The sequence below is a fragment of the Chiroxiphia lanceolata genome, chromosome 3 (genome assembly GCF_009829145.1).
Source record: "Chiroxiphia lanceolata isolate bChiLan1 chromosome 3, bChiLan1.pri, whole genome shotgun sequence".
NCBI classification, from domain to species: domain Eukaryota; kingdom Metazoa; phylum Chordata; class Aves; order Passeriformes; family Pipridae; genus Chiroxiphia; species Chiroxiphia lanceolata.
Genome location: NC_045639.1, coordinates 17269856 through 17379552, shown reverse-complemented (window position 1 = coordinate 17379552; position 109697 = coordinate 17269856). Strand labels below are relative to the sequence as shown.

Sequence of the window (109697 nt, the reverse complement as noted above, 5' to 3'; positions counted from 1 at the left end):
GGATCCATCTGTTTCTCTCTCAGGAATGTTGAAGAGATTTTATTGTCCCACTTATAAAATGCTTTGAAGCCTTTGGAAGGTGAAAGGGAGAAGAAATGTAAAGTACTTAATTTCGGTTAGTATTTCTTGAGAGACCACACAGGGCACTGTTTACAACACATGAGGCAGAATTTGATTCAGATGATGAGTCACCTAAGCTTCAAAAGAAATTTTGCAACTAATTGGAAATCCTTTGTAGCTCCTTCACTAGCATTTTTTTCTTATTGAGGATCAAATGTAACACCGTATTGTTTGCTTTTTTCCTGCCAAAGACTGGAAAACAGGGGTGTACTGTCCTCTTTTGATGGTTGGAGCTCTCCAGAGCACACAGTTCTCTGTATTGACCATTTGGTGCTACATCATGGACCAGACTAACAGCATAAGAGATGATTTTGTCTCCTCATACAAGCCTGCACCCTGCCTTATAAGTCTGTCACTTCAGCATCCAACTTCACTTTAACATTTAATAGTTCATTTATAAAATCACTTGTATTGAAATATCTGTTTTCAAAGTTTGATCTGGCACATTTCCTGCTTGTCTTGAGGAGTTAACACTTCATAAATATTTTTTCATGGCATAAATTCTACACTTCAATCCAAAGTTCCTGCTTTAAGAAACTCTAAATTCTTTATCCTTAAAATGCATCCTTAGAGTAAAAGAAACTGAATGTCTGACTGATCCCTATTGATTTGCTGTGCTTCACCCATATGGAAGAAAATTCTCATTTTATTTACTGTTAAAACCAGAGGTATTTCTGCCTCATGGTAGGAGACTGGTCTGAAACCAGGCAGCCCTTATTTTAGGTGTTTGGAGGTCAAGCTAAATCCAGGATGCTGAAAAGCTGGTTTGGGGAATAATTACAGAAAACTGATTTATATCCTGACAGGCTGTCTCCTGCAGCAAATGTTTGGTATGCTTAGCAAATGTGAGACTATGCCTCTCTTCTTGTGCCAGCTTTGCTATACTGTGCAAGAGGCATGTGAGCTGGCAGCAGTGGAGCAGGTTCCTTCATGAAGGGCAGCATAAACTCTTGGAAGGATCCCAGCTGGAGAGTGTAAGCAAGATGTCTTTGCTTTGCCTCCAGTCAGGGAGCCACCAAGCAGCACAGAGCTGCCCTCAGTGGCTCTCAGCCTGCCTTCCCCATAGCACAGCTGCTCTGGAGAGTGTGGAATGGACATGTTACATTGACGTTCCTCTGTTTCATGGTGCTTCCAAGTTGGATTTACAAATACGGAAACTTGCTGTTACACTGTGGTGTCAGTAAATGCTGTGATGTGCAACAAGGTGAGTGCCTGATCAGGTGTAGAAAGGGGATTAGCTGTGAGATTATACATTAGAAAAAAATGGAAATTCAAATTTTGAGAGGCGTCAGGAAGTTCTGGTCAGTGATAATTTAATAAAAAATTATTAAATATTTTTCCAGAAGAAAATTCTGCATTTTCAGAGATAGTTATCTGTGTTACAGCGTAGAATCCTGGCTCATCTGGCATAAAATGAAGATTTATCCAAAGCCACGTATCCAGGCAGCCGTGGGGCCCTGAGCACGTCCTCCGTACTGCTGGAGGTCTGGCTGCCAGGGCTCAGGACCTGCCATGGGGAGCACTCCCAGGCAGCTTGGTCGGGAGGCCACTGCCAGAACCAACGCTGGCTCCCTGGCCCTTGGGAACTCCTTCAGCTGAAGCTCTTGTCCTTGGCCCTCACCTGAACTATGGCCACAGGCCCCCAGGTCCTCACCTCATCTTGTACTCCCAGCCCCCTTGGCTCCCTGGCCCTCAAGGAGCAGCTGGTCCTGGCTGTTCCCTGCCAGGCAGCCAGAATGACTTCCAACGCCTTTAGTGAATTGCTCATCAATCCTGTAAATGAAGACGTATTTCCCAAATGATTATGACAAATTCCCAATAATTTATGTATTTGAGAAAACCCTTAGCTTAATTCACAGATAAGATGAATATGCTCAGTTCAGCCAGTAAATTATTCACTTGTTTCTTGGAACAGCGGGTTCTGCATGGGAAGGGAAACACGGAGGAAATACAAGTCCCAGAGAGGCAGTCTAGTCCAGCAACAGTGCCCTCCAGCAAGAAATGTAGACCTAGAAAGTTTATAGAGAATAAATTAACTATTTAATTCAAGATGCTGAATGTTTTGACAGTTAAAAATACCAAGCTACTCACTGCAATTATACAATGAAGCATTAAAACATTCATAGGGCATTAGCCTCATGTAAACAAACAGCTCTTCCACTCTTCCTGGTGCAAGAGTGAGGAACCTACTTCTTGCAGGTACCAGACCACCAGCCCTTCCTCCCAGACACCCCTGGGAGAAACCTGTGTGCTTCCTGTGGCTTTGGCTGTCCTTTGGAAGAGTTCCACTTACACAGTGGTGTCTAACAGAGGAAGGAGCCCCAATTTGAAAGATGTGGCCTAATGTGGTGTTTGCTACAGCAACGGCTGCTAAACATTTGATTGTCTCAAATGAACATCTCCGAGCAGCCAGGTCTGGCACTGTGCCATGGGCTCAGAAATGCAAATCACTCACTGTGGAAATATTGTTATCAGCTTCTCAGGAATGGCTGTGTTAAATAAACTGGGTGTGAACATCACTTCCAGCCCTAGTGCTATTGTACCAGCCCAAAGCTCCCATAGATGGGAAGGACTGGAGTGTCTGGAAAGAAAGGCTACGTGTACCTCTGGGAACATGACCAGGTTAATGGATGAATTAAATTCTCCAGCATTTGGCAATTGAATAGCATTTGTGAGTATTAACAGAATTGACCTTTTTCCAGAACATGACAGTTCCGTTTCTCTTTTTATTGTCTTCATCTTCTATTCATGAGAGTTGTACTCACTGAACAGACCAAGACCAGAAGGAAGAAAGTGTTCAAGTTCTTTTACTTTAATTACAGGCTTCCTCTTTGTCTGTCTGCCTTACAGGACAGATACAAGCTGTTTGGTTAGGAGCTGATCTGACACTGTAAAACCACCCAGGGAGACACTGTTACAGTGTAGTGGATTCCAGGCTCTGCTAGCAACACAAAGGAAAACAAATTTGGTTTGTGCTTATGTCTGATAAAATCTAGACTAAGAGTATATGTAAATATTTTTGTTTTCCCCTTGTAGTTCTCTTGATCACAGTCATTTTATAGAAATTAATTTTTTTTTTTTTGGAAGCATGCCGGAAAATATCTTTGTCCCAGGACTTACAGTGAATCATAGAATCATCATTATCATCTGCCAGTGTTGCCCATTTTGGTGACCACTCAACCTCATCTTCCACTCAGCTGTTTTTTTTGTGTCTGCTTGTTGGTTTGCCTTAAGTTTAAGAGCTCGTGGTGACCCTAATGTACGTGTGACAGACAGCAGATATTCTCAGTAACTTTATAGATGTTCAGGACATGTTAAACTCAAGGATCACACACCAACCATTCATGTGTGCACAGGAAATTGGGTTTGGACCTATTGGGTCTGGAACAACAAAGGCACAACAGGAGTCACAGAAAGAAAATTCTCTAAGTCATTTGTATGTCCTTTTTCATTACTACTTGTTTATGCAAATGTCTTATGTCTGTGGAGGAAAATAAGCTAACTCAAGATTTTATGTTCCTGCTTTTCAGTGAAGCAAGAGAGCACTTTAAATCCAATTCTGCAAGACCTCCACCACCGTTTCCTCTGAACTGAATAGTTTCAGTTTTTCTAGGAACTAATCACAAAATAGCAGAATAATTAGGGTTGGAAGGGACCTCTGGAGATCATCCAGTCCCACACCCCTCCCAAGTCAGGGGCACCTACAGGAGGTGACACAGGAACATGTCCAGGTGGGTTTTGAATGTCTCCAGAGAGGGATACTCCACAACCTCCCTGGGCAGCCTGTCCCAGTGCCCTGCCATCCTCAATGTAAAGAGGTCCTTCCTCATGTTGAGGTGGAACTTCTTGTGTTTTAGTTTATGACCATTGCTCCTCCACCTGTTGCTGAACACCACCAAAAAGAGTGGTACCAACCTCTTGGCACCCATCTTTGAGATATTTGTATGCATGAATGAGGTCCCCTCTCAATCTTCTCTTATCCAGACTAAACAGGCCCAGCTCCCACAGTCTCCCCTCATAAGAGAGATGTATTTATGAAAACTGAAAACCTGAGAGAGAAGGGGAAAAAATGGAGAAAGGTAATTTTCCAAGTAGAAACCTGCATGCAATTTCTGAGTGAAAACCTCTATGCAGTTTGTGTCAATGCCTGAAAATAACTGCAATTCCATTTTCTTGTTCCTTCAGGAGGTCTCCTTTCAAGCATGGTCTGCTGTTGCCTGGCACACAGAAGCAAACAGTGCCATGTGCTGCACATCCTGTTGGACAGCTCTGAAAGACGGCAGTAGAGCTGCAAGTTTGGAAATGACTTGTGGTTCCTTCTGGGGCCTCTCTACAGCAGGTGGATAATAGTTGTCTCTGCTTTGAAGCCAATACTGTTCACTGCGCTGCTGCCTTGCATTTATGTAGTTATTTATGGTGACGTTCACACTGATTTCTCTAATTTACTATGTGAGGTGTAGAATAACAGTCAATGGGATGTAGGATCTGGCAATACATTTTCAGCTATGTCAGCAAATACTGCTGGAATGGCATTTATTGACAGACTGCTAGAGTGACTCCTGAGGAAACATACACATGCTAAAGTCCATCTTCACTAAATATTCTCATTTTGACAGACAGCAAACATCCCATAGCACGGACACAGTTATACCAGCTACAGGTGACCGTAAAAGAACAGTTCAGTCTAATAAATGAAGTGATACCATTTAATTATCTTAGGCTGATATGATTGCATCTGCTGCAGTGTAACTGTGTAAACAGTCACGCCTTCCACAGGCACATGAGCTGGGAGAAGTACTACAGCACTTTTATCAATAAGTCTTTGCCAAACAAGATACGGCAGGAAATTTGAGCACTTCCTGAATTTAACCAGCTCCCCTTAATAAAGTGATTTTACAGAAGAGAGAACAGGGAAATTGATGCAATTAGCAATTGCATTTTTGGCTATCTGCCCAGAGAAAACTGAACCAACAGCCAGATGAATGATTTCTATCCATGTAAATTTAGAGCACATACGGATGGTCTTTTAAAACACCTCCAGAAAGCGTTTTATCCAGAAAGATACCTCAGTGTCAGGGTCTGACCCCAACTAGCACATGTCCCCAAAGGGGACAGGAATGACACATGCCTGCCCCTGACCTCTGATGCTCCAGACATGTCCTCCTCAGCCCTGTGCTACATACCAGCTTCTTCCCTCTTGTGTCCTTTCCTTTTGGCTTTATTTTCAAATGAGCTGTACCTACCTTTGAGACTCCAAGCTGTTCAGTGGCACAGGAAATGATAGGCAGGGAGACTTCTTAGCAAAACTACTGCCCCTTCTGCCTCTCTCTTGGGAAGAGCAAGGCTATGTGTGCAATACATGGCATTATCCGTGTCACTCCTTCCATTCAGCAAACAGAAGGATAACACACCTTTCAAAAGCATGCATTAAACCCGTCCCTCTTCATCTAATTATCAGATGCAGTCTTTAATGGAGACCATGCAGCTGGTTCCCATCTGCTCAGCTGTGGCTCACTTTTGTATGTTATTGTTTGGGGTTGTTTCTCCTGCTTTGGGTTAAATTAAGAATGAGGTTTCAGAAATGGCTGCAGCTCTGGCCTGCTCCCAGCCCCACACCACACACTCCCATCAACATCCTGGTTGCCAGCTCTTAAGCTCATCGGACCTCTCAGCAATCCCTCTCACCTTATCATGCAGACAGAAAATTATTCGCTTCCTAGGTTAGTTCTCTGCTGGCTTGGAAAGCAGGCCTGGTTCACCGAAGGGTCAGGAAAGCACTGGCAGCAACAAGAACATGCTGCCAGGGGCAGGGAAGCGAGGATGGGTTGTCCCTTTGGGGGCAGCTTGCAGTTGGAGCTGTGAGCTAATGCCAAATAGCGGTGGTCGCACTCCACCACTGCTCCCAGCTGCGTTTCCTGCCCTTTCCCTTGCACCAAATCTACTGTTGGAGTGGCTTCAGGGTGAGTTGATTCAGCTGGCTGATCTGGCTGAAAACTACTCATTTTTATGGCATGGTTACTTTGCTGCTGTTGTCAGCCAGATGAACAGATTCACCCTGTGGCCACACAGCCACTAGATGCAATGTAAGGAAAGCAACACAAACAGGAAACACAGACCAGCTTGTAGATACCTCAGCTGCAATACCAAACTGCAACCTAAAGAGCAGCCACACCGATCCAGCCATCCTGCTGTTCCTGCAATAGGCAGATAACTAGATAGTTTGCTTCCCTACCTGTGTTCTTTTGCTCTAAAGAACATCTTTTCAGTACAGGAAGTGTATTTTTATCTCCCTTATTCTGTGTGAGTAGAATTGCACTCCAGCAGGCAATTTCAACCTCTTCTGATTTGTGGACTGCTAATGGAGAGGCAGGTCCTGCATAGAGGGACTAAATCTATTGACTTCCATTCTTTTGTGGACTTTGGAAGTTACTCATAGTGGCAACAACCACAGACTGAAATGTACTCCACAGCGGAACTGCTGAGAATCACACAGGTCCCACCTGACTGGCAATAGTCTTTTGACATCTTTTTCTTCTTTAATTTCTTTTTATTTCTCATCAAGGATAATAAAATCAGAGCAAATTACCAGGGTGAGGCTGGTGAACAAAATCAGAAACTTTGAGCTAAAACCTCCTCGGTCCAGTTTCCTAATGGATAGTGCAGAACAAATTACTGAGACAGAACTTTCCATTCTCTCTATCTGTGAGCAGGCTGTCCTCACAGGAGATAAGCAGTAACATCCTTTTTTACAAAAGTAGTGCAAGATCTTTTGTTGCAAGGCAGAGTCACAAAGCTGAGTCTGTGTAGGGACTGCACTAATAACTCTGCCTCCTCTTGGCTTATAGATGCTCCTCTTGGCAAAACTGTGACTCCTCTCTCCATCACTGTAGAAGGCTGTCTTTTGGTAGGAGGGGGTTTCAGTGGCAATACTGGCTTGTAGTGAAATGCAGCCTCCTTCCTTTTATACTTCTTTCACTCTCTTTCTCCTGGCTTTATTCCCAGATCTGGTTCACTGCCCAGCCCTGTAAACTGAGTCAGTACAATTGTCAGGGTGAAGGGCTGCAAGGAGAGGAGTGAGATGAGGGAGATGGCAAAGGGAGAAGGTGGCAAGATCTCCTTAAGCTGCCAAACTCTCACTTTTCACCAACCCAGAGTTCAAGACTGGCACATTTAGTAGATCCATAATCTCACCCAGCCCCTTTGGCTTAAATTGTCTGTAGTTTATTTACACACCTTCTGGCCTCTGTCTTGCTGATGATTGAGAGGAATTGCTGCTAAAGAGGTTATATGTTTTCTTCTTAGACAGGGAAACATGAATCCTCTTCCTTTCACATGCTTTGCTGCAAGATAATGAAATCTTTGAATGAGGAGGAGAACAACATATTAACATATAATTTAAAGCAGTCATGAAGTCATCCACTGGGGACCTCATCATGTATCTCTTGTTAAATGGGGTATGGGATGGCTGGCATGTGTGGGAAAAACAGGGCAAGAGTTCTCGAAGGGAAAGTTTAACCAAGGTGATTAGATCTCACCAGCCAGTTTCCTGAACCCTATTCCCAGGAGAGAAGTATCTGAATGCCTGTTTCAGTGGTGATGCACTCCTACACACCAGTCCTAAAACAGCAGAGGTTAACAACATTCAAAGTATCAGCACTGCCCCCTGAGATAAAACACTATCATGATGAAAGGAGCAAGTCTCTGGCATCCTTTTGCCTGCAGAATCTGTATAAGCTGGGCACCACTAAAGGAGCATTACCAATGCAATTATGTGAGTTAAGAGCTGGGTCTTTTGGTGATAAAAGCCCTCATTTAGGTGTAGCTATACACACATAGGCAGGAAGAGTGTGTCTTTAACCTCACTGAGATACAGCAAAAAACCATATCTCTAGCATAGACAAGCCCTTAGGATCAAAAATACATGAATATCTCTTTTTGTGTGTGGCTTATATTACAGGCCTCCATAGAGTGCTCATCATTGTAATCCTTGAGTAGCAAACAATAATATTTTCCAGCTAGGGAACAGGCTCTGATATTCACAACAGCAACTGGCATTTCTTTGCAGATCAAAACCTGTGGTAGGAAATTCCTTGCCAGATGGAGTCCCAAGCACCACTAGTAGTGTGCCCAGCAACCTGTTATCCATGACAGACAGCCGGTTCTTGCTAATCCTCTCTACTCAAAAAGAGGGCAGTAGCAATCTTTGCCAGTTGAACCTTATCACTGTGGTGTGAAATGTCACTTGCAGGTCAGTGGCTGTTCGTTCTGGCGCCCTCACTACATTTTACTGCAAAAAGTAATTATCTCACTGTTAATCACTTTAGGAGACTGATCTAGTCCCTCAGCTTTAGTGGTCATGTTAGGAAGGGGCTCGTTCTGAATCCCACAAAAATGAGTATCCAATATGACTGGTTTGATGAAAATAACACTTATTTAGAGGCAAGTAATTTAATGCACAAAATATTTAATCATTTTGATCCTTTTAACTGTCATCTATGAGTCAGGAGAAAAATCCTTCAGGAGGGCTGAAAAGTCTTGAAGACCTGAAGAAGGAAATTTCTCTAGCCACATGTGAAAGAAGGAAGATGTTTGCTTTAGCATCACATTCATTTAAAAAAGATCCAAATTTTTGGTTAATTTTATTTTTTGAAAAACCTTGTTTTCCTCTACTGGTAAAATATATTAGAGGGAAAACATCTATTTTGTAAGAAAGTCTTTTTTTTTTTTTCCCCTGTGGCACATTACAAGATCGTCCCTTTTAATGCATTGAAGGAGTTGGTTTGATGATTCTTTCTGACACCTCAAAGAGCCGAGACTCTGCAAAGAGGTAGTGAAAGGATTAAATACATTACTTGGTCACTGTGGAAAATCATAGCCAGGGAATCAGAACACCAGGAGCCTGAGGTTTCCATGGCTATTGTATGAGACAGACACCTTCATCTTGTAACCCATCTAGGATTGCAGTGCTATTTTTTTGAACAAATGGGATCATGGCCAATGATTTACTAGTCTCAATTCTGGAAGTGTAGAAGCCACTCAGTTGTCTCAAAGCCTCAAACAAAGGTAGACAAAAGCTTTGCAAAAAGTCTCATCTGTCCTTACTTAAAATGGAGACTGCTCAATAGCTAAAGAACTGAGCTCTTAGTTATCAAGGGGTATAGTAAAATCCCAAATAATCTGCAGACTATTAGAGGACCAGTAAAGCCTCTGGCTGGGAAGTTATTCAGTGTTCAAGGATTTCCAGTATCCTGTTTCCTAGGTGCCATTAAAAACCCACAGTCTTTAATTCCACAGCAACTCGGCTCTCCCTGTGATACCATTATGTGTACATGGCTGGATGCAAAAACTGTGCCAGCTCTCACCTGACAGCATATTGCTACACACTGTAGCATGTAAATTAGTCTCTGTGTGTTGACACAAGTCACCCTTCTTCAGTGTCACTTTATTTAAACAACCATACAGTGTGTATTTGCATGTGTATCCGTACGTAGAAGAAACCATCTCCCCAGTCAGCTCTTCATCCTGCTCACGCTCCTTGTGCCCACAGCACAGCAAACAGCCGAGAGCCCTGGCAAAGTAGGGGAGCCTGAGGGGTTTCCAGAGAGCTGCCAGGGAAGGATGGGGACTGGGGCTGCTCCCTGGTTCCCTCCCAAGCTTCCCGTCTCACTAGAGGCCGCTTGCTTTCATTTCTGGGTGCCTCTGATTTCCTCGTGGATAAAATATTCCTGCTTGGGAGCTGGGTGCAGCCAGTGCTCAGAGACACACCCAAGCCCGGCCTGTGGTGTGTGCATTTCCACCCCAACGACTTTGTCTGACGCCAAATCGTTCCTCACATTGCCTGACTGTCCTGTCACCTTTGGTAACAGCCGTGTTTGGCAGCCAACCATTTCCTCGCAGACTGGTGAGCTCACGACTGCTTCAAACCCGTGTCAGAGAAGTTTACACGTCCCTTGGAACAGGTTGTTCCTCACCCACACTACAAAGGCCCGATCTGAACTACAAACCACACAAAATCAACCTGCCGGCAACACTGTGGCCGCTTCGCACTGGTTTAGTCCTGTCAAGGATGTAGAAACGAGCTGGAACTCAGGCTGATCCATTCAGCTCTGTGAGGCTGGAGGGTGTTGTCCTCCCTCAGCCTGTCTGGTCCCCATGCTACACCCCACCAAGCCAGGGCTCAGCCCAGCAGGATTTCAAGCAACCACTCCAGCAAACTGAGCACTCATGAAATTTTTTCTGAAACATTCTCTGTCTTTTTGATGTAGCTGTTGCTTCCTGGACTCCTATCATTTGAGCTGTCTCATGTGGTTGCAGAAAATGAAATTGGATGGACCACTGGTAATGTCAGCTCACCATCCAGCAGGCCAGTGACTCAAGGGAAGGGGGAAAGCAGAACCAAAACAGCCAGGCTCCCCTTTCTGCTCTTCCACTTGCTGGCTTTTGCATAACTGTGAGCAGGCCGCTCAGTCTTCCCATGTTCTAGTAAAACAGAGACACATCCCTGGAAAATGTATCAAGGCCCTCAAGAGAAGGAATTCTGCAGAGTGAAATGCAGTGATAACTCCTAAATGCTTATTGCTCAGATTTTGGAAAAGAATTGGCTTTACTAGAGCATCTACCATTTCAGGGCTGTCCTTAGCAGCCCTGAAAGCCAAGACCCCTCTCCAGTGCCAGCACAATTCCAGAGTCATTCACTTCTCTCTATTCACTCTAGGTTAACAAATCACAATTTCTTAAATAGTCCTGCTTTTATGGGAAATTTTGGCCTGGTTGGTGTTTTTTGAAATAAATGTGGCTCCATCCACTTAATGAAAAAAATAGGTTTCATATGTTGGATAATGTATTTCTGGACTTACCCCATGCAAGAAGTCAGTTTATCCAGAACTGCCATAAGGTTTTCTGCTTGGTTGTCACTGTGTAGGGATCACTGATAACACGTAGTCAAGTGTGAGGTAGAAGTCAGGCTATGTTGCAAAGCCAGATAAAATTACCTTTATGTTAACAAACTGTGTAAAATTACCCAGTTTGTCTAACCTTGAATTCCTCCTGGTTTCTGGGGAGATTTTGTCCCAAATTCCTTGAACTATATAATGATTGCTATCGTATTTTATTTTGGTTGTGTGCACATGAAGTAGGGCGGACTTGTAATACACCAGGGACTGTGTAGAGCAGCAGCTGTAACACTTTCAAAGAGCATTACTGAGCTTTTTATAGTTGGCTGCAGTTGACATCATGGCTAAATTGAGTCTCGCTCTAAAATATATTCCACCCAGCCTGTGCAACCTTAAAGCCATGCATTGCTGGGAGAAGAGAGGGTCACAGGAAGCAATGCAATACCAGCATGGAAGTAAAAGCCTGGGGATGTGTTTGCTTCTTTTTCCTGTATCCAGTAGAAATGGTCTTGAAATACTTCTTCAGGAAGAGCAGCCGCCTCTGGAGAAGACAGGATGAAACCTTTCATCTTGGGATCAGCAATCAAATCTGGTCCAGGTGAGCAGTGACTGACAGTTGGAATGACCTCACTGTAGGAAGCTCTCTAAGTGCCTCACTGATGTGTGTCCAGATTGAAAGAGGCCAAGTGCTTTTACACTTCTGTCACTGGTGCCACCGTGATGCTGCTGGAACCTGGGTAAAAGCTGCTGCACAGTAAAAATCATTGGTGAGGAACACCTCACACCCAAGCCCCTTTCCGGACAGGACCAGCAGCTTCCAGAGCTTTTGGGAGAGAGCTCTGCACCGTACTTCACTATTAAGAAAATAACAAAGCTAAGTTTGGGGAAAACTTATCCAGAACTCAAGGGTATTGACGATAATGGTCCTTGAGGATGACACCTGCAGCACAGACTTCCTGGATGAAATCTCTGCATTGTTTTAAATCCTTGCAGGATGGAAAACTACTGCCGAGGACCTTCTGCAGTAGCCTGAGGGAGAACAGCTGGGAACAAGTTCCATAAACCTGAAGATGAGGACTCGCCACACTGATTCAGAGCAACTCAAACCTGGCCTGTACTCTGCAATCCCTGTAGCTAACACAAGGGGATTAGGGAATAAGGAAAGTGGGCAAGGGTGGCCCTCCACACTGCAATGCTCCCTGAACTCACCTGGGTTACTACAGTGTATAAAAAGCCACACGCTTCTCCTGCCTGCTAGAGATATGGGGTGAAATACATGATGTGCTTCTTCCCTGTGCCTGCCTGGCATTTCTGGTCAGCTAGCAATGATGACAGCTCTTAGAGCTGAACTCACACTGGAGTCACACATACTAATCAAGTATTTTTCCCCAAAGTATCCAAAGTGTTGCCCGGACTCCTTCCAGGCTCCCTTTTCTCTTTCCATCATGATACAAGAGGTCATGATACAAGAATAGGAGCAGCCACTGTGACTGCTGCATGTAACTGGTTTTTTTGCCATGGAATATTCAAGGGACACTTCTGGTTCAATTTCTTTCAAGGGTGACTGCCCATGGGGTACAGGACATGCAAACTAGGGTACAATAAAATAGGGGAGGCTGAAACACTGCTGAATAAAGGTTTAGTGCAGAGGTTTCACCAGTGCTGATTGGATGAGGTCTAGCACTCGAAATGTCCAAACCCACTCCTTACTTATCTGAGTATCTATACTACTGTATTGCTGGATGTACTCCATGTGAATGTCCTGGGTTTCCTGGGGTACCTTTCACAGTTTTACAATCACTGCAACTCCTCTCCGAGTCTGTGACTGAGGACTGTTTGGTTTTTAGCTGTGGTTTCTTCTGAGGTCCTAAAAGATCCCATGAGGGAATGTCAGTGTCCTACTATTTCCTGTCCTACTCTGTCCTGACCTGCTCTGTTGCATCTTGCAGGGACCCACCATCCTAGGAAGAAGTCCTTTTAAAAGGCCAAGCCAGGGATATCTAGCCTACCTTCACCAGGAAAGGCTGCAAAATGCAAGGAGACAGTGCATCACCCGTCTGAGAGCCTTCCCTGGGCGTTGGTGAGATGGCCTGCCAAAAATGTCACAGGTAAGAGTTACTGGTACAGCCCTTTTCACAATCTGACACTTGTTTACTGTCTCAAGGGTGTGATGGCACAATTTCTCCTTACAACTACACGGACACAAGCCTCCTCTGTGCTGCAAAACGCATCATCCTCGTAGCCAAGTGAATCGGCACGTACCCAGTGCAGCAGCCAGGAATGATCAGCTCTGCCTTCCCCCTTCCAAAATGGAAAATTAATTTCTGCTTAGGCAGATGACACCAGCAACCACAGAAGTCTCCCAGCCTCACCCCAAGGTTGTTGCTGTCTTCTGTATGCTTTACTCTCCTTCCTATTCCACATCCAATGTTCAATTGAATGGTCAGTTCCCAAATGGCCCGAACTCCACCCAGAAGAAGAAAAAAAAAGCCATTATCTAAACTATGGCTATTCTGCAAGTGCTCCAAAGAGCACCTCATTACTCCTTTTTTTCCCAATTCATGATTTCTACATCCCTACATGGAGAAAACCAGCAACCCAGACCCACAGAGAGGATTTCACAGGAGTGCCTGTCCTTTTGTCATGAAGAAAAAGTGAATAAGGGTCTCCTATTGTGTGATGTGGTCCATGGTTTCTGCAGCTGCTGAAAACACCAGTCAGAGTTTGAGAACTGACCCTGGGAAGTGTGGAGAGAGAAGTTCACGCAGACCTGGAATGATCTGGTCTTCTGCAGCTCTTTGTGCATACACATTTCATATAGTCCTAAGTAAAATTCCCACCTGAAAACAGCTTTAAAATGTCAGTTAGCCAAAGGAATCTGGTGAAGCTGCACTGCTGCAAGATTAGATAAGGGCCTGGAGAGCAGGAAACAGGCACCAATCTAGCTCTGGAATAGAGATCTTCTAGGAACAACCCCGTGTGTCTCTGCCAGCATGCCATGCACCTTCCCTTCAGCAGTAGAGCCACAGGCAAGTTACAGTGGCATTTGATGTGTATGTTTGGACAGCCCAGACTTGGTTTTTCACTGTAAATGGCAACTTGCTGCTGTGCAAAGCTGAAATGCAAAGATTTGTTTGAGATGAAGGAGGTCAGGTTGGTCGGATGAGGAAAGAGTGCAACACACAGGGGTTTGCTTGCTTGGGCAACTGTGTGGCTCTCTGCATCTCAGTTAGAAATTATCAGTCCCTCAAGCAGGAGCCTGCTCCATGCAGCCAGAGGAGAGATGACCATTTGGCTGAAGAGATGTAAAATCAAGCTCTGTGGGCAGGGTCTTCGGTCTGTCAGGATTTTCAGTGATACCAGGTGCCCTATTTCTCTTGGACTGCTCTATACATGCCAGGAGTCTTGCTGCCTTGCCTGATAAGAAATACAAAACATGGAGGAAGGACAGTTCAACCAAGAGATCTTAATCAAAGGAAATTCCTTATCTTCTCCCTTCTGCCCTTATCCTAGCAAGATTTGAGAGAAATACAGCCTTTTTGAAATGCTAGAAAACCATGAATGCTGCTATGCTGGCACTGACCAAGACACACAAACTGTGAAACACCAAGGTGATGCTGTGATTGATGTGATATTGTGCCCACTTTTGCAATTTTCAGCCATGAAGACTTTGTCTACAGCCACACTTCAGGCAGTGTCAGTGAGCCCAAGTGTGGTGACAAAAGAGGACAGCAGCGGTAGAACTGTAAATAGAAACCTACACTACAATGCTGCTGCACCCTTTTCTGATCACTCAGCCTTGCAGCAAACTCTCATTTCTCCTTTGTGCATTCTCTTACCTGAAATACCTTAGGACAACCTCCCACATGTCAAAATATGGCTGCAAAAGAGGAAAAATGTGATCTCATAAAGATATGGGGGATGGTTAAGATGTCAGTAGAGAGCTGCTGTGATCACTGCCACCTGGAGTCACTCTCCAGTCTTGGATTGCAGTTGTCTCATTTGGAATAATGAATTTATTTGCTCTTTGGCATGTGTCCAGCAGCACGGAGAACCTTCCAGGGGCAGGGAAGAAAAGCTGTCAAGGAGAGAAGTCTTAAATCCCCCAAGTAACATGTGCAAGACAAGATTGGTCACATGCAAAAGAGAGGGGTAAGAATCAAGGGGACTAAAAGATAGTGGAGAAAGAGATAAAAGTACCAATAAAAGGAAAGAGAGGAAGACCTTTAGATAACGAAGGAGAGGATTAGAATATGAAGGTGACAAGGGTGCGCCCTTGGCAAACAGGGCCCAAGTCAAATAGAAAAATAATCCTGCCAGAAATAAAAGCAGAGGAGCTGAGCTTGAATAATAGGGGAAGAAAAACAGCTGTCATGTAAAATGGGAATGAGAGAACGAGGCATTTTGAATGTCTAGGGCAGGAGCTGCCTGAGCAGGGCAGCCCAGGGGTGCTGGGTGGAGGGCAGGGACGTCTCAGAGAGTGTATTTGCAGAGAGGAGTGAGGCAACATGCAGGATGCTATCAGACAGCTTATCTGGGATGGTTGAGGCAGGAGGATGGATAGTGGGGGAGGAAGATGGAGATACTTTTCTATGCAAATATATGGTGCTTCTGTGTGAGTCAGACACCAGAAAATTGTGCTGTGGGCTTACAAAAGTCAAGATAACCCACAGAAATAATGTCTACCAAGTTTGTTGGATGGCATTTTCTTTTTCTTTTCTTCAGTGTGACTTTAAATAGCAAAGAAATGTGAGTCAATTCATGCACAGAAGAGAATTACTTCATCAAATGGCATATTAACCACTGCACTCCCCAGCTATGATCACCTGAAACTGCTGATTTAATGATCAACTACAAATCCCCAGCTCAGGTGGAACTTCCCACCCTCCATTACATATTCAACCTGAAAATCTACCAAACTGTACAGAGGCTTGAAATTCTTTGAAATGAAAGAGCCCAGAAAAAATGCAAGAGCAAAACAAAATGTTTTTTTTGCAAATGCCATGATACACAAGAGACTAAGAATCTCTCATCTCCAAAACTAATCAGAAAAGAAGATGGGAAACATTTAGAATAGATGATAAGTCTGAAGCTGGAGCACTGACCTTGGCACATGCCTGAGAAGCAGCAGGGAAGCACAGAGAATTCAGCTGAAGAAATCTCCAGTCAGTATCACTCAAAGAGAGAAGATTTGTGGGGTTTAATAGCACCAGGGCAGCCAAGGGCAGAGAAAGACAGTGAATCTGCATTCATATTGAAACAGGCATCTGACCTTACTGGGTAAGTTCAGATGTTTTGCTTTCTGGTTTTGAAACATTGGAGCAAAATTTGCTTCACATTTGGATCCTTTTCTCAATAAGCATGAGACGCAAGCTTTAACAAAGGAAAAAAAAAAAGGTAAAATTCTCATAAAACCCCAGCAGCTCAGGCACTCAGATATCAAACACTGCAGGACAGAAACAGAGAATCTTGTGAGTGTCATTTGCTAAGTTGGAGTAGAAGGAAGAGCTCACCACAAGCAGGGGATGATGATAAGGGTTTAGGAGTCTGCCAAGAAAAGGTACAAAACAGTATCTTAACACTGCTTACTGAGGCCAAGGAGCCTGAAAAGGGAAGAGAGGGGACTGTTTGGAGAATTTCTGGTGTTAAAAGAGGATGTGGCCTTTCTGCTATCAATCACCCAGCCCTCCCCTGCCCACCTTGCCCCGTGTGAGTATTCTGGATGCACTCTGGAAGGCTGCCTCTCCTAAGCAGGTGCTGTACAAAAGGGAGGTAAACAGGGTCCTGTCTTTTTCCTTATTTTCTGTTCTTCTTTCTTCTTTCATTCATCTGCACAGATAGAGTTTTTTCCTTTGCTTGCACAGTGAATTAATGGCAGATTACTGAGAGTTCAGATAACTCAGTTATCTTATACGGACAACCACCTGCATCAACAGTTCTCATAAAATTCTTCATTAAGGAAAATATCTCTAAGAGTGGGGTATGACCTTGTTCAGAGCATTCAATAGCAATACGATAAACTATTAAATAGAGGCTTCAAGTTCCCTCACAGTACCACATGCTACAAAATCAGAGAAAGCACAGAGACAAATAGCAACAAGGATTTGTTTAAGCCTAGGGCTTGCTGCTACAGCAAGCTGTGGGATTGCCCACTCACTGCAGAAGCACCAGTGAGAGTCAGGTACACACATCCTGCCATTCTCAGGGTATCTCAAAACCCAAAGGTAGGTTGAGTTTTAAGTGTGTCTAAATTCAACACTAAATAGCCCCTGCTCTTTCAGGCAGCCTCTCCTATATGCAGGTAGCTTCCTCCCTATTGCTCTTACCCTCATCCCATCCCCACTGTTTGCTCTTATCTCCCTCCCACTCCCAAATCCTTGATCTTCCTCTCCCTCCTAAGGTAGGGAGCCAGGTGCCAGCCATCAGACATACTCTGCTCTTGCCCTGTTGCTGTGTCTTCTCTGAACCTGGGCATCTTGCCCCAAGTCTGTTCCTGTTGGGATTTAGCAAATGCAGCCCCTTGATCTTTTCATATGCATTTGCCAGGTTCTTACGCCTCCCCCACGGCCGCTTTCTTCAAGGCTCTCTGTGTGTCTGAAGCTCTTATCAACTCCTTGGAGCAGAATACACGAACAGCACCACCAGGTCTTGAAGTCTTGTCTCACACCTCTCAGGAAATGGCTTAACCCACCAAGTCACATCCCCCTCCTAAGCACAGGGCTAAAGTCACAATATACTATTAGCTTCTTGTTGCCAAAACCAAAGAGAGACGGCAGTTTAATTTTCAAAGCAAAACAGATCATGCATATATAGAGGGAATCAGGTCTGAGCCAAGCACAGTCATCTTTCAGAGTGGGCATAACCACTTATCACGTTGCATTTATTTTAACCCCATGGAAGATCTGTGCACAGAGCTGCTGGGCAAGCCTGGCCCTTTACTCTGGGATCTGAAACAACTGGTGGCGCTGGGCTGGGCTGTGTGAGCAGCAGCCTGTGCTGGGGAGTGATGTCACCAGGCTCTGACATCCTTCTGGTTCTCCAGTGCAAGGGGCTCCATCCCATATTTCTTACCCGTTGGTACAAAAGCCCTGAAAGGGGTTCAGCCCAGTCCCTTGGTCACAGGTAACATTCAGGACACCGTGGCTGCACCACCACAGGTCACACTGTCAGACAGAAAATAGGGACAGCACTGCTCTCCCTTTCACTCCTCAGCCACATCCAAGCACCCACTGCCAACTGGGACAGTCTGGGGATGCCTGAAGTGTGGCCAAGTCACACTTCTGGCCTTGAAGTAAGATGCTGGCTGTATCCACCTCATTGTCTCCCAGGTGGAGGCGAATACACTTCCTGGGCTGACCAGAAAAGCAAAACTCCTCTTCTCTGTAGAGGGCTCTGGCAAGGAAGGGCTCTCAGGGGCACAGCTGAACATCCACAATGGACAGGCAGCTCAGGTCTTTCAAGAATATGTCTCAAGCCATCTGCAAACCATGTCAGAGCAAGGACTATAAACAGCCCACCTGCTCAAGCTCTTCCTTATTACAGCCACGAGGGATAGAAAAATGACAACTGTAAATTAAAAACATGACATCACTGTGAGATCTCAGAACTCTACCTAAAAGCCTCAATATATAGATCTTGGTGTCTGTACATTGGGAAGACCTGATAAACCTCTAAAAGCATTTGGAGGCTGTAAAGAGCTTTGTCAGAATGACTAGAAGCCATCAAAGGGAAATTAAGTATTCATCCAAAGATTTCCTCTTAGGCATAATGAAAAAAACTCAAAACCTAAGTCTAACATGCATTAACAATTTCTACTATCAGGACCCTGCTAAAGAAGCTGGAAATTATATGGCATTTTCATGCCAGCAGAAGCTCTGAGGCAAATGCAGTTATATGCGCAACCATACAAATGTCTCTGGTCTACAATTAATTTTATTTGTGAGATAATTATCCAGGGATTGCTTCTTTAATATAGCTTAAACTTAAGCTACGTCTTAACAGCAAAAGTGTGGTTTTGTTCTTTCTTAAACTTTCTCTAAGTTAATGAAATCAGGTTTGTGTGACCACTGTTCCTTTTATTTTGGTCAGTCTCCTAATATAGGGAGAGGAACTTTTTACAAGGGCATGTAGTGACAGGACAAGGGGGATGGCTCTGAGTGGAAAGAGGGCAGATTTAGACTGGATATTAGGAAGAAATTCTTTACTGTAAAGGTGATGAGACACTGGCAGAGGTTGCCCAGAGAAGCTGTGGATGTCCCATCCCTGGAAGTGTTCAAGGTCAGGCTTAATGGAGCTCTGAGCAACTTGGTCTAGTGGAAAGTGTCTCTGCCCATGGCAGGGGGGTTGGAACTAGATGATCTTTAAGGTTCTTTCGAACCCAAACCATTCTGTGACTCTGTGATAAGATTTGAGCCTGTTGGCCTGTTTCTCTGTAGATGCAGAAATTGAGATCCCCGAGATACCAAGTCTTTGCAAGTTCAGTCAGGTTGACAAGATACTGCTAACTTTGCACTACTGAAAACTTCCATCTCAGGTTTAGAGACCAGAGGATTCATGTTAAAGATAGCCACAAAAACAAACCCCTAAAAAACAATAAATCTTGCTGGGATGACAAAATACCATGCAAGAGCTGTGTCCCTGAAGAGTCCTAGAAGGACCAAGGTGATGAGAGAAGCCAGAAGAGTTTGAACACATCAAAGGCTGCACTAGCAGTTACAAACCACTGCATGATAAAACCCATCATGTCCCATCCCCTCCAGGACTGAGCAGCAGAACTGCTCATGTGTGTTAGTTATCTAAAGGGGTGTGTTTGTTTTGTCAGCAAAGTCACAACTGGATGTCACACTACTGCATAGTCTTGCCATACATTCTGGGATGCTTCCTAAGCTCCAGTTCCTCAAGTCATGTAAGGCAGGATCATAGCAACACAAGGCAGTTTGCTCTTCCCTCAAAGATAGCTCTCAGTTTTAGCCATCCTAATTTCAAAAAGCAAGCCACTTCTGGACTTATACCTTCTGCATCTGGGGGGAAGAAGTAAAATCCTTCTTTGTATCTAGACAGGACACAAATAAAAGCAAGTATGTAGAATAGGAAATGAGGAAATTCTAAATGTCTTCCTAAATGCTTCCAGCCCTTGCCTAGGTATGACTCCATGCAGATATTGGCACCTACAAGACGTTGGAAACTTCCTTGTCAGACTACCAGGGGCACAGCAGGATGCAAAACTACTTGTTAGGGAAAGGAAACTCCACCGAATCCAGACACAGCGCATTTTCCTTGCTGCAGGAGGCACACTACACTACTTCACAGGCATGGGTTTTAGGACATCAGTGGGATGACACTGTAGGAGCTGTGAAGTGTGCCAATGTTGGGAGGGAGAGAACTGGCAGAAAGAAGCAAGCAGATGTCTTTCTGCCATCCTGCTTGTCTAGAAGGCGGCAAAAACCTCCTACTCTGATCTCCACCTAACAGCACACTCCTTTACAGTCAGAGCACCTTTGCCTTTATTCAATCTGAGATCCCTTTTAAACCAAGCCAATACAGAAGGGTGGCCACCAGGATCCCATGGAGGAAATTAGTGTGAGCAAAAGGAAAGAGAAAATACGATTCCTGGACTATGGACACAGAATTGCTCTGCTTTGCGTCCAGAACATACCGCTGGTAAGCAAATAAGGACTCGTCACCAAGATATATCATCATGCTGGTATTAGCCCAGAAAAAGAAACTGAGGCAGGCTAGAAGTAAACAGAGGTCAGCACCAAAGGTGTGCAGCCAAGCAGTGCAGCCTGACCTGCTCACAGCAGCCTTAGCCCTCACAGGTACATCCACTAGAAAATGCAATTGCCTGCAGACAGCTCATGCAGAGCCTGAGCATGAACCCCACCCCCTGGAGCCTGTGTGTGTAAACCTGGGCTGCACGAAAGGCACTGACTGCTTTGCCCACAATTCGGTCACACAGGCTTCCTATTCCACACCACAGAGCCAGTGGTTACCCTGCACTCACGTACAACATACATTGCAACAAAATTTACTGCCTAAAAGTTACCTTTCTTCTGCTGTAACAAAGTAGACTTGTTTTTAATAGTCTAGAAATGTTACATCTCTATCTCCTAATGAAAGCTTTCAGGCCTGGGAAACCTCACCATTTATTTCCTCATCAGGGGAAGCACGTCAGCTGCTGTCACAAGACAGCCATTGGAACAACTCTGAAACCATAAAGGGAACCAGCAAGGGAACTGAGAAGGCTTTTTGCCTGAAGGATGTCACAGCAGTCAGAGATCAAAGAGTCAGCCCATTTCCAGATTTATGAGTTGGGAACAGCTCTGTTAGCTCCCAGTACTCACTCTTTCCTCAGTATGTATTCAATATACATTGATTGTCGTCTTAATGGGAAGTCTGACACTGAAAACCACTACACTCCTGGATAGTCTGTCTCAGTTTTGTTCTCTTCTAGCTCAGCATTAGATCCATGTGGTGGCAGTCCTAGAAGCACCCCAGATGGGATCCCCTCATCTCCCTCTTGTTCCATCTGGCAGTGTGCTCTCGCTTGCACAGCTGTCCCAGGGGTTGCTGGTAACCCACAGGTGGGAATCCCAGTTCTGGATTAAAAAAAACCCCACAACTGCTGTTACTGTACAGTTAATTTAACTTGGATTAATTCCTTGATTGCACTGTGTGGACTGACACACAGCTTAGACACATGCTCAGCTAAAGGGAAGACATCAGGATGGGGGTAAACAGTGGGGTGCCTGTGGTGCCAGCAGCTCCTTAAGCCTAGGCTGTTCCTGAAAGAAAAACATATGTATGTGTGTGAAAAAACACATTTCCTCAAAAACCTGTTTTCTTTGTCTGGCAAACTTAATCAACCTTAACCAAATCCTTGAAACTAAAGTCAGTGTTCCTATAAGGGCAAAGCAAGATTAAATCCTTCAGAAACCTAAAGGATGTCACATCTCTATTCTTCATTACTCAGAAAAGAAACTTCTGCTATGTTTTTAAGCAAATATAATTAGATGTAAAATAGGATAAAATATTCATCATGTAAATGCGTTACAAAGTAATTTCCCTTTTGGTGCCACCTGTGGCATCTTCTAAATCTCCACAGAGTCTGCAGAGGAATTTAACCCTTCTGTAACAAAAATGTAAAATAATGCTGTCTTTGCTTTCTGGATCACCACTCACTGTGTTTTTTCTCACCACTATGCCCTCTCATTACTCCGCTAATTGAGAACACTGTACAAGTCTCATGTTTCTGACTGCTGTCTGTAGACTACAGGCCATGATTTTGGGAGTAACCTAGAAACTTCTGTAATGAAAGCACCTGGATTACTGCATGTGCAAAAGCACAAATGTATTAGAGCTTTAGGAATAAAAGTTCCAAAAATGGCTTTTAACAATCAAACCACAATTTTCCTTACAAAGTCACTTTTTTTAGGAGACAGTCATGTAGAGCAAAATGAGGGCAAACCGTTTTTTAAGTGCCTTGGTGTTGGTCAGAGTGTGTGGGCTGGGAAACAGTCACGGCAGAACTGTGTGACGAGCAGGAGTACACAGGCATTAGCAAGTGGGTGGGAAAGGCGATGACACCCGCGTCTGCCTCTGCCACGTCTGGCTCTGGCTCTCCAGGTGCATTTAACTTGCATCTTAAAAAGAAAGAGATGTTTTTGCAGCAGCAGGCACAGCAGGAGGCCATACACCGGCGCACAGCTGGCAGCAAAGCACTGCAAGCAGAGCAGCCACAGCCACGGGAAGAGATAACTTCTGTTTGCTTTACGTCTCACACCATGCAAGATTCATCACTCGCCAAAGCAGACAGCTGCTGGAGGACATCTACCTCCATACCAGCAGATGGAGGGAGCGAACTCCATAACCCTATCAGCCCAGATGTTTTATCAGAAATAACCCAGCTGGGGGACAGTCCTATGCGTCGTGCCAGCCTCCCAACACCAAGTTGTTTTGCCCACGAAGGACAGATGCAAAGCTCCCTCTCCCTTCTGCTGCCCATATTCCGCGCAGGGAGCCGAGGGCTGCCGGCCATCACCCACCCCGTCGGGCAGGCCTAGGGCTGCGGCGCCCGGCCACCTCCGAGTGCTCTGGGCTGAGCGAGGCAGGGGCCGCCCCAGCCGGGCACCTCCCGGCCCCCAGCCCGGCGGGGCCCCAGCGCTCACCTTCCCCGCGGGGCAGTGCCGCCCCCTCGAACCCCCGCCCCCGCCGAGCCCCCTTCCCCGGCTATAAAGGGCGGGGCACGGCCCGGACCCCTGCTCGCCGCTGCCATGGCTGCGCTGCGCTTCGGGGGGTCCCCGGCGGAGCCGCCCGCCTTCCCCGCGGGCAGGTGGGCGGGGGGCGGCGGGCCCGGCCCGGCCTCGCCCGCCCTCAGGGCGCTTCCCTCGGCCGAGCCGTCGGAGGGGGCGCCGGCGGCCTCGCAGCGTCGGAAGCGGACGAGCTTCACGGCGGCGCAGCTGGAGACGCTGGAGCTGGTTTTCCAGGACACCATGTACCCGGACATCTATCTGCGGGAGAAGCTGGCGGACGCCACCCAGATCCCCGAGTCCCGCATCCAGGTGAGGGGCGTCGGCCGCGCCGCGCCCGCCGCGCTGGGGCCGCCCCGCCGCCCTCACCGCCGCCCTCTCTCCCCAGGTGTGGTTCCAGAACCGCCGCGCCAAGTCCCGCCGCCAGCGGGGCCCGCCCCGCCCCGGCCCCGCCGCGCCGCCGCCCTGCCCGCGGCCGCCCCACTTCGCCGCCCTGCGCGCCCCGGAGCGGCCCCGCCGCGCCCTCCCCGGGGCGGCCCGAGCGGAGGACGGCTCGGCCCCCTACGAGTGGCCGCCGGCCGCCGCCTTCCCTCCCTGCCCCGGCTTCGAGGGCTTCCCGCCCGGCCAGCCCGGCCGGGCCGAGCCCGCCCCGTTCGCGGGGAGCGCCGCCGGCCCCTTCGCGCCGGCCCGCGCCTTCTGCGGGCAGTACTCGCCCGTGTCGGACGCCGAGGACACCAGCGGCTACTCGGAGTCGGGCTCGGAGTGGGAGGAGAACGCGCTCAGCGCCTTCCGCGCCCTCTGAGCGCCGCCCCGGCGGGACGCGGCCCGGCCTGGGCAGAGGGTTAACCCACAGCCCAACCCGCCAAACCCCGTCCCGGGGTGCGCTGCTTGGGCGGGGAGCAGCCACACAGCGCGCTACCTCACCCCTGCTGCTCTGCCACTGTTGCACTTTATCCGGTAGTAACTGATTTTACCTATTTATTTAAGAAAGATACGGGTCGGCTCCATCAGCTGAGGACATCTTTTTACACTGTACTTAAAGCTTTCTGATAGCGTGTTTTGTATTTCTATTTAACCTTCTTTAGCCAAAAAGCTAACCAAATCCACTGTGTTTTGGGGGTGGGGACTGGTCTTAGAAAAGAGTGGGATGGTCTGTCGGGGTTTTTTGGAAAAAAAAAAATAAAAGTTTACATTTTTGCTCCGCTTGTGTGTGTTTTAGCAGGGTGTCTTACCTTGGCTGACATGAGGTAGAAAAGTGGTAGATATCCCAGCTACAGGTTCTCTTCCCGGGTCCTGGAGAGCCACAGCTGCGGTTCAGCTGCCAATGAGAGACCTAAGGGGCCTGAAGGATGGGTTAGAGAAACGGCCTTAAACCTTCTCTGTCAGTATTTGTCTTAAATCTGCTCTAAACGAACACCCCCATCCCTGAACTAAAATGCAAATTTATGGACTAAGTAGTATAAAACTCCAAATCTCAAGTGCTCAGACAAAAGTGTCCAGTCTGCCACTTGAGCCAACATCAGTGTTAAACTACAGAAAAGTAGGACTATTTTGTGGACACTGTAAAGGTGCTTCAGCTTTGAATTCTAGCGACTCCAGAGAAGCTGTTCAATGATGAGTTGTGGGCTGAATGGCTCTGCACTGAGAATGCCAAAATTAGTAATAACAGAAGCCTCTCCTGTAATTCAATTTATTGAGGAAGGATAAATTACTGTAGGTGTATTCTGAGGATAAGGCCAACCTACAAAGTGGTATGTCAGAGCCTACTAGAGCGAGCTGTAAGACTACAGTTAGGGGAGAGCACCTGAAAGCCATGAGGTTCAGAAGCACAGGAAACATTACCCATGTACTGGTGGCAGAAATATCCTATGTCAGGAATCACGCTCCTGCTAGAATAAGGTTACCAATGCACAAAATCCCTCAGTGCCACCCCATAACATACCTGTCCTTGTGAGATCTGGGACAGCTGAACCCTGGCTGGACTGCAAGCTTGTAAGTGAAGTGGCATAGCAGGATTGCTGATTAATATTCTCCCTCCAAAAAACACAGTTGCCCTTGAAAAAACATGAAGCAAAAACCAACCAACCTCAGGACAGCACCTGTCTCCCAAGTGGACTTGGGTGCAAAAGGAGCTGCTATGTTGAGGGTCAGGAAGACCCCTGAAGAGAAGCACTTACAAAAAATGAGACCATCATTTCTTGGAGGCTCACGGTAAATTCAAGTTTACTGATTTTAAGAAACGAAAGTAACTCGTTCTGCTCGAGTTAGCTGTAGATCAGATTAGTTCCTGTCTACTAAACCTATTTACCTTAAGTTAGGCTGTGGCACCTTTCTCTGTTTAAATGAAAAGGGTGGTGGGAAAGGACACATTTCTGTCTTCTTTACCAAACAGATGGTAACATCACAAAATAATGGGTAACATAATTACAGAAGCAATTGCAGGGACCACCATAATGCTCTATTGCATTATGAGAGGTAAGTTTCCATGGGTAATTCAGCTAAATTACTGTTTAGCATTATTTTGTAATATTTCTTGTAAAGTTTCTAAGTACCTTTTAAAACAGCTACTCACCTTGTCCTCATAACATTTCTTTTTTTCAGCAATTAACTTCTCTTAAAAAAATGACCTGAGACCATCTGCAAAAAAGTTTGCATTTTTGTGAAATATATCAACTCTCATAGCTCAATTTATTCAGTTACAAATTTCATTGAGAATAAAAGATTTATGCATTTCTCTTAATTAACAGAACAAGTTTAGCTAAATATAAACTCTGCACTAAAGTTTTGCAGTGGCACAATACCAACACAGAATACAGAAGCATCTTTAAACTATACAAAATTTTTAAATTGAAAATAATCCTGTTTACATATTCTTTATACATTAACATATAAAAGACCTTATTTAATGAGGCATCTAAAAGAATCAAAAACATCTCTACAGCTATCTCTGAAAATTCAAATCTGGAAACAATTCATTACACAGAAGCTTTACAAGACTATTTAAACAAACCAATACACACTTTTTACAAGATTAACATTCCAAAAGGTTAATTCCAATTCCTAGGCAGGTTGTCACTTTTTATTTTTGTAGTTTACCTCACTGGTTATATTTCATTATAAAAATTTTCATATTTATATATGTTGGGTACTGTTGAATAAACAGTAATCTAATTTAAAAGTTGTGCAAAACAAACAAAAATTTGGAAAAACAATATGTTTAACCAGTCATTTATATAAAATACCAACCACAGCACTTCTTTTGCCCTGTGTGGAGGGAAAAAGCCATAACCAATTTCTTTCTGGAAAGTTACCAGTTACATTTTTATATTCCTTCATAAGACTCCTTCTATAAGTTACGATAAATTAAGAGCTCCAACAAGACACTGACTGATTGATAGACCTGCCCAACATCCTCATGTTTACAGCTTATGTTTGCTGCCTGTATCCTGCTGCTGCTTTCTTAGATCAGGGACGGTGCTGGCAGTTCTCAAGAACAACACAGAAGTGCAGCTTTACACAACAAAGACCTGCCATGTGGCTACTAAACTGAACCATTTCCTCTTCGTCACTTCTAACATACCAGGAGACCCAACAGCAAGAGGTGCACAGAATTAATCTGAACTTTTAAAAACTAAGTTCAAATTATATGAAAGTATGTTTTCAAGTTTACTATAATAAATGCAATTACTAAGAGATTACCAGTTAGCAAAACTACTGCATGTGAATAACAAATGGAGAAATCTAATGTAACGCTGGCCAGTAATGCTGGTTTTCTTAAGAAGCGGATATAATAGATTCAAAAGGGTCCTTTCTGAGAGGTTTTCTTTTCCCTTATCTTCTGGCAGTTAGGATATTTGGTGAAGCCTATAGAAAGGAAGGTTTTCCAGAACTACTTGCTGTACACTTGAGAGGAAGTTTTCAGTCTCTGTTGGTGTTATTAGCTGCAAAAGCATGTAAATTTCCCATCTGGCTCAGACCACTCTGAATATGTGCAACATGGATCTCAACGTTATTCTGAAAACAACTAGGGGAAGAAAAGAAGAAGGAAATAAATAAAAGTGTTTAACCCTGTATTTAAGAGTTGTGTCTGAATATTTTTATAGTGAAAATCAAGATGTGAACACAGCCAGTATAAAAATTCAGATGAATTGGAGAGCGGTAGAAACAAATGCAACCTGATAGAGAAATATGTGAAAACAGCATTTGCACAAACCTCTGCATGAAATCAAGAGTTCCTGACTTGGGTGCTTTAAGTAAGGCTTTAACATGACCAGAGTTAGTGAAATCAAAATATTATGAAGACATGCTAAAATGCCCAAAATAAGTACAATGAAATGGAAACATCACATTCTTCGCTGGGTACATCAACCTTTAGTTGAATCCATTCTAATGTGTAATTTGCAGTGTTGATCGTAGAGAAGTTTCACTAATGCTTGGGGTTTTTGTTTTTACTAATGAAAGATGCTACAAAATAGCATTTCTCAATAATTGTTTTGAAATAAAAGGCTATTCTACTATCTTTGGGAAAAAAAATTAAAAATTTGAAGACTCGCGTGCAGCCTCCTGTTTAAATGCAGCAATACAAGTAACAAGAGTATAAGAAAATACTTAGCATTTAGGTATATTTTCTAAATGATGTAATTTAGCAGCATCTTAATTATTTAAAAAATGCTGGTCACAAATTGCTGGAGGCTGCAGTGTACTCCAGACAAGTATCACCACATTCTTGCTATTTTTATAATGCCTCCTCCGGCACCTGCTTGTGACAACTGTTGAAAAATGGCCCATCAAGACTAGATGGGCCTTTGATCTGGCACAATATTGCTGTTCTTCTGTTTCTTGGCTTAAAATCTTGCTAATGGAAGCTGGTCTCGTGTGCCAGCTTTTGGTATTTACAGACAAGAGGTTGAGTATGCTAAAAGAACACTGAAATTGTACTGTTCTGTAGTTTAAAGAACTTGTAAGTGGGATTTCAGAATCTGAAAATGTTCTAAATGACTAAAGAACAAGAAAGTCTAGTGTTGCTGCACCAATTCAGCACTTCTTTTTTTTTTTTAACGGGTTACTTCATTGATAGGTTCAAACAGAAAACTGCTCATTTCACATACCCTGTAAGAAGCCTCCCCTTCCTGTTAAGTAAAAGTTACCAGATTAAACCTCTGAATTTTAATCAAATATTCATCTCTAAAATACAGTAAGAACTGCCTGCTGGCACAAGATGGGTAATTAAGAATATTCAAAAAGTAATACCTGATATTTGAGGAGTCTATTGAATTCTTAATGTCATTTAATGAATCTGTTAATGATTTAAATTCAAAGGAATTCAGATCACCTCCTTCTGCTAGACACTGTAGGAGAAGAAAACAAAAATGTTCTCACAGTTCAGCACAAAGAAACTGGCAGAGCTTTAATACTATATATTTTATGGGAGATGCTATTTTTTGCAAACACTGTACCTTGATTTGCAGTAATATTGCTGTAAGCCTAGAGATAAGATCAGTTAAATTTTCACTCTCAACACAAAGTTGTCCCGTTGATGAGGTATTTGCTTGCCTGACGACCTCCTGAGCTTCCTCTTCACACCTACGCCTCAGATCCGTGGGTTGGTCAGCAGGCTGGAGGCCCTGGTCAGGAGCAAGCTGCATAGATATAACAGAGAGAAATTAAGAATAAAAAATAAAGAACTAAGAATGTCCTTTGCATTTGGGGGACGTGTGAAATGAAATTATTTCAAAGAAAGTTCACAGGTTTATAATACACAGTACTTTTTCTTCATGTATGTCTATTTAAAAACAGGCCACTGGTATCAGCAAAAGTGTCTGTTGCTCAGACAAAGGCAGAGACAGAGAAGGAATCCAACACAGCTACTAACAGTTTCATTTCAAAGTGACCCCCACCTATGCCCTATTCCCAAGGAATTCTGTTTTCTACTTAGATTAAGCAAAACCAACAAGTACATACGGATTCCAGCAAAATCTTACCTCATAACAATACTGTTGAACTTTATGCAAAACTTTATTTAAGTCTTTGTTGAGTTGTTCTAGATCTAGAACAATAGTTGCATATCTCCTCTGAAACTCAATGCTTATTGGCATGGAATAGGATTTCTGTGGAAAACACAGAGCACATTAAAGTTAATGCAGTACTGAACATTTATAAATTTGGAACTCATCAAAAGGAACTTTCACTGGAAAATAATATTGAGATATTTGAAATCCCAGTGTTTAATAAAAAAAAGTTAACATACAAAGTATTAAAATGCAGTATTATTATTTATAATTCCAAGTGACAAGTGTGTAGGTAACAACCACGCTTTTATTCTCTTCTTAAAAGTGCTACAATAATCTATGGTGGTAAATGCTACAGAAGATGACAGTGGTCTGACCTGCTTATTTCTCCAATAGCTGGGCATGGCTTCTCTCTACTGGTTCAGCAGAAAACTATCCTGTCAGCAAGGGAACAGTATAGGACAATATGGCCTCGACCACCTCTGCTGCAGGATGGGAGGCACATTTGGCTAGTAAGTTAGTGGTCACTTGAGGATGACTCAGTGCTACACACCTTCTGTTACAGCTAACAGTTCTGCCAAAAAAGAGAGTTACTAGAGCTTATATTTCTTAATGTAAGTATTTTGTAAGCACAATTTCCACAAAAAGAATAAATACCAGAATACAGTACTTTTTTTCCTATACTCTTCAGAATATAGGTTGATGTTTACGAAATTGAAACAAAACATACAATATATTATAAAAGTTCCTCCAAAAAATACCTTTTGCAGCCACTAGTCTGAGATACAGATATCTCATACAATCAAACCTGTAGCTATAGATTTTACAGCACAAGATAAACCAAATTGCAAAGCCAAGAGCCTTCATCAGGAGGATCCTTGTCAAAAACTCAAAATCAAGGTTTCAGTTATCAGTTCAGTTCAAAGTTAAACAATCACTGAAACAATCTTCAGGGATTTACAAGTCTGAATACTAAATCAACAGGGCTTTAAACTAACACCATAATTTCAGAATTCACTGGAAACTAGCATAAATTGGACACACTTTCTGCAGCTCTGGAACACAAGATAAAAATTGTAACTTTTAGACCTTCTCCAATGATCAGCTTCCCTAGAGCAGACGAGACTACTCCAGGTTAACTGTGAAAGCTGCAGACCATTGTGGATTCCCTATCAGGAAAGGTTAAGGGCATTCTATGCTAGTGATGGTGAAAGGAATATTTCTCAGCACCAGCACTGTTTCTGATCCAAGATCTGGAAACAGGGACAAACAGCTGAACCGTTAGAAAAAAGATGGATTGGCTTTCAGTGGATGGAAATAAGTAACACCTCTGTCTGTCAGATCTAGATGCTTCTCTGAAACAAGCAGCATTAACTCTACCTTGTCTTTATTGCAGATCAAGTGAAAAAATGAACTGTCCATCCTTTTATTTGTATTTGTTTATCCAAATGTTTACTGTTTTATGTACATGGTAAGTTGTTTATAGCCTGCAACCCTGACTTGTATAGTGATGTCAAAAAAATGAAATAGAAAATGGGCACTTTTATGCATTAATAGATCCTCTGAAGGCATCCCATGAGTCGTGTAGATTTATTATTATTGCCAAATAATAATGTACTACATTCAGTACCTGTTCTAATTTTGGTCAGTTCCATTTATTTCTATATTGAATCAGTCATTAAAAAAAAAAGTCTTAATAAAAGGATTACTTTAAACCAAACAGTGGTTTTACTCTAACAATTATCAAATCACAATTGTATGAATTATTATCATAGTCTGACAAAGTGTACACCTGAACGAACTCAAAGGATTTGATTTTATTCACTTTTGGGTATGCTATTGATGTTGAAATGTATTTGGGCTAGAAAAAGATCCTTGTTCAAAGGAAATATATTTTAAAGGAGAAACAACACATATACAGTGGCACAAATGTAGATGGGATTGCCAAGGGACAAAGAGGATTAGAAGACAGGCTAAGAATATGGCCCAATAGGAAGGTATCACATCCTCTATTTTTATCAGTGCAGCCTTGAATAGTAACAGAGGTTGTTTTATGATTGCTGGTTTACAAAGGAAATAGAGCAGGGAAGAATTTCAAAAGTATCTCTAAGTCCTTATCCAGGCTACAAGTGACCTAAAATATATCAAATTTAACGTTTATTTCTAGATTCCTTTCTTCCCCATTGCTCTTTTTTGCTCTTTCAATTTTGTGGAATAAGAAGACCAAGAAAAATAACAATACAGTTAATTTATGATTTAGTAGCTGAAAGATGTGTTAACATCTGGGTTCTTGTCAGAGGAAGGCTACTGTCATTCCTATGATTTCCTTATCTATGCAAAAGTACCAATATCTAAGAAAAAACAACAATTTTTTTATTTCAAGAAGAGTTCGTAATTTTTTCATTATCACAGTTACAGGTTGCAATGGTATGTTTTAATCTACTTCTCTTTGCATCTCCTTTAGTTACTAACACACAGAATTACAATACAAAACATTTGATGCACAAGAAAAATAATGCAGTAACTGAAATGACAACAAGGTTCTGAAGGGCTTCATCACAGCACGAAACAAGATAATTACAGAGACCTGGGGATGGGGCAGTAGGAAGCAGAGTAACAAAATGCACACATGCATATGATCATTGAAGGGACAAAATCAGAAATCTTACCACAATAAATCAAAACCTTCAACATTCAAATATTTTACATGAAAAAAGAAGTCAGAGCTTTGGTTTCAAGAAATACAAGGGACTCCTCTTCCTCTCCACAAACCTTTAGCCTTCTGTCTGTACGCTGCAGAGACAACAGCCTGAATGGGCTCTGGCAGAAGGTTGAGACTGATATCTTTCTGCTTTCAAGTTGATTTATAGCCATGAGTGGTAGACGAGGCATTCTTATCATTTTGATTTACTGACTGCTGATTAGATAAAGTTAGCAAGAAAAACTATTCTGCTGCTGCTGCTAATTTTGCTGTAGCTGCTCTGGTACTGTAATTTTAAATGCTGGTCAAGGGCACTCAGAGCTTTACATAGAAAAACTCTGAAATGAGTAATTGTCTTAGTCAGAAAGCTAAGAAAATAAGCATCTAACATCTGCAAAGTAATATTATGATGAATGTCTTACCAGATAAACATGTACCCCACGTTCTCAAAGTACATAGTATTTCCTTACTTTATGTGTCAACTGACAGTGCTATCCTGATATTAACATTAATCAGTTTCCAAACGCTTTCAAAGGAGAATCATATTCAAAACTACTGACCTCTCTGACTTGTCTTTAAAAAAATAAGAAAAAAATTTCATGTTATAGGAAGCAATCAAAGACTCTACTTCTAATTGTATCTATTTGCATCAGCTGTTAAAGCATATCCTGTTTTAAGAACTGAAAAGAGAACATTCTCACCAGCTTTTCTGCTTCTGTATTCATCTCTCTCAATTGTTTGATGTGTTCCTTCTTGATCATAAGGATTTTCGATAACCTGGTCTAAAACAAAGGAACTATTTTTAGAATGAATAGGTCCTTAAGCAGCTTTGAAATGCCATAGAAATTAAAGATAAAAAACCATATGTGTTTCTTTCAGAATTTAAAATTTATTTCTCAGTTGTTCATCAAGTTAAGATGCAGAAATCAAAACTAATCAGAATTAAATGACGGATTTTCTAGATATTTTTAAAGCATTTCCAAGTGCCATAAATTGATGAGTGCTAAAATCCGTCAGCTGAAATTCCCTCTAGAAAGGCTAATATAATTTATGGCCAGCAAGAGGCTGAAGAACCTTCTTTTTTTGGTAGTTTTTTTTGAGCCTGAAGGAGAGCAAAGGGTGTTATGGCCATGTACTACAGTTAATATCACTCACCTTATCACACAGTTCTCAGCCTGTTCTCAGCTGTGCCCTCTACTGAGCACCAGCCCTTTGTGTAAACTCTTGCAGTAAAACCTGGTATAGGGATTGGGTCTGTTTTATACAGAACAATTCTGGCTTTCCATTTCCCTTTTTCATAATGGGAATACCCTGTTTCCCCTGCCCTTGGGACCTAGTAGGCTGAAGTGGAAATCACTGGGAGGGTTCTCAAACACACACATCACTCCTAGAACTATTCATACTTGACGGCCCCGAGAGAAATCCTCGCTCCACTACAACCAGCAACAGTTTTATTACTGATGTAAACAGAGCCAAGATTTCAGGTTTCATAAATTCCAGAGGGGTTAAACTGCATCCTAGTAGTAAAACACGTGACCGGGAGAAATAGGAACCTCTAGTTCAACATATATCTGACTCACATATAATCCCTTTTGTTGATTTTCAAGTTCAGTCTTAACACAGCCAGGTTGCTTGCCCTCACAAATTGTAATAGAAAAATTTTCCAGGACCTCTTCCAGCTGTTGAGGAATATTCTGGGAATTTCTATGGTAAATGCATTCTTTTTCACTTCATAGCAATTTGTTCCAAATTGCCAAACAGCCAAAGCTGTTTTTCAGCTAAATATAGCTCTCCCTCCTTATATTTATCCCTGTTCATTCAGAGACAATAAAAGCATCTCTTCTCCACTGTTCTTTCACTATACTAATCACAATACAATCCTTTCTAGACTCCACTCCCATACAAAGTTCTTCATCTCCTAAATTTTTGTGGCCCTGTCTGTATATTTTTATCCATTCACTTTTATCTTTCCTGGCTGTGAGCACAGGAAGTCTGTACCAGTATTCTAAATGACACACCTGTACACTAAATCTGTAAAATGGCATCAATACTTCTCTCTTTCTACCACAAACGTTTTGCCAGATGCATGTGATGAACTGATGATGAGCCATGGTCAGAGTCACAGGCAATACTGCATTGGTTGTCACCCTCCCTATTAAAGCTGCTCATTTCTGTCCTTGTGCTGTCCACCAATGTCTGTGCTGAGCCACCACCTGCATTTTTTGCACTTTGAATTTTGCATGAAGAACCCAATCACGGAACCGATAATGACAAACCAATAAATTTAGAAAAGGCAAGAAAGGTTTAAAATTGTTACTTGTGAGATAGATTATCTCTCTGAAAACGCTTCTAACACACCACACAAGTGCTCATGTTGCCAATAAAACACCTGGGAGGAAGGAAAGCACTGTTCACCATCTGCCACTGCTGCCAAAAGTTACTTGTCAAGCTTTGCTCTTGTCACCATCCAGCAATTGCCTAGCAAGTTTTCTCCTTCATGAAGTTGTTGAGTCTCCAAATTAAGCAGAATATATTATTTGCTCCCCAAATTTGCAAGGCATTCACTTCTATGCTTCACTTCTACTTTGAGGTCCTGACATACTCAAGGATACATAGCCCTAGCTGTCCAGCTGATGAGCTTGGATTTTACATTATATTCATCCTGTTCCCAGATATACTCCAGTAATCAAGATAATTTGATTCTTTTTACAAGAAACTCTGACCTGTAGTATCTGTCATATCCATCAACTTTCTCTCAGAGGTACATTTTATTAATTAGACCTCCATTTTCATTTGCCAGTGTCATCTGTGAATGCTTTCTATCTATCCCTGTTTTCCTTGAAAAATTCTTCTATAACAGCTCTATTTTCAGCATAACTCATCCTGTTTATTCTTGTAAGCAAAGAGTACTTTATTTACTCATTAAACCAGAAACAAGTTTTTAGTACAGTGCTTTTCCACTTAAGAAAGATGAAGGAACAATCCTACCAGTATGTTTAGATTTGTACTTAAGATTTCACTTTTTAGTCAGAAAATACAAGCATTTCAAAATGAAGTGCATGATAACTCACTATGCAATATTTTCAAAATTTTCATCAGCAGAAAACAGTCAAAAATCCAGTATCAATTTTCAGGCTGTTCCTCCTGCATTTAAGCTGGGAAGATCCCTCTTTTCCCCACAGTGATCAGGCAGACACCAGGCCACTGTTCTGCCCGTGCTGCATTAAAACACTCCCTCTACTGGACACGCAGCGACCCTCTGAACATCTGCTTTGTCCTAGAGTGCTTCCTTTCAAATCGAATTTTTTACCCCAAAACAAAAAACCGAAGGAGGCAAGAAGAGGAGAAACATCCCAAAACCAAAACAAAACCCTCCAGCTGAGTGCTTGGAAAAACATCCTCCAAATTTTTTGACCAGAATGTAAGAATGTAATCTATTGATTTTGACCTGCTCATACAGCTTATGAAATATTTAAGGATACATTATATATTGAACTAAGCATGAAAGACGTCTTTTGAAATTTATTACTCATTTATTGTTGACTTTATTCTTAATATCATAATGTTAATTTTTGAGCCAATCTTCTCCTAACACACGTCTGTCCACAGTAAAACCCAGAAAGTCAGTCTCTGATATCAAACTGTAAACATGTAGGAATTACTATAAAGATTTAGAAAGAACAATGGTTAAAATAGTTGTTACAAGTCCCAATATTTGCTTGCAACTGCAAGTTATATGTAAAGAGAATATCCCTAACATTTATTTGTCAGTGTCTGCACATGATTTTGGATACACTTGCTTTTCTTTCAAAATAATTTCAAAATCTGTAAAAGAGTTGAAACCTTATTAAAGGTGTGCTGCATTTTTTCTGTTTTGTCCAAAATTTTTCCCATAAAATCGTTTCTTTATGGTGTCATAAATAACTGCCTGGCAGTAGTTCTCCTGTAGTTCTTCAAATCAAACATTTTCTGATCATTTACTTCCTGACTCACCATTAAATCAGAAAAAGGGCTTTAATTTCTTTTAGGTATCAGTATATAAGAAAGGCTAGAACATCCTGAGCAGTAGCCTTTAACATAAAAATACATCTGGTCTGGTGAATGCAGTGCAATCAATAATCAATATTCACCAGTCTCATCTATTTCATAACATCAAATTCCAGTACCTCCTCAAACTTCTAATAAAAAAAAATTGATGCTTAAAAACGATGCTTCAAGTCCTTCCATAAATGTTTAAGCCTTGGGATTCTTTGTCAAAAAGGTGCATAAAGTCTCAAGTTGCTCACGTAAACAAATGCCAAAAATCCATGGATTGATTTTGTTCAAAATATTTTGAAAATCTTCAAGCAAAAACACATATTAATGCGGTATCTTTGTAAAATGCCACCATTTGTAATACAATCAAGAGGCCTATACTTGAAAAACTCAGATTTCTTTATAATGAGTAAAATATACAATCAAACGTGACTGAGGAATCACACATTTTCACATTTCAAATATTCAAAGTAATTGTAAAGCTCAATACACCTTAGTTACTCAGTTTCACTGATCACAGTGACTCAAGAAGGATAGGCTGCAGACAGTCTTTGTTTATGCTGCTAAACTATATCTTTTGTGTATTTCAATTTTTAGCATAATTAACCTTATTGCAACTATATCTATGTTAAATTTTCTTAGCTAAGCCAGATGCCAAGCCACAGTTTTCAAAATAAGCTTCATAGAAGTTTTCCCTAAAAAGAAAAATTAATAGATGATTCTGTCAAATAAGATTCATTATGCTCAATGACCCAAATATTAATGTGTCATGTGAGCTACACACACAACTTTATTCTTTTGACCAATTACACAGACTTTAAAATCTGAGAGGCATTCAGCAATATTATTTCTCAGTTCTTAATATTTTAAACGTGGGTCATTCCAATCTCCTTTGGCATGTTCAAAACTGCTTTCATTGTTAAGGAATTCAATCACTTAAGCTACACCAACATGAGCAATTACATTCTTCCATCGTCCTGGAAAGTAACTTGCTTCAGTGAATTTTGATATTCAGTGAACTTCAGCTTCCTAACATTAATTGTCTGCACTCTTCTGAACTGGTGTACAAAAATCATGGAGGAATTATTTCATTAAGGTGAAGACAAAAAAGTGTTTTCTTATCTATAGCATGATATGTTTGCTTGTAGGGAAATGAGTGCTGCTTTTTTTCTCCAACAGGCTAGGACATTACATAACATAAAATATCGCATTATACAATATATGATAATGCACACAGGCAAATGTTCTTTGCACAATGCCAGTATAATTTAAATAAATGACTCTAAACACAGCACAATGTTTGCAGGTAGAAATAATGTCTTTTTTTTTTTTTTTCAGAGCAAGTGGTAGAACTGGGAAAAAGAAGACACACTTTCGGAGACCCCTGTGGTCTGAAGAGCGGCATATTTCAAAGGTTATGAACAAGTGAGAAAATTAAGAAGGGGCCAAGGAGGGAATAAAAACAAATATTATTAACATCTCTTCAAAAGTTAATTTGGATATTACTGTCATAAATCAACAGAAGGTCATTTAACTGCAGAAGAATTGGCAGAATAAACACAAAAGGACAATACCACTTACCACTTGAATGAGGAATTCTACCGGAAAGCCTCCTAGTGTTTCACTATCTGTGCCTGAAATTTTGCTTTTCCACGAAGATTGTCCTAATAAAGGATCACTATCCTGTATAGGAAAAACCATTTAAATTAACAGCTTAGTTTTAGAGGGTTTTGCTAATCTTTTCATCTTGCTGAATAACCTCAGAAAATTAATCTCAAAAACTGTTGAAGGTAACAGTTTCAACATGCATCAAAAAATCTTCAATGAAAAATCTTCTACATGAAAAAAGTAACTTACTGTAATTGGAGACTGGAGTGAAGGTGTGTATGGCAATCGGGGAGGAGTCATAAAGAACCTTGAAGGCCGTTGTTTCTGTCCGAAGGCAGCGATTGGCATGGTTTCATGAGGCTCATTGCTCTGGAAGACAGGAAAAGGAAGTATGTACCTCAAGTGTCAGATTAATTAATTTTACACATTTTTCAAAATCTGGATGAGCCATGCCCATCTGCACCTCAACCCAACAACATAAAAAGATTAATGTTTTCCTTTTGGCCTAGGCAGGAGCTTCAAAATCCTGTTCCACCACTGGAGTTTTTGAAGTGTTCCAGCATCACGTCAAATAAAACCTGCAAGAATATTTCCCAGAATTCTACTGGCAAGTTGCAGGCAAATCACAACTGAACAGGAGTTCAGTAGAGGTTCCAAAATCAGATCATGACAGGGACTAGAGACTCCAAATTACACAGATTCAACACTACATAAGATACAAAAGAACATGAGGTCCTCCTAAAAGCTTGCAGTCTAGACCAGACTGTTTGGCAGGAACGATTCCTAGAGCTCATAAACTGGTACAAAAGCCCATGAGCCAGGAAATCATCCCAAATTGTTTAACCAAAACAACATCCTCCCAGGTAGCTTCATTAGCACAAGAAGTTTCAAAATGAAGTTCAATCAACTCTTAATAGTTGCTTGCAACTACCACAGGCCTTTCCTGACTTTGGCAAATTAAAGAGGGCCAGGTTTTCTTGAACATTTTCTGCAAATCCTGGCAGGATCCCATTGCAGAATTTTCTTTGGGATCTTACACTTCATATATTTCTTCATATTGAACTCAGGCTATTATAATAGCATGTAATAGGAGGTCCAGTAAATTATTCCAGCCTAAGCCATTACGTTTTTATCAATAGGGTTATCCTGCTCTGTAAAACCATTAACAGCAGAAGCTCATTATCCTGGAATTTCCCATGCATCTGTTATGCTTTTTTCTACTTTATGACAATACCACCTGGGTATAATATTTTTAATTAAAGCATACCACTGTAGATTTTTTTAATTTAGTTTTTTTTTTTTTTTATTGCAGCTACTTTGAGAACGTGTCATTAATACTTACAAGAACTTCATAATCTGGGACTGTGTGTGTTCCAAGACCTGCCCTGTCAAAAGTCACTCTGTAGGTAGCATTAAGGGTGTCCACAGCGTCTATTTGTCCAGTGAACAGACCGTCATGGACACCTCGCAAACGCGCTTAAAAACACAACAAGAAACCAAACACTATAATGTTCTGACACCATTGAGAAAAACAGACTTCACACACCTTTTGCAAGTGACCCTTCATATGTATAGTTAAAACCCACAGATTAAATGGGAAAAAAACCCAGAAAAGTAAAAGCAAACTCAGAAAAGCAAAAGCAATAAAAATATTACCCAAATTTTGGCAAATTTAAGTCTGCAGGTCAAATACTTCCCAAATCTAATCCTTAGCACTACACTTATGTCTAAGAAACCCCCACTGTTTAATACCCAATACCTTCTGACAGAAAGTCAATTTCCAGATGATTTTGCATAGCACTTCTCTCTGATCACCTCCTCTGATGACTGCATACTTAGCAAAAGACAATGTGGAACCCAGCTCAAGGATACAGCTCTAGGAGAGTGGGGAGAGGCAGTGTTGTGCACTCCTGCTCTTCAGCAAGAATCAAGGGCAATGTTGTTGAACACAAAAAAAGCCATGAACAGTAGTGGCCTGAGTGGGAGATGCTTATGTGAAAAGCACCTCAACCATAATCAGACAGTAGGGAGGAATTCAAGTGAGACAAAACTTGAAGAATGTTTTTAACAATGTTCCTTCCTCAGCTATGTGTAAGTTTCTTCAGTAAGGCAATATCATGTTCAGCATACATGTCCAACTACAATGCAGTATCAATCGTATATCCGTTTCAAAACAGGTATTTTTATATTCATGAAAAAATAAAGTTCAAGTTTTATATTAGGTCAGATTTTAAACTCTCAGGCAGCACTCATTGTTTTGCATTTAAGCATATCTCTCTCTCCAGAATTTGGTAGATATACCAGACATTAAAAAACCCCACAGTTTGAACAGCAGAAATAATAAACCCTACTAAGTTTGTGCCTCAAAACCGTATCACTGTTTTACTAACACTAGCTAGACCTCACAAGCACCTTCTCAATGAACTAACAAAAACCCATACAATTTTTTATGTCCTACATTTAATTTAATTACGTGCACTTAAGTGTATTATGGCTTAATAAAAATCTTTGCAAAACACTTGGCTGCTTTTTTGTTTGTTTTTAAGAAATTACCTGTAACTTTTGTTCCTATTACAAGCGGTAATGGAATTTCTTCTGGAAGATCTTTGAACTGTGAAAGATCTGCAACTTTCCGCTGCTGCAGAAGTCTTATTTTCTGCCGTTTCTGTTTTAACGCTGACCTCTCTTCCTCAAAGAATGCAGAGGAACACCTATAATACAATTAGGTAAAACTGTACTCAACTTCAGCACTGAACACATACATATGCGAAGGCACACGACATAAATAGGCACAGTTTACAAATCAGTGAGAGAAAATGAAAAAACTTGGGGTGATGTGTTCAAGGGAAAAGAATTTCATTGAATGTGTTTAGACAGTATTACTCCCCAGAATTATCACTCCTAAAATAAGAGTTTATTTAAAAATAATACTCATGAATACTAGCTGTTGCATCAGTATATCTGAAGAGTACAGCCTTTTAGGATTTTTTTCTGCTTATAGGGATCCACCTGGTGTCACAACAAAGCTAAAGCAGGTCCCACACCCAATCTACTCTGGATGCCAGCTCAATGCATGTGAGGAAGATGGACCGTGAGATCCCTGGCTGTCAACACTTACTGGTACACAGGAGATCCCTTCCATATGTGCTTATTAGCTCGAATAAACTAACAGTATGAAAGGACACCAGACTCAGCACATAAAGGGGCACTTCTCTGTCTCATGTCCTTGCACCTGTGCAGAGTAAAACTCAGCCCCAAAATCTCTATAACGCAAATTAACTGTTCTGAGATTGATCGTAGTAAAAGTACAATTTTTTTTGATCTTGGGTAAAATCAGATAGTCTCTAGCAGTCCCCTTCCCCATTTTGGGAGGGGAGAGTTGTTCTTAAAATGCAATATAAAAGATGGAAGACTCATTCCCAAGGCCTTGGTTTTATTCATTTTCACTTTTAACCCACTGAATAGGAATGATGCGTGAGGGAGACACTGAAAGCATAAAGACATTAAGGACTCAGTTCTCTCTCATTCCATATTAAAAAAAGGTTTTTCATTCCTGTGTCAATAAAAGAAGTAATTTTAAAAAGGCAGACAGATGCTATTGTAGGTCTGCTTAATTGCAGAAGCAGTTGTTTATCAAACAATTTGCTACCTTTGTTAATTGCTTTACTGCAGTCAAATGCAATTTAAACATTTTCTGTGCAAGTCATACAGTTACATATTGATTACTGATCAATAAGAAATTCTATTTTATGAGGTTATTTTAGAAGACATTGTCAACTCAACTCCTCTGCTTGTTTCCCCTTCTACACTGCAAATTATTTTCTTATTTAAATCCCTTTAAGATCTTCCTCAGTTATTTCCCACTCAGTACTAAGCAGCCAGCTCCTATTTTCAAGTCTGCTTATTATATACTGAAACAAACATCCTTATGTTTTCTTCTGTGTACCCCTCACTGGGAGAGTTCCACAAAGCCACAGTTTCTCTTCCTTGCAGTGTGTATAAGAAGACTGTAAAACACTAAGCCACCATGATCTTGGCACCATTTTCTTTCATACTGGCCAGCAGTTTCACACTATATGCAGACATCAATTGCCTTTTATCTTATACATGTTTTCTAAGTTATAAGCTGCACAGGCCATCTGTTTTGTCCAGAGTGTCCAGTGTTAACGCAATGAGATCCTAGTCCTAAGCAAGACATGGAAAAAAAATAAGCAAGAATGAATTGAAGCTGTGAGGTCCTTTTGTCAGGTACATGCAGTAATGCACTGAAGGTTCCTGTACCAGGCTTTCCAATCACAATCACCACAGAAGTCATCATAGTCTTTGTATAGCCTGGAAACTGTGTTGTAGATTGAGCAACCATAGGTGTGTGTCCCACTCACCAGTTCACCACTGAAGAGCAGAATGTGTTTACCTGGAATTGTGTACTGCCTACTGGTCCTCATCAGGAATTTAAAATATCTAGAAAGGGATACGGTAGAAAGAGAGAGGGATGGTGGTTGGGAGACTTATGCAGAGCTTACTTGGATATTCTCACTTAACAATGCTATTTGCTTCATATTTACCACTGGGGAGGAAGAGGTGTGAAATAATGCTTGCTGTGGGCTGTGAGGATCAAGTTGCAAAATACAGGTCAGAGCTTTTCAATTCCATTGGCTAACTACAGCAAGACTACAACAAAGGCAAAAAAAAAAAAAGAAGGCAACATAGACTTTAATATCAGTCCTTCTAATCACATCCAGAGTCTTGTATCAGAAACACCAGATGTTCTTTGACCCATGCTCTTAGAAATACAAATTCAAATGCTGATACTAATCACTGACCTTGGAAGGTCCCTACAACAACAACTACTGTTTTGCTGCTAGCTCAGATGTTCTTAAAAAGTCTCTGTTCCAAATGCTGTAGATTATGGATGTAGAAAGTATTTGCAACGTATTTCTGGCTTCTCTTAAAGGAAACCTCCAACCCCACATTCCCCAAATGCATTTAATAAAGGTTATCCCATCTTTATGCCATCCTACAAAAAAATGAAGATTAAAACTATGGTACAGATCAAAACTGCAATCTCATTAATTTTCTGTAGAGACTTTCTAAGAGGTTGAACATTCTTCTCAGTTTTCACTTTGGTCGTGAGAATTTGAACCAACAGAGGAATCATCATGTAGTGGCAGGACAAGCATATCTGAGCTTCATTCATATCCATTGCTATTTCACAAGCCCAATTAAGTTTAAACAGAGTACACAAGACTAACTATTACCTCTTCCTTTTCTTGGAGCATATCTTTCCCCACAGTCTACTGGAATCTTACAAGCTTTGCAGGCTCTCATGATGAATACTGCTGTGTCAATCAAACACACTGTTGATGTGTGATAGGACATTTAAAGTAGTAGCAGACAAAAGAAAATATTACAATATATTTAAAACAAAATTTAAAAAAAAAAGAGGACGACCATGTGGACAGCTATCACAGAGACACTATTCTCCTCTGCCATCAACACCGTGGATGCAAAATGTCTTAATTTTTTTTATCCCTCATGGGGAGATATCAGTATTGCCATGGCATTTACCTTACCTCCATATGATGAGGACAGACAGAAGAAATTTCTAACGTCACAATAATGGAAAAAAATCTTTGCTCTAGAGGTAGATGAAAATTGTCTTGAAAAAGGATTCAAATGATTTAGAATAATTCAAATCTTTCAAAACTAAGGCCAAAGACCAGTCACGACATCTTAAAAATGACTCCCAGTAAGGTTTTTTTTCAATTAGTAAAGAAATAAAAAGCAAACAGGAATGCTTACTTTATGTTGCTAAAAAGCAAGAAGTCATGAAGTTTTGGTTAACAAACAATCAAACTCTTTATCCAGTCAAATACTCCTATTTCAGAATTCAGACAAAACACCTTCCTGCCCATTTAGATCTGTGGTTCCTTCATCTTGAGTCTCTCTTTTTAAAGAACTAACTGTATGACATCTAAGCAAAAAAACCCCAACCAAATCAAAACAAAAAACACTCTGCCCCACAGCAAAAAAAAAAAAAAAAAGGAAAAAAAAAACCACAACCAAAAAAACCCCACCAAAAAAACCCCACAACAAAACAAACTCAAAACCAGAAGGAAGTTTTCAACCTAATCATGTCAGATGGGGCATTGAGCAATCTGATCTAGTGGAAGGTGTCCCTTCCCATGATCCTTCCTGCCCCCAACCCTTGTTGGAACTACACGATCTTTAAGGTCCCTTCCAACCCAAACCATTCTAAGATTCTATGAAGTTTTATCAATGATCCAACAGACTGCTGAATGAGGTGAGCTGATCTATTACAGAGGTACCCACTTTTGGCAAAAGAAAATTACTTAAAAATTACTCAAATGAGTAAGCGATGATTTAACCTCTAAATACACAACTTCCCTCTCAGAGGGAAGAATGACAATAGAAGAATGAAAAGCTATCTCAGTTAAGCTCAAATGACATGAACATCTTTCCGAGAGGAGCTGTTTTTTGGCTCTGCTGCCTTCCTGTGACTGACAATTTTTACTTATGTCAAGGTGTTTATAGGTACAGATGATGAAATGGTCTTCATCAGGCAAAATATAATCTGATTCAGTACAATGCTCTATGAAATGGATTCAGTGCTTTAGTGTTTGCAAATAAAAAGCTGGTTTATTTATGAAACACTACTTAGACATTTTTCTCCTGACCTTACACAATAACAGGGATGATTGAGTTTGGAAGGACCTCTGGAGGTCACCTGCTCCAATCCCTCCACCAGAATCCCTTACAGGAGGCTTCCCAGGATCATATCTAGAAAGCCTTGGAGTACCTCTAAGGACGGAGATCCTACCACCTCACTTGTGCCCATTGCCTCTTGTGCTGTCTCCAGATAATGCTGAAAATAGCCTGGCCCTGTCTTCTCTATGCTTTCCCTTCAGACATTCACTCACAAAGATGAGATCCTCCCTTAGCCTTCTCTTCTCTAGGCTAAATTGCATAGATTCTGTGAAAAGGCTGACCTGAATCAGCAGGTTTCAGAATTAAAAATTCTAAACTATAGAAAAAACTATGCCCTTCAGTCAATTCTAGCTTCTTCTCTACAATGTACAATATTTTATGTGTGACTTTACCCTCTCTCTGTTTTGCTAGACAAGCCAGGAAAAGCTGAGGATCTACAAAACAGTTTAAAAATAATAATAAAATCATTGAGATGAAAACGTGCAGTTGTTTTCCCCACGAAGAGCTAGTTATAGGCAGAATAAAACCTTAGTGAAAAATTGGCTGGTCTTCCATGCCTGGAAGCACTGCAGCATAGAAGATACAATAACAACTTCAAAACATCCTAGCTTGGGCACTCAGTTATCTAGAGTGTGAAGAGAACATTTCTCAGGTCCTGAGAACTTCATGGACTGCACATGTGCCTATAAGGAATGGGGCAGGGGAGAGGGGGGTGCTCAGAAAACATTTCAATAAAATGAGTATGTTTTACTACTCTTAGGCTATTTTTTTGTTTTACTACTTGAATGCAAAATTACTTTAAAAGGAACAATTCCAGTAACATCAAAACTACATGTAGTAATTTGAAAAGAAAGAAAGAAAAAGTTACCTCCGTGGTTTTCCCATTAATCGTCTGATTTTCCCCCATTCTACTCTTGTCAATTTTCTGGTTTTCAAAGTTGGAAAAGATTCTTTCAGGCATATACAGAAGTCATTATCTCCTTCAAATAGTGGCCTGTTGAAACATAATTGGTCCTATCTTAACTGCACTTAGTAAACGTTCGTCACAAGATTCCAAAAATCATCCATCATAAGAAATACACTGAAAACAAATAGTATAAATTAGTTCCATACACAAGACACTCCTATTCGAAGAACAATTTTAACCTTAAATAAATTCAACTGAAAACAAAACCAGAAAGTTTCCAGGACAATTGGTCTCTTTGAGCATTATCACCGATGTTTAAAAATGCTCCTATCTCGTTACTAAAAGGAAACATATGTATTCCTCCTGCTTTGTAACATCCATAAAGGCACCAAAGGAAACTTCAGCAAAGTCAATGCAGTGTGACGAGGATACTGCAACACACTGAAGGAAACCATAAAGATATAGTGAGGTACTGAGAATAAAGGGAAGAACAATGTGACACTGAGAAAGCCTGTACCTTTATTCATCAATTCATTCAATCGTAACCCAGATTCTCAACAGAGGGTTCCAAAATACAGGAAATTGAACCAACTCGTCATTCTCTGGAGCTGTACAGGTGAGACTTTTATTGTATCATACCATGACTCCATGATGAAGCAGAGGATCAGTATTAGAGAAGTGACAGTTCAGAGAACATACCTACACAACTTACAAATTTCTCTTTGATGCTATGACCTGCCTGTATCTCTGTTTTATGACTGCCTTTTACTTTGTAGTACCACATCCTTCTTAGGCTCAAGAGACAAGGGAGCAGCAACAGATATGCCCATCTAATAGAAGGTTAATCATTAAAGACCACGTGCAACTGAAGCAGATCTCACCCGGAGAGAACAAAAGAATAACTGAATCCTAGATAAAGCCACTTTTCTCCACTCTGCTGGGTGTAGGGGTTTGGAGGGGAATATTCCCAAGCACAGAACAAAGAGGATCTTGGAAGCAACACTGCTTTCAAGTGAGTGTCTGGGGCGGCAAGAGAGAGGAAAAGTTCATGGAGATAAGGAGACTTGGGCAAGAATGGAAGAGAATAGTTTTGCAACAGAAGGATCTGCAGCTGTGGCATGAAGTAAAAAGGAAATCACAAAGAATGATCAATGAGGCTCAGGAAACAGACAAGGAAGCATATACAAGGGTTTCATTTGATCCATATTTACTGTTGCTACTATAAGATATCTGTATAAAAACAACTGTTTTGTTTGAGTTTTTTCTTCTTTGAGAAAGATAATCTTATTTGATTGTTTTTACTATCACTTGCCCCTAAGGAGGCAAACCCACAGCATCCACAAGATTGGAAGCTCTGGAAAATGTGGTGTAAGCAAGGTGCAGGTGTGTCTGCTTCCAAGGGCCTATGATCTCACTGCAGTACTAAGCATGTCCTAAGAAGTCTCTGTGTGTCTGAAGTCAATGGAACTTTACAGAAAACAGTCCTTTGCAGCAGTATAGAGAGAATCCTACTGAAACAGCTTGAACAATCTAATACCCACTGATGATAGATGTAGAGATATTATATTTTAAAAACTTACAGTAGACATGGCACTTAAATTGATTATTTCAATTTTGGATTAGACAATTCGATTAAAATATTCTGAGACTTGTACAGTGAGCCATATTTTGTCAGCTGACAGCTCTATGGTTTAAAGTTTTTCATTAAGTCTGGATCATATCACTCAAAACAACATATATCAAAGTTTTTCTTCCAAAGATATGAAGTCTCTTAGTAAACAACATTATAATATCTTAACATGGTCGTATCTTACGAGTACTACAAGCTGTATTTGGTTTGTGTGGCAAGGTTTTGGTAGAGGGACGCTGCAGGGGTGGTGTCTGCCAGAAGCTGCCAGAAGCTTCTCCTATATCCAACAGAACCAATGCCAGTTGGCTCACAGATGGACCCACTGCTGGCCAAGGCTGAACCAATCCATGATGGTGGCAGAACCTCTGGGATAACAGTTAGGAAGGGGAAAAAAACCCTGAACAATTGCAGTGGAACAGAGGAGTAAGAATATCTGAGAGAAACAGCTCTGCAGACACCAAGCCAATGTCAGTGAAGGTGGTGCTCCAGGTGCTGGAGCAGAGAAGATCATGGTGAGGCAGCTGTGGCCCTGCAGCCCATGGAGGTCCACCATGGAGCCACCTGCAACCCCTGGAGGGCCCCACATCAGAGCAGGTGGATCCCCTAAGGAGGTTGTGAACCCCTGGGAAGCCCACACTAGAGCAGGCTCCTGGTATAACCTGTGGACCCATGGAGAGGAGCCCACACTGGAGCAGGTTTTGAGGTAGGACTTGTGACCCCATGGGGGACCCACAGTGGAGCAGTCCATTACTGAAGAAGTGCACCTCACAGAAGGGGCCTACACTGGAGTAGTTTGTGAAAAACTGCAGCTCGTGGGAAGGACTCACGTTGAAGAAGTTTATGAAGAACTGTGAACCATGTGAGGGATGCCACACTGGAACAGGAGAAGAGTGTGAAGATTCCTCCCTCTGAGCAGGAAGGAGCAGCAGAGATAGCATGTGATCAACTGACCACAACCCCCATTCCCTGTTCCCCTGTGCTTCTGGGGGATAGGAGGTAGAGAACTGGGTACAGAGCTCAAGAAGAAGGGAGGAATGGGGGTGAACTGTTTTAAGATTTGTTTTTATTTCTCATTATCTGACTCTGATTTTATTGGTAATAAACTAATTTCCCCAAGTCGAGTCCATTTTTTACATGACAGTAACTGGTGAGCAATCTCTCCCTGTCCTCAACCTATGACCTTCCTGTTACATCTTCTCTCCCCTGTCCACCTGAGGAGGGGAGTGACAGAGCAGCTTTGATGAGCACCTGGCATCCAGCCAAGGTCAACCCACCACACAAGCACACATTGATAACTCTCAAAGAGGTTTTCAGAATTACCTGCTAAACTCAAATTCTAGTCTACTGACAGGCCTGAAGTTTCACAGACAAATATTTAAGAATAAACTAAAAGTTCTTGGACCATCGTAAAAATCATAATTAAAAATGTCACATATTAAAATTACTACTAGAAATAAGTAAGGTTTGGGTTTTTATTTTTTTCAAATAAGGAGGGAAAACGGCATGCAAAGACTACTTCTTTCAAAGGAATTAAACTCTACAGAGGATGAATTTAACTAAAATGGACATGTAATTTTTCCACTTCTGATGAATACATGCCAAAACGTTTTTCTGTTGCTATGACTGCCTTCCCAGTTAAGGAAAACAGCTACAGCAATTGTGATTAAAATAGGAAGGAAAAACAGTCATTATTTTGTTTGTACATTCTGGAAAATAATGCTTGTTAAGTCCACAGCCATTCTTTAGAATATTAATTACTAGTTTTTCATCCACTAGTCAATCAGTGTAAATTTTAAGATTCCATTCAATAATGATTCTTACATTTCAGAATTTTTAGTTTTTCATGACTATGATAAATTAAAATGGTTCTTTTAAACAATTTACACCACTGTGCTACAGCCGTTAAGGTTAAAAATGCCACAGATTCTGACGCACAAATTGTAGAAACAGTCTAGGAAATACATTAAGAGATCCAAGAAGGATACTGATATCTAGATAAAAGCTGTATAGTCACAGCCTGGAGATCTGTTAGTGATCACAGTAAAAACAGGATGACGGGGAAGAAATATCCAATATCAACATTTACCCCTTTTAGGGAAACAGCACCTTATGAAAAAGCAGACAGCTTCCTATCTCCCCTGTATAACACTGATCCAATGGTTCAAAGAAGTCTAAGTGTTCTGATAACTTCGTGCTTCAGATGCTAAAAACATTATGAATAAAATCTTGTATCAGGTAGAGGCAGATGTGACAAAAAAGAAAATCATATCCATGAAGGAAGACTTTCCACAGACAACTTCCCAAAGTCGGTAGTTCCAAAGAACTACCCACATACATTGTTCATGATAAAAAAGATTAAAAAAACCCAACACCAAAACAATGAAATAATTTTCAGTAACTAATAATTTAGAATAAACTTTGTAGTATTTAACCAATATATGGAACTATGCAGCTCAATTTCAGAAAATGACTTTTTTCTATACTAATAAGAGAGAATTATATAAAGCAGACGTACTTATCTATATTTGAATAGAACCATTCATATATGCACCACTTGTGAGCTTTGGGAAGTTTGAGCAGGTTGCGAAGCCGTAAACCAATCTTCTGTGATACTTTCTTTTCTGGTGTTGACATTGTTGTACTAAACTTCTAGGTAGGAAAAAAAAAAAGGAAATGGTTAAACACAGTCTAATATTTTTCAGTATTCAAATAATCAAGCCAGATTTTCTTGATAAAATTTTGCACATTAATAATTGCTACATTTTAGTAGCACATATTGTTTCATGCCAATTTTTCTGTTGCAGATCTATAACAACCCTTACTGCGTTATATCAGCAATGCAATTAAACAGAGCAGACAGCAATTAAACTTCAGCAGGATCAATACAACTGATGATCTCTATACAAGGCTCTTTTAACAGAAACGTTTTCCAGCACTTAAAACTACACTACATTATTGGTAACAATAGCATGGCACTAAAATACCTACAGACTTCCAAACCTTCAGGCACCACTGAACACTGTCTCAGGTGAGCATACATGATGTTGCTCAGATGCCAGCAACAGCAACTGCCTCATTTGCACTGGGGCTTCTACTCTTGCTCACTCTTCTTAAGCCGAGGATGAAGCTAGCACAGGAATATAATACAGCCAAAGCTTTGAGTGGAATGTCTGCTTTTTAAAAAACTGCAAGAGAAACTAGCACGGACATAAGAAATCCAGTTCGAACTACATTTGGAAGCTATTTCACAGACTGCAGAAAAGACACTGTCTTAGATTGCATGCATAATACATAGGCCTGTGTTTAAACAAGACAATAGAAAAATAATTCTGTAATTTTGTTCCAGCAATGGTTGTCTTAACTGACAGAAAGAAAAACTTATTTGCAAAAAAAACCAGCTTTTTGAGACTATTAGTTTAACTGGGTCCCCATGCCAACATCAGTTGTTATTCTTTCCCAAAATCTCAAAAGTATTTTGGCCTTTAGTAGCAGCAATGATAGGATAAAGCATATGCTACAATAGATACAGGTCCCCTTTCTCCCGCTGGAACTCCAGGAAACAAAGCCTAGTGGGACAGCAAGATCTGCAAACTATGGCAGCTGCAGTCCCTTGCAAATATTTATCCAGCAATCATTGGATCTCCTGAACCAGACATTTTAGCACAAACCAACTGGGTTTAGAACATTATCCAAGTCCTCCTACACTTAGAAAGTCATGGTAATGAAGAGAAATGTCGTGGTCCTCCTCCATGGCCAAATGGACCCAGCAAAATGGCGAGTGCTAAGTCTTCCCCATTCGACACTGCACACACAGTCCAGAAGGCAAATAAGACCAGTGTTCAAACAGTGCTTTTTCAGTGAGGTAAATTCAGGCTCATAAGGTGATGGTATAGAGAAGTGATTTGGATGACAAAGGTATTACAGAGCCAATTAATTGAGACTAAGAGATGTTACCCAGTCTAACATAGTGAATAAAGGTTGAAAGATATTAACAGCTGTTCTTTCATGCTATATCAAGGAGTAGACAATCAAGTGGAGAAGTAGTAAAACAAACTGTTTGAACTGGAGTACGTTACCATTACGGGATCCAGAAGGTATAGTGGTACAGATGGCCATAAATACACTTAAGCCACAAATCTAGAGCAAGTTCCTAACTGCTGGGATGCATTAAGTCCTATAGCAGCCTTCTAAATGATGTAGTCAGTGCAAAACACATAGTCAGTTTTTAACTGAAGCTGAGTAAATTTAGGATACGATTGTTTGCAGGACCATGATGGGCAATTAGTCTGGATCCTGGAATCCTTTCTAGTCCTGCATGTTCATATCCAGGATCACAAAGAACAGGTACTCCCATAAACAAACAGAGGAAACCAGTTATAAGGAAGAAAAATATTCATCTCTTTTGAATTGCGGCTTACTCCCAGCAATAGCTCTCCTCACAAGAACATTTATAAGCCAAAAAGGTAACTTAAAAAGCAAATCTATTCTAATTTTCAACTAACACAGATAGGCTTGTTCCCCTTTTCGGTAAAAATATCTCCATACATGTAGGTACCTGTGGAACCATCGCAACCTTCTGATTTCTTTTGGGTGACCTTGTGTTTATTTGTCTGTCATCTTCTTCGCAGAAGAGTCGACTCCGTTTTGAATTTCTGAAGGGCTGTATGTATCAAAATTGAGAATGAATTACAAGGGAAAAAACCTGATTTCTCTGTTCATGCACAGAATTCACAGTGAGGGAGACAAAATGCCTTTTCTCTTGCCACCTATTGGTTTTAAGGCACATGGTACACAACAAATAGTGCCTCCCAGCAGTTTGAGATCTCAGGATTGAGAGAAGGAGTTCAAGACTCCAAGGTTTCCAATGCTAACTATAACCCATTACTATACTGCTGGCCCAGTTTCACAGAAGTATTTAGAACTTAACTCCCACTTGTTTCCATGAGAGTTAGGTGTCTAAACACTTGTGTATACAAGATTGCTTTGGTTATAAGTACATCTGTTTGTTCTAAATTTCAGGTCAAAACCACGGTTTATTCAAACAGTGGATTTGGTTTATATGTTCTCAGTAAAAACACTAGCTGCATATAACTTTTTGCAAGGATTTCTAATGAGCCTAATAAATTGCTGTGGGTTTCTTGTATTTTTAATTCATTGAAGGTCCCTACACTGCAAAATGTTAAGAAGCTGAAGTCTGAAGAAACTAAAGCTTGAATAAGTTATGTGAAAATATCAGAAAAGAGAAGAATTTAGAATTTAAATTTTGCTAACTGAAATTAACTCATGTGCTAAGATGTTACAACTCAAAGAGAATTAGAAGGCTGAGTGAAAACAAGAAACCATATTGTAAATGTGCCATAAAAAATATGTTTAGTTATTCCTCAACATTGTACCCTATGACAAAAAAACTTGTGCCTTCAGTGAGGACAAAAGAGTAACCTGTTAGTGCTCCCCTCAGCTGTTAGTGCTGAGGGGAAGTAGCTTTTCCTTCCAGGAGACAGCCACCACTGAAATGGATCTCTTTTACAGAATCCCAAAACTGCACTCTGTGGCATTCCTTGCACTTCAAACTACTTAAAAAGGTGAAAAGTAAAGGCAGAACAAATGCAGATTTGACTTCTTTCAATACAGAGGGTGAAAGTGCTACAAATTGATACGGGGTATGAAAACCGTAACACCAAGAAGGTGAAGAATACTGATAACAAATATAAGTTCCTCACAGGAGTCAGAAACAAAATAAATCAACAAAGTGAAATAAAACTTCACTCTTAAGCACTTACACTTAAGAAAGATATTTAGTAAGTTTGTAACCAAATCATTATGATCCAGATCAAGTAAATCGTTTTACAACCCTCAACAGGAATTGCCAAATTCTATTCCAATAAACTATCCAAAATGGTAAGAGTGTTTCATCATTCTCGACTGTCTGTGTCTCACACAAGAGCAAAGTAACAAGCCTGGCAAAGAGGCATCATCCACAAAAAGATCAGGCATTTTTGGAAAGATTTTTCAACCAACAGTACAACATGTCTGCAAAACTTTCAGCGTTCAGGGAACTCAAACTACTTCATCACATCTCAGCAATGTGGGCCATTGCTATCACATCAGACTCTACTCAGATCTTTCCCCAGCTTTCTGCAGAATACTGAACTACATTCAGAGTTTGACTCCATATTTTTAATACCTACACACCTGAAGACTGACAAAGCTTTTATACAAGCTTTTATGCTATGGCTAGTGACTTTGGTTCTTTAGCACGTGTGGTAAGGCTTGTTTCTCTGAGAAGATGGGCATTCCTGGGAAACAGCTGAAAACTGACACGAACTGCAGGAACTAAGGGCCATCACAAAGTTCTGATCTCTGTCTGGAACTGCATTTTGTAGACCTTATGTTCTCTAGCTCAAACACATAGCAACATGTGTGCATATATGTATCTGTGTGAATCCCACCAAAATACATACCAGGGAGAAGACTGCAGAACAAACTACATATGATAGATGTTAGTCACACCACTTAATGCACTACTAGATGCTACTCAGATATTTTGATTATGTGCAGAGCAGGCAAGCATGACAGTTTTCAAATATAATGTTTCCCTTTAAATAAACAAACTGTTAAAAAAATAATTTTAATAAAAACCAGGTGATAGTTGGCAAGTGGGTCTCAAATACTGTAGTAGAAGGTGGCACCAGGAGTATGGGAGAACAGTCTGCTTGGCAACTGAGATGGTATTTCATATACTCTCCAGAGTGTAAAAATGAAAGCACGCAGTGTTACACATGTAGACAAACCAGGTGCAATAAAGCTGGTGGCAAAACCAAACCAAAATCCCATAATTTTCTAAGGTAGAGGAGGTTGAGAACAGTAAAGAAAAGCTTGATTGTGTGATACAACAGGGAAAGAATATTTCAAAATATTTCAAGAAGAGAGAGGGAAACTGTCAACCCAAACACCAGATATGTCCTTGGAGGCTGCAGGCTCATTTCATATCCCCACCCCAAGGCTGTTCTTTAATGTAAGACTTCTCAGAACGCCACACACCTCACTGACATTCCTCTAATTTTATTAAAATCTACTCCCCAGAAGGCACAATGATGGAAGTGCATTATGATGTTTCCCCTTCCTTTCCTTTATGTGTCAGTTCTGAGCCGTAATTAGAAGTGAGATATTTACTGAGATGCAAAAATAGTTGATCAGAATTGGTGATTCCTAAGCTCAGGGTGGTAGATACAGTACAAATACTTCACACAGCACTTGCTTTACAAAAAACACAGAAAAAATTATTACGAGCTATCTTGAACAAGGTCAGCAATTTAACTTGTTCAATTATTCATTTATAAAATACGTTTGTCCCTCATATTCAAACTGTGCAGAGTGCTTGTGAAGGACATAGTTTAACACTTGGACATCATGAAACTATAAATCCCAGCCAAATTTTGTGATCCTTAAATTTCATTCATTCTATGGTATTTTACTAATTCTGAATCTGCTTTTTTTTTACTTCTTACCATTTCCACTGCAGAACCAGCATTCTTGCTTTTCCAAATGTGCGTTTTCTGCAGAGAATTGTACTTTTCATTCCACGAACTTGATAAGCTTCCCTCTGTTGTGAAGAAAGTATGTCATTAATATATGTATAGGTATGTGTATCTTTCAACATAATCACTATCCAAAAGCTCGTATAACATCAACTAATAAAATGCTTTTTTTTACTTGCAACATCTTCTTTGAATTCAATTACAAATGGATTTTAGATTTCAATATTTTCATTAAACTGTTCTGAACAATAATTAAAAAAATTGAAGGAGGTTTTCAGTACAAGGAGAAACATGAACAAAACATTTTTTACTTGTGTCTGTGTTTAGGTTTCTTGAAACCTCCTTTGCTGGAATCAGTTGTTTCCACTGTCAGGTTGACACACATTTAGACAGCTGAACTGTGGCTGTAACAAACCCGCAGAAGGTACAGCTCTACAAGGCTTAGCCACCTTCTGGTTCTAGAAATGTATGAAGTGGGTGCAAGTCAACAAGTAAAACAAATTTTATTACAACAAACCTATATTACAACATATTCAACAGATCATGCCTTCTTCCTTATGTAACAGAGGCCTTGTAATACATAAAGAAGCTTCTATTATTGGGCAAACTAAAAGTATTCAAAATTTGTATGAATGCTCCTGAAGACAATTTCAAAGAAAAAAATATAAGCAGCAGTAGATTTTTGATTTAGCCCACAACCTGCTGACAGAGAATACAATGAAATTGTGAAATGCCTTTCTAATGTAAATTCTGTCACATACACAGGTCTTGCTAAGAATCCTTCTCGCATCTTGTCCTCAAGAGAGGAAAGATTATCCCAATCTTCTCATCAAACCTGACACCTTGGCAGTACTTAAAAAGAAAAAAACACATTTCAGGAATTTCATCCAGAAGAGCAGTGTCTAAATACACCACAACATATGTAGTTTCAACTGCCACAGAGTATTAATCTAGAGAACTAACAAATACCTACAATAAACCAAATCGTATTTCAACAAAAAACTTTCTTCAGTGGTATTTTCTCGAACTTTGTGAAGCCAGAAACTAAGTACACCTGAAAGTCAGACTGGGTACAAGTAAATAACACATTAATTTCTTACCTTTCAAGCTCACAAGTGCTTTTGCTGAAGAACCTGCAATATATCAAGAAGTCAACATAAATCATAAGCTGTTTCAAGCCATACAACCTACGCAGAGTCTACCCATTCTTAATTAATTCTTAGGCAGAAAGTGGAATTTATTAAATCTTTCACAGTTGAATAAGTGAACCCAGTGCGCCTTCCAAGGCGCTAAGTACAGTATTACATGTTTATTATCACTAAATCTTGAAAGCATATTCATGTTTTGTTTTTTCCTTTAGTTTTACATCAAGAAAAAAACACTTGAGATGTTAAGCACTTATATTTAACACAGCAAATTCTGAAAAAGCTTTATGTCCACACTACATACCTCCATTTGGCTGCTTGTCCGCTGCAGTTGCAAATATATTTTACAGCTGACAAGGAAACTACTGAACACTTTTTTAATGATTTCTACCAATTCAAAATTCTTCAATGGCCAAAATTTCCCCAAAAGGAGTAGTATATGCTCAGAAGGAAGAAGATGGCTAGTTAGTTGCCCCCTGGTGGTACCACTTTATTAAGAAAAGCAACAGATTCAGATCTCAAATGCAGACAGGACCGTTAGTTTGCTCAAACTGTTCAAATGGTGCAATAAATACATCAGAATTTCACTATTCCCCTTCCACTGCATCTCTAGGACCTCTGCAATGCTCCTGGGCCAGGAAAAACAAAACTGGGCCTGACAACACTGGCCATTCAAGCCCTGGAATTTTCAAATCTCTCTCTAAGAATGAGATGTTTGAAGCAGCTGCATTAGCAGAGGGGAAAGATATTTCTGCATGACAATGCAGATTCATGCTTTTCCCTCAAGTCAACTTTATCTTTCCAGTTATGGTCCAGTATGGCAAACGTTTTTTCCTCTCACTTTCTCCACTCCCTCTTTCAGCTTCTGTTTGCTGTTCCAACAACTTTCTGACTTCAAAGGTCCAGAAATTCCTTTTCTTGTGGTTGCCCTTTATCTAGCTCCTAACCCCACTAGTGCCAGAGATATTTGCCTCTTAGAGGATCCCTTCCAGGGAATATCAGAGAGCCAAAAGAAGAAACATTGTCCCTTTCCAGGGAACCAAGCATTTTGGGTTGGGCTGGACTGTTGAAGAGAATACAGGAGCAGCAACAGCAAAAAACCTCCCTACATTCCTTATTCCTTCATCATAGTATTTTGTTTGCTATTTTATTATGCCGTGTGCTACCAAAAAACCTCAAACCAAACTTCAGTTGAAAAAAGAAAGTTACTATTTTTTTTCCCCAAAAGATTAAAAAAAGAGTTTAAGATATGAAAGGGAACTAGTTTTGACTCCCTGGTGGTTTAGAGGGCCTCCACCCCAGTATCTCCCAAGCTGTTCAAATCTACAGCTAACACATATGGAGTTACACGTCAAAACCAAGATGACACACCTGGGCTATACTGTTGTTCTTGCACATTTCTTTTCTGATGTATCAGCTTTGTTGGGCTGGGGACCTATCAGCCACAGGTATAGGAACATGCTTCTATGATGATCTGATTCACAGTGAACTCAGGTCTTGAAACTAAGCTGTATGTTAAAGGTATCACAAGATTTTTTTTAAATTTTATGCTAGAAATCCAATACCGTACACCATGCTTGCACATGGGTCCTCTGCTATCAACCAAGAATAAACAGCCCTGAACTGTAACAGTAAGAACAATAAAGAACTACTGTGTCCCCCAAATTTATATAGGGGATGGTGGGAAATGTGTGCAGAGATAAGTAAGTACATGCAGTATATGCAGTTTAAGAACACGGGAAAAGTACATGTCATTGAGGATGGAGAGGCAGGAGCAGGGTCATCAGGACTGTCAAATGGAGATGCTGCCTTTCCAGAACAGATCACTGCTCTGAAAGATCTCAGCCACTTCATTTGTAAGACCAAACATACAGTCATTTTCCTCTTTTTCTCACTATCTTCCTCATGTGAATCAAGTTCAATGAATTCAGTCTAGTGTGAATATGTCAACAATGCAAAAGAAAAACCTCAGCAACAGGCAGCAAAGCTTTATTTGGGGGTGGTGTCAATCTCACAGCTGAAGTGCCTGAGATGCTTTGCTAACCCTGATGCTTCACCTCTGAGGCTGATGATGGGCCAGCAGAGCAGGGCATGAGAGCACTGGCATCAGAAACAACATGTAAAGAGGTGATGAACACAGAAGGTTATGTGCCACCTTAGAGCTTTATAAGATTACCACTCCAAAACAGCTTTAGTTGCCAAGGAGTTTTCCACACACGACCTTTAATCTTCAACAGACATCCTAGAACAGGGCTGCTCATCTGTTTTCACTTAACCTGCAATTAAAGTAATGTAACCAGGGCATATCTATTTAGGAATACAAGTGTCCAAAAAAGAAATTCCTGATCGATGGAAGTTCAAAAGTTAAACTAAACTATTTTAATGTAAGAAGGCACAGAAAATTAACACCAACAGTTTTGTAGCTTAAAGCTTTAGGACATCAAAATGACAATGGAGATGTCCAGAAGCTTAATTTTACCAGAAAGGCAATAATATGATACAACATGGCTTTTCTTGTCAAGTTCTTCTACACTGATTTTAGGGGGTATCTGCAACAACACCAAACTTCTAGGAATACAGTACATCTCCCTACTTTTTCCATTTAGTTTGGCAGTACTGTACATACTACCAGGGCCACAAAACCAGCAAAGTAGGATGATGATCTAAGCAATACTGTGCTACAATAAAAAACAATCAATGTTTAATACAGATAGAAGCACTTCAGGAAGTATAAAAGTTGTGATGTGATGCAAGACAGATTTATTAAGCTTACTAAGTTTTATTGTTTATTAAAACTATCCCATATTTTAGTTTAAATAATGATTACATTTATAATATCTCAGTCTCACATTAAATGCCAATAGTCATGTATACTCCTGTTCTGAATAACAAATATATAATCACAGGCAGTCTTTTTAACCTGCATTTTAATTATAAACAAAGATTAAATTAGAATACACACACACACACTTGAATGTAAATATCTATAATGACAATGACACAGATTTCATTTCCAGAAACACTTCAAAAAACAAATGGGTGGAAAGGAAGAAATCAGGCCTATGAATCATTTAGGGTATTACAACCAAAATCTACTTCCAGCTCCTCCTGGTTCAAAGGATCTCGGAGGTGCCTTTATTAACACTGAGAGTAAAAAAAACCCCTCAACCTAGGGAGGAAGTACAGCCAGCTCAGCACAGCAGTGGCTCAGGAATTAGAAGGCCTGTTTTCAGTAGGCTACACTGGCACACTATTCCAGTGTGAACTGTACAATTGGCTTAGTCTCGTCTCAGTACCCTACTGAGTATTGCTTGGTATATGTTGTTAGAAAATTAATTACCTGAATACAGTATTCACACTTGACTAAGTCTGAAAAATTAGGAAAGGATTCAGAAGAGATCGGAGAAAAAAAATTCAAGATCTAAAAACTTGCCTTATTGCAAGAAAGTTAAGATGCTCCAATCTTGTTCTTCCCAAAGAAGGTCAAGATTGTCACTGATCAGAAGTATCCACAAAGAAGATAATTCAGACGGGTAAGCAGCTCTACACCCTACAGGAAAGGCACAACTAGACCTATTTTTTAAAAAAATCACACTGGATAAGTTCAGGTTAGCAATGAATGCAAAGTTTAACAGATTTTGGGTAACTATACCAAGAAAGGGCATGTTGAGCTCCCTATAATTCAAAATCCTAAACACCAATTTCACATATATTTTTAAAGAGAAGACTATAGCTAAAAAGGAAGCGTGGAAGTGGTGCACAGAAATTCCAAACAAGTATCGTAGCATGCTTAATGAAGAATCTAAGATGATTATAATGGCCTTTCCTGGCCATTATAAACCCCCCAATGATTCTGTAAAATATGTGCACCACAGATGTGGTGCAATAAAAATAACTGTGCTAGATTATGAGATATTAAATAGTATGATAACAGGAAGCTCATCAGTAAGTAAGAGTCAGGAACAAGTGTATTTATGTGTTTTATAACACTCGCAAGAAGTGATTTTCGTGAAGTCCACGTAACACCAAATTGGGGGGGGGGGGGGGAAAAAAACATTAAAATAACCCCAGCTTTGCCAAGCCTAGTGTGATAAGGGTCCTCATGTTTTCACACTTGGCTTGTTAGAAACCAATGGGCTTCAGCAGCAGCCAGCGTGGGTTCCTGCGGGTGGACAGCTCCTCCAGTCCTGAACCGCCGCTCCCTCCGAGCACACACAGTCACCAGGAATCCTTCCTCCAGCCCCAGCCTCCTTCTCCCAGCACAGGGGAGGACGTTCAGAACATTGCAATGAAGAGAACTTAAAAAAACCTAACTGCTCTAGAAGCCTTATGAACAGACTTTAAAAGGATCTCTGATATTTTGCCCTCCAAAAGTATTTCTGATGTGGCCATAGGCTTTGAGGCATGGGAGAAAAGCACAAAAGCTGTTACCTTAAAAGATTAAAGTCAGGTTTAAGTTTAAAAACAAGTACCTATTGCTGTTCATTTGGAAACACCATAACTGAACCACAGAGGAGGAGTTCAACCACAATTCAATATGGGCAGTTGCAGATGCCCTGATGTATATTTTCAATACTAACATGAAGCAAAGGAGTTTAAATACGGCTTCTCAACTGCTGACCTTAAAATCTAAACAGGATCACAGACAAACATATTACATTATTGAAAATGTTTTCATATTTTTTAATAAGGATCTTGTAACAATTATTATAATTTTGATAATAAATGTTACAAGTAACCACAGGGATGTTCCATAGCTACTGATCTTACTAATGTGTGGGGACAAATCTGTATCTAAATCAATACAGAAAATTCTAGGATCCAGATAAGCAGTTACATAATGTAAAGGCTTTCCTCTCCAGACTATTACGCTCCTTTGTCTAAATTTGCACAGGTGAGCAGTTATTTTAGCACTGGTTGCATGACTACCTCAAAACCCTATGTAATTAAACTACACTGACAGCACGAAAAATGGTGTGACAGAGGAAACTCATGGAGAAGAAGGGAAAAACGTAAGTCTTTACTATAGACTGAGTCATTAACCCTCCAAGAGATCATTCATCTACACAAGCACAGCACAAGCTGTTTCAAAAGAGGAAGTATCTCAAATGATTGGGCACTATTAGGATAGCTTATTCAGGAAAACTTAGAAAATAAAAAGCACACATCAGAGGGAAAAGAGGCTTAGGGGAGCTTTTAAAGCTTCCCTGAAACTTTGTGTTTGTTGAAGAGGTAAATAAATGAATAATTTAAATGAATATAACTTTTTGCTTCAAGCATGAGTCAGTATTTCCCTCACATTATGAGCCCTCTAATAAACTAACATATGTGTATTTCCAAACCCTGATTTAACGACTGGATGGAAGTAAATTTTTCAGCCACGTAAACCCTTCTGCAGGACTTGTGCAGACAATAACCACAATAACAAAGCCCTCTTTTTGAAACACTGTTCTCATAAGGGACAATCCGCTGATACCATGGTAACATACAATTTTAAAGGTATGCAGCACTGTAAAGTATTCGGTTTGGGTACTATATAGGAGCCACAAAACTAATCTGGAGCCTTCTCCCAAATGCTGTGATCTCACACGGTTCTGCTGACTTTTTACCTCAAACATCCAGAGCACAGCAGTGTTAGGCTCATGGCGCCTTGGGACTGGAAAACCAAAGCGGCAAGAGGTGTGCCATATCCTTCCTGCAGCTATCTAGGAACGCATCAGAACACAGCCAGAGCACCTGGTTATGTAGGGGCAGGGTGCCTGTGAACCACGGTATAAGGTTGTACTGGGGCTAAAGAGAACAACTTCTGCACAAAGTGCCGCTCTTATGCTGCAGCCCCCGCCCATGGGATAAAAGGCCCCCTTCCCTTCTGTCCTAAAACACAGATCCCTAGAACCAGTGATGTCTTAGCAATACATGGCATTTGGCAATAACAGTATTTGTACTGTAAAAGTTGAACACTTTGACACCAATCACCTCTGCAGTCTGGCTCCTTTCTCCAACCACCTGCTCATCGTTGGTGTTTGCCCCCACACAACGCAGACACATTGTACAGTGGTTCACCGCTGGCCCCGTGCTCCTGATCCCTGAGCTGGCTAAGCATCCTTTCATTTCTGTCAAAAATGGGAGCTCATCCTCACTTTTACAGAGCCAATTCCAGGCATCCTCCTCCCTGAGACCAGCTCGTGGTGCCAAAGGACGCACCACGACGCAGCTTTGCCTGCGCTGTGTCTGCAGAGCTCTGCCTCCACCGGCACCAGGACAATCTTCCAGTCACATCTGCTTTATCAGAGCCCCACCTCAGCTCCTCTGTGTGAACTTCATAACCAAGTAATCCACAAATAAGATTGCTATTACGAGGAGCAAGAGACAGGGCAATATTATGTACACTCCAATACAATCAACTGTTTCCCTCTTCTGACACAGAGAGAAAAAGCCATCTGGTCTGCAGCAGTAAGGCTGCCCACCATTTACCTCCGCTGAAAAGTTACCAGGAGATAAGAAGAGGGGAAAAAAATGCATTGACTAAAATTAGTCACTCGTTGGGCACCAACCCAACAGTCTGCAGAATCAAATTTTGTCTTCAAAATATGAATCCAATTATTAGTATTGGAAGTACTTTTGCAATTGAGACCTTTAATACAGAGGATTTGCCACAGCATTGTTCTTTCTTCACAGCACTTTGTTGCATCCTGAGTTACTACATCCCTCTTCCTTGGCAGCCCTACTAAGAAAAGGCCTCAACTACAAGAAATGCACGTAAAAATATGCACTGCCATCTTCATTTTTTAGGCTGTCAGTGTGAACCCTCTTATCGTTTCAAAAGGTCAGAATATCAGCTTTAGAGAAGAATGAGACAACAGCAAAGCTGAACACGTTGACACCCATCACCTCTGCAGTCTGGCAGAGACAACTATGTGCATTACATTCATCTCCTTCCTCAGTTAAGGAACAGTCACTGTCCAGCTGCATTACAGAACCTGACAAGAGGGCAAGTAGGTGCTATTAAAATACTCTGGGACAAATTCCACTTCATCAGATATCCAATCTGAAAGTGAAACTGCATGGTTCTTACCATAACAGCAAAATTTCGGTTTTCTTGTCGCTGAGTATGCTGTTTACTTATAATTCCTTTTACATGAAAACTCAGTTATGGTCTACTATAAACTATGCTGGAGAAAATTCACAGGTATGATACGTAAATCTGAAAGTCTGTTAGCCATGAACTATTCTAACTTTTCCAGGAACTTATTTTTACACCACTATAGAAGATTCCAAAATCAACTCTGCAATGTTTACTGTTACTATCCCGTATAAATTAAGCTGCAGATTGAAGTTAGTGTTAAATCAGTGAGGATTAAGTTTACATCCTCACTTTAAGTATAGGACTGGAAATGAAAGAACTATGTATGGTAACAGTGTAATTTGAAAACATACAGATCACCAAAACTGGATAGAAGCACGAGGCAAACACATTTCAAAACTTTCACATTTCTAGCAGTTCACTACACTATAGAAAACATGAAGCTCCCTATCTGACAGAAAACATCCCTTACTTGCACCAAACTTAGGTAAATACAAACCTTAGGGCCAAGTCAACACAGTAGTAGCTTATTACCTTCTCAAATACACACACTGTCTGCTTCACCTGCCAAGCAGAGACTGTACCAGTGATACTGCTGGCAAGAGTCTCCAGGATAGCCCAATCCTAAGGGAAACTGAGTCACACTATTACAGGATCTACTATAGGTGAAGCAACAGACCTGTCAAATCTTCCTGGTGCCACTGTAGGCAATATAAATGTGGTAGAGACAAAAAAGTTATTTTCCCTACTTCACATTAACTCCTTGAAACGGACAGTGCCTTCCCTGGAAAGCAGGTGGAACAGTAACTTAAACACTGCTCACTCTAGTGAAGAAGGAAACTTCATTCAATAAGCAACAAACTGCTGCTAATTACTAACTATGATCTTGTCAACTGGTCCTTGACTTGTATGCTGTACCACATTTAAAGTCTGATTGATATGTGACTGAGCTACACTAAATTGAGAGTGTCAGTTCTATCCTTAATTTATTATGACCCTTCATAAATCTGTTCTGTTAACACAATTGCACCAGCCACGTGGGCACACTAACCAATTTTTCTCCTGACAGTTGTTGGAGTTGTAACAAAGACCCACACAGAGTAGCCAGAAGCAAGATTTCCACTTTGAGTCACCTCCCCCTGAGAATCTTTGGATATGGAAAGAGTTGGTATGTTCATGAACTCACATGGTGATCCACAGAACACCATCACCAAAAATACGTCTACCCCACTGTGTGCAGTTATTGAAGCTACAAATGCCCTAGTTTTAACTTGGCATGAGTTGACAGTTTGTAAGAGCACATCGAGGTAGCATGCATACACATTTTACATTGAATAATTTTCTCTTCTGTAACACTTAAGTATTATGTGCACGAATCCATATACACAGCAACACACGTGGTTTTCACCTACACTAAGTTTTTATCTAATCCTCATGCTCATTGAAAACAACATCCACACAAACCCTATGGAGATGATAGAATCAATTAGGTTGGAAAACACCTCCAAGATCATTGAGTCCAACCTATGACTGAACACCACCATGTCAACTAGACCATGGCACCAAGTACCACGTCCAGTCTTTCCTTATACACCTCCAGAGATGGTGATTCCATCACCTCCCTGGGCAGTACATTCCAATGTCCAATCACCCCTTCAGTGAAGAAATTCCTCATAGTGTCCAACCTAAACCTCCCCTGGCACAGCTTGAGACTGTGTCCTCTCCATCCAGTCGCTGGCTGCCTGGGAGAAGAGACTGACACTCACCTTGCTACAGCCTCCTTTCAGGTAGTTGTGGAGAACAATAAAGACTCCCCTAAGCCTCCTCTGCTCCAGGCTAAAAAGCCCCAGCTCCCTCAGCTGCTCCTCATAGGACTTTTGCTCCAGACCCTTCGCCAGCTTCGCTACCCTTCTCTGGACCTGCCCCAGCACCTCCACATCCTTCCTGAATTGAGGGGCCCAGAACTGGACACAGCACTCGAGGTGCAGATCTACAGATCTGCATGTATGAAAACAAATGCCTACATACTGTCTTCCTATACAGCCAGCTTTCATGTGCTGACACACAACACAGGGTCTCCGAGCTCTTCCCTGCGCATTTATCGGTGACCCCCCGACGCACGCCCTGACCCCCCGCCCCGCGGAGCTGCTCGCACCGTGCACAGCACGGGCTATGAACACGCGAGCCCTCCTTGCCCCCGAGGGCGACAGCAGGGGCAGGAGCGGGGAGCCGCTCACCCCTTCCCCGGGACAGGACGCCCCTTCCCCCGCAGTGCCCCGACCCCCGCGGGCAGGGCGGGCTGTCACCGCGCCCCGCCCGGCTCCCGCTGCCCGCCCCGCACGCCCGGCAGGTGCCGCCCGGGCGGGGCGGGAGGCCCAGCCCCGGCACTCCCGGGGGCAGAGGGGGTCGCACCCTCAGGACGGAGCTCCCCGCCCGCCGCCCGGGCCGGGGCCTCGCCCGGGAGGGGCGGCGGCGGCGGTGGCGGGGGGGCCGGGCCGGCCCGATTTCCAGGGAGGAGGCTCGGGCTCCGGCCCCGCACGGCGCCCGCGGCGGGAGGGAGGGAAGGAGAAGGGCGGGCGGGCGGCGGGGGCGCAGCGCAGGTGTCCCGGCGGGGCGAGGGGGCGGCGGGAGCGGGGGCACCGGTCCCTACTCACTCTCGTCAGGCAGCTGATCCAGCTCCGCCATCTTGAACGAGCCGCGCCGCTTTTTCAAAGGCTGCCTGGCGCGGGGCATTCTGGGGGAGGAGACGGGGCCGGGCGCGCGGCGGGCGCGCGCGCGGGGCGGGGCGGGCGGAGCCGCGCGCTCTGAGGGGAAGGGGCGGCGGGTCCCGCTCGTCCCGCGCCCCCGTCCCGGGGGGTGCCTGGCGGGCGGGAAAGGGGCACAGCGCTTGTCACAGGAACCGTGCGGTTCCCCCCGCGGGCCGCCTGGAGCCTGGTGGGACCATCGTAGTTAAGGAGTTGGAATGGACCTTAAGAGATCACCTGACCCCAGCCCCTCCTGCCATGGGCAGGGACACCAGCCACTAGACCGGGTTGCTCAGAGGCCATCGAACCTGGCTTGAACCCTTCCAGGAATTAGGCATCAACAACCTCTCTGGGCAACGTGTGCCAGTGTGTCTCACCACCCTCACAGTAAAGAATTTCTTCCTCGTATCTAACCTAAATTTCCCCTTTCAGTGTTGTAGTTTTGTACCCATTACTCCTTGTCCTGTCACTAGAGTTCCTAATGACAAGTCCCTCTCCAGCTTCCCTGTAGGCCCCCTTCAGATACTGGAAGCCTGAATACGAGGTCTTCACACAGCCTTCTCCAGGCTGAACAACACCAGCTTTCTCGTGGCCTTCCTCTGGACTTGTGCCAACAATTCCATGTCCGTGTTATGATGAAAGATGAAGGGCAATAGGTGACTGGCAGGGAGGGTGGGGAGCTAGGCTGTCACAAAGGGTCACCCCAAAGTAGCCATGTTAGCTACATGTCTTTAAGCAATCCCTGTGTTATATCCATCCTCCTTCACTAATAACTTTTTGCTAAACTCTGCCTCTTTTCCTTGTCTATGCTTTTCATAAACGACTGCAAAGTTGAGGTTCCGGGAGGAGTAAGGGATAACAAATCCAGCACAGCCAGCCCTGGCCCCGCTGTCACAGTCTGTGTCACTCTTCCTCCTGGGAGGGAGCTGAAACGCTCACTGAGCCCAAGGCCTGAAGGTCAAGGTCTCACTTGTTCTCACCCAGTGCCAGGGAGAGCCAACAAACCCCTGACCGTGGGTGGCTGTTGCCCAACAAGCTCCTTGTCTTGGCCTGCCCTCTTATCTCACACCCCTGAAAGCTTCCTTTGAGCAGTACCGATTTTTTTTTGGTGCAGCCTCCTTAGATCTCTGCACCACAGTGAATTTTAAAGCTTATCCATCAAGAAATATAAACATGGAGATACTATCATGAACCACAAGTGCCTTAAATGGACCAGATTCTCCATATGTGTTGGGCTTTGACAACACTACCTACTATTACTTATACCAACCAAATTTCCTTTTTTTTAAATATATGAAAATGCAAATTGAGCTTCAAAATAAATCAACAGTACATCTTAGTGTCAAGGCTAAGCCTCTGTCACCTCTTAAAACATATTGCCAACAGCACAATGGTGTAATGCAAAATGGATGCTATGCCTGTTTGCACCTCTTTAAAAGCACCTAAGTGAAACCAAATATTCTACAAAACATAAAAAAATATGTATCTTGGGACAAGGAATAGAGTTTAATTTGTGTTTTTAATTTGCTAACGAACTCACTCTGGCAGGTTGAGAGGGGCAGGATACAGGTCATGTTACTAAACAATTTTAAATACATAAATAAATAAAATCCATTGTGCTCAAGAGGGAAAAAGCGAGTTTCTAAGCGAAGAAACAAATTGAGTAAAATCCTTTAGAAATTCCCCCCAGGGCTTTCCATGTACATTGTAGCAGAGTTAAAAAAAAAAAAAAGAGTAAAAAGAAAAGACAAAGCCTAGCTTGCATTTCAGCCCCTTTTTCAGGTCATTCTGAAAGGCTGTTAAAACAGCCTTCCCTCTCCTTAGCCCCCAAAGGGCTTAAGACACTTCAGTGAGAGCTTTACATACTGCACAGCTCAAAAGAAAGCTGCTATACCAGACAAATGCAAAGCAGTGTAAGCATAAAACTAATGAAGCTAATAACAAAAAGCAACAAAAGTAATCTGTGCTACTTCAAAGACAAAAAAATACAAAACATTAAACCCTGCACAATTTTCCCCTTTAATAAAACACCTCCACCACCCAAAAGGCCTGACATGGACCAGACTTTCTAGGCTCAGCTAAACAATAATGCGTTAACAGCACTAATATTTTTCTGTATTTCAGCTATGCTTGCCTTGTTCCAAGAGCTGTATGTTAATGCTCAGCCAGGAGTGGCGACACTGAGACTTCCACAGTTGACAGAAGACACTGATCACCAGCGAGGTTTTTACTGCTGTGCTTTGTAAACCTTGTCATCAGGTCTGGCTGGGCTGAAAGCAGTGTTGCCCAGTGCCACCCCGATGCTAGAGCTTTCACTGAGGCAAGGGATTTTCAGGGGAGGGATGAAAAGTTTTCTACAACACAATCACATTTTGCAAAAGCCCTCAAGAGCCTGAATTTCTGAAGGGGGAAGGAAAAAGGAAACCAAAAAATCCAATGCCTTTCAGGCATCTTTGTAGATGGTGATAAAACCAGAAAACAGATTAAAAAGCTAAGAGACATTTCGCCTTGCCCCAAATACTTCCAGCTGATCATCTTAAAATTACCAGGTGAGATGGTAGAATTCAGCTTTCAACAGCGTGATGCTGGGTATTCCTCCATTTCATTTCATTCCAACAGCTGCATTTGGAAAATATTTAACAGAAGCTATTGCCATTCATTGTGCTGAAAGGGCAACAATCAACACTGTATTATGACTCCTGCTATAAAGGACCTTTTACATCTTGGCCTTTTATAAATGCTGCGGTATCTCTATGTTTTCTGGGTTTTAATTTTTCATGTGCAGGCTATTTCTAAGTTACACAAACACGACCCTGTTTGACAAAGCCCTGGCCAGGGCCATTTGACAGTGTGCACACAAATACACCATGTTTTCAGTGCAGCCTTCTACCATTCTGGCAAATTTGTGGTTTGCACTTGGGTGACGTGGAAATGGCACAACTCTTCTGACAAACAGGCAGGGTGACCAAAACCACCTGAGCTCATTGCCAACAACCTGCCATTAGGTGCTGCTGACTCACCTGCTTAGCACAGCTGGAGGGAGATCTTTAAACTGGCTTCACTGATGCCATTTGCTTTCACTGAGGGTCATGTTGGGCAACCGCTCCTAATGGTGTGCGCTGAAATGCTGCAGAAAGCACTTCCACGCTCCCATTTACCCTTAATTGCTGCAGATGATATTAAGACATGGATTACACCACCTACTAACCAATGCATTCAGAGTCTTGTCAGCACAGAGCAGGTAGTGCTGCATCCTGGGGACAGGAGACAGATGCTAGGGTGTCATTTTCTCATCTGCCCTAGGCAGGCCCTGGCAGTAGGAAGAAAAGCACAGACAGCTGGCAGAAGAGCATGCTCTTTAGTCACTGAGGCACCTTCTTCTTGCGAAGTCTGAATCCTGCTGCATTAATCATGTTATGAAATTAGACTTTGTAATGAGGGGGCGGGGGAAGAGCAGTAGTTCCCCCATTCAGTTGTTGGGAAGCCATTCCTTCTTGCCTTCAGATTGTACCTGTGTATCTCACTTTCTGTGGAAGGGAGCTGCAGTGCCTACAGGTCTGCAAGGTACCTTCACACTGGAACAAACGAAACTCATCACAGCAACTCACCTTGGCTGGGACCTACATCTGCATTGCTTCTCATTGGTGCTGCTGCATCTCCAAAATTACCATTTCTGGAGAAGCAGCCTGGCGTTAATTTGAAAGTAAAACCACACACAAGCTCTTGTTCAGATGCATGTACTCCACAACACTGGAAACTATTTTTCTGTGGGCATAACAGAAGGAGTATGAGTATAATGTACTAAGTTAGGGGCCTCACCACATATATAAAAGCAAATTAAGCAAAACACTGAGTGGGATTTAAATTGATTACAATAACACTTCAGCAGACAATTAGGTCATTATGTCCCCAGAATTCATAGAGGGAGTCTTCCAGAAAAAAAGCGGAAGCAGAGACCTCAGTAGTTACAAACACTGCATGCCTCATTTAAGAACATAAGTACAACTCTTTATGGTATTGAGAAAGTTTGATGTGTCCAGAGGTCTTTTTTGTATCAAGATTATTTGTTTGGGGTTTTTTCCCCCCCCACTTCTCTCTAATTAGAAACCAAAGGGGGGTGAGGGCAGAATGTCATTGTTTTATGGCTAAAATACTAGGCTGGGTGACTTAAGCTCTTTTTTTCCTCAGCCACTTCTTTGCTGCATGAGCTCAGGCAAGTCACAAAGAATTTACACTGACTGCCAATCAGTAAGCCTAGGTTGGCTTCCTTCAATTAACTGCATTCATACAAACTGCATGGACTATCTAAATGTTTGTGAGCCACTGTACAACAGATCCTCCAGCCATGCTGAATAATGATAAAAAGGTTAAATATTTATAGATTGCTGCTTTTGGTAGTTTAATATTTAGATCAGAAGCCATTCCTTAACATGCCTTCCCTGAAAAAAGAAGAGGATGTCATGGGACCTAATGTCTTGACAACTCCTTCCTTTCAAGTGCTTTTGACAGAAATGGGTCTACCTATTCATCCAGCTCCACTCTGTGCATGTACTCCAAAAGCAACGACTTCAGTGGTTGTCATTATGCTGCTCTCTTCTCAGCCTGGCCCTGGGGACAGGCTCCCTGTATGCTGGTTCCAGCAGCACCAGTGCCTGCTTTCAGGAGAGCAGATCCTACTCTGTGGCTGGACAAACTGGCAGGAGAAGCAGTGCCTGAATTCACATTAGATTTCACTGCAGGACAGCCACACCAGGGCTCTCCGACAGACCCCAAAGGGCTCCTGCTGCCTCTTCAGAAAGTCCTGTCCCTCTGTATCTTCCCCTGCCATATCTGCAAGGTTAGAGGCAGCTTGGGATGTACTTGCTTGTGCTGCATAACTGAGCACTACATGCACAGTGTAAAGCACTCCTTGTGATGCTTGGGTTGGATCAAAAGGCAACTTTGAGCCACCTCCAGTACAGGTAACAGAGGGAGCAACAAAAGCAGGTATCTTTAACTCCTGGTCCCAAACTGAACTGCAGGCTGTTTTTTTGGGGGGAAAAAAATAATTATCTACTTCACAACTAAACTCAGCCAGTTCTCATGTTCTCCTTCAGAGACTGACAAAAATCATATTTTAAGTGCCTGGCCAGAAGTTTTTTTTTGGAAGCAAACCAATGATTAGCCACTGGTTAAGCTACTTAAGAGCCAGAAGACATGGGCCACTCTCTTCACTTCCTCTCAAAATCCATTAGCAGCAACCTCAATCAATTCTTTTCTGTCGAGCTATCCTCAAGCCATACGACTTACCCAGTTCTTCCACATTTTCTTCTATCTATCACTCCTCATCCTCCTCTCCTTCAGGGGTTCCTGGAAAGATCTGCACCATCAGCAACCACTTTGGATTTGAACTTCTTCTGAAAAAGGCACTGGGACCTGACAATATTTTAGGAAATAGATCTGCTGTTTCCAGGCAGGTTACTAAAGACTGAAGCCACAGCCATCAGAATGAGTTTGAAGTGTCCCCTTCTTAGGAATTAGCCAACTCTCTCCTCAGGGAAATCAGTAATTTTTGAAGAGAAAGATCTGATGTTGCTCTATAGTTAAATGCTCCCATATTACTCAATGACTTACTGAAAGTGAGAAGTAAAAAAACGTTAAACATGGAAATTATCAGTTTATATTGCTGTTTCGAGACTACCCACAGCATAGCAACAGACCTCACTCCACGTCTCGATGAATGAAGCTGGAGCCCAAACTCAACTTGCAGCTTTGTTAGGACGTCTACAACAACCAACTTACATCATGTTAAAGGTAGGTATTTAAAGGAGGTTTATTGGGGCTAATACTAAATTCAAACAGCCACAAGGTCATTTTCCATGTTTACCACACCAACTGTTGACAGATGAAGTCTCAGCAGAAAGTTCAAATTTTCATTTCACCATGACTTCCTGAAATGTGACTACAGATTTCAATATTTGGCATTTGATCTTTGAGAGAGATATCATGTTTAGGAACATTCTACGAAATACATTTAAATCATGACTCAAAACCAAAACAATTTGGAAGTTTTGAAACATAAAGCTGTTAGTATGAAATTAGCTTTTATTTTTTTTTTTACCTCAAAATAAATGCACATTTATCATTTATTCAAATGAAAACTGAAAAAGTGTATCTTAAACCAGGGGGAACCCTAACAGAGCAAATATCACAAACACCGTCAAATGCCTTCTCCTGCTGTTGCCCAGCTCTGTTTGGCTAAAAACATCAGCTTAATTTATTTTTCTTTTTTCATTCTCAGTATGATCAATTAAAAGAAACACTTGAAAGCACCGAAATTAGAAGTGGTAAAAAACAAAACCAGATACTCCGTTCCCATCAGAATTCACGTCCATGTATTGTCACGCTTTTATATAAAACTTTCACTAAGTGTTGTACTAAATGGGATTTAGTAACCTCTTCTGCAGTTTAGCTCTTGATATCTTGGTAAGAGAAGTCAATGCATAAGCATGTCAGAAGTCAACGCTATAGTGTAACTACAGTATAACTCTAACGGGGCTTCTAAATACTGTTCACCAGAGTGATGTCTTATAGTTGAATTTCAGTTTCAGCAGGTACTTCAGATTTACCTGAGCAACATCATACACAATATATCTGGGAAGAGTGTTAAGGAATAATTACAGTAATTGATATTAATAACACAGAAAAGACTCAAAACACAGTCGAACTTCACCTTTCAATTTACATTACTACACAGATGCCTGTGCGATTAACCAGCTCTAACAGCTCAAATCACAACATTTTAAATCTGACTACTCTTTTAATCTGAAGTGTTTTACACTATAGTTATAAACAAGCAATTAGCAGTTGCAAGGAGAACTGACAATGGTGCAGCAGAATCCTGAGTGACAGGCAGGTGAACCGACTCAGATACGGGGCTGTAGTTCTTGCAGATTATTTTTTGTCAGACAGTAACACACATCTCTCTCGCTATCTAAACAGCAGAGTGACGTAGCCTAGATGAGATCTTCAGTTACAGACCCGGCATTTACAATTATAATTGCAGCTCTGTTGCTATTTTCCAGCACCAAGTCATTAATGCCTCTTAATTTCCCACTAAAAAACCCAAACTGGAATCACAGAGAAGAGCTCTACAATTGTTGGCAGTGCTTGCACATTCTTATTTTTTCACAGGAAGTCCCAGCTCACCTATTTGTTTCTCAAAGCTTTAGGCCTCAAACTTACCTCTGATCCTAAAGTGTAAAACAAAATGAATGCCCCTTATTTTACCTCAATTAGCAAATATTAATTGTATTATAGTTTATTGTCTGACCAAGACAGATACTATATTTAAGAAAACTCAAGATAAAAACAGTATTGCCCTGAGTTGTGTTGCCAAGACTGCTCGTCGGAGGAAAAGAGCTCACCAAGAGAGAAGACAGTTTCTACAAACCCTGAGGTTGCATTAATGGTTTTCCTGCTTCACTGACAGTGAAGAGATTGACTCAGGACCTTAGACACCACTTATACATATTCTTATTACCTCTTGTGAATGTTAAGCACACATTTGGAATGAATAGCCACTCAAAACCTGCAAAGGGTCTGTGGAACACATGAGATGTGATGACAAATTCCCTAAAGCACAGAGCTGGCTCCCCCCACCCTCGTGGCCACGCTGGCCAGCCACAGCACCATGAGGAAGAAACCAGACGGGATCGATGTGAAACCATAGGCTGCATTCCCTTCTCCTTGTCCTGGCACATCTCTGGGCAAGATACTACTTGGCAGTGTTGCTTGGCCACTCCAACGCCTTCAGGTATTGAGTCCTGTTGGAGCAACAGCTATTGCTACATGTATAGTTTTCTAGTTTTACAGAATGACAACTCAAATGCAACAACCATAAAATCACCTCCCTTGCAGAAGGGATTGTCTGCAAATGCTCTCCAAAGCAAATGTGAAAGAAAGCAAACACAGTGCCAAAACTCCTGGCCTGCCTCAGCAAGGTCCTGCTAAACTCAGCAACACTCAGACACTGCGTGCAGCCAACATAACAGCAAAGGATACTCATTATACAGGAGACAGGTATCATTAATTCCCGTTGAGATCCCATTCCCTAGGGGAACCTCTACACCACCAAGGGTGGTAGTGGCTGTGGGATCAGGTGCAGTTTTGCCCAAGCCTAGAAAGCGAAAAAACATCAGTTACAAACCTAGAAGGCAAATACAGACTTTGCACATAAAATCACTTAGCCAGCCAAATACTACTTCACATGTACTTTCAAATCAAGTGTAGAAGTACCTTAAAAAGAACACAAGGAATACAGTCTGTTCATTCAATTTAGCATCACCATACTTATGGCAGCTGTGCTCTGCTACATTAGAAGTGACAATTTTAGACTTTCGACTTAATTGTCTAATCTGTATGATCAAAGCTAAAACAAAGATTTATAGCTCTCATATCCCAGCTCCATTAATGAAAACATGCACATTGCAGCGTTTTTAGACAAGTATAACAAACCAATTCTTATTCTCTTTAAACTTTTCAATACAAATCTGATTTGACATCATAATAATGTGTGTAGCATGTATTGAAAAAGATGCTAAATCACATTTTATTCTATTTTAGGCAACTGATGTTTTAAGCCTCTCAAAATGAATAGTTTAAGAAAAGCCACTCATTACTGAATGTTACTGTTCTTCAGTCTCCCATCTCGGTACAGAAGGCAGTCATGATTACCATTTCTTTCCCTTGAATTAAAGAGCTAAGTCTTTTCTCTCATCTTCTTTTTCAGTGCAATATACTTTTTGCAGATAGAAGTGTAATGAGAACAGCTGTTCCATCTGAACTTTTATTCTTAGCTTTTCTCTTCTCTCCAAGCTTCTAAGGCACTTTGAAAGCTAAACAATTATTCTTGTGATCTATCAAACCTTGCATCTTTCTTCTAAAATACACAGTATTGTTAAAATGAAAGCGAGTAAGAAGTTCGAGAATGCACCCTATATTTTTTTCCTGTGTAATATCGAATAAAAGTTTCCTCCTAAACTTCAGGCACCTTCAATCTTAACACTCCAAGTGTACTAGCTTCCATCTTGAAACAACACATACACATATACTGATGCAACTATAGGGGAACATTATGTAACTTCTTAAAGAAGTCCAGCTCTGAAATGACTACAGTGCCCTTCACTAAGCAGAGCGCCACAACCCAAGTTTGCCACCTATTACAGGCTACCAATGACAACTGCTAATGCTTACCTTTCACACTGTGTTTTCCCTTGGGCAATTTTGTGATGTGAGAAGCGTTCTTTAGCTCATACCTGGACAGCACAAAGAACACACAATAGCATTTTACATTCATCTTAAACTATACTGGTGAAAAAAAATCATAAATTTTTCAGGCTTCAGTTTATGGTGAGTTAATATAAAGTTAATCTAGGCTTCTGGAACTCAACAGCCTTCCTTGTCTCGGTTACTAATTTGGATGATGTTGGCATTTTGTAGAAGATTCTAGCTAGAACAGTAATAATGATTTTTTTCCCCCCCATCAAATAGCTCTCATTTTAAGAAAAAACAAATCTTGTTCCTAAAGAAATACCATGTACTCTATCCTCACACTGAAGAGAAGGCTTGCAATTTTAGCATCACCTTCTACAGGGATATATTAAGCACACTTGGCAAATACTCCTCATAAATTACTTACATATTCCCAAGGGCAACTTCTCCCAGTAGTACTAAACCTATGGGATCAGCCTGAGATGTGTGACAGTAGTTGGCACTCTTGGATACCATGTCTGCAAAATAGATGCCCTTCCCAAACATGTAGCCAGTCTGCAAGCAGAAAATAAATAAATAAATAAATAAAACTGGGATAATAACACAAAGGCAGCATTGAATCCACCTGGCTGGGCTCCCAGGAGAGCAAAGCTGCAACTCCAGCTCTTGTGGACACCAGTCAGCAACTCACTTGGGACACACATTGGCGTGTGAATGCTGACAGATAACAACAAGGCCCACCCCACACAGAAATTCTCTTGATTTAGGTTGTCTGACTGTGGTCATCCCTGGGCACAGGGATCCAGGCAGCCAGAGAAGCTGTTTCACATACCACAGGAGCTTCAGGCGGAGCTATCCGGAGACCCTGCGAGAGGATCCCGGCGAAGTTGGTGGTGCGGGAGCCGTGCCACAGCAGCTGGCGATTGTGAAGCTGCTTAAATGGCTTGTAACGCTGACTCTCCCCTTCGCGCTCAATCCTGAAGATCTTCCGTTCACAAAGGGATAGGAGAAAAAGAACAACAAAGCGAGCCAATCGTTACCTTCGTGCAACTAATCGGGGGGCTGGGGGAAAATCATCCCATCTGAAATACACATTAATCTGCTATGAAAATTGATCTGGATGGTTTTTAGTGTTTGTAATTTGCTATGTCATGCTAGCAAAAAAGAGGTAGCATTGATCACATGGTTCTTATTGATTACTTCTCCACCTTCTCTTCTGCATTTTCATGAGGTTTTATTTTCCTGAAAAATCATTCAATGAACTAAGGCTCAATTTCAGATGATTGCTCCTCCACCTCCCCTTTGAGTCCAATTAAATTCAAATAAAAACACAAACACAAAGACACCTCTTTAAGCTTAGATTCATCTCTGCCTACACTTCTGCTATTCTATTAAATAGGAACTTTTCTACCAAACCATCCCTTCAACAAAGGAAACTGGGCAAGCTACTCAAAAGTAAAAGGAAACTGCAAACTAGTCAACTAAGAAAAGTCCATCTTCACAAAGTTAAACCCCAGCATAGCCCAGCTTACATCCACGACTTTGAGGTCATATGCATTGTGCGTAGCAGCATGAGTATTCTTCACATATTGTTTAATAATCTTGGCTTCTTCTGAGTCTTTGTCAACAACCTGCAGAGAGGCAAACGAGAAGTTTCTTTAGCATCCAAACTAAAAGGCTTCTTGTAACACAACGACACCCGCCCTATGCTTGCAGCTGCTCGGCTTAAGCCTCCTTTACCATTTAGGTGGAAATATATTCCCAGCTATTGAAATGTCTATATACAGATATATAGATAGCACTCAGTCACAGAATGTCTGAGACAGGAAGGCACTGCTTGAAATTAAGATGATTTTTAACTCCACTACTCAGAGCAGGGTAAGCTGGAGGAGGTAGCCGAGGGCTGAGTCCAATCAAGCTTTGAACACCTCCAAGAATGGAGCCTCCACAGCCTCTCTGGGCAACTTTTTCCAGCGTTTGACCACTGTCAGAGCAAACAAATTAAAAACCCAAAACCTAACATCATCAACAACAAAATCTTTTTCTTTTGTTTACATATGAATTATAAATTGTATTTCAATTGGTGCCCATTGCCTCTTGTCACTGGGAGCCACTGAGAAAAGTCTGACTCTGCCTTCTTTCCTCCCTTCCTCCATCAGGTATTCATAAACATTGATAAGATATCCCTTGAGTCTTCTTTCCTCCATGTCAAAAAGGCCCAGTTCTCTCAGCATGTCCTAATACAACCCATGGCCCAGTCCCCTAACCATCTCAGTAGCAATACATCTGTCCAGTTACAGTTTAGTTGATTTGTTATACTCCAAAATATTCACAGTCACTCGTTTCCTTTTATTTCCTTTACCTTAATATCAGTTCGAAGTTTTTCATAGTTGATGTCAATTGGGTCTTTATCTCCATCTTCATTTCCACCTCTGAGAAGGCTGTAAGCAACCTCAATGTCAAGCAAGTTGTCCAACATCTGCACTTTAGCCTGAAGAATTCAAATAGGTTTTCTTATGTTAGTTTCTTTGACATGTTCAGAATAAATCTGGAATACCCCAAATTATAGAAGTATATGACAGTCACTGGCCACATGGTGACATCTAACAACACTGTCTTTTAAATATATATACTTAAATATATTAAAATATACCCAAACCTGTATACATAACATCTCTATCTTCTAATATATCATACATATAATTATTTACACAGACACATGCACATAAAGAAAATTATATTCTTAAAAAAAACAAGTTTAACCTCATGCTTTCATGAGGTTAAAGTAAGTTAAACTTGTTTTTCTTCAGAATATCTTTCTGTTTGTGAGGTTTGAACATTTACTTTAACCTCGTGCTTTTATGAGGTTACAGTAAGTGTTACAATCTCGCATATTCTCTGTGTAAGATGTCTGATATCAGATCTATTGCCTGCAAAAAACATACTGTTTCCAGTCAATACCTGAATGTATTCCAAGTTATTTAGGAGAGGTGGTTTCTTCATCCCGAAGTCATGAGGAATCAGAGTATAGAAGCGGTTGGAGAGGTCCAAGATCTGGGATTCTGAACCACTGTCAGAAACTGCCTAGACAAGACAACAAGCACCAAAAAAAATTACTGAGTAAGACTAAGTCTCCATAGCAATAAACACATAAAAGATACTATAGGACTAACACAGAAGCAGCAATACAAATAGTGCTTATGCTGAAACTCTCACAGGACTAAAAAGTGCAATTCTACTTAATTGTCTTGCATGTAGTAAGTCACAGTATTTGCACAGAGATACACTGAATTTCTCATGTGAAAAAAATCTAATGGGGATTATGGTTCTGGAGGGCAAAATAAAGTCTTCTGGATATGGAAAGGGTGCATATCCTTGTCAAGGCTCTGGTCTGTTCTCGCAACTGAAGTTCCGCTCCTGTACCTATGCTTTGCCAGGGAGCCTATGACAAAAAAAATAGGTTATATGCTGGTACACTTTTGCAAGTTGTTCAGGCAATACTATGTAGTGACTCTGGAATGGTTCAGATCATGATGTGTAAATACAATAACGTTATCAAATCAGACCCTTTCCTGTGTCAACTTAACCTTTATGCTCATCCTCTAATAGAATTCTCTGGGGTAGGAACGCCAGCTCACTACTAGAACAAGACACTGGCTTCATTTGCTCAACTGCCATTCATGTCTGGCTCAGCCTAAAGTTTGTGCTACCAAAGGGTGAAAGATAGAAGTACTGCCCAAACTGGTACAACAGTGAAGAGACTACCCGTGGAAGCCACATCTTCTTCTCCAGAAAGAGTGAAAGAAAGCACAGATTTTTATACGCACAAGTCAACATTCACCCCACTCCAAGTCCACAACAAATTCTGAATTCCCCTTTTTTTCTACCATCTCCCATGCTCACCTGCTGAACCTCATTCAGGATGGAGTATGCGCTCTGGATCTGTCGTTTGCTCAGTTTTCCCAGTGGCATCTTCTGCAGGTCAATCTGATGAAAATATAAGTGATTAAAACCAAATCTCACTACATTTAAACCACTGCAGCATTCCCTCTCTGGTTTCTAGGGAAACTAATCCCTCCATGTGAGTAGGACTGACCCCTTAAGAATGGAGACATTGGACTGAGGACTCTGTGGACTGAGGAATTATGTCAGAAGGACACACCATTGAGAAGACATCCTACAACCAAAGGAATACTTAGCAATAGGAAGCTAAGCACACATGCTAGGGCAATGCCAAATTAGGGTATTAAGTGTCTGGCATGAAGTTTAATATTAACCTGGTGTCAGATGCACTCCTCAATCACTTCAGTAACCACACACTTCAGCCTGGCAAAGAAGCAAACCAACTGAAGGAACTCTTGTTCATAAGAAATCTGTGACTCTAGGTACAACCCAGACAACCTCTTCCAACTTTACAATTATCAAGGGTCAAATGCAAAGAGGTTATAAGGCGCTTCATATTAATTCATGAAAAATGAACCAAAAAACTCCAACAAAGTTAAAAATGATGTCTTCGTTGCCTGCATTTATCCACTGATTTAACTCAGATGTTGGTTTTCTTTGCGTATTGATGGATCTTGGGAGAGTTTCGGAAATCCTTCATTGTTAAGAACCATCTGAATGCAAAAACATTCAACAAAAATCAAGCCCAATGGAGTCTTTCTAAAAGATCATACCTACACCCTCTGGACTCTTGACAATACTCAAGATACACTCTGCAGGTCAAACTAGCTTTTACTTAACTCAGTGGGTTTAAGATTTAGCTCATGGACAGAAGATACTATGAAATCATGACTATCACATACCATCTGGCTAAGTTCCACATTATTTATTCCCCATGGAGCTAGGATACCCAGCTGTATGCAAATCTTCTCTGCAAGCTGAACTTGGAAGGCTCTTCCAAGCCACAGAGATTGGTGTGAAAGAAGTGATTTTGCATGGAGATTCCCAGCCTGTACTGGGTTTAGGAGAACTTTACCTTTAGTGACAGCTAAGTATACATAAAGCCAGATACCAAGAAAAGCCAAGATGGGCTGCAGGAGGGAAGACAGGCTTCAAAACCAATCATGTCTTGGGGATGTGAGAGGCACAAAGCCAAGATTAATAATCTAACAAAAAACAACCTGCAATAGATTTTTAGCTCCCAAACTCTTGCGGCCAATACTCTCTTGTATTATCTAATTATCAGCTGAAAAATCATGCAGAACATGTAAAAGTAAAATGGGCTATTGAACTTGGATGTGTAGAATAGCTGCAGACACCTATATCAACCATAAGTTAAATAAATGCATAAAATAACATATATAAGCACTAAAACACTAACACCTATAAAACATCCCCCAATTATGTGATTTAGGAGTACAACTCCGACAGAGACCACAAACTGCCAAAGGGCTGGAGTTTGTGCCTCCTGCAACTCATGGGAGGTAGTCAGAGCCCTGCAGAGCTAAGCTCTGATATAAAGCTCAGCTGCATCCAAAGCTTTATTGTTAGATGTGTCAAAAGAATACAGCAGCCAAGGGACTTGGTCTAAAACAACAGCAGCACTACAATTACCACCAGAAGTACTGAGGTTAACAAGAAGAATTAGCTCCACATCACAGATGTGTGCACCAAGACTGCCATGAGAGGCAAGGAAGATGTTTTGCCTTCCACTCAGGCAAAGGAAGACACAGCATTAGAGTAGACTCAGTCCTCTAACAAGCCCTTTCATGTAAGGCAATGACATAGATAATTGTAATAAACTCCTGTATGCTTGGTCAGGTAAAATTCTTGAAGGCTAAATTAGAAGCAGGAACATAAATGCATCAGATAAATCCATTGTCATGTAACAGAACAACTAAGAATTTGCTGCACTTTTGGCAGAGCGAGAACGCCTGGATGGAATGAAATACTCAAGAGCAGGCTGATTAAAGGAACCAAGCAGCCATTTCTGGATGATGCACAGAAACCTCTCACTAGGAAAAATATTATTTCCTCTAATGGAACACAGCTGTTCGGCAGCATCAGTACAGGAAGATAAATCTAATAGGAAGACAGGCCCATCTGGAGTCCCAGTTCTACTATAGATCTGCAGATGGTGTGAATTAACATCGTTTCAACAGAGTTCTACAAAACCAAATGACATGAGATGATGATCGGTTCAGAGTCTTTAGCCAGTTACAGTTACAAAGAATTATTAATATTAAACAAGATTTGGATGTAAAGCACCTCTGAAGATACAGGAGAACACAATTAACTGAAGGTGCTACAAAATGCTGTGCAAAGCTTTCTGTAGAAAACAGTGCAAAGCTTTTCTGAAAGGCAGATACACAAAATACTGCTACAGAGAAAAAACAGCTAAATAAGAAGTCTTAAGGCAGGATAACTAAGCTGGCTGAAGAAAATCAGAATTTGTTATTTAGAATCAATTCAGTTTGAATGGCTGCATTAAAACAAACAGCAGGATCTCTGAACACCAGTAAAACTGTGCAAGGAGAGACAGGTGAAGACAGAGAACAACTCTCTGAAAGCTTGTTAGAAAGATGGATCAAGAAGTATGGACGAAATAATGATGGATGAAAATAGAGTATTATTAGAACAAATGAGAAATACAACAAAAACAATCTCAAGTTTTGCCCTGTTCAGAAGAGGATGTGGACTTTGTCAAGGCACTTAATAAGTTTGTATTAACTGGCAGCATTTCTCAAGTCTGAGCTGCATCTCAATGGCTACCTAAACCAGCGGTAGTTCTGCACCCCCCGAGCCCCAAATGTGGTTCAACACTTAGCAAAAAAAAGACGTGTCTCCAGCCTCACATCACCAGCAAATTGCTTATCTGTGTTACTATTTTAAGAGCATTCAGTAAACAGTGGTCACTATGCATGTCACTGGAAAAAAACAACAAACAAACAAAAAGACAGAATGATTACTGATCCCAGGACTGGCAGACAACTTTCTCACAGGCTTGTTAAACTGAAGACACTAATAGGCAAAGAATGTATCTGTGTTTTAAGAACTGCAGGTATCATAACTAAGTCACTACCTCCAATGCTTGGCAAATTCCAGCAGGACTCTTGCCTTTATTTTAAGGCTGATCTAAAACTTACACTGACTTTTGGGAAGTATGATGCACCCCAGATTGCAAAGAACTTGCAAATTCTGTCTGTGCAAGTATGATGGTTAGAAGGGAGAAGTCACCTCAAATTCCACCATCGCTTTCTTCATGCTCTCCACATCAAAGATCATCTTAATAAGATCTTGGATTGGCTTAGCAAGTTTTGATTTTGTCCCAGCACCTACTGTCAGTTTCCTGACAGCTTCTTCATCCTAGGAGGTAAAAATAGTATCAGAATTAGCAAAATCACAAAGGATAAAAGTAACAGGCTGGCTGCCATGGCAACAACTCAAAACCAATTTAGTGTATGCATCCTATGACTAGCCTGAAGTTCATGGGGAGCGTGGGACATTGCTCTGACATTTTGGAACAAAGTGGGCTTAAAAACCCACCTATTCAGTAATTTGGCAGATGTTATTTCAAGAGATAGCACAGTAAAAAGTAAGCAGAAAAGCAGAACTAAGGGAATAGAAACTCTCTTTGCATCTCTGCTTCACCTCAAGCAACAGTATTAATTACTTTTTCGGCAAGCCTTCTGCTGCACAGAGACTTTGATATGAAAAATAACTGTTTACTTTACTGCTTTTATGACAAAATAGACGTAATAACTAGTTTCACCAAGTTTTTGTAATAAAAATTGTCACAGATGTGTACAAGAATCATCAATTACCCAAAATACCATCTCGATGCCTTCTTGGAGAGAGCATTGTACAAATAAAGCATCTGCCAGGTGCTTTGAGTAACACTGTACATTGCAGTGAAACAGACACTTTGCCACTGAAATATTCAAATTTCCAGAATTCAAGCATCAAAAGACGACATCCATTAATTTGGCCACACAAAAACTCAACAGCTTGAAAACATGTTTTCTGGTAACTTTATAGCTTACTAACAGCATTCAACTATTTCATCCAAAAATAGTTTAAGTTACAGGTATGTCTTTATTTAAAGATATAAACCCTCAATGGGCAGCAAGAAGAGAATTCTTATTTAGCTTAGCTGTCTAAATAGCCAAACCTTACTGGCAGCAAATAATTTCTCTTTCTCAGACTGCTCAAAATGTGCACTAAGCAGAATGCTGCATAGGAGTTGCTTCTGCATTTGGGAGGATTTTGGAGGCAGAAGACAGATGAGAAGTATCCATTTTAAATAGAAGAAAATCTGGTTTTCAGACAATATGTATGTGAACTGACTGCTGAATTAGGTTCAAATTAAGACCCTTGAAACTACAGAGTAAACAAGAACAAGCACTAAAGGGACTTCAGCCTTGATAACAGAAAACTCCATAGTTTCCCAACAGTCTGTTTTAATGGATGGCACTCCTTGATCTACAGTTCTCTCCTGTAGCACAGAGAAGATGCAATAGCTGCACTTCATTCCTCTGGTTTGTTAAGTGTAAGAGATCCAACAGTGAGCACAGAACAGAATAGCTGTAGCAAGGCAGCTAAGCAATGCTGCACCTGGTACTTGGACATTTCACAGTTACCTGTCCATAATCTATTTCCAGGGGGTAGAATTTTTTTGGATATTTAGTGAAGTTCTTTGAATGCCAAGAATTGCCAGTTTTCTCTTCATACAAATTCAGGAAGTGCTCAACAGCATCTTCTTTTGATGGCATCTGCTCCAGCTTGTTACTCCCAATTACAGTGCCCACACGGCCCCAAGATCTGAACACCCAGTATCTATAGAAATGAAATGTGAGAAGAGAACAGACATAAGACACTCCAGTGCTGGATCTCAGTCCAAATGAGACTGACCCTGCAATACCCACAGAACCGATCAGTCCTTGCATACCATTAATTTTATGGAAGACACTGTCTATCAGTAATTGCTGGAAATCAACAAAGGAGTCACCACAGAGTGTATGTCCAAGAACTGGCAAGAAAAACGCACCAGAACTACAGCCCTGAGAATAAACGGGTGCACAGCAGGAAAAGAGAGCCTAACACCTCTTCAGTCTTAATGGTTTGTAAATAAAAATCTTCAGGCTATTGGGATCATATATTTGAAAAACTAAGACAACGCACCTTTAAGCCTCAAGCCCCAGAGTTCAGTATTTTAGAGAAACCAGAAGCAAATCAAGTATTTGCTTGTACTGTCTCCACCACTTTGGGTGAGCTTCCATGGTATTTATGGGGATACAATCAGTCAACCTTTCCAGTACGTCAGGTACGAAATGCAGGCACAGAGATCCCTCCATGTACTGAACCACAGATCTGATACAACCTCGCACACAAGCTTATTATGAACATGGTAAAGTGCAATAAATCTGGAGCTGAACCATGGTTACTGATGACAGACATCAGCTACCCTGGATTTCTGTGTCACTTTGTTTGGCAGGGGCAGTTTCATATTAAAGCACTCTCACAATTTCTTTATCTCATCAGCAATGCAACCACTGGACAGCTCCGCCATGCACCCAAGGGGACTGAAAAGCTAAACACGTGATCAGCCCTGACTATTTCAGTGCATTTTGTTAAGCCTCAGGGCTTAATTCAGGACTACACTGTGGTAGAACAGCCAGAATCTGGTTTTGTTTCCCCAGGTTACAGCTCTGCAATTAGAAGACAAGATTAAGTTGGAGAATATGGAGAAACACACCCCCCCTTAGGTTTTGTCAACATCACAAAGAAATGTCTCCATGCAGAGCAGAGATTTCTCCATGGGTGGCTTGTTGTTTGGCAGGTTTGGAGGAGTTCTTTTAGTTTTGGTTTTTGTTTTTTTTTTTGTTTGGGTTGCGGTGGGGTTTTTTAAAAGTATCTCCTCAAAGACATTTAACTCACAAGTGGCTTTCAGAGATATCAAAAATCCAGTATGTATTAGGGAAAATGTGAACGAAAGTATTTCAAGGGAAAACTAAACTCACCTGTTCTCTCTGTCATCCTCTAGCAGCTGCAATTTATAATAGGAATTGGTTCCTTTCACAATATCTACTAGTCCCAAGGTTGCACTGAAAATTTTTCCACCTTTTTCAAAGACATGAGCAGAATCCTCCAAACCTGCAGAGAAGAAACAAATTAGAACACAGAGGAGGTTACTGTTTTAGCTCTCCTTCCTGCATTTGTGCTCACCCAAATGTTTCATGTAGTGTGATTTAACAAAAATACTGCAAAACCAGTGACCATATGCTCATTCAAAACTACCTGAACCACGTTTTCCTTCTAATGAATTGTGAGCACGCATCTTAAGATAACTGGAGTGAACATCAATCCTAACAAGAGGGAAAAAAATTGTAACCTTTGACAGAGGATGATCTAAAATCTCTTATCTAACACTGCATGACCGGCTGAAGGAATTCTCAAGAGGTGCAGCTCTGCAGGTGTCACATTAGCAAATGGACTGAAAAGCAAAGCTTGGCCTTGGATGCAGTAGGAATTCTCAGAACAACATCCATGCACCATAGGTTTGGAGAGTGGCATCAGCTGCTCCCCAAAAATTCTGGGGGCAGATGTTCATGCCAGACCTGTGGCCTCTGCCGACCGGGCCATTATTCACCGCACTGACAGATGCTGCTGAAGCTGAACAAGGCACATGCTTTCGTTTAAAAGGTCCTTCTGAAAGCTCCACTAAACAATCCTACAATATTCAGCTTCGGATGTCAGTCAACATCCTTCCTTTGATAGCAACAAAAAAGGTTTAAAAACTCGTGATCCTTTTATGGAACCCCTATCCTTTCACCAAAGCAACACTTTGCAAACAATCACGCATCCTGAAGACTGTGGGTAGTGCAGGCACTGTTATCACTCACCAGAATCAGGATCTACTGCTGCTCCACCCTTCACTGTTAGCTTCATTTTCTTTTCAGACTTGCTAGGTCCTGCAATGAACGACAGTTAATTTCTTTCCTAAGTGAGCAACACAGTCTGACTTGAATCAACACTTAAATTTCTCAATTTGCATAATTATCACCCTAAAGTGAATCAGATTCCAATATATGAGCACAATGACTTCAATGGCTTTTTTTTTTACCTAGCTTTAGCAGTCAAATTACAGCCTCCACCCCACCAAGTAAATGAAAAATAAGATTTCCCAGATTCTCTCTCTCTCCTTCTGGCTCCAAGGGGTGGACCATACCATTTTTTCACCTGCACAGTAGATAAGCACAACCAAGCCTGACAGAGTTCAAGAAGTGTTTGGACAATACTCTAGGGCATATGGTGTGATTCTTGGGGATTGTCCTGTGCAGGGCCAGGAGCTGGACTCAATGATCCTTGTGGGTCCCTTCCAACTTGGCATATTCTGTAACTACAAATCCCAAAATGGGATTTAAAAAACTCACAGGGCATGGGGGGGTGTTCAGATTTCCTGGAGATGCTACTGCTGTGAGACAGTCTGGCAATCACACACCCAACTGTATGACAGAAACCTCTGCTTTGGAGGATACAGAGAACAGGTTCCAAAGATAAGGGAGCAGACCTGATGTTTTTGTTCACGATCCAAAGTTAATAATGCAAGCTCTCTCTGGCATTGGTGAGCAATGCCACTAGTGGTGGATATTTTTCCTCCTCTGTTAAAACAACGTTATGTTCTTAATCAAGCAGCAGAGACCCAGTGGTAGCAGAGACCCAGTGCTCTGGACTCCAGTATTTTCTCACTTGCTAACACCCCTTGGGGGTCACAGTAGTCTCTGTCATCTTGATGCCCCAGGACCTCCCTGGAGCTGCAATATTGACCAAAACTGGCAAAGAAGCTGATGTCTTATGAGGAAGAGACTAGACTGATGTCAGGGAAGGCTGGGCACATACAGCGCAGATCTCTGAAGCAAGACTGACCTAGGGAAAACAAAAGCCAGCTCAGGAGACAGCTTCACATTTACTTAAAGCCAGTTTTGCCCCAAGGTCTCATTATTTAAATTTATTACAAGAAAAAGGGCAGAGAACTCAAGAAAAGGGCAAGGACAGACCATACCCAGGTTTGCTTTGTGCATGCACAGAATTGAACAGGCCTGTGGATAAACAACCGCTTTGTTCATCACCTTGTTCTTCTTTGACCTTGCCAGCACTCTTCATACTTGGGGGCTTGCTGCTCTTTCCATCCACAGCCATTTCCTCATGCTCCATTTTCACCTCTGCACCCCAAGGGGAAAGCGCGTGGAGAGACACAAGCTCCTGGAAGTCCTTGCTGGAGGATTTCACATCCTGAAGAAACGCCTCTGAGACCACACGGACTTTGGCCTCCTTCACTTCTTCCATCTTCTTGCTCATTTTCTCCACATCCTCTGCAGAGGCAAGGGTAGGAAAAGGGAGAAAAAAAAAAACCCAGTGAAGATTTAGAACTCAGCCTCTCCCTTTGGCCACGATTCAGGGCTCTGTAACACTTTGTGGAAACACAGTTCCACTACATTTTGGATTCAACATGTTCTTTGGGGAGGAAAATCGCCTTCGGCTCAAATCTGCAGCTTGGACTAGAGCAGGAACACTCCTGCTTTACCAGACTGGTCCAGCTCTCACCTTCCCAGAGCTAGGCTGGGGCTGTACAGTTCCTTGGGGACCTCCTGGCAAGTGGGAGAAGATCTATCTCAGCAGTCAGTTTGCACCCCGACTCCAACAGGGAGCAAGAGCAGACCCTAACTTGCCAGTAGAGAAAACAACTGCCCTCAGGCACCCACAGTCAGCTCTGTAGCTTCTCCAAGGCAAGCACAGACACAGCCCCCAGCACCTCTCATCCCAACAAGGGTGGTTTGCACGGCACCACAGTCTGCATACAGATCCCAGCTCCAGCTGCCAGACCCAACAGAGCCTTAAGGCACAACCCACAGGGTTAACCCGCTAAGCAAGTGAAGTCAAACAGCACACAGCTGTCTTTAGTTTTCCAAGCACACTAAGGCCGTGTGTGCACATAAAACACTCCCCCTAATCCAAACACTGATCCCCAGACGGTTCTGAGGACACATGCCCTTTGTAATCTGCTCAGCTCTGTTACCAGTGCTACCAGTAACCGAGGCAGGGCTGCTCACTCTGTGTGCTGATGCACAGGGTGGCCTTGTTAGCTGTTGTGGTCATCTTTCCTCCCAGGTCCTCCACAATGCTCTTCACCTCCTCCTTGTTCTTTGACAGCTTTCCAACAACCAGGATCTTCATGTTGGTCAGTGGTTTGTCTAAGGGGTTTGGAAATAACACAGTATGGTAGCAACAGGCATAGAGTTCCCCACACAACAAGCACAAAGGGACAGCATCCCCCCCCACTCCGTACAATCAGCCCAGCTGGCAGGGGGACAAGGGGCCAAACAGGTCCCAACTGTGCTAAGCAAGTGGGAGGAAGTTCCCCTTAACATAGGAAAAGCAACAAAGCCCAGCAGCTGCCAACAAAGAGAAGGGACGGAACACAGGGAAATGCATATGTAGGCACATTAGTTGCCCTTTTTTTGTTTTGTTAAATGAAAAAAAAAAAAAAAATCACTCTGCTTCAGTACTGTGCTACTGGAGACTGTGCTCTGCTTCGCTCTTTTTTGATGCCTGAACAACATGGGAGAAACTCACTGTCACACAAAAGCTCCTGCCTCTTCAAAAGGAAATCTGTTTTTGAGGGGCTGCAGAGAGGATTATCTCTCAAGCAACAGTGTTCCTACATTACAGTATATTTGAGTCTTGATCTTATAGACAGTACAAGGCTGTACCATGCAAACCCCATAACAAGTCAGGAGTAGACTGGTAACCATCTGAGGCACCATCACATCGTGTTAACACTCTGCAGGCGGGTCCATCCAGGACACGGTAAGTATCTAAGAGTATATTTGCACTGCTGAAGCTAAATGCTATCAACTCTGATTGACCAACCGAGGGTTGTGTTTCCTCTGCTCCTCTCAACTCAGATTTGTTTGGTTGCCAGCAAACAAAGCAACCTGGCTTTAAAATCTGGTCAAACTTTTTGAGTTTACTGTCAGGGGGCACTGGGGTGGAATCAATTTGCTAATCAGAATCAAGACCTGGGTTATTTTGTCTTCATTGCTAAAATAACATGATCTGGCTGAAGTTATCTGTGCAGAATTACTCTCACCCTTTTCACCAAGTAACAATAATGCCTTGCTCCCAAAACTATGGTCAGAGATAGAAAGGCTGAATAAGAAAGAATTCAGCATAGATCTTAATGGACAGGCTATATCACCAAAGCATACAACTCTTCCAGCAGCCTAAAGGGAGTTTCTGGAGCCCAACCTTTTGCCAGCTTGTGGGCTGGAGACAGCACAACTATTTTGCATAAGGGGAGTCAGTGATTGGTAAAGCCAAATCTCAGTGGATGATTTAAAAACAAACAAACAAAAACCAACCAAACCAAACCAAAAACTACACACGCACAAAAAAAAAAAAAAAAAAAAGAAATCACAAAAACCCCTTTTGCCCTTAAAATCTAAAATGATGTGGAATATTTGGCATTATGCATGTCCCTGGATGTTCACCAAGAAACCAAGCAACAAGGCACTTTGCAGCAGGTCTCCATTGGGACACATTTTGCAACATCGGCATTTTAAGTTTCTGATTCATTGCAAGCACATCATTTCCTTACCATCAACAAACACACAAAATGATTTGTGAGTAAACAACCAGGACCTCAAGTCCATGTCCCCAGGCAACCCACTGTACCAGGGCCCACCTGTGCTAGGAAGATGAAGCACATGAGACTGTTTATCAGCAGGAGAGCTCTGCCTGCTTGAGGACAGGAGGACAAGGGCATGCCTGTTCAGGGTGGCACGTTTGTCTGGCTGGGAGTGGCAGCCTGAGCATCATTCCAAACTCCACCAGCCCATGCCCAGCCAGACACTTACCTCTGGGTGCAGACACAGCCTCTGACAAAGGAGCAGATGCAGAGGGAGGAGGCGCAGAGTTCACAGCTGCAGCATCTGGAGGGAACACCCTGTCCTGCTTCTTACATTTAAATTTCTTCAGGTAAGGAATTTCCCGAAATTCCTGTGGGATGGAAGCATAAGCAGAATTTAAAACCAACAAACACTACTGTTAGATTTGAAGGCTAAATTGAGCACTGGCCAAATGTTGGCATTTACTGCAAGTCTTGGAAAGGATTTCCGAGAGATTCACACTAAGGCAGGCAAACCCCCACTTCACTGACTGTGAAAACAAAGCTGGAAGAGGGTAAGTGATGAGTTTTAAATCAAACCACCAACATCTCTTTCAATGTAGTGTTACTGGAAATTATATGATTAATTTATGCATTAGCTGCCTGCTCCTGGAGGGATGTGGCTGTGACAGGACTTCCCTGCTGTCACAGCTGCTCAGCACTGCAGCACACTGCTCTCAGGCATCCAACACTCACTGCTGCTTATTCAATCTCCTCACAAGAGGTAACATCAGTTAAGAAATGTGCTTCAGAACATGAAATATGCAGTAAACACTCACCTTCGGGATTACCCAGTCTTTCCTGTTGGGAGTCTGCGTTTTAGCAACGCACTTGGTCCAGGCAGTGATATCCCCTGAGCAGTAATATGCATCGCTCTTGAACACAAACTGCCCCTTACACTGCTCACAGGGAAGCAGAGCTCCAAATGCCATCCCATCTGCTACTCGGTCCAAAATCTAAAGCAACAGAGAAACAACAAAACAGGTCACGGCAGGAGGAGGCTGGAAGCCCACACACTGCACTGCACTGCGCATGAAAATAACTGTCGGGCTGTTGGCACGCAGACGTTTCCAGCGCGTGTCACGCATACACTAAACATAAACCACGACTCTTACCCACACTGATTGATATATGATGCCCTAGAGGCATGACACAAAGTTTCTCCAGTCACACCCTATCTGCTCACACCTCTGGCTCACAGTCTCTCCTGTCCAGGAAGAGGGAGGTGATTCTCCCCCTCCACTCCACTCTCCTGAGACCCCACCTGGAGTGCTGCCTCCAGATCTGGGGCTCCCAACATAAGAAGGACATGGACCTGTGGAAATGAGTCCAGAGGAGGGCCACAAAAATGAGAAGAGGGTTGGAGCACCTTTCCTGTAAAGACAGGCTGAAGGAGCTGGGATTGTGCAGCTTGGAGAAGACAAGGTTCCAGGGAGACCTTATAGGACCTTCCAGAACCTAAATGGGGTCTACAAGAGAGCTGGTGAGACACTTTTTACAAGGGCCTGTAGTGGTAGGACAAGGGGGAATGGCTTTAAACTGAAAGAGGGTAGGTTTAGATTGGATATTAGGAAGAAATCCTTCACTCATCAATGGTGGTGAGGCACTAGCTGCCCAGAGAAGTTGTGGATGCTCCATCTGTGGAAGTGCTCAAGGTCAGGCTGGATGGGGCTTTGAGCAATCTGATCTAGGGAGTGATATTCCCTGCCCATGGCAGAGGGTTTGGAACTAAATGATCTTTTCCAACCCAAACCGTTCTAAAATTCTGTGGTTCAGGAGAACATACCTACCACACAGCACCTGATCAGGCTGCCATGCCAGAACAGCCAAGGAGGAGATGAGCTACTGCCTCTGAGCACATGAGTAGGTAGGTGGGAATGTAGGCTCAGACAAGTCCAGGTTTTCCTGCCTAGAGAGTATTTCATGACCATTTTGAGTCTAGACACTTCCCACATCCCAGCCCACACTCCTTTCAAAGAGTCTTGATAAATACAAATACTTAAAGCAGTATGTGGCTCTGAAAGAGAGCAGACTTTCACACCTTACATAGACTGAAACTGACAGTTTTTAGAAAAGAAACCGGGAAAGAAGTTTTACGGTTTTTGCTTCATTTTGCATAATTGAGGAAGGCGATGTGAAGTGCTCTTAAGGAGACAGCAACAAAAAAACAAACAAACAAAAAAAAACCCACCACCACAAAAAACCATGGACCACTTTGAGCATAGAATAAAGGCACATCACTGCAACCAAGGCGCTGAACTCAGCATCACACACCACCACACTGCCCTTCACAAGAAGCCTAACAGCAATATCACCAGGGTCCTGGGACAAAAGGACTGGGCTTTGCACCAGATTTCTTTCTTATGTGTTATAGGAACGTGCTTCAGATTCATGGACCTTGCAGCAATATTGGGTCGGGTCAGCTTCACTGATTCAAAGAGCCGGTGCACACGCAGAGCAACTACAGATCAACTCACGGCATTCTCCCCTGAAGGAACCTCCTGTTTGTTGGCGATCAGCAGCTCTTTCAAGTCATTAGTGGAGCAGACCTTCCTCAGCTCATCCTTGATGCCCCAGATCAGCTCTGTCTGCTCCTGTTGACAAAACCCAGCAGCTTAGAAAGCAATCGACTGCAAGTACCTAAGAACACTCTTAAAACTGCAGTATGTGGACAAGGTTTTAGCAAGTCCATGCTTGCTAAAACCATCTCACACAGACTGTGAGGTGAAGAGCTTCAAGAACCAGTAGCTTTACCAAAAGGGAGTCACGGACTTCAAATTGCAGTGTTCTTACTAAGCAAGCTCTCAACAGCCTTTGCAAATACCACCTAACTAGTTGACACTGATAATAGCAGGGATGTGGCTGCATTTGAGCCTTTTATCAAAATAAAAAAAATCAGAAATGCTGATTGTCACTGTTTTTATTTTAAGGTTTTTATTTTATTTTAACATAAGAGGAATTTCTACCAGCTCAGTCACCACAGCAGTGCAGAGGAGCATGCACATCCTTTTGGGATCTTCTACAAAAGTTGAAAGGGTTGGAAAGCAAAGCAGCATTCTAAAATATCTCAGTTTTTGAATGTTTTCACTGGCTACAGTCAGAGGTGCAGTCTACCCTAGAAGAATTGGTTAACTGGGTTAAATGGTTTTATTTTCAGTGTTAATGATCATGCTCGATGAAACGCTGTTAAAAAAGTAAACCCAAAGCTAACCCTAAGAAGTGCTCATCCATGAAGTGGATTCACAAAGTACCTTGATCTGTCCTGAACATCTGCATTGCAGCAGCAATACCTTCAAAATCTCTCAGCTAGTTTTTTTTTTCATTAAGGTGCTGCCACACAACAAAAAAGAAAACTTTTGTTCAAAGGTGGAGGCACCGTTTCTCTACAGCTCCATTAAGACTTCAATTGCAGCAAAAGCAGCTTGTTAATTTTTTTTCTTGGGAACTTTCAGTAAATACAAAATTCCTGAAGCTTTACTGGGAATTCTTCCCATGATATTCTAGAAAGTGAAAGGCAGAAAGCTGTGATCTATCACAATTTGCACCCAAGAACTGAACACATCTCCCTAGAGGGTGAAAAATGTATGACTTCTCATTAATGTAGAGTTGCACACTTTATCTCTGTTTAATTTTTTACAATGAGCTATTTATTGTTTCCCAAGCTCTTCTGCAACAGTGCTTGGGCTCCGAGCACCAGCCACCACAGCCAGATGATACAGGAAGGACCACAGAAACAGCCTCTCTGAGAGAAAAGGCATTTAACCTCATTTATTTAAATCCAATAAGCACAAGTCCTAGACTAGAAACATCCTTCCTGTCTCGAGAGAAAGGGTCAGGGTGAATTGCCTTCAGCAAAGCCTTAGTGACAGGGCACCACCTGTGCCAGGACACAAGGACCAGCTGTGCTGCAACTGCTCCATCCGGGCACAAGGTACTGCCTTCTCCATGTGCTACAGCTCTTCAGTTAGTGCCTGACACTGCACTGTTCTAACAAAGTAGTTTTTAGGATGTGATCAGCTAAAACTCACCTTCAGCTGTTTTTCTTGCTTCGACTCTTTCTCTTTTTCTTTTTTCTGTTTCTTTTTTGCAGTCACATTTCCATCTACCTCTTCTCCTTTCCTCTTTCTAATAGAGAAAAACAAAACAAAACCACATACACATGAAAGGAAGTTATTTAAATGCCTGTCCAGCAGTTACCAGAGCTCAGATTACTGACTGCCGATATCTGCAGAGGCTTGAATATCCTCAGTCTTGGCAGGCAAACCCATTTTTCAAATTCCTCAGTGCTAGATTGTATGCATGTATTTGGCTCCACAACATGAGTTGCCTCAATCAGGTCAGATACATTTAGAGCTTTTCCACAGGGTAATCATATGGTCTGGCAGAAAAGCATGTCAAATACTGCAACATTTCCAGGCAGCTTCATATACACCTATATTAGTTACCCTAAAGACACAGCTAAGAATCACCGAATAGCTCTCCAAATCTAAGGTGGTGTAGCAAGGTTAAAAGACCACAGTGTCTTTCAGCCGAATCAACAGCTTGATATTTCAGCTTAGACAGTCCATACTGAAATGAAGGACAGCAAACTAAGTAACTTTAGTAAGCTAACACACTGGGAAACTAGATATTTCCCATCTAGTTTCTCTTCAAACTGGAATATTGTCCTGCCTCTGAAATCAAACAGGTGGAAGTTTCTGCTTGAAAAGCGTTCCCAGGCCAATAGCGGTTTTGTGACGTACTATTGTGAGTTGTGTGTGTGGAAATTTATTGCTATTAGCTGGGGTCCTAGAGCTTCACAGGGACAAGTTATAAAAAACACTGCTTGAGAAAGACTGGAAAGAGGAAGCCAAATGAAAACTGGGGGGGTTTTGGCAGACTTCAGAATGACAAGAGACCTCAAAGGAAGATCCTTTGTGTTTCCAGAGTTATGTCATCCGCTTCATCTGCATGGTTTCAAAATACATCAATGTTAATAAATCAAATCAGTGTGTACTCTCCCCATGAGAATACAAAGGGAAATTTTGCCCCAGTTGAGGCAGGATGAGCATGCAACTCGAGGCAGAGAATGAACACAGCTTCAATCTTGAAATTCATTTTGAGAGAGCTGCTATTGTATTGAAACATCAGCCAGGTTTCTTTTTAAGAAAGCATCTGTTTTAATTTTACAAGCTGTGGATGATGGTTAAGCCATAAAGTTGACATTCTCCACTGCTCTCCTACTTACAGTTTTAAACAGTTCACTTTCTAGTATTTTGCTACTGTTAAGACTTACTCTGTATGACAGTTTATTAGCTATAAAGCTGCAGGAGGATGTCAGAAGGTACTCTTTTCCCAGAGACTCACACGTGAGACCTGTACATTCTAATGACCATCCTGGCCCTATAATTGGGCCAAGTGCTCATTTTAGTTGCAGGGGTCACCACTAGCCCCATCATCAGCACCTCTCACCAAACCATGGTTCAGAGCACTCTGCAAGTCTTTGAGGGTTGGTTTTGCAGAAGAGCTCATCTTCCAGCTGTGCCCCTGCCAGTTCCCATCAGTGAGCTGGGGCTGTGCACTGCCTCAGGGTGGGAAAACAGCTGCACTGTGCTACCAGCAATTGCTTGAGAAAAACTCCTTATTGTGTTCTAAATCAGGCAAGCAGCAACCAACATAGCAGGACTGGCTCCAGCACACCCAGAGCAGTGCACAGGCCAAGCAAGTCCTCCCTCCTCCCCAGCTGCAGTCTCTGCCAGGGGCAAGACCAGAGTGTTCACTGAGCCCCACCATGAGGGTAGTGACCTCCCTGAGTTTGAACAGAGTCAGGGGTACACAACACAGTCTGGGAAAAACATACCAGCTTGAGTACAACACACTCTGCTACAGTATTAAGCCCCCTGGTTTGGGAAGGTGTAAGTGCTTAGGATGGGTGCCCAACCCTGTGTATCTGCAGTGTCTGCTGATGGTCAGGCTGCCTCCAGCAAGCCAGCACTCACTCCCATAATGTAACTTGTCTCCTAGTCTCCAAGAGAAGCAAATCCAGCACACCAACCACTGGAAGGTGATCACTCTGCTGAGAGGCCCTGTGACCCAGGGAAAGCATCCAAATTCCAGCAGTGACTCAGTTTTGGCAGCTTCTCCTCAGAGTTAAGGGGACAGCAGTTGCTCTCCCAGACAGAGCGATTACTATACCTGTTCCAGCCATTGGAAACAAACAGAGTGGGAAGGATCATCCCAACTACAGAGAGGCATAAAGCTTTTGGTCACCTTCTCCTTTGTGCCTGGCTATGCCCAAGGCTAAAGCAAACACTAATCATTATATATAGCCTAGAGAAGGGAATGGCAAAGCTGAACTCATCTTGCACCTTCCCAAAAGAGCAAATTTTACAACAATTGACAAAATACATTTTCAACGACACACACATTAATTTTATCTTCCATCCTTGGGACCAAACACTGTGTGCTGCTCACAGCAGCTGGATGGTACTGTGTACACCCTTTTTCCTGCTGAGAAAAAGACACTCTTCCAACATCCAACAGGTACAGCCCAACAGCTTAGTACTTCTCAGGCAACACAAACACCACTTCTCACCTTCATGGAGGATACACAGCTACAAGACTTATTCCAGCTTTGGAATGAAATGAAGATGGAGGTGAACTGTCCTGTCCCATTCTAGCCTGGCCCCCCTTTACCATCTACTCTATATTTTTCATGTTCCCTGCCTTACAGTGAGAATGAAGGGGTCGAAAGGACAGTCACAGCAATGCTGGGTAAGGCAAGCAGCCCATGCAGGGAGGAATAAGAACTCCACTTTTCACCTCCTCACAGTAAAGCACTGCCAGACTGTCAGTGACCTGAGTACTTATCATTTGCCTCAGGCAACCTCTGCAGTTAATCCAGTGCTGCATGACATCTCCAGAAGGACCCATTGCTCCTGTCCTGGACAGAAATTCTACCCAAACAAGAGAGGTAGAAAATACAGGGAATTCTTACAGCTCAAAGCAGGAGGGTGAAACACATGCTACCAAAAGAATACTGTCCAAGGGTGCTCGCAAGCTGCTATTGCATTTGCTACATCAGCATGTGAGCACTCCTTCTACAGAGAAGCTGCAAGCAAGGACACAAGATCATCCTCCTCCGGGCCTGCAAAATGCTGGTGCGTAGGCAGGACAGCTCCTAGCCCAGGGGAGGGTCAGCATGCCTCACCCAGAGGTGGTTGAGGAAAAGAGACAGAATCCTTGCAGGAAACCTTCCCATTTCTGCCCTTCAGAAGAAAAGGATTTTCCAACCTGTTCTTGGTAGCCCTGCTTGGCACCTCACCTCTCTCATCTGCAACAGGCACACCATAATGCCAACCTTACAGAAAGGGCTGACAGGGCAGTCCCAAAAAGATTCTCCTCAGACTATGGGCTGGACATGCAGAAGCAGCATTTAAACTTGGATGGGTCACATCTGAATTGTAGAGACTTCTGAGTCAAGATATAATTTGGACGCAGCACAATTAGGAATATCTTTGAAGATCATTTTGAGAATCTCACCTGCAATAGATGCTGTAACATCATTTCAGCAAGATGCCATAATTTCTGTTGTTAATTCCTGTTATCTGATTGAACACACAGGGTGAATGATTGGAGGTAAGTGCACCTCATTCAAGCCTCTGGTGTGTTTTTCTTTTGTCTTCTCCATAACTGCAGCGCTTTCTTGGCAGAAAAATCACAGGTAGTTCGCACACCACACCTCTCCACCTCATTCTGTTTATCTACACTCTCACTCATTCAGTTTGTTTGACAACTGTTTTTCCAGTTGACCCCTGCTACCCTTGGCTCAAGCACACAGCCCAAAGAGCAGAAGGTAGTGGAGCATAAGAGCCAGCCAGCACCTTCAGGGTTGGGGGGCTGGTTCAGGCAGTGATTAGAAAACAGTAAAGATGAGACGTCCTGCTGCTTTTCTGGTTCACATTACCCTATATCACCAGTGGAGCTTTTTTCCACTGCAATTCTAGGCTTTTATTTACACAGTGACTTGGCAAACTACTCTGTGGCCTGTCTTTACAAAGCCTTCATATTTTGCATAGCATCCCAGAAGTGGCCCAGAAAAGCAGAGTCAGGGCAGACAAGAGAAGCACTTACACAGTCAAATCTCTAGAGCTTTGCTGAGGACATAGGAGAAAACTACAAATAACACCATGAAACACACATTGTTCTAGGACAAAGTGGGACACGCAGCTCGGCACAAAAAGCAAAGGACTACTTGAAAAGCTGCAAATGCATTAAAATACTGCACTTCTGCTTACACTCTGTAACGCACACAGAGGTAAAATCCCGTGGAATGCATGGAAAGGCAGCAGACTGCCCAACACATGCACACAGCTCCTCTTGGTCTCCACCAGTTTAGCTGAGTGAGGTGAACAGCACAGAACCTGACAGGGCTCCAGCAGCACTGCAGGACCCTCCCCACAGCACTGGCACCACTGCCCAATGCTTCTGGAGCAACTGCTTTCCAACCAGGAATAAAGCATGGGGGTTTTGCAGCCTCTTACCACCACACAGCTCAGTTGACGCATGCTCCGTCACCTATGCCCAAGGAGGGCATTCACATACACACCAGGCTCTGAACCTACACCACACCCATTAGATGCATGTCTGGAGGACCAGTATTGATGAAGACCCCGCAGATCTGACACGGCCACAGCCTCTCAGAACCAAAATCAGTCTCACTGGACATTTTCATGGTGAGTCCTTGCAAAAGCAAAGTTGAATTCAGTCTAAAATGCACAGAGAAGCCCAATGTTTTCCAACTACATGATCTTTCTTATTTGTAGGATTCAGAAACACCTCAGGTTCCTTTCTCTTTAAGTTCCTTGTGTTCACTGGCTTGTGTTATGAAGCATGACTCAAGGCAAAGTCATTTCGAGATCAAGTAACAAAAGCCTTCATTAACAAAGAAAGATCCACCAGCACCAGCAAGTCACCTGGAAACACTTCTCTGTCAGTACAAGTTCTGTCAAGAGCCTCCACTAAAAGTTTCAACGCAAGGCAATGAAATTTCAGACATACCATAAAAGATTCAGCAAAGAAAAGCATCCAAGTGTAAGCACTACATGACCAATAAACACCATTATAAGATTTAGTACCTGTCACAGACAAGAGATGTCAAATCAATTCTCTAACAAGTGGTTTGAGTGGAGAAACCATCACTGATAACAGTATCACACAAGGAGATGTGGAGCCCAGTACCCATTTGTATTAAGCTTGCGTTATTTTATGGTTGAAAAACTTCAGCCCTCCAAGTCACAGCTGCAGGTCTCTCCATTTCCTCAAGGCAGACATGGGGGGCAATGCTCCCACAGACAGGGAATGTCTGCTGTCATCTGCCTCAGGTCACAGGAAGGACCAAATCCTCCTGTGAGCAATGCTGTTTTAACAACGTCACACAACATGTATCGTGGATGTATTTGAAGACAACGGCTCCTCTGTACAACGCAATTTCTTACATTGCCCACATACCCTTCACTCTTGGTAGCTGGGAGTTGCTTCTTCAGAGTTTCTTTATCTTCAGCTTTCAAGATGCTGAAGCCCAGGAGCTGAGTGGCCCCGTATGACGGCAGGAAGCCCAGCTCTGCTCGGCGGCTCACAAAGCAGTCCGGGTGGTACCAGTTATCTATCATTCCCAGCTGCGGCTTTTCAGGATGCACCATCTTCTTGGAAATCCGGATCTGGCCCTGAGGGAGATTAAGGTAACACAAGAGCAATTGTTAGGCCATTCTGCAAAGAGCAGAATGTTAACAACATGACACTTCCTAAACACCTGTAAAATGGCAACAGTTCTTCTATCAAAGTCTGCAACTTTTGTTCAAGCTCTTTCACTATGGTTCCTCTGCTTTCATCAATACTCTTTCTAGGTTGAAAAAGTCACTTTTTCAGGCAGTTTTCTGTTCAAAACCCACTCAAACCAGGTAATCCTGTTGTATTTTCTCCAACTTCCAGTAAGCTTGAACAAGTAAAACTCTCGTGAACAAAGCCCATAAAGGTAATTCTAAAAATTAATTTTATGTCCCTACCACTCAAACATCCATGATAATACGATCTTACTCTGTCTTACTGCAAATTACTTTTTAGATGTCTAACAAGTAGTTGGTTTAGCTGCACTTAGACTGCAGTACTTTGTGCTCCAACAAGGAAACATCTACACAACAGTCACCAGTGTTTCTGCAGATAAAAGCATACCTGCACTGCTGTTTGGCCCTTGCCAGCTTTAGCCAATTGGCAGGTCTATTCACACCCATCAGAGGTTTGCAACTTCATTTTGCCAACTACCCTTAGAAGCAGAGCACCAAGACGTGTTCAACTACAAGGCTGCATCGTTAATTAACTTCACTGCTGGTTTTGTCTGCTCTCACGGAGTTAATATAGGTACCCTGCACACACACACACACACACACACAGAGCTGGTCTGGCTGAGGAGGAAGAAGAGGCCAACACCTTTGCAGTGCAGCAACAAGTAGGAAAAGCTGCAGTTGGTGATGGCTCTCTTGCAACAGAAAAGCTGGTGAGCAGTGTTTCAGCCTGTTCTAAGACCCAAGTGAAAGGAAGGATCAGCAGTTTTGAAGCCCAGGCTACCACTGCCTGAGGGATGCCTTTACTGTCAGCTGTCCAGGACGCAGCTGCTCCTCAGACACAGAAATGCATCTCTGCAAGTGCTTTCCATATGCAGGACAGGCAGGAAGCAATTATAAAAGGCACTGTTTGAATCAAAACTGGTGGGATAAAAGACAAGAGATGAAGAACCAAGAAAAGCTTTTTACCTTTTCTATTTTCTGCTCACAGCCTTTGCAAGTACTTCTGTTAGACTTGGCATATTCTGCAGCAAAGTCATTTAGGCTCTTCTCAGCCTTGCCACCTCCTTCCTGTTCCCCTCCTTTTCCTGGAGAACAAAGCAAATAAATACAGAGTTCGGCTTTAATGTGCATTCCCTTATTTTCTTATTCTCTGTCCCAGATTGTTAGCAGTCTGGATTAATAAACCTCTTGTGTTCCAGGCACTCATTTGCCAAGAATCTGAATACAGAGCAAGATAAGCACTCCATGCCCAAAAGCATTTTGAAAATAGAAACCAAGTTCTTTAAACAGCCAAGTAGCAATTGCACAGAATTGCTTATTTAATTATTTTAAAACACTTGCAAAGGTACACACAGCTGACCCTTTCTGTTTCTTTCCTAAAAGCAGTGTAAAATGAGATCTTACTGAAGAACTGACTGGAACAGGAGTCACTAACAGCTCTGCTTCAAAGTAGAATTCCTCTTCCCAACCACAAGTTGCCTTTCACTTTTCGTATTACTACGTTTCCACAAGCAAAGCTCAACCTAAAGCTGCTCAGTATCCTTGGTTTACACTGAGACACAGTGAGTTTAGCCTAGTCTGGACTTCCACCCTTCTTACTTGCTCATTTGACTCACTAGTTCATGGGGTAACAAAGAGCCACCATAACAACCACACTGCAGCGAAGATACCATTAAAACAACATACTACAGCAGCATTTGTTAATGTTAGAGAACTGAAAACAAAATACACCAATCATGATTACAAAAAATACTTTTCAATATATCTGCCAACTGACTTGGCTTTTTCCCCCTCACTGATTTAACATGCTGGATGATACTGCCAGTGTCCTAGCCCTGGAGTGCGGAGATACTTCAACAGCTCCTCTGACATCACTTGCTGAAGGGACACGGAAATCAAATCACCATGATAACAGCATGAGAAGAAGGAGCAAAGCTCCAGCTGAACCTCCAAACACCACGAGGCCTCTGCTTACCTCCTCCAGGGCCTCCAGTTTCAATGGCTTTCTTGATTTTCTCCTGATCTTCCCACCGAAGCTCAGGGAAACCGTCAATGTCTGTGTGGGACACGATTCGAGCCCGCTTCCAGAAGCAGCTGTAGTGGTGCCAATGAGGGACTTTGCCATCAAACATGGGCGACTAGGAATAAAGCACATTAGGCCAAGATGAAGCAATTCAGGTAGAATCAAGGGAGGAAAAAAAAACCCAAACCAAAACCCAAGATAAAAAAGAGTATCTGGGCAAACACAAGTGATTTTTTTTTTTAATTTTATTTTTCTTTAAATTAAGAGATGGATGCTATTTAGGACAAAGTCTAAGAAGAAAATCTACTAAGACAGACAAGCTGCTGGAGAGATGTCCCAAAGGGGATAGACGTGGAAGGAGCATTTAGCTAGCTTAACCAGTTCATCTTCCTGCTGCTTAGCCCATCTGTTTTACTGGAAAAAAAACAAAGGTCATAGCCTCAGCTGCAGGAGGTAGAGGCAAAATTTAAAGGAAACACCAAAGCCCAACTAAGTCCTGCATCAGAAGTCCAGAGGAGGCCACGAAGATGATCAGGGGGCTGGAGCACCTCTCCTGTGAAGACAGGCTGAGCGAGTTTGGCTTGTTCAACTTGGAGAAGAGAAGGCTCCAGGGAGACTTTATAGCACCTTCCAGTACCTGAGGGAGGCCTACAAGAGAGGTGCAGAGGATGTAGTGATAGGACAAGGGGAACAGCTTTAAAGTGAAAAGGGTAGATTTAGATTGCATACAAGGAAGAAATTCTTTACTGTGAAGGTGGTCTAACGGGTGGCATTCCTACCCATGGTAAGTCAGTTGGAACTAGATGGTCCTTAGGGTGCCTTGCAGACCACACCATTCTATGACTCTGCAATCAGGACAGAAGCATCACCCAAATCCTCCCTGAAGTACAGCTCCAGAGTGCCCTGCCCTGCACCAGCCTTATCATGCAAGTGCTCCACTTGCTTACGACTCAGACACATTAAGTACCAGTCTGGCATCACTCCGGTTACCCATCAGACAAAATAACTGTACAGTGGTTTGGCCCCAAATAACACACACAAACAACTCAGTGCTGTGTAATTACTATTACTGATGATCCGGAATCAACAACCTAGGAAAGCTTTCACTGTATCACTCACAAACAGGAGGGAGATTTCCAAGCCGAAAACAACAGTAGAGTTTCGTGCATGAGCAAAAAGGAAAGGGCTCTGAAGACCACAGCATGGAACCAGGAGAGCTGGGAGCCCAAAATACAACTAACCATCAACCAAAACTGCAAGAAGACATTTTTATTTCCAGCTGGACTCTTCCCACAAGCCAGGATTACACTCAGTTACACTCACAGCACCACAGCAGCCACCCTGCAGTTGCTCTCAACATCTCTGGAAGTCACAAGCACTTTTGGTACCGAAAGTTGGACACATCTGGGCTTGTGCCTAGAGTTTTCCTGAAAGATTCCTCAGGGCTCTGCCCCCAACAGAAAGATGCTGGGGGCACAAGGCACTGGGGTGTATGAAAGGGAGCAGAGCTGGCTCAGTGTACAAGACAGCCACGCAAGCAGTGAGTAGATCTCCTCCTCTACATGGAGTTGTAGACTTCCTGAGTTCTCTGTGTGAAAAATGAAACCTTCAGGCAAGCTAGGTCTTGTTTACACAACTTCTCTCAGCTCACCTATCTTCAGACCAAAGTTTCCTAAACAAACTAAGGAAAAAACAGACCGATTCACTTTCACATTGCACATGCAGATAACAGAAACCACTCAGTTCCAGCTGGAAGCAAAAGGTGAAGCTGTGCTGATCCTGCAGTGCCTGAGTGCCTGCCCTGTTCCAAACATTGAGCACCCCACTGACGACATTCAGAGCTCTTGAAGAACCAAAACAAAAGGGGGGGTCACAGCTAACCCAGCTAAGGACTTGGTCTGGGCTTCCCTTTGATTTCTTCTGCACAATTTGCAAAAGAGCTCTGTGCATTGATGGCAGCACAGAGACTGCTCTGCAGGGGATTTCCCCAAGAGGAAGCAAGGGGCCTGTGTGCTCTGCTGAAATTCGGGAGGGGGGATGCTCAGCAGCAGGGTGTGAGAAGTGCTCTGCTGGCAGAAAAACTGGTAGTGGGAGGAGAGAGCCCTTTGCAGAAAAGATCAAACAAATTCAAGAGATTGTGGGGGAATAAATAAAACTACAAGTGTTTGGTGCAAGACTTGCAGTTTTGGGGAGATGGCTGGCAATAAAAGGCAGTGGCTCTGTGAGGAATGCCACAGTCCCTGATGTCTCCTTCCACCCGCCCCCAGGAGATCGCTCCATAAACCAACCCTAGAGAACCAGAACACAGGACGCCGTGGACCCCCAGGCCCCCATGCTGAGGAAGGGCAGCCCGTCTCAGCTTAAACTGTTGGGGAAGGCAGGAAAGGATAACAAACGCGAGGAAACCGAGAAGCAGCAGCTGGAGCAGGGGAGGAGGAGCAGCTCCAGCGAGCGGCTTAGGGCAGCCGGAGAGACAAAAGGAAAAGGCAGCAGCAGGAACACGTGCGAGCAAACACCGCAGCCTGGCACCGCACGGTCCCACATTTTTCCCAGAGGAAGGAGGCTCTGGGGAACAAAGGCAGAGGCAGGTATTTCCCCTGCGGGGAGCCAGCTGTGCCTCCAAGCCCGGCAGCCCTGCCAGCCCTGCCCCGCATGCAGCAGCCCCCGCGGGGGGCCAGGCCCCGGCAGCCCGGGCGAGGAAGGACCGGACCCGTCCCCTCCTGCTTCCAAGTGCTGCCTCTCTCCGGGGCACAAGGAGGTACGTCCTCCAGAACCTGCTCCTCAGGGAACCACAGCAACCATCCATCCGCAAGGCTTTCCTCTGGCGTTCGCACTCCACGTCCTTGCTCGCCTTCCACAGATACATATATATGCCTTTGCTTATCTTTCGCAGCAACAACTCCCAACCTCAGCCCGCTGTCCTCCCGCATCCCCAGAACGCTGCAGGTGCCCCCTCCCATCTCCCCTGCTGGAGCCAGGGGAGATCAAGTACCCCCCTTCAGGGAAAGAGGCGTATGCCTCCCCCGCAGAGAGGCGATTTCCTGCCCATCCTCGCACAGCAGTGTGCGATGTCGGCTCCTTGCACAGCCCCCAGCTCTCCAAAGCAGGACACGGCCCTTCCCACCATTCCGAAAGGAAGCTGAGCAGTTTCTACCCCAAAAGGCAAATAACAACGTGAGGGTGGCTGACAACAGGACCTGCCTTCGCAGCCAGTTCGCTGATTGCGGTTCGGCTGCTCCACGCCTGCCCTGTGCCAGCAGCTCTGCAGGACCATCCGGCGCACCCGCCCGCCCTGCCGTGTTACTGGGACTGTCAGGGGAGTTCGCATGGGGCTGCCCCAGACCTCCCACCCCTTCGGGTCGCAGCTTCTCTGTCTCGTATGCAAAGCGCCCACCCGGCGGAGATTCCCCGGCCCCGACACCGGGTGCCCTGAGTGATGACGCTTCCCGGGGCACGGAAAAACCGACCCACGGAGCGAACTCACCCCCCCCCCACCTCGCCCCCTGGGGCGGCAACAAAGTGCCTCTGTGCGGGCCCCCGGGCTGCCCCCCCGGCCCTGCCACAGCACCGAGCGGTGAACTTTGCACCGCTTCGCCTCCAGCCGCCCCTGCAGCGCGGCGGGAGCGGATCCCACCCGCGCCGGGGAGCTGCGGGCGGGGAGCTGCGGGCAGGCTGCTCCGGGCAGGGCTGCCCCGGGCACGGCCTCTGCGGCGGGCACGGCACCGAGCGAAGGCGCCTCAGCTAAAAATAGCCTGCCCTCGCCCCCGCGCCAGCGAGCGGCGCGGCCGGGCGGCTTCGGAGCGCCGCGGCGAGCGGAGGATGCGGAGCCCCGGACTGGCCCCGCCGCTGGCGGCACCGAGCGGAGCGGCCAGCCCAGCCCAGCCCGGGCGGGCCCCGCCACGCTGTACCTGCACCATGAGCGCCAGACGCAGCGAGTCCTTGGCGATGCTCTCGCCGCACTTCTTGCAGGAGGCGCGGCCGCTCTTGGCGTACTCGGCCCGGTACAGCTTCTCCGCCGGCTCCGCCATCGCCGCCGCTCCCGCCGCCGCGGAGCCGCCCCGCGCCGCGCGCCCGCCGCGCCCCCCGCCCGAGGCAGCAACAGCCGAGCGCCGAGCGCCCGGCCCCGCCTCGGCCGCCTGGCGGATCGGCCGCTCGGGCATCGGTTGAGCATGACTGGCAGGCTCCTCCGGTGTATCAATGGGGGGCGGGGGCGGTGGCGCGTCACGTGGCGCGGGGCCGCGCGGACCCCGGAGGACACGGGTTCGAGACCCTTCGGATCCCCATCCCGTCCCCTGCCGGGACCCTCTACGTCCTTCCACCTCCCTCCGCCTCTCTGTCTGCAGCCGCGCAGAGCAGGCTCCCCGGCTCTTGGATGAACCTGTGCTCAGCAGCTCTCCCGCAGCCAAACACTGACCGCGTGATGCCGCTCCCAGGCGGGCGTCTCAGTGGTGCCCAGAGACAGGATGAGGAGCGATGGCCGTACACTGAAACACAAGAAGTTCCGCCTCAACGTGAGGAAGAGCTTCTTTATGTTGAGGGGGGCAGAGCACTGGGACAGGCTGCCTAGGGAGGTCGTGGAGTCTCTCTCTCTGTAGGTATTCAAAACCGACCTGGATGCACTCCTGTGTCACCTGCTGGAGGTGACTCTGCCTTAGCAGGTGGGTTGGACTGGATGATCTCCAGAGGCCCCTTCCAACCCTAACAATCCCGTGATTCTGTTTTCTCCAGCCTCTGGGGATAACAATGAGACTTCTGACGAAAGGAGAGCGATTTGAGAAGTTAAGCCTGGATTTTTTTTCTCCCTCACAGGAGGTAATTATCCCCTAGTATCAGCAGAGGGCATTGGCTCTGCAGCTTCTTTGGAGAAAAGAAGAGAAGAGCACTAAAGTTACTCCAAACCCTAACTATTTGTCGTGAATTTTATAGAGATTCTGGAAATAAGGTTCAACTAAGGCTGGATATGCAGCTCCAGCTGGGCTTCAGGCACCTCGCAAGTGTCACTCAGAGTTGCACACCGGCATCTCAGCTAAACCTGCGATGCTGACAGACGTCTGATCTTGTGCTGCCCATCTCCCCGGCTGTCACACGTCTGCTGTGAACCAACGCAGCGCTGCCCTCACAGCGAGCCCCCCAGCAGCCTCCGGACTAGCGGTGTGCCAGGGAGGAAGGATAGACCCTGGATGCATTACTGCGGACTTGGGGAAGGAATAAGAAAAAATCTCTGTGCAGCACTAGATGGTGCTGCGAACACACAGTCAGATACACGGGTACTCAATACAGCGGAGCCTTTGCTATTGCTAGTTACTTCTTACAGGAGTTCTTTACCCAAACACCAGTGGTTCAGAGGCACATCAGCGCATTTAGTCCCACACTGGGGAAAAGTGACAGACCCAGGAGAGCTCATCTGGATGATCCGACGGGCAGCCGGGGGGTGGTTACACCCCACACTGTCCAGCACGGCTGCCAGAGGCTTTGCCTGCTTTGAAGGTGACCAGAAGAGAAGCGTGTAGTGGCACTCAGCCATTTTAACAAACCTACTGCCATCCTGTTCCATCCAGGGACTTCCAAGAGGAAAGCCAATTACGCACAAATAAGGGTTGACTCGAAAGAGTCATCCCGAGTCAAGTCAATGGCCTGGTTAACCCTGATCCTGCCTTTGCCAGGAACTGACATAAGAAAGGCCAAACAAGCACTGCTTGATCTCCCAAATATTTCCCACCCTCTTGAGATTTGTAGCTCAGGGATTTCCTGCATGCCATCATCCTGGGGGGAATTTTTCTTCCCAGAAAGTGTCCAGTTTCTCTGAAAATACTCTTTTGTTTATATGTTATTTATTTATAGTATTTGAGCAAAAGAGAAATGGCTGCTTGTTAGTGCTTCCTCCAGCTGGGGCTATTTCCACTTCTAAGGAAAGACAGCCTTGTCCAAACAGCAAAGTGCTGTTCCACAACCTGCAGCCTAGAGACTGGCAGGGGGATCTGTAAGATATCATGAGATGGTCAACAGAACCATACACAGAAGTTCACAGGCATGCAAGCATGAAAACAAGCAAAGAAAGTGCCAGTAACAAATGCCTGTTCAAAGTTTAACCTTTTAATTTTTTTTTTTAGTTGTGAGTGCATACTACATTAAATACTATTCAAAATGGGGTTTAGTGAGTTTTCTTTTTTAAAAGGAGTAGGTGGTTCTTCTGTTTGAATGAGTTCAAAGACTGGTTGGAAGGATCAGGCACAAGGCTCTGGGCACTTTACCTTTTCAGCCTTACTTTGAGAATGTCCACAGGAGTTTGTATGGCTATAACCAGTGTCTTGCTTTGAAACAGGAATGTCTACATAGAAGGAATTACATTGTTGTGATTCTTCTTATTGCAGTGTAACATCCTCTGTAGGCAAAGTATCATCCCGATTTGTGTTGCTAAGAGTTGCCAAATCATGTTAATCCCTTTCAAAATCTGTTTTAACTCAACAGACCTGCCTCGCTCTGTGTCTTCCCAAGTGTGACATATGGATCACAGCACATCCCTTCACCTCTCCCAGGGCAGTGGGGAGCCAGTGAGTTAGTGCTCACATGGGGTCCTCAATAACACAAACAGCACCAAGGATACCAAGTTTTGTTACAAAACAGGGAATGCTTTGGCAGCAGCCGAGACAAAGTGGCATTTGCAAGGCCAGTTTCCTGGGGGACTATCCCTTTAAGTAAGTCCAGTGTTTCTTCAAGAGCCCCAGTATTTGGCTGCTGGGTTTTACCAGAGCCTGCATACAGCAGGAGCAAGGGCAGTTAAAGAGGGAAAGATTTTTATGATCCCATGCAGGCTGTCTACATCCCTTTCTAACATTATTCCCATCTCAGTAGACTAGTGACGTTTGGGATACTGTTGGATGACAAGTGCTGCACTGACGTATGAGGCCAATGGTTTGTTTTTCCTCTCTGTTGCCAGAGCAGAACTCATGGTTATCCTTAGAGATAAGTTTTGTTTATCTCCATATACTAATGCTGAGATGCCAAACTGACTGCTGCTGCTTACAATGTGGTGCTTGCCAGGAAAAACCAAACCATATCACACATGTGACACCACGGGGTCCCATGGCTCGCTGCCCTGCAGACAGGAGCGTAGGTAAGGAAGGGGATATAATCAAAGGGTCTGATTTGCAGGCTTCAGCATAAATGTCAGGATATTTGGTATTTTTCTTAAAGCCTCTGTTTCTGCAATCTCACTTACCTTTAAGGATGCCCCCAGGAATTTCTGACCTCCAGAGGCAAACCCCAGAAAAACAGTAAAGAAGAAAAGAATGACCCAAGAAATGCCAGCTCTGACAGTTTTGAGTGTCTCAGGATGTGAAACTCAATGCCTTGCATTCAGGTGCCTGGCTTGTGACTGCAGGGCACCACAAAGAATTATATTTTCTTTTCTGGGCCATTTTGCGTTAGATTCCTCTGGAAGGCAAAGGGAAGTGGGTCAAAATCCTTGTACCAGGAAGACATAAGATATCTCTTCAGTGTCACAGGACCAAATGCTTCCCCTCAGATTGTGCTGACAGTACCCTGAGCAGTAAATTTTCCAGACTGTGTTGCTTTGGGCTCCATTTCTGACACATGCTTGAGATGTCTTCCTACAAGATTTCCACCCTGCTGTGCATCTCACAAAGGGTGAGAACATGTTGGACATATATGGGGAACATGATCTCTTGTAGTGGAACCAGACGTGTTCTTGCTCAAGTCTGGATTTGTTGCTGGGGGAGACTTTATATTATTTGACTTTTGATATCAGACAGCTTGAGAGTTTTGTAACAAAAACACGTTCAGTGCTAGGTTATCCTGTCTATTTGATGATCCATGTTTTTCATGCCACTGCATATAATCAGCATGGTTGTTATGACCCTGTTTGCATACAGGAAACAGGCTACAGGCAACAACTGCTCTGGCTCAGCTGTGCCCTCTCACTTATGCAAGTGATCATCCCATTGACATCGGTGAGACAACACCAGTGGGAGAGGGATGGGAGAGCATGCCCCCCGCATCTAACTGAGCATCATGTTGTCTTTTCTTTCCACAGAATAGATCAGAGGGCTTATCCTCCTCTCTGGGGGTTTTAAAAATTTTTTTGAGTATCTTAATAAATTCCCATGGCCCCTCTCTACTGGACGATAATTAACACATGCAACCTCATCAGATTAATTTAGAGTGTTCGTAGAGCACAAAGGTGAGTTTTGGTGCCCAGAGCTGGTCTCCTGAGCAATTTTACATTACAGACCAGCACAGAGCTCTCTGGGAAGCAGCTCTGTTAGTTCCTCCGTTCTTTAGAAAGCTTCCTTAAGTAAACCTGTTTTTTCAGGTTTCCAGATGCCAAGGACAATAGACATTGGAAGAGGCAAGTAAAGAGGGATTGAAAGAGAAGAAGCATCATTTCAGACTGCCCAAGAGGCTTGACTGATTAGCCTTCTCTCAGTAAATCCAGCAGTAACATAACAGTGGTATGACTTACACATCCTGAGTCTGGGGAAGATCATATCCGAAGCCGGTGGCAGAGAGCTGAGTGCAGCCACA

At 42.8% G+C, this 109697-nt stretch overlaps 3 protein-coding genes and 1 long non-coding RNA gene across 7 annotated transcripts; 1 reads left to right on the top strand and 3 right to left on the bottom strand.

Annotated features, from left to right (window-relative positions):
• Positions 1–1464: 1464 nt before the first annotated feature.
• Positions 1465–11972, bottom strand: LOC116784445. 2 transcript variants are annotated; one of them, XR_004356076.1, is made up of 4 exons: positions 11155–11972; positions 10977–11047; positions 7354–7460; positions 1465–2129 (listed from the first exon to the last, which is right to left on the bottom strand). It is a non-coding gene; the product is annotated as an uncharacterized LOC116784445 (long non-coding RNA). The 2 variants fall into 2 exon arrangements; XR_004356075.1 differs by having other exon boundaries at positions 10977–11972.
• An 11312-nt stretch (positions 11973–23284) lies between these two features.
• On the top strand, positions 23285–24062 carry MIXL1 (Mix paired-like homeobox). Its single transcript, XM_032683087.1, has 2 exons — positions 23285–23572; positions 23649–24062. The coding sequence occupies exons 1-2, from the start codon at positions 23285–23287 to the stop codon at positions 24060–24062; spliced, it is 702 nt and encodes a 233-aa protein (XP_032538978.1).
• A 1849-nt stretch (positions 24063–25911) lies between these two features.
• Positions 25912–65378, bottom strand: LIN9 (lin-9 DREAM MuvB core complex component). 3 transcript variants are annotated; one of them, XM_032683085.1, is made up of 16 exons: positions 65300–65355; positions 56933–57069; positions 55517–55549; positions 54387–54481; positions 51434–51538; positions 49394–49527; positions 45210–45335; positions 40166–40323; positions 38955–39088; positions 37862–37981; positions 37586–37687; positions 32671–32751; positions 29242–29367; positions 28717–28899; positions 28511–28608; positions 25912–27284 (listed from the first exon to the last, which is right to left on the bottom strand). In XM_032683085.1, the coding sequence occupies exons 4-16, from the start codon at positions 54387–54389 to the stop codon at positions 27179–27181; spliced, it is 1476 nt and encodes a 491-aa protein (XP_032538976.1). In that variant the 5' UTR covers positions 54390–54481; positions 55517–55549; positions 56933–57069; positions 65300–65355; the 3' UTR covers positions 25912–27178. The 3 variants fall into 3 exon arrangements, with proteins under 3 accessions (XP_032538976.1, XP_032538975.1, XP_032538977.1); XM_032683084.1 differs by lacking the exon at positions 56933–57069 and having other exon boundaries at positions 65300–65378; XM_032683086.1 differs by lacking the exons at positions 54387–54481; positions 55517–55549; positions 56933–57069; positions 65300–65355 and having other exon boundaries at positions 51424–51448.
• Positions 65379–71176: 5798 nt separating this feature from the next.
• Positions 71177–105232, bottom strand: PARP1 (poly(ADP-ribose) polymerase 1). Its single transcript, XM_032683153.1, has 23 exons — positions 105062–105232; positions 101106–101268; positions 100097–100215; positions 98799–99013; positions 93338–93434; positions 91787–91903; positions 90089–90265; positions 89500–89641; positions 87694–87834; positions 86713–86955; positions 85486–85554; positions 84604–84736; positions 83224–83419; positions 81821–81949; positions 78545–78628; positions 77603–77725; positions 77004–77132; positions 76174–76272; positions 75474–75626; positions 75069–75196; positions 74624–74685; positions 73433–73547; positions 71177–72022 (listed from the first exon to the last, which is right to left on the bottom strand). Exons 1-23 carry the CDS (start codon positions 105179–105181, stop codon positions 71941–71943), a joined length of 3036 nt encoding a protein of 1011 aa, XP_032539044.1. The 5' UTR covers positions 105182–105232; the 3' UTR covers positions 71177–71940.
• Between the last annotated feature and the right edge of the window lie 4465 nt (positions 105233–109697).

Coding starts and splice junctions, on each gene's coding strand:
- MIXL1 (XM_032683087.1), top strand. CDS start 23,285: ATGGCTGCGCTGCGCTTCGGGGGGTCCCCGGCGGAGCCGCCCGCCTTC. Junction 23,573..23,648: donor TCCCCGAGTCCCGCATCCAG/GTGAGGGGCGTC, acceptor CTCTCTCCCCAG/GTGTGGTTCCAGAACCGCCG.
- LIN9 (XM_032683084.1), bottom strand. CDS start 65,378: ATGCCCCGCGCCAGGCAGCCTTTGAAAAAGCGGCGCGGCTCGTTCAAG. Junction 51,539..54,386: donor CTGGTTCTGCAGTGGAAATG/GTAAGAAGTAAA, acceptor TGATACATACAG/CCCTTCAGAAATTCAAAACG. Junction 49,528..51,433: donor AGGTTGCGATGGTTCCACAG/GTACCTACATGT, acceptor TTTCCTACCTAG/AAGTTTAGTACAACAATGTC.
- PARP1 (XM_032683153.1), bottom strand. CDS start 105,181: ATGGCGGAGCCGGCGGAGAAGCTGTACCGGGCCGAGTACGCCAAGAGC. Junction 93,435..98,798: donor CCAGCTACCAAGAGTGAAGG/GTATGTGGGCAA, acceptor TTTCTCTATTAG/AAAGAGGAAAGGAGAAGAGG. Junction 76,273..77,003: donor AACTTCGAACTGATATTAAG/GTAAAGGAAATA, acceptor GCCTCTCTGCAG/GTTGTTGACAAAGACTCAGA.